We start from the raw sequence: 144,179 nt of genomic DNA on the forward strand, positions 1-144,179 counted from the left end.
AAGGGAACAAGATGAGAGGACCAGAGGAGATGGCCGCAAGTTGCACCAAGGGAGGTTTAGGTTGGACATGAGAAGAAACTTTTTGACTGAAAGGGTTTTTAAAAGCTGGAACAGGCTCCCCAGGGAGGTAGTTGCATCCCTGTTCCCGGAGGTGTTTCAAAGAGCCAGAGGATGTGGTGCTGAGGGACAGAGCTTAGCATCAGGCTTGGTAGAGATAAGGAATGGTTGGACTGTGATTTTTGAAGGGCTTTTTCAATCAACCCGATTCTATAAGATGCTTTACCAAACATCCCCCCTTGTATTTGAGACTTCACTAATATGCTAATACTTGCTCTGAATCCAACACTGAGTTCAAGAGGGACCAGTTGCTTATCAGCTTTCTTAGCAGCACAGCGCTGTCCTCACACAGTAAAGCATTGAGGTCTTTCTGGTAAACATAGATGTGATTTCCCCTATCAAAGCAGGGAAGGTGTGTGCCATCCATACAAACAGCACAAATGCATCTTTGCTAAGCAGCACTTAACAAGTTTCCTGTGTCACCCTCCTTTTATTTGGAACCTCTTACATTTGTTGTTCTTTCATCTCTGCAAGTGCAGATCATTTTATGCCATTTCTTCGATGTTGATATGAGAGCATCACTGTCACTTAATGTTTATGTCTTAGAATCAATGCAGTACTTCACTAGGTAGACACATCTGCCTGTTTATTATTGGTGCTGCTCTGAAATTTTGTAGGACTTCGTGAGAAAATAGTTTTATAATGTTCCTGACAGGATTAGAGTGACAAACTTGACCGAAAGATGATGACTTTTTTTTTTTTTTTTTTTTTTTTATCCCCCCTGCTGAGGAAGTACAAAGTTTTCAGAAGAGCAGAGAAACCTGGTAACCAGGCAATGAAAATGTCTCTTAGCTTATGCTGGGTTATATCTTTTAACTTTGTTATATGAGAGGAATTATTTTTTTTGGCCTTCTATTATGTTCTCTATCCTTCTCTGTTTTTAATCTGGTCTTGCTTTCTCTTTAGAATCATAGAATCAATAAGGTTGGAAAATACCTCAAGGATCATCAAGTCAAATCTGTCACCCAAGACCTTATGACTACTAAACCATGGCACTTTGCAATCCCCTCTTGAACACCTACCAGGGATGGTGACTCCACCACCTCCCTGGGCAGCACAGTCCAATGGCTAACAATTATCTGTGAAGAACTTTCTCCTCACCTCAAGCCTAAACTTCCCCTGGCACAGCTTGAGACTGTGTCCTCTTGTTCTGGTGCTGCTTGCCTGTGCTTCTGCAGTGAGGGTGATCTGTCTCCCCAGCACATGAGCTCAGATCTTAAAGCTTGTGTTAATTCTGGATGTCTTGACTGGAAATGTAGGACTTCGGGAAGCTTAATGTCACTATAATCAATAACTTTGGGAACGGGACAGTAAAATGTCAAAAGACACAGGTCGTTAGTGGTGTGTTGTGGAAATGATCTATTGGGGAAATAAATACATTGCTATTCAGTTACTAGAAGATAGGTTTTCAACAAAGAAAATTATTTCCACAAAGTAATGTTTGATAGACATCTCTGCCTCTTTGACAAAGACCCTGGAATAAATTATTGTTTAGTTCTGCCATTAGTTTTGGGTCTATCATAGGCTTGCAGATACACTGTCTAATGATGTGACAGGTTCCCAGGCAAGCTCATAGGATGAGATGTGCTCATCTGGCAGCTTTTTTAGATGAGAGAAGCACCAGAAAAATGTTTCAGACTGTTCTGATGTAAATATTTTCCTTTGCTTTAACACCTTTGAGTTTAAATTACCTTAAAACAGTGTAAATACATCACTTTACAGGCTGGGTCACTTGGAAGTCACTTGGCTAGAGAATCCAATGAGAAGCAATATTTTGAAGGAGCTGTGAATCTTATTTTGACTAGAAGAAATATTGACATAAGCCTAACACCAAGATCTGTCACTAATCCTGTTTAATCAAAACTGTGCCCTATCATCACCTTCATCCTCTTCTAGAGGGCCGTTTGACTTGCTCTTCTGCATGCCCCATTCTTTTGTCTAACTACAAAAGCTGGAGGCATTTATTCAGCTGCTCAAGGAGAAGGTAGTTAGCCTGTGACAGGGCTGGTTCAACAACAGAGCTCAGCCTACTGCTGCCTTTAACTTGTGCTCTGGTGACATCTCCTTGACTAACCTAATTACAAGACCTTCTTAGAGGAGAGGACAGAACTTGAAGAATCCTCTTTTATATGGAGGCTCCAACTGTCCTGAGAATCTCTTGTTTTGTGTTGGAAACCCTGTTTGTGGTTCAGATTCCTTGTACATCTGACAGAAGATGGATCTAGCACCATTCTATGTACTATTAAATATCAATTTATTATGCCGAGGTGGTGTTGTCTACATTACCTGTTACGAGATATTAATACAGAATGAAGGAAGGTGACCTGACAAGATGAAAATAAGCAGCTTTGATACAAGTAGAGGAGAAAATGTAACAAAACTCAATTTACTGAAGCACAGCCCATGTTTCCTTGTGATGCATGTAACAATAATAAGGATTAATGTCCTCTTGGAGATTTTTTTTTTTTTTTTGAGAGAAGAACTAATGGCATGCTAATAATTTGTAATGCTGCCTAAAATATGCTATTACCTTATCACAACAAAGGCTACAGGTTTGTGCTGGAGGTTTTGGTATGGTTTGGGTTTTTTTTTTTCTCCTTGTGCTTTAAAACATGTTTTCAGTAACAAGAATTACTCGTTCAAAGGCTGTAGATAAGCATTAGAAGGATGAAGGTAACATTCAGGAAGCAATAAGGCAGCACAAAACAAAAGCAACCCAAAAAGATTAGAGTTGATGTCATCTGATAAACTGGCTGAGCAGTGTAGTGGGTGGGCGAAGGAGCCTATTGGTGTATTGCACCCATTGTGCCCAAAGCCATTTACTCAACATTGAGGCTTAGGCTCTTATCACCCCTTCATCATAGTGGAAAGAAAAAAAGCCTCCTGTTCAACAAGGAACTTCAGCTGTTGATTATATGCTAGAAAACTTGATCACAGAATCCCAGCATGGTGGGGCTTGTAACAGACCTATGCCAATCAGCTAGTCCAACCCTCCTGCCAGAACAGTTTCACCAAGACTGGATTGCACAGGGTGTCCAGCTACATTTGGAATAACTCCAGAAATGGAAACTACACCATTACTGTGGGCATCCTGCTCTGGTGCTCCATCACCTTTAATTTAAAAGGAATTCCTCCTTGTGAGCAGGTGGAGCATCCTATGTTCAGGTTTGTGCCCATTAGCTCTTGTCCTGTCACTGGGTTTGACAAAAGACTGGCCCCATCCTCCTGGTACTTGCCCTTTAAGTGTTCATAAGCACTGAGAAGATTACCCCTCAACCTTCACTTCTCCATCTAAAAAGGTCCAAGTTTCTCAGCCTTTCCTCATGAGAGATGTTCCAGTCCCCTAATCATCACAGTACAAACATTCTTCAAATTAATGTATCCTAGGTCTGTCATTCAACTTGCTGTCTCCTTTCTCTCATGTGGACACCTCTCTGGTCTAAGTTAAGCTTTGCTCCCACAGCAGTCAAGTTAATTCTGCAGGCCAGTCCTACACTGAAGCTGTAATCGGGAGTTTATGGTATCAAGGGAAGTTGGAAAAATAATTGCCATCACCAGCTCTGCTTCAAAGACAGACATAATGTGAGGCTGAAGCCTTCAAGTCCAATAAAATACTGAAGAGTCTAATCTATTTAAAGTGCAGCATGCCATGTTCTGCTGCGGGTGTGAACGTCTGGGACAGCTCTCCAGCTGGTGGGAGTTGCCGTGGTGTCACTTGCTTCAGCAGGGATGTGCAGATTTACTGCAGCTGAGGATGAAAACAGCTTTTTCAGTCTGAGTGTTCTTTTTCATGGACAGAAGTTTATTCTGCTTCCAAACTGTAAGTTAAAGTTAGTGTGGGAAGATGCAGCTGTTCTCTTAACAAGGTTTCCTGCTTCTTTAAAACTGCGTAGATGGAAGTGCCAGTCTATTCTCTTATTTCTGTATATTTAGTGTTTCCTGAGAAAGGAAGCTTCAAGTACTCTTAAATTTCTAGGCAACCTTCATGCCATATCAGTTAGTGGGTAGTTTAGTCTTACTGAACTCAGTTTTGATCTGATAACTTTCCACTTTGACTATACAATTGTCTGATTCCCCTTATTGATCTAGAAATATTTTCATATGACAGACGGTGGGAGCTGGGAGGGACCCCTGGAGATCATCTACTCTAACCCCCTCTGCTAAAGCAGGGTCACCCACTGCAGGTTGCCCAGGACTGCAGTGTCCATCTGGGTTTGGAATCTCTCCAGAGAAGGAGACTCCACAACCTCTCTGGACAGCCTGCTCCAGGACTCTGGTACCCTCACAGGAACAATTTTTTTCCTTAAGTTCAAGTGAAACCTCCTGCATTCCAGTGTGTGCCCATTGCCCCTTGTCCTATTGTTGGGCATCACTGAAAAGAGTCTGGCCCCATCCTCTTGAAACTTATCCTTTAGATACTAATCGGCACTGATAAGATCCCTTCTCAGTCAGTTCCAGGCTAAACAGCCTCAGATCGCTGTTTCTCATCAGAAACATGTTACAGTCCCCTCAGCATTTTTGTCCCCCTCCATTGGACTCCCTCCGGTAGTTCCTTGTCTCTCTGGAGCTGGGGAGCCCAGAAATGGGCTCAGTATTCCAGATATAGCCTCACAAGGGGAAGAAAACCTCCCTTGACATGTTGGCCACACTCTTACTGCACCCCAGGAGGCCATTCCCCTTCTTGGCCATGAGGGCACACTGCTGGCTCGTGGTAAACTTGTCCACCAGCACTCCCAGGTCCCTCTCGGTGGAGCTGCATGTCAGTAGGTCCAGTAGGTCGCTTGTACTGGTGTAGGGAGTTACTCCTCCCCACGGGCAGGACCCTATACTTGCTCTTGTTGAACTTCATGAGGTTCCCTCTGCCCAGCTCTCTGGCTGTCCAGGTCTCACTGCATGGCAGCACAGCCTGGTTAGGTGTCAGCCCCTCCTCCCTCTTTGGTGTCATCAGCAAACTGGCTGAGAGTAGCCAGGAGTATTTCAACATTCAGAGTGGATATATTTAAGGCAAAATATTTGATGTTGTGCTTATTTAATGTGGCTGCTTTTGCTCATCAGCAGGCCAGAAGGGTTGGTGCTGGTCTGTAGCTGGAGCACGCTGGTGTGTTCATGCAGTACAAGCACCTAAGTGGAAGGCTGCTGGTTTGGGGTGGGTCTTGATGTTGAGATGGATACAGGGTGTGAAGAACTTGCCTGACTGCTGAGCTGGGGGTTACATCTTCTTTGCTGAGTTTGTGAGCAGTATAAGCATACTGCTGGACTGGGAACCTTGAGGGTCAGAGCTGTCTCTGCTGGGCATACTGGGAGTGCTGCTGGAAGAGTGAAACCTTGCCTGGCTACCTTCAGGCAGAAAGTTTCTAAGCTGAGTGCAATGACCAGGGTAAGATTGATTAATTTCCCCGGTTCTGCATAAATACAGACTGCTTTGTATAGTCCCATTTTTTAATCTTATGCTATATGCAGCTCAAAATTAATCACTTAAAGATATAACAAGGAGAAGAGGGGTGAAAAAAAAGGTTATCTTCTCCCTGCAGGTAGGTGAAAGCTGACTTCATTAGCTGATTTCATGTGTGACGCTACTCCGGTCACTAGACCCCCTGCAGTAAATTGGTTGTCTGTTGCCTGCTTGCTGCTATTCCACTTTGTCACCTTGCATAGGTTTTCACCAGCTACATTGTCAATGGCAGCCTCCTCCCATGACTTACTGGGAGACGAGAAGCTAATAACTCTCTCAACCAATATATCTTGGCTATCATACTGAGAATCCCTTTCACTTCACTTATTGGGAATGGAAGCCCCCAGTTGTCTTCAGAATTGTTCAAACCCACTTTGTTTATATGCAGCCACTGTTTATTGATAAATAACCAAGCTATAAATAACATTTCCAGCACTCTTTTCCCTTCATATGTCTTGCTCCTGGCAGCTTGTATACACAGGAGTGTGGCCAGCAGGTCAAGGGAGGCAATTCTTCCCCTTTTCTCTGCCCTTGTGAGACCCCACCTCGAATACAGCATCCAGTTCTGGTGTCCCTAGTATAAGGAGGATACAGAGCTGTTGGAATGAGTCCAGAGGAGGGTCACAAAGATGATTCAAGGGCTGGAACACCTCTGTCATGAGGACAGGCAGAGGGAGCTGGAATTCTTCAGCCTGGAGAAGAGAAGACTCCAGGGGGACCTTAGAACTGCCTTTCAATATCTGAAGGGATTCTACAGGAAGGTCTGGAGAGGGACTTTTCATAAGGGTGTCTAGAGACAGGATGAGGGGGAATGGTTTGAAGCTGAGGGAGAGTAGGTTTAGAATGGATCTTAGGAAGCAGTTCTTCAGTATGAGGGTGGTGAGACTCTGGAATAGGTTGCCCAGGGAGGCTGTGGACACCCACTCCCTGGGGTGTTCAAGGCCAGGTTGGATGACGCCTTGGGCAGCCAACCCAGCCTAGTTGAGAGGCATCCCTGCTCATTGATTGGAATAGATGGTATCTGAGGTCTCTTCCAACGTAAGCCATTCTATGATGCTGCTGCTGCTATGATTCCCTACCCTCTCTCCAAAAAGAAAGCGAGCCAGCTTCCCTCCCACCCCACCTTCACCTTTGGTAAACATTCATACTGAAGTTGTGCTTGAAATCCCTCAGTGCTTGAGCTACAGCACCTCTCTCATTGCTCTTTTTCTCTCCACACAAGCTACCTGCACAGCTTTCAGATTTTCTCTTGCACTACTGCAATTTATCTAAGCTTCAGGATTGTTTGTGAGTGTTGCCGAAGTTATGCTACATAGGAAGGAGTTGTTCCTGTGCATTAGGTTTGACTTGGAGGTCACTTACTATAGCCTGAGTTTCAGGTCTGAGTTAAAAGAAGGTTGGGAATGAAGGCGATACTCCTCTACGAATGACCTGGACAGTTGAGTGCCAGGGAAGTAAAAAATAGTCATGTACTGGGGTGGTCCTGGTGGTATGGGATGAAGTGACTTTTAATGAAGCCTTAGGAGCTCCCAGGAGCATCTGTGGGAGGAAAACAAAGCCAGTTAGCTCTTCAGAATGGAGCTTGGTAAAGAACTATGCTATTAGCACTGTAACATTTACACAGATGGTTAACAAACTAATTTTCCTTGATGGTCCAGAATAATTAAAACCAAGGTGTAAACCCACTTCCTGGGCTTGGCTGGTTGAACTGAAGCTGATCTCTGCTTGTGTGATGCAACTGCCTTCCCTGGAAGGTGAGAGTTAATTCATCTCAGGGACCCCTTAGCAGATGGTGCTGCAGGAGCACAACCCACCCTAGCCCTCTGTGGGAGGAGGACTGTGCTATTGCTCTCTGGCACAGAGAGAAGAATAAAGCTCAGCAGCTTGCTCCCATCCTAAAGGCACAATAAACCAGTTACCAGGGAGATGCAGCCTCTGAGACACTGCTGCAAGCAGTTTTTGCTTGGTGCTTTTTCCACCGTTGGAAATGCAAAGGTTTGTTTTGTGTATTTTATGCAAAGCAGATTGAAATCAACATCACACTTTGCTTGGCTCCCAGCAGCTGAAGAGAGAAAACATAGAACTATAAACATATTTATTTCAGGGTATTTTTCAAAGGGGAAAATGAAGCACCTGAGCCAAGCTGTCAGTTTGGGCACTGAACAGATTGAGGATGAAAAAGTCACTCTGTTCCAGGATGAAGTTTTGCACTGAGTTTACCTCCCTCTAAAGCTTTCAACACCCCTGTGGGTTCAAAAATGGGATGTGTGGTTACCCCTTGATACAAGGAGGTTACTGCAGTTGTGTGGTCACCCAAGCCTCTGCAGAGTGAAAATCCCCGATCCTCAGGGTTCAGAGGCAAGAAGGAGGATTTTCCTTCTGTGCTTGAGAGTCAAGAGAAGACTGCAAGAATTTCACATGCCTCTGCTGGTGAAAACCTCCCTGAGACTGTAGCTCTTTTACTGCCTTTGTTTGTGGAGCACTAAATTTTGGGCTAGGGCATGTCTGGCACCCCACAGCCTAGATGTTTCTGTAGTTTGTATGCAGTAGATGTGGCATGTTCGGAATGAAAGCTGATTTTTATGGGAGACAAAATGCAGTAAGACTCAGCAGAAACAGAGGGGAAGTATTTGTTAGGTTTTAACTCTGAAAAGAGAGTTTAAAAGTATCTTGGTGCTGACTATTAAATGTTAATTATTGTGTGAGCTTCAAGTTGTGAAGTGTGCTTCTGCATTTCTGTACCCTGAGCAGCTCCACTTGGACAGAAAATGGCTTTTCACCTGGTAAGAGCTGAGAGCTCCTGCTCTGGGGATTTCTGCTGGATATAGATTTTTCAGTCTGTAGGACTCGCCACCGTTGAATAACTCTGTGATACCCCACGAAGTTCCATGCTGCTGCCTGCAGCCTGGTGGTACCTGTGAAGTGCTCTGTGAGGAGAATCAAGCATTCCAGGCTGTCATTTGACAGAGGCTGGTAGGGCTGGAGCTGTTCTGCTCCAGTGTCATCCTTTCACTCCTATCGATGCATTTTTACAGCTGGCTTCACATGTACTCAGTAATGTCACAAGCAGGACACCTTCCTTCTGAAAAGCATCTGTCACTAAGCCTTGCTTATTTTCTTTCTCCTCTCGCTCCCCCCAACCCCCCAGCAGGTTCTTTCACTGTTTTCTGATGGCCTGTGTAATAATGGTGATTTCATGTCTCCTTCAACACCTTCCAGAAATAAACTGCATCAGCTCTGTGCCAGCCCTTTCACCTTTTCCCTTGCTGCATTAGCTTGATTTTGGGAGGGTGTTGAATGTTCTTGGGTGAGCCATAAATTAGTGTGTGTGGTAGTGTAGTGGTGTTGGTGTGCATATGGTGGTCATATCCTCATACACGTAACAGCTACTGGGAGCAGGTGGCAGGTTGAATACAGAATTAACCAGGTTGGAAAAGACCTTTGAGATTGAGTCCAACCTATCACCCAGCACCATCTAATCAAATAAACTATGGCACTAAGTGCCTCATCCAGTCTCTTTTTAAACACTTTCAGTGATGGTGACTCCACATCCCTGGGCAGCACACTCCAGGGGCAAATCACTCTTTCTGTGAAGAATTTCTTCCTAACATCCAGCCTAATCCTCCCCTGGCACAGCTTGAGACTGTGTCCTCTTGTTCTGTCACAGGTTGTCTGGGAGGAGAGACCAACCCCCACCTGGCTACAACCTCCCTTCAGGTAGTTGTAGAGAGCAATAAGGTCTCCCCTGAGCCTCCTCTTCTCCAGGCTAAGCAACCCCAGCTCCCTCAGCCTCCCCTCACAGGGCTTGTGCTCCAAACCCCTGACCAGCTTTGTTGCCCTTCTCTGGACACATTCAAGTGTCTCAATGGCTTTCCTAAACTGAGGGGCCCAGAACTGGACACAGGACTCAAGGTGTGGCCTAACCAGTGCTGAGTACGGGGGCAGAATGACTTCCCTGCTCCTGCTGGCCACACTATTCCTGATGCAGGCCAGCATGCCATTGGCCTTCTTGGCCACCTGGGCACACTGCTGGCTCATGTTCAGCCTACTATCAACCAGTACCCTCAGGTCCCTTTCTGCCTGGCCACTCTCCAGCCACTCTGACCCCAGCCTGTAGCACTGCATGGGGTTGTTGTGCCCAATGTGTAGAACCTGGCACTTGGATGTGTTAAATCTCATACTGTTGGACTCTGCCAATCTGTCTGGCTGCTGTTCCTTTATTTCAGACTGGTATTTCCATTGCATGAGAAAATCCTTCCTTGGGTTTTTAGAGCTACTGAGAGTGTTATGTGATCACAAGCAATTCTTAAATAAAGCTTTTCTGATTCTGTCAGGTAACTTCCCCTTTCCTAAGGGTCTTCTATGGTCCATCTCTGTATGGAAAGCAAAGCATGGCTGTGCCCAGCTGACTCTTCTTCATGCCCGTTTCCACCAGCCTGGGAAAGGATGGCCACAACTTCATTTTCTGAGATACAGAACCAAACCACATCCTTGGCTAAACCTTCCATCTGCAGGGTAAAAGCCCCTCAGCACAGAGAACACCTCTGCTTTAAACTTCACAGCACATGCTGCTTCAAAATCACAGAATGGTAGGGCTTGGAAAGGACCTCTGGAGATCTAGCCCAACTATGACACTGACCTTTCTATCACATACAGGTATGGCTGTGTTCTTTATTACTTGGCTACAAAGGTGATGGAGCACTGGACCAGGCTTCTGAGGGAGGTTGTGGGGTCTGCTCTGGAGTCATTCAAAACCCACCTGGACATTGCAATTTTGGGGAACCTGTTCTGGCAGGAGGGGTGTACTTAGATAATCTCCCAATTCTTCCAACTCCTATCATTCTGTGATTCTGTGTTTAGCCATAAATACACATTTTGGCTGTTAGACAAACAGGAATAGTCGCCAGCAGTCCCTTCTTAAAACTGCAGAGATGCTTCAAGCCTTGCTCTGTTGCCTCCAGCTGAGCTATTGTGACCCTCTCACGTCTGGCAGAGAGTAGTCACAAATTTCATGCCAAGCTGTGAAGTTATAATCATGCTTTCCTCTCTTGTCGGCATTACCTGAGCCCCCACCTTCTGGGATCAGTGACTTCCTGCCCACAGTGTGTCAGCTCTCCATGGTGCCTCAGCAGCAAAGCATTTCAGCACAAAGCAGTCTTTGCAAATGGGACCTGTAGATGATTTTCACAGTGAAAATCATTAGCAAGGATAATTAACTAAGACTGTGGTGATGAATAGCGCTCCACTACTGATCAGTGTAATAAAGAACAGAAGCCACTAATTACAGATAGCAGGCCTTGAAGCCAATGAGAAATTTAATTTAACGTTGCTCCACAGACTCCACACAGTCTAATGTAACTTTGCAATTATCATCATAAAGTCTTGCCACAGATGATGCTTCTGGGAATGTTCCAGGTACAAGGGTGTGTGTCCATCAGAATAAAAGGGTTTCTGATGTATCAATTACATCTTCTTGAGAGAACAGGTTGAAAGACAGGAACTCTTGTGTCTGAGTATGTGCTTGGCTTTTGCAGCCCCTATATGGAGCCAGAGCTCAGTATTCATTTCCATAAGCTCCAAAGGCACTACTCTCTCTAAACATTTTTCAAAGCAGCCCCCCAGTGTTGTTAGAGATGTTAGATGCACATTTTGTACTTCAGGGCATCTCAAAATGTCTAGTTCATTGTGTCAAGCACTCTTTTCTGTTGACATGTGTCACAATCCATCACATTAAAATGATGGATTCTTGGCAATGTGAAGTGATGGGAACTAACCTTCTTATCCCCATGCTCATAGGAACAGCAAATGGTGTTTGATATGGGCTGTGAAAGGGCCTTCAGCTCTGAGACTGCTGAAGGGTCTAGAGAACAAGTCTTACAAGGAGCATCTGAGGCAACTGGGGTGGTTCAGCCTGGAGAAAGAGAGGGAGAAAGCTCTTCACTGAGAGAGTCAATAGTCATTGGAAGGGGCTGCCCAGGGAGGTGGTGGAGTCACCATCCCTGGAGGTGTTCAAGAGAAATCATAGACATGGCACTTTGGGACATGGCTTAGTGGATATGGTAGTGTTGGGATAATGGTTTGACTTGATGATCTTAAAGGTCTTTCCCAACCTTAATGATTCTGTGAAAGGGGCTGTGTGATTTAGATCTGCCTGTCTAGTAGCCGCAGCTATGACATGACTGCTTCTACAAAGGTAAGCTTTATCTTTCAGCTCTCCAACCATTCTTTCTTGTGCAAGGAGTAACACAAGTGAAGAAGAAAGCAGTGGGGGTTGCTGTGCTTCCATTTGTTTGATCATGGGGGCTTGAAAGGTTTTGTTTTGTTTTAATATAGTCTCTTGGATTACAGTGTTTATGAGCAGTGTCCTGATATGTACAGTCTTGAGTGCAGCTTAGCTTTGCTTTAGTGACTGCACAGTTTGGAGCTTCATCAGCTGAGTGGAGCTGCAATAACCAGAAATTTCAATATAGCTGGGATTTGACAGGAATATTGATTACTCTGCTCTAAGGTTCTCATGTAAGGTAAGAATATCTAAAAGGAGACAGCAAGTATAAGGTACAACAGTCCTCCAAGGGTGGCTAAAAACAGGTAGTTAAGTGTCCTCTACACCCCATCTGTAATGGTTAAATATTAGTACATTTAAATTACAGACTTAAGGAAAGTGATCCATCTTAGGATACCATTATGTAGGTGGTGGAATAGTAGTTGGAGTAGAATCCAAGTATTGCTTTGGTTGGAAAAGACTATTAAGATCATTGAGTACCTAACTCCACCCAGTCTTGTACCTTGTTCTTCAACATATCTTTGCATCTTTTAAGCATCTCTATAGATGGTGACTCCAGCACCTCCCTGCACAGCCTGTTTGACTCTTTGGAACCTTTTCAGGGAAGAAGTTTCTTCTAATATCCAACCTAGACCTTCCCTGGTGCAACTTAAGGCCATTTGCTCTCTTCTTGTCTCACTTGTTACTAGGGAGAAGAGACCAACACCACCTCACTCCAGCCTTCATTCAGGGAGTTGCAGATAGTGAGAAGATCACCCCATGGCCTCCTTTTGTCAAAACAGCCCCAGCTCCCTCAGCCACTACTCACCAGATCAGTTCTCCAGGCCCTTCACCCAGCCCTTCACCTCAATGGCCTTTTTGGAGTAGGGGCACCAGAACTGAACCCAGTATTTGAGTGTGGATTCACCAGTACTGAGTACAGAAGCCTTTTTGAGGAGGCTACTAAGATAAGCTAGACAAATGCCCATTAACTGTTGCCTGGGTCAAAATGTTCCTGCCTTCAGGCAGAAGAATGAGCCACATGGCTTTGAGGTCCCTTCTAGGACTACTTGTTGTGTTTTCATGTCGTTATCATTCAATTGAGCAGTAATTGTACCTCTTGCACTGAGTTCCAGCACGCTTTAGAGTTTCTACTCTGATTTCTGTAGTCTGTAGGTTTGGTAGAAATATTTGTGATTGTGAGGGGGGAGGAAAACATATTGAGGTACAGGGTGAAGGGGGAGGAAAGTATTTTGAGGTAGAGGCTCAAATACTGGTGGAGTAAGTTAGAGGTGAAGCAAATCCTATGAAAGCTTCTGTAGCTGTACAAGTGTGGGGAAGTGAGCTGGATACTGGCCAGGTGCCATGTGACTCTCTGCCACTTGAAAGTGTCTGTGTGCTCCGAACATTCATTTTACACCCTTCAGTGTAGAGACAGGGAGTCAGGGCTCAGGAGCTGTCTATCACTATATGGTTTGGAGGGGTTTGATTTTTTTTTTTTTCTTTTTTTTTTTTTCCTCTCAGAAAAATGAAAGCTGTGGTGGCCCTTGTCTGATCCTGAGTCTCAGATACAAATCCAGGGTCAAGCCAATGCCTCACCACTTGTGTTTGCTTCCTTATTTAGTCCGTGTAAGAAGTCAACAATCCTGGCCGTGTGGGCACACTACAGGAAACAGTGCAGTGCTTCAGTAATGCATCCCAGTTTGGTGGTTTCAGGGTGATCTCACTGGTCTGGTTTTGGTTAGTATTGTATATTAGTATATCTGGTTTTGCAGAAATGCTATCTTTTTGTAGAGCTGAAAACACTGTTTCTACTCACTTCACCTAGTCCAATAACACTACTGCAGGCAGGTCTCCAAAGTTCCCTTTTAACCCCTGCCATGCAATGTAAAAGCAGTTTTGGGAGGGAGTCTGTTAGAGAAATAAAAATAGAAGGCTAATAATAAGCTCCATTAAAACCTGTTAATTTAATTAAACTCCCAGAATTAATTATAATTGGAATGAGTTAGCATGACCAGTCAGGAAAAGGGACAGATTGATTACATTGTCTTTGATATCATGTGATATTAATGCAATGATACAAATGAGTTTAGCCATTGTTAGAGCACAAAGAGAGCAAAAGGTTAAGGCCTACTGCTATAGAGAATATGTCATGGTCAAAGGGAGAGATTCAGTGCAGAAGTAGGTTGGTCTCCTACTAAATCTCAAATGTCAGCACTGTGCTTATACTTTCCAAACTTGCTATTCTTGATGGTGTCTACTCCTATCTCCTGTTACTTGTACATCAGGAGAGTTACAGGCGGAGTTCTGGAGAGTAATATTGCCATCATGAAAACAGAAAAGGGATCGAGACTCATGGTTTGTTGCTAAAAATCCCTGGAGGTATTTGTGATGGTTTAACCCACCTGCCTTAACAAAAGCTCAGCAAACTCAGTCAGGGAAGCAAATGGAAAGCTGTATTTATGAAGAGAAAACAGCACAGAAATCCTCCTTGTCCAGGAGGACACTGCCTCACTTCCCCCCTAACCTCTCCTTCCCCTTTTAACTCTGGCTAATTAGAAGAAAAGAGAAAGGGGAATGTTAGAGAAATTTCAGTTAGTTCAAAAGTCATTAACAGTCAGTAATGCTTATCTCAAAGTTAGCTGATATGGGTCTCTTTCCAGCTAAGCAGACATGCATGCCAGCAGAAAGAACAGAATGAAAACAAATGTGAGATATTGCTAGGATACATCCCACACAATTGACCAATTAAATTCATTTAGAGTAATCTCTTGTTTTCCTTTTTACACCCAACTGTGGATTTGTTTGTACTTCTCTCCTGCTCCAAAATCTGCAGCTAGCTTTAAAGGCATAGCCTAAAACTGTCACAGTATTCCAGAAACATGTGGACATGGCACTCTGGGACATAGTTTAAAGGGCATGGTGGTGTTAGGTCAATGACTGCACTCAATAATTTTAGAGGGTTTTTCCAACCAAAACAATGATATCTTTCTATGGTTATGGATCAAAATTGTTCTGAATTCAACTTTTTTCTGTATCTGTAACAATTTGAAAGAAGGAGCTCAAATACTTCTAAATACTCAATTTATCCAGAACAGGTAATTAGACTCACTCAGCTAAAATAAGCCTTCTTTCAGAATCTTGTTTTGAGATATTTAACATTGCTGGAATGAGCTGGATTAATTACAGCAAATTGTCAATCATACTGCTTCACTGAAGCAAAAATAACTTGTAGAATTCAGCTGCTTCTGTTCCTTTTCAATGGAGATTTTTATACCTGTCTTCCAAAGATGAATGCCAGTGAAATGTGTTTGCAGATCATACAGACAATAGTTTTGGTTGGAAAAAACCTTTAAGATTAAGTCTAACTGTTACCTAGCTTTACCAAGTCCAATGCTAAAACATGTTCCTCAGCCCTGCATCTGTGTCTTTCACACACCTCCAGGTATGACCTGGATATTTTTGCCTGAAGAGGAGAGAGACGGCAAAATGTGGTTAGAGTGTCTGATGCCAACGGCTTGGGGCTGGGAGCTATGGAGAACCATCTTACTACCCATTTGTTTTAATTCAGTGTGAACAGGAATGAAGAAATCTACACAGTTAGAGTCCAAGAATATCTGGATCTCATACCCTTAGGTCATGCCCTGGTCATAGAACTATTTGCAAATCCCTTTCAAGAGTTAGCTCAAAAGTCATAGTTAGGTGTAAATACCATCAACATTCTGCTTTTATTCTACAGAAGAAAATTACTCTTTTGAAGATTCTGAAGTTGCTACAAAACAAAATTGTCCTTTCCAGGTAGCTGAAGAACCATCTAATTCTAATTTTGTTCATCTTCATTTATCCTCCTACCTGGAACATTAAGGAAAGCTTCAGAAGCTGTTTTTACTATAAGAGCAAACTTACACTATGCAGCAAGGAATTAAAACTGAGTTTTTAAACTCACATCTTCCCTTAGGCCTCACAGCATCAATTACCAGGTGCATGCTTCTATATTGGGATATAAAAGTACATCCCAACATAATCTTGGAAGAGGAGCACAGAAGAGATCAGAACTGAAGTAGCTCAACAAAAGTGTATGTTGTGGTCCCAGAACTTATCATAGAATCACAGAATGGCTTACGTTGGAAGGGATCTCAGATACAACCTCCTCCAGCCTCCCTACCATGGGTAGGGCTCAACTAGGCTCAGCTGCTCAAGGCTTCATTCAGCCTTGTCTTGATCATCCCCAGGGAGGAGGCATCTGCAACCTGTTCCAGTGTCTCACCACCCTTGTACTAAAGAACTTCTTCCTAAAATCCAGTCTAAACCTACTCTCCCTCAACTTCAAGCCATCCCCCCTTGTTCTGTCTCTAGGCACCCTTACGAAAGTCCCTCTCCAGCCTTTTTGTAGGATCCCTTGAGGTATTAGAATGCAGCTCTAAGGCACCCATGAAGTCTTTTCTTCTCCAGGCTGAATAACCCCAACTCCCTTAGCCTATCCTCATAGCAGAGGTGCTCCAGCCCATGGATCATCTTTGTGGCCCCCCTTTAGACTGACTTGAACAGCTCTGTGTCTTTCCCATGGTGGGGACACCAGAACTGGATGTAGTATTCCAGGTGGGGTCACATCAGAGCAGAATAAAAGGGCAGAATCCCTCTCCTGCCCTGCTGGCCACACTCCTGATGTGCAGCCCAGCCTTCTGGGCTGCATATGGGCACTGCTGGCCCATGATGAGCTTCTCATCAGCCAACATCTCCAAGTCTGTTGTTTGTTTTTCAGGGATACTCTCAACCTACTCTGCATCCAGCCTGTATTTGTGCCTGGGGTTGGCCCCACCCAGATGCAGGACCTTCCAGTTAAATTTATTGTGCTATTATGCAGTAAGAAGATGCCTAAAATACTCTCAAAGGGATTACAAAATTTGATCAATCTCATTTTTCATCACCTTTTATAGTGTTACAGGGAGTATATAGGGGACAAAATAAAATAAAGCCTTTTGTGTCCTGAGGAACCTCCAATATATGCTGCCGTTTCCTTGCACATCAAAATACTTGGGAACTTTTAGAATCTGTGTCAAGGCTTTAAAATGAAACACCTTTTTTGACAACCAAGAGGTGAAATTCCCTAAGGAGACCTCTAAGGATGCAGTGTAAAAATCCCTCATTTGAGAGAAGTTTTTATTTCACTCTTTCAACCTGGTCACTCAGACAGCACACAGGCTCTTTTGTTAAGAGAAGCTTCAAGAGAGAGAGCATGCTGACTTCTCACTCATCCTGTTGGTTGCCCCTTTGCATTCCACAAGCAGTGATCCAGCAAAATAGTGATGCCTCTGACAGCATCTCGTGTTCAAGTAGACAAGCTGTAGGTGACACCAAACTGAATGGGAAAGTTGATGTATCTGTTCAAAGGTAGGAAGGCTCTGTAGAGGGATCTAGCCAGGCTGGATCAATGGGCTGAGGCCAATCATATGAGTTCAATAAGACCAAAGGCTGGGTCCTGCCCTTGGGTCACAACCACCCCATGAACACTACAGGCTTGGGGCAGAGTGGATGACCTGGGGTGCTTGTTGACAGCCAGTTGAACATTAGCCAGCAAGTGGCCAAGAAAAAGAACAGTATCCTGGCCTGGTTCAGGAATAGTGGCCAGCAGAACCAGGACAGTGATTGTCCCCCTGTTCTCAGCACTGGTGAGGCCACACCTGGATTCAGTCTGGGGCCCCTCACTCAAAAAATAACATTCAGATACTCAAGTAGGTCCAGAGAAGGGCACCAAGGGTGTTGAAGGGCCTGGAGAACAGGTATGGTGAGTAGCAGTTGAGGGAACTGGAGTATAGCCTGTGGAGGAGGAGGCTGAGGGGGGATCTCCTCATTGTCTATTACTCCCTGAAAGGAGATGGGAGTGAGGTAGGATGTTGTCTCTTCTCCCAAATAAATAGGGATAGGATGAGAAAAAAATGGCCTCAGGTTGTGCCAGGGGAGGTTAAGGCTGTATTGTCTCCAGCAGTTCCTTGTCCTTGGTTTCTTACATTGTTTGATGTGGCAAATTGAGAGAGCAAAAATGAGCTGCTTTGGTCTTTTGGCTTGAGTAGATCATCCCCAGTACATAATTGGGAAGGGGAAACGTGCAGTTCTCACTCAACAAATATCAGTGGGAGCCATGATGAAACACTTAAATGTTTGCTTGCTGAGGCAGGAGAACACAAATAAGCTATCCTGGTTTAGAAGTAAATGGGTAAATAAACTGGTGCAAGACAAGTAGATACTGTGTTTGCATACATCAGACTGTGCATACATTGCCTCTAAAAGCAACCTTGAACCCCCTGGAAGTTAAACTCCACCAGGCAGCAAGTAGAAATATGATTGTCAATCATCTTCATTGTCAGACTGTGATCTGAGATAACTGATAGAGGTGTAGAAGAATTCCATAAGTTCAGATAAAAAATGTCTTCAAATAATCTACCGTCCAGTAGAAATCTAAGGAATAAAGTATTCTTTTCCTTGGCACCTTGTTATTTGAACAAGAAGTTTCCCTGAATTCAGCTGACTAGATAAAAGAATTACCACATCTCAGGAGAATCCTTGTTGGTTCTAAGAACAACTAGATGATGATTTACTAGTTAATTTTCTCTGATTCCTTAAAAGATCTTCAGAAGTGAAAAATGCTGGGCATTTTTGTACAATGGGTTTAAATTGCAATTAGGTTCCAGTTGGAGACTGCAAAACACAGCAGAACCCTTCCAGGGAGAGTATTTGCCTTGGCTTCTATTTTGAGATTCCTCAGCAATATCACCTTGTCACAACAGCTGTTCCAAGAGCTGGGATTGGTGTGAATTTCTCCTTTGCTGCCTGGCAAGCTTAGAAGTTGTAATACATTTTCGGTTCATTTTGGGTTCAGGTATTGCTAGGAGCAATCTCCGTGTTCATCAAAAGGAACGAGATGCGAAGGTTGCAAAGCAGGGACTCAGGAACTTATGCAAACTGCTCTCAGTTGGAAGCCTCAACTGGGACTTGATTGCAGAAGCACCAGGCTAAGCAGCAGAAGATCAGTTGCTAAATTTGCCAGAATGAATGTCCAGAGGTACAAAACTCCCGCCAAGCCACTCCTCTGGCAGACAGAAGAGATCTGAGTAAATAAGAAAAATTCGGTGGCTGTACTATTTCATCTGCTAATCCATGGTCTGGCTTGGCAGCAAAACCTGCTGTGATTACCAGGGCTTCAGCTGTGCTCATGGAAAACTAATATTCTTGGTTACAAAATGGTAAGCTCTAGGAAGTGGGCTGGGCTAAGGAGGTAGAAGAGGTTTCCTTTGAAACTGAAGTGGTTGGCAAGGTGATTACTGGGGACATTTGAGGTCCTTTGGGACCAGACTCACAAGAGGAAATGGGCAGAAAATAAAACATGGAAAGTTACACCTGAACATATGGAAAAACTTCTTTCCTGTGAAGGTGCTGGAGTCCTTGAGCAAGCTGCCCAGAGAGGTTGTGGAGTCTCCTCTGGAGAGTTTCCAAACCTACCTGGTCAACCTGCACTGGGTGACCCTGCTTTAGCAAAGAAATTAGACTAAATGATCCCCAGAGGTGCTTCCAGTTCTCTGGCTTTCCTGGTAGAGTTGCTTACAAGCTTATGCTGCCATTCTTTGCTCTCATCTGTTTAGCTTCTTGATAGTTTTAACCAGGGAGCTTTTTAATACAGGGATGGTCCCTTGAGCATTCTCCCATGTGATACTTCTAACCATAACCTCAAGGAGCATTCTTAATGGCTCAGCTGAAATCTTAAAATCCAGCAAAAAATATTCTTAGTGTTGTTATTCTATGGGCCTGCCCAATCACTGAGATATGTGAGAAGAATGGGTCAAGTGTCTGACCCATCTCAGGAAACTCTTCTGGCGTCCCAGCACCTCAGTGCTGGCCACAAGAGTGTATGTAATAATAGCTGGTAGCAGCTGTGGAGTGCCAAGGATGGCTGTGAGCTTCTCAGCTCCCAGAGCAAAGGCCATATACAAGTGCCTGAAATAGAGGCTTTCCAGGAACAGCAGGAGAGACAAAAGCTGGTTTTAAAAAGGGAAAAGAAAGAAAATTCAAGTTTCTGTTAAATATAGACTCCTTCTTTGCCTGCAAAGAGACCTGATTTCCAGTCTGAAAAGGCAGGCAAGTATTTCCCTGCTCACAGAAAGTAGCTGTATATCATGAATTCAAGTTTCCTGCTCTGAGCATCCCTCCTGAGGTGTAACAACAGAGTCTCACAACAGGTAGTGGGGTGTCTTGAGGCTTTCATGCTACGATTAATTCACTGGGCTCTCAGTACTGCAGTCTGCTTGGCGCAGGGTTCAGGTTCAGTCTCAGCTGGAGTGTCAGACGAAAGGGAACAACCTTTCCTCATTCTTGCAAGATTTGACATCGATAGTTTTATTCCTACAAACATTTGCAGATATGAATAGAAAAAATCCATGTGTCCTAGTATCCACATACCTTCTATCACTCTCAACACCATGTCTTGGTAGCGTGCCAAAAGCCCTGTTTGAGGAGGGGAGACTGTCATGATGTTACTGAGACAGTAAATCCCAAAGCCATCAACTTTATGGGAATGTTAGAATTCCATTTCTTGCTGCCTGGAACAGGGGCAGGCAGAATCAGAAACAGAGCTGGGTTATGGTCACGCTACACTTTTCTTGGGCAGGTCTGGAACACTACTGGAGTCAGCATACACTCAGATATAAAGCAGAAATTGTGACTGTGAATGTATTTAAGCTTGTGTATGGAGAACATACATGTAGCACCGTTCAGAGCAGGTAACTATCTATTAGTTATAATGAGCAGGATCTATGAGTTTTGTTACTGTCACTCCTGTAAAGCAAGTAGTTTGGACAGATGGCCAATCTGTTCCTGAAAAGGAGCTAAATAGCTGTGGCTAGAGTAAAACCAGGTTCTTTGTATCTTTGCTATTGTGCAGATTACTTGTTTTCAGAGATTTTGTTGGTTGGTTGTTATGTTGGGTTTGTTTTTTTCAGTAAGCTATTAGTATTAGGGAACTAAACAGCTCATCCAAGCATATTCTCATGAATAGCATTGAAAAAAAATATTGTACCAGGAAATCCTTTGTGAGCTGAAAAAGATAGTCAAATATTTTTATTTGTGACCAAAGTACCAAATGGAACAGGTTCAGCATCTCTTTCTGCAGAACTGCATGGGGCTCTGGGACATCACTGCATTGTAAAATTTTGTTGCAAGTTTGCAAACTTAATGGCGGTGTCTGTTTGGGACTAGATCTGGAGGCAGGTGCCAAAGAGCCCCTTGGTCACCTCTGGTCATTGGGACCCTGTATCCATGAGATCTGCAGCTGAATTGCCAGTGAGGATGAAAGGGGACAGGTCTGGAAGTGTAACATGCTGGTAGAGGTTTCCCCCAGGCCTTGCCTCAGTTTGCTGCTTAAACCTTGTAATACAAAAGGTTGAAAGGCACATCTTACTAAAAAGGACATCTCTGGACCATGGTCCCTAGTAAAGAAGCAGGACCTATGCTGAAAGCACAGGGCGCCAAGAAAAAGTGACAAAGCAAGTGGGAGGTAGTGCTGGGATCATTGCTGTCAGTCTACAGAGTTTACACCTAGGATAAAGAGCTTTGGTGTCAGGGGAAGCTGCTTGGTTCCAAGTACTGACATAAAGCAGAAAGGGACTCGCATACCCTACATGAATATTTTAGTGCTGGATTTTCTGTAGCTCAGTTTAGCAAGTCTTACCTTCTTATCCTCTCTCATTAGTGATTAAAGTGTATCTGTGTGAGTATTTTGCTCTAACTTTTGTGGGATTTCTTTTTGTTTTCTGCACTGCACAAAAATACCTATTTCTTTCCCTTAGAGAACAAAGAAACTGGATATTTTTTTTCCTGACCATATGGCTGCTGCAGAGTGGTTTCCCTGGCAACTGTAACCTCCAGAACTTCTTAAAACTTTTTCCCTCTGTGGATATAGATATATATTTCCCCCCCCCCCCCTTTCCTTTTTTCAGTGGTTTGATTTCAGGATCTTCTCATCTTCTCCAAAATCAGTACAGCAGGTGGAACGGAGGTTAACCATGAAGGCCCTGGAGTGTCTTAAAGTGTCTGGATTCATTTGCAGTGTTCACATGGTTTCAGCTCTGCAGATGTTTGGCTCAATTTGAAGGACGTTTAACAAATTCCTCTTGGAATTAGTGTGTTCTTCTCATAAACACTCCTGAGAGGTGTCCAGTGTGGTTTAGAAAAGCAAAAGAAAACTTGAAAGATGACCTGTGAGGCCAACAGGACTTAAAAGGATGCTTGTGCCTATATAGCTTACAAGCAGTTAGCTAGATCCCATTCTGTCGTGGTGCAAGATCTGGGATCACTCTGCAATCTTCTTTCCTCTTGCTCCTGCTATTCTACAGTTATTGCACTTCATGGAGAAAAGGGAAAGGCACAGAGCATCTGTTTCTTCTTTCCTCATTAGGAAGGCATATATCTGTCTCTGCAAAACACATAGAATCATTAAGTTTGGAAAAGACCTCTAAGATCACCAAGTGCAACTGTTAACCCAACATCACCATGCCCACCAAAGCATGTCCTGTGGTGCCACATCTACACATCTTTTTGAACACAACGCATTCTACCTCCCCTTTTATTTTAAGGGATAAAATTATGGGAAGTGTCAAGGCTTCTAGAAAATTATCTTTCTTTTGGTTTCAGTGAGCAATCCAAATCCTGCTCCTAACCAAACAGTAAGAGACCAGTTATTATAACAAATAGTCTTGTCCTAAATACCCAAACAGCCTACCTCTTTTCAAAGTAGGCTTGCCACAGAAAGATCTTGATGGATGGGATAGTCTGGCTTGTGCTGTCATTGCAGTGGTGTGACTGTGTCTTTGTGTTTAGGACTGGGGAGATGTAAGAGTAGGCTGAAGTATTTTCCTTAAGCATGGAGTCACATTTATTGGGCTTTGGTCTCTGTAAATGCAGTGAGTAGAAGGAGAAAAGTCACCTCCTTGCAGTATCCTTTTTCACAGTATACTATAAGCTATATTATTTTACAACTTCCTTCCATTGTTTTTGTTATATTAGGAAAAATTCTTACTGTGAGAGTGGTCAGGCATTGGGACAGGCTGCCAAGGGAGGTGGGGGAGTCACCATCTGTGGAGGTGTTCAGAAAATGTCTTGACATGGCATTTGGTGGCATGGTTTAGTGGGCATGGTGGCATTGGGTTGACAGTTGGACTTGATGATCTTAAAGGTCTTTTTCAGCTGTAGTGATTCTATAATTGTAAGTATTGCCTCCACCTAATTCTTCTGTGGATTTAGTCTTGGCTATGTCTTCTTATACAAGAACTAGAAAGATTAAGGTGCTTCAGGAAGCGTGCCAGGACTGCTGTCTCAAAGCAAACTATGCAATAAAATTATAGGCAACTTGGGAAACTTCCTTTCCTTAATTTTTGTTTTGTAATTCCTCAGTTCCCTTAAGGATGGGTTGTCAAAAACCTCCTAAGTTCTTCCATTCAAATACTAATATTGTTTTGCTTTTTTTTTTTTTTTTTTTTTTTTTCTGAGCAAAATAAACAAACCACAAAAAAGAAAAAACCAAACAAAAAAAACCCCAAGAACACCCAACCCCAAACCACCCAAATCTAGAGAGCCCTGCTGTAAGCAAATCCCACAGTCACTCTCATCATTGAACAGTAAAGCATACAGAACAACAGATGCTGGAGCTGAATTTTTTTGTTCCAGGATAATAATAAATACATTCAGTGTCCCCAGGAAGATGATTATTTTTTTTTTAAAGCACATTTTCTGCAGAGAATTAAATAATTCATCTTCAAAGTCCTCTGCTTTACATACAGTGTTAAAAGGGAAAATGCAAAAGAACACTGGAATAAATAGTTGTAATGTGTTGCTGAACTAGGGACAAGGATTTAGGAGAGGAACCACACTGGGTCCTTAGAGTAATTAATTATACAGGAATCTGAGTCATTACTTCAGTGTTTAACCCTTTATACAGAATCATAGGGGTTGGAAGGGACCTCTGGAGATCACAGTCCAACCACCCTGACCAAGTAGGATCATCCAGAGCAGCTTGCACAGGATGGCATCCAGGCAGGATTTGTAATGACTCCAAAGATGGAGTCTCTACCACCTCCCTGGGTAGTCTGGTCCAGTGCTTCACCACCCTCAAAGTAAAGAAGTCCCTCATCATCTTCACCTGGAACTTCCTCTGTTCAAGTTTGTGCCCATTACCTCTTGTCCTGTCACTGGGCACCACTGACAAAAGACTGGCCCCATCCTCCTGACACAATTGGTAAGATCCCTCCCTCAGTCTTCTCCAGCTAAACAGCCTGAAGTCCCTCAGCCTTTCTTCATGAGACAGATGTTCTAGTGCCCTAAGCATGTTGGTAGCCCTTTAATGTACCCTTTTTAGCAGTTCCTATTCTTGAGCAGTGGAGCCTAGAAATGGACCCAGAACTCTGGATGAGGCCTCTCCAGGGCAGAGTAGAGGGGGGAGGAGAGCCTCCCTTGACCTGCTTGCTACACTCTATTTGATGCACCCCAGGATGATACAGGTTTTCTTTGTCACTCTAAACTCTGTTAGCTCATGGTCATCTTGTTGTCCACCAGGACTCCCAGGTCTTTTTGTACAGAGCTGCTTTCCAGGAGGTCACCCCTCACCTGCACTGGTGCGGGGAATTATTGCTCTCCAGGGGCAGAACTCTACACTTGCTCTTACTAAACTTCATGATGTTTGTATCTGCCTGTCCATGTCATGCTGAGGGCAGTGCAGGCTGTTGCAGAGCCAGCCACCCCTGCTGGTTTTGTCATCAGCAAACCTGCTAAGGGTCCACTCTGTCCCTTCACTGATTAATATATTAAGCAGGGCTGGATGCAGTCCCGGCCCCTAGGGTACACCACTTGTAGACCTTCAACTAGGCTGTGCCACTGGCCACAATCCTCTGAGCTCTGTCCTTCTGCCAATTGTCAACTCGGCCCAAGGTCCATTCCTCTCACCCATATTTCACACTTCCTAAGCTTGCCTGGGAGGATGCTGTGGGAGACGGCATCAAAAGCCTTGCTGCTGGGAACAACAGGAGGAGGTAGTGTTTGGATATTTGCTTGAGTATTTGGGGTTCTTTCTCTTCAAATAAAAGCCTAAGCTACCCCTGGAACTTGGCACAGCTTTTACACCTCTTTCTTATATCCTTTTGGGACCCTATCAATCTATGTCTTCCTCAGATCTGATGAGTCAGTGGATCATGATTTCTGCCCTTATCCCCACACACATCAGTGTGGAAGTCAGAACTAGATTTAATTTACCTTTCTGCTTGTCTGTACAACATCTCATTAGATACTAGATGCAGTTGCCACCCTGCTTATGACTTCTGAGCTCACAGATAGCTGCTGCTGTCCTCTAAGGAGAAAGTCATAGGATTATCATGGGACCTATAAAGGGGCAGTCATTGGATTTAACCTCAGTTATTTAGTATGGAAAAATCTCACCTCAGGATGTAGTTTAATACTGGATTGACTTTCAGCAGAAACAAGAAGCTACCTACAGAGACGCAAAGAAAGTGTTAGCCCATATGGTTTTATGAGGTGTGCCTTCTTGTGAGCTCAAGGAACTCTTATGGAATTCACTGGGGAGTGAAACTTCTCTGCAGGACTCTTGGGCAACCACCCGTTGATCTCAGTTGGTTCAGAGCAGGGGCTTGCAGAAGTCATGGGTAGCCTGAAAACACCTGTACTGTGGGGTGGTTATGGAGCAACCAGTCAGCCACAGGGTAAGAGCTGATGGGTGGGGACAGGAGCAGCTTTATGTGCTTCAGCTTTGTTGCGATTTTTCTCAAGAGAAAGGCAAGAGAAGAGCAACTGGGCCCACCAAGGAGAATGTAGGATGCTCTTGGTGCCTTTTTTGCATTTGCATCATATTGCAATCTTGTGAGATTAGGGGGGTTATCAGAAGAACTTGAGAGCAATAACTTGTTTATCTGTTAACAGCTTGTAGACAAAATTCACAAGTACTAAAATCATTTGAGCTCAAATCATTTAGGAAGAAAAAGGAAATGTGTCAGCTGCTTCCAGGAGCTGTCAGGCTTTCTGAACGATATGTTCAACACAAGAGTTTTCTGGGGAAACAAGCTGAGGAATTAGTCTCAAAATGGTGCTTGTTTATAGCAAGTTGTAAAGGGATTTTTGGAGATGACAGCATTTCTCACCTGTAGAGAAGGTATTTTGTGCCAAATTCTTGCTCAGTGTCAGTTGTGGAACACATGGAGTTTGTTCATTCAGTTTCTTATTCAGAGAAAGTATGTTTTTAGGTTCATTAGTACATGTCTATCTTAGGTAGATGATTGCTGTTCTGATACACTTCATTTCTCATGTTTGATCAACAGTGTTTTATTCCTTCTTTTGCAATTGTTCCTGGGCTCTGATCTGAAACACCGACCATGCCAAATTACTGGTGTGTGCTCTAGTTTAGGATGTGTCAGGAGGAGTTTTTTTCCTTCGTTGTGTAATTAGCTGGAGAGCTCTTTGATGCATGGTTGCTAGAAGTATTTCACCGTTCTTCAAGTGATCGGACCAAGAGAAGGTTTGGCAGATGTAGGACAAGATCATTGCATAGAAGTAACTTTGGTGCTGAGGTCTGTCTCTGTTTGCATGACACTTGGAAGAACTATTCCAAACAGAACCATGGTAGATATGTGACCAGCAGTATTTTGTAAAATACATTTGCAGTAGAAGGATGTCAAGTGGAACTATTCTTGACACCACCCACCCAGCCCCATTCAAGCAGATTCACCTGCTGCTTTTCCAGATTCTTGCTCTTTCATAGAATACCAATAACACAATCCTTCGAAATGTCTTCTCTCTCCATTCTTTTCATTTCAATGGTTTCTTTCTTGTCTGTTTCTCAGTTGAATATTGAAGCTCTGATAAGGAGCTCTGCGTTGCACTGCTGGTGCCTGATGATTATGTCACACTGGGATTCTGGAGCAGGTCTGTAGTTAAGGCATATTTCTGAACTCCATACCAGAATCTGCAGCCTTCAAGACACCCTGAGGTTACTTAAGTGCTTTTAGCTTAGTCTATTTGAAAAGAAAAGCTCCATTGGAGCAATTGATCATGTGAACATTTGCCTGCTTGCATTGTGCTTATGCATAAGCTGGTTTGATAAAGTAGCTGAAGATTAAACAATTCCATCAAGTTTTTTTGCATTACTTTAATGAAATACTTCTGACCTGTAGCAGGAGCACTATGAAGATCTGGCTTGTTCTAAGAGGGTAGTACAGAGTTCTTGAAGTCCTCTACTGTGGATACTACTGCAAGTAAACTCTTTATTTTCCATCTTTATCTCTTTCCTGATAGTATCAATAAAATCTCACCTCTTTTCTCTTGTGTTTGAGGGACCTGCATAGCCTGGAAAGAACCCTTTACGTCTGAAGGGGTGCTTAGCTTGGAGCACATAAGGCACTGAGATTTAAGCTAAGCTGACTGGATCTACAAGGAGAAGTCAGTTTTGAGTGCAGTTATGTGCTACACCTAATTTTTCATTTCTATTATTTGTTCTGCCTCTTGTAGTACTTTTATGCTGGACATGAATCCATGGATTGTGAGCACCAAGTTCAACACTGCAGCAAAACTTGTGTGAAATGTGAGGTGGATTTTCCTTAGGTTTGATATTTGTGGCTTGAAGGCCTCAATGTCTACAAGGGAGGAAAATTCAAATACTACTTGGATTTGCTAGAATTTTCTCCCTGGCTGCTCTCCCTAATGGAAAATTCAGATGTTACAGTTTGAGAGTGGGATAAATATAGAGAGAGATTGCTCAGAGGTCCATTAAGCCTGACCTTGAATGTTTCCAGGGATGGGCCCTCCACCACCTCCCTGTGCAACTGGTTCCAGTGTTGATCACCCTCAGTGTAAAGGGTGACTTCTAGTTGCAAAACATTGCCCCTTCTCCTAGTGCTACAAGCCCTTGGAAGCAGTCCCTCCCCTGTTTTCTTGCAGGACCCCTTCAGATACTGGAAGGTTGCTCTAAGGTCTCCCCAGAGTCTTCTCCTATCTAGACTGAACAACCCCAACACTCCAGGCTGTCCATGTAGCAGAGGTGTTCCAGCCCTCTGGTCATTTTTGTTGCCCTTCTCTGAACCCTGTCCAGCAGGTTCATGTCCTTTTTGTGTTGAGGGCCCCAGATCTGGACACAGTACTCTGGGTGAGGTCTCACCAGAGCAGAATAGAGTGGCAGAATCACATCTCTTAATGTGCTGGCCATGCTTCAATGTCCATTCCTTAAGCTTTGTGCTTGGGGATTAAGTCAATATGAAGGATATGGGGTTCTTCTTAAGGAGATGGTGACCCAATCAGAGATGAACTGTCCCACTGAAGTGTGGTGGAGAAGTAGAGCTTAAAAAAAATAATTATTCCGTGTCCCTTGACTAAATGAGGCTGATTCAACTGAGTGAAATTTAATTTTTGTGTCAGCTGGCAGAAGATCAACAAGCCAGAAGCTGCCTCTAATCCAGCAACTTTTGGCAGAGCAGTGCTGCTGAAAAGGAAAGATTAAGTGCTCTGGTCTAAAGGGAAGGGGGTTACTTCAGTAGCAGTTGTAGAACTGTTCTTGTAGGTCTTTCTGCAGAGAAGAATCTGGGAGTGCTGATGGACAACAAGCTCACAATCATCAAGTCCAAGCCAGCACTGCCAAGTTCACCACTAAACCATGTCCTTTGTGCCACATCTACATGGGCTTTGAACAAGTCCAGGGATGGTGACTCCACCATCTCCCTGGACAGCCTGTTCCAGGTTTTAATCACTCTTCAGTGAAAACATTTTTTCTAATAACCAGCCTAAACCTCCCCTAGTTTAACTTGAAGCCATTTCCTCTCATCCTGCCACTTATTCTAGGAAGAAGAGACCAACCCCCACCTCACTCCAACCTCCTTTCACAGAGATGTAGAGAGCAGTGGGATCTCCCCTGAGCCTACAGACTGAACAACTTCAGGTTCCCTCAGCTGCTCCTGATAGGACTCCTGTGCTCCTTCACATTTACAGAGATTCTGCATCATACTAATCTAAACCATTATCTTTAATGTATTTAGATATTTTTTTTCTGCTAAGTTTAAAATGTGATTTGGAAACAGGATGAAAAGGCAGAGTGGATTGAAAGAAAAATAAATAATGAGGGCTGGAATGATTTCTCATCTCACCATCCATTTTATTAGCTGTCAGCCTCTTTGTCAGCTTGTCAGTGCAGATGATGTTTTCTGCTTTTCCATTTACTCTCATATTTAAATTGATCAATATTTGTATTGTGCTCGCTGGCATCATCTTATCATTTATACTCTTCCACAAGTGTAAGCTCCGTTGCTGTGTATTGATTCTGACTCCGCTCTGAGAAGCAGAAGTTGTTCTTTCTGCCCAGAATGACCTTTAGTGCAGTTTAAATATCATCTTCATAAACTGATGGCAACAGAGGGGGAAAAAGGAAACCAGGAGCTGGTTTTGCTGTTTGTGTGTTTTACAGAAATGCCAGTGTCCCACCGTGGAAGAGGCAGCACAGGGGAGAAGTGATGGCCTAAGCTGTTATAGGCACATGAGAAGACGACCCTGCCAGTCCTCGCTGTCTACCAAGGTTCTCCCACCCCCAAAAGAAACCAAAATAGAGCACCTCTCAGCTCGAGCACACCGGTGCTGGTCGCAAGCAGCTCTTTTGCTGAATGGCAGTTGCCCCGGGGGAGGTTTGGTTTGGTATTAAGTTGGGTATTAGACAAAAATTTTTCCCTGAAAGGGTTCTTGAACCCTGGCACAGGCTCCTAAGGGGGGTGGTTAAATCCCCATCCCTGGAGGTGTTTGGAAGAGGCAGGGGTGTGGTGCAGAAGGACGTGGTGTAGTACCAGGCTTAGTGAAATTAGATACTGGTTGGACTGGATGGCCTTAAAGGTCTTTTCCAACCAAAACAATTGTATGATTTTTCTGATTGCTTTTCCAGAGTGAAGACCTCACAGGGTCCTGTTTAGAATATGATTAGAGATGTAGACCGAATGTATCTTAATGTCTGGTCTTTGAGGAAGCAGTGTATGTTGTGTATGATGCTTTTTCCCTGAAAGATTTCTTTGACTCCACTGTCCCCTGCAGTTTCTCCACTAACAACATCCAAAAATACCTCAGAAATGAAGCTAAGTGAGATGTTTCCTATCCCTTTTTTGCCTCTTCCAGCACACATTCACTTAGCTGAGTTAAGGAACAGCTCAGCAGCCACACCAGACTTGTTTATGTTGTGAAGGGCTGTCTGTGTAATCACTTCCAGAGCCAACTGCATCCTAAAGAACAAATTTGCCAGGCTGCAGCTGGAGCACTGCAAACAATCCCTGACATTTGGAGAAAGTTTAAATTAACATATGTTAGAGCAGGCAACAAGGAAACAGCTGGGAAATATGACAGCTGCTATCCATAAATAATGTTACATTAGCAGAACCTATATTTATTTGGTGTTTTATTGAGTAAAGATGGAAATAAGTATTCCTTTACTCAACAACGTGACCACACTGTAGGAAGAGTCCTGGCTGCCTTCACTGTGCTCCATGTGCTGCATGAACAGCCTGAGATCTTTCCAAGTTAACAGCTGAAACCAAGAGTTTTAAACATTGATTCATTTTTAAGCAGTGAAAAGCTCCCAAAGTTTCAGAAAGCTTACTCCTCTCTTGACACAGGAGGGTTAAAATGAGTTTTTCTGGTTTGTTTTGTCCTTCAGAGATGAGGTTGGTGCACTCCAGATTGTTGTATCGTTGGGTTGTTTTGTTTTGATAGAGCCATCTAAAACTGGGAACAGGCACTTGTTATTTTTCTAGTTAGTCACATCGTCACAGAATGTTAGGGGTTGGAAAGGACCTCAAATGATCATCCAGTCCCACCCCCCTGCCAGAGCAGGATCATCAGGGGTGACCTCATTGCCTGAAGGGTGGTTGTAGCCAGGAAGGGGTTGGCCTCTTCTCCCAGGCAGCCGGCACCAGAACAAGGGGACACAGTCTCAAGCTGCGCCAGGGGAGGTTTAGACTCGAGGTGAGGAGGAAGTTCTTCACCGAGTGAGTCATTCGTCATTGGAACGGGTTGCCCAGGGAGGTGGTTGAGTCATCGACCCTGGAGGCGTTCAAGAGGAGATTGGACGTGGCACTTGGTGCCATGGTCTAGTCATGGGGTCTGTGTTGATAGGTTGGACTCGATGATCTTCGAGGTCCTTTCCAACCTGAGTGATACTGTGATCTGGAGTGGGTCACACAGGAGCACATTCAGATGGGTTTGGAATGCCTCCAGAGAAGGAGACTCCTCAAGCGCTCTGGACAGCCTGTTTCAGGGCTCTGTCACTTTCATTGTGAAAAAGTTTTTCCTTATGTTCATGTGGAACCTCCTCTGCTCCAGTTTGCACCCACTGCCCTTTGCCCTGTCATGGGGCATCACTGAGCAGAGCCTGGCTCCATCCTCCCAACACTCAGCCTTCACATCTTTATAAACATGAATGAGGTCACCTCTCAGGCTTCTCTTCTCCAAGCTAAAGAGACTCAGCTTCCTCAAGATTTCCTTATCAGTACTGTTAATCTTTGTGATTCTTTCTTCCTCCCTAAACCAGTAAGATACATGCTTGGCAATTTATCTCACAATGTATGTTACATGAAGTGAAATTTACTCCTGAGGTAATTCTATTAGGCAAGTGGGAAGAGAGATTTGATTGTACTTCAGAACTGAACCCCGCTGGCTTGTTGCTTCAACTTATCCCTGGGCATAGCCATAGCAAGCTTAAGAGCAGTAGGGAAAGGGAATTCTAACTGTTACCTCCAACACTGACTCATGACACGTTATGTTGATATAGATTCTCAGTTACTTGGAGATCTTTGGTGTAGACTCTACATTAATACCCTTAGTAGTACTGGTATTAAATAATGATGGTAGAGCACAGTACTTGTAGTATAGCCAAGAAATATTCTTTGGGGCTCACTTTGCAAATTCTGAGCATCTTTGGGTGTAAGTTTTGAAATAAAAGTAGTGGTGGACACAGTTGTTTCAAATGGGAGAAACTGGTGACAAAGTTTGAAGTTTAGGGTTTCAGGTATGATTCATAGAATGGTTTTGGTTGGAAGGGACCTTAAAGATCATCTAGTTCCACCATCCCCTGCCATGGGCTGGGACACCTTCCACTAGACCACTCATCCAACCTGGCCTTGAACACCTCCAGGGATGAGGAATCCCTGACCTCCCAGGGCAACCTGTTCCAGTGCCTCACCACCCTCACTGGAAAGAATTTCTTCCTAATCTCCAGTCTAAATCTGCCCTCCTCAAACTTCAGTCCATCTTGTCCTATCACTACAATGTCTGCAAGGTGTTAGATTCAGGACTTGACTGCAGTAAAATCTGTCTGCTGATTTACAGACCTGTGATAAATGAACTTAACTGATTATAGAAGATCTGTCTAAAAAAATAAGAGTGGTTACTGACTACAGTCTCTTTTTTACAGCAAATATTGAGTTAGCACAATGGTTTAATATGAATTTCTTCCAGGTTTTCTAGCTAACATCTGTTCAGGTAAATAATTCTCCTGGGCAACTATATAAATAATAATTGATCTTTTCTAAGAGTGATCAGACCTGTAGGAGCAGCAAGAAGGAAAACTTCTGCTGCATCAGTTATCCACTGGGTATTTTTCACTGGAGAGTGGAGATAAGCACTGCCTTCATAAATATTTATCCAGGAATTTCAGCATCTAAAGAAAGAGAGTTGACAATCTTGCTTAGGAAAATAGTTTCTTTGTGAAGCTAGGTAGTGCTTTATGGATTGCAAATACAAAGGCAATGTCTTCTGCTGAGGACAATATTCACTGGGAATATATGGAGCTTGAAAACAAACAGCTGAATGAAAAAGGGTTTTTTTATCATCAGCATATTGCTTTTAAATAGCTCTGATACAGATAGAAGATACATTAAGAGACCTATTTAATTCAGGCCCTTTGCCAGGAATGGGCAATGATGTTGTTTGCAGTTTATTAATACTGAATAAAGTGAAATTATATTCAATTTGAGCATCTGGAGAAAACATGGCTTACAGAAAGGTCAGGTGGTTGAAAGGCTGCCCAGGTTCTGCAAAATGCAGAAGCTGAAGATCTGGTCTGGAGAACCACAGGAAAAAAGCCAGCAGAGAATGGAATGGAATCTGATCCTTTCTCAAACTGCTGGATCCTGTTCCTTGCAATACAGATTATTATATAGGTTGTCTCTCTTCACACTGAGCAAAGGCTGCGTGAGAGGAAGCGGAAGCCAGAAAAAAATAATTGCAAGTTTAGACCCAAAATTGGTGTACCTGACCCAAAATCACTTAGAGGCAATTTGCCATGCCTTGTGCTAAGAAAAGTGAGGAGCCATTTAAAGTAACCAATTTGTAGCAGTAAGGACATAGATTTGCAAAGCTGTACCAAGTTGCTACGGTTACTGGGGAGGAACAAATTGGGTCATTTGTTGTTGAAGAGAGGTTTTTCCTCTTCGTGAGATTTCTTTTCCCTGGTCCCTGTGCAGTAAAAAAAACATTGCTACCCGTTCTCACAGTCTTGTGAGCTCTGGAAGAGCGAGCAGTTAGAAGTAGTATGGCAGATGATGGGGCACGCACGTCACAGAATCATTTTGGTTGGAAAAGACCTTTAAGATCCTCAAGTCCAACCCTTGTCTAACAATCATGCATGATTAAACCTTCAGTTTTGAAACTTGGAGAGGGAAAGCAGCCCAGGATTATGTGAGAGGTTACATGAGCAGCTGATTTTACTGATGTAGGTCTCTGGCACCGGTATGTAGTTTGCATTTTTGAAAATCAATAATTACACATATGAATAATAGACATTTTCATATATATATATGTAGATATACACACATTATTCTGAATCTACTTTGTTATTTATTAACAACCTGTATTGATTTTCAGTGAGTTTCTCAATTGTGGCAAGAATCATACTAGAGGGGAAAAAAAATTAATTAGGATTTCTTCCAACAACTGTCTGTCACCATGGTCTGTTCCATCCTTCTTGCCTTCTCCCATTGAAGGACACAATTTCTACAAGTTTGGCTTTGATACTAAATCCTGCTGGAGTTTGATACTAAATTTTGGAACACAAGCCCTATGAGAGACTGAGGGAGCTGGGGTTGCTTAGCCTGGAGAAGAGAAGGCTCAGGGGAGACCTTATTGCTCTCTACAACTACCTGAAGGGAGGTTGTAGACAGGCGGATGTTGGTCTCTTCTTCCAAGCAACCAGCACCAGAACAAGAGGCACAGTCTCAAGCTGTGCCAGGGGAGGTTTAGGCTGGAGGTTAGGAAGAAATTTGACACAGAGAGAGTGATTGCCCATTGGAATGGGCTGCCCGTGGAAATGGTGGAGTCACCATCATTGGAGGTGTTTAAGGAGGAGACTTGATAGGGTGCTTGGTTGCATGGTTTAGTCGATTAAGTGGTGTTGGATGATAGGTTGGATGTGATGATCTTGAAGGTCTCTTCCAACCTGGTCTGGTCTATTCTATTCTACTCTTGTCTTCAAGAGTTCATTATAATCACAGGATGAATTCCTGTGTGTAAATATTATGTTATTGAAGAACCGGCTGAAATGAGTAGTAAGCATAGTGAAGCCTGCATGGGGTAAATATCAAACTCATGCTATGTGTTTTTATGTTTTGATTTGAGAGAAGTGTGGCTCTAATACTGCCTTTATTCACGACTTAGCAAGGTATTATTTTGTTGCATTTAATCCACTGTGTTCTAGCTAACAGTCATGATTCTCTCTTCTGCATCTAAATAACTTTTCCGTTAAGCCAAGCTGGTATCAGTACAGAGGAAGAGGAATGATACAAATGAGGGTGGACTATCAAGGCTGACAAGTGTCTCACAGAATGAAATAAGGAGCAGGTGGAGCATGTTTCTCTAAAGTCTGCTTAATGCCAGCACACACAAATCTTGAATGTGAGGATGAACTTCACACACAGACAATATTGATGAGCTCCTTTCTCATGGTTATTTTGTGCCTAAAAGTTGCGACATCCAAGCTTCCTGTTTGTTTTGTGATTGATCTGCAGAGAAGTGGTTTGTCTACTAACACAGTGCCACTGAGATCACTCTCCTCCTTGGCAATCCATTCTGTGACTGTCCAAATCATGACCTCAATTAGGCAGACTCAGCTGGGTTGCAACACAGGATTTTTTCCCACTACAGAACTAATGGAACATCCAATCTGTCTTTTTATGTTTAGCATTCTGAAGAAAAGATGTTCTTTCTTAGAAATAAATGTTAGAAATAATCTCAGGCTCACATATCCTGAAAAGGAAGAGAAGAAGCCCACTTTCTTATCATGCCATTAAATACATTTCAACTGCTCCCTGTTCCCCCCAGGGTGAGTAAATGAAAAGTGAAACAATTAAACTCATGGGCAACCATAATTTGAGATTTGTTTCTTTTTCTACCCATTTGAGCATGTAATTTTCTCTTTAGCTCTCATCATCTTGGATTTACTTAATTACTGTGCCATTAGTATCCATTCTTCTTGGTTTCAAACCCCTCCTTGCTAAATTTTTAATGGTATTTCTTTCAGAACACAATTTTCTAGGTCTTTCAGAATTACCAAATGAAGCTGTTGTCAGTAATGATGGATCAAAAGAGCACAGTCACCTGCATGATATTGCACTTGCTATGGCAAATGATGATGATGTTTAAGATGTTTATTATCTACCAGGACTGCTTGTTCTTTCCCAATCACCGCTTTCCAGCACCCTCACAGCAAAGAAGTTTTTCCTTATGTGTAGGTGAAACCTTTCGGGTCCTAGTTTGTGCCTGTTGACCCTTGTCTTATCATGGGGCACCACTGAAAAGAGGCCAACCCCATCCTCATAACCTCCACCATTTAGCTCTTGCTGTTCATTGATCAGATCCTCTCTCAGGCTGCTCTTTTCCAGGCTCAACAGCTTCAGGTTTCTCAGCCTTTCTTCTTCACAGACATATTCTAGGCCCCACTTCCCATCTTTACTGGACTCTCTCCAGTAGTTCCCTGTCTCTCTTAAACTGGGGAATCCAGAACTGGGCACAATACTCCACACAGGTGTCTTTGTCCTGGTGCAGATTTTGACTACATGGTTCCCACAAATGAATTCTTCTTTGGTCCTTCCTGCTTGTTAGTGTGGTGCAAAGGCAAGTATCACCTCTTGCTTCAGTACAACACAATGACTCACACCTTCCATTTCAAAGTATTTTCAAGGACAGCTGTTACAGAATGAACTAACATGCTGTGCTGGAAATAGATATTATTTTCTTTAAGAAGCGTTGCTTTGTGAGCAGAACCTGCTTTTTAAAACCATTCTTCCTATGGATTTGTGCTGTATTTCCCCTGATTGCTTCCTGCTGCCAGTTACAACCGGTGTCCTCCAATTCTCTTGTTATTCCCTGACAATCTCCCTCTCGAAGCAAGCCTATCTCCCTCCAGCATCCCCACTTTCTTTGGCTGGACACACTGCTGCAGCTCTTATCTCTGGGAATGGGAGAAGATCTTTCCCTGGGCTGAAGCAATCATTTGGATCTCTTTGCAGCAGGCAACTGTTTTCATTACATTTGCAGCAGTTTCACACCTCCAAAAGCTCTGCCTTTGGAAGAGTGACTAAGAAGTGCAAGGGCTGTTAAGGGAGACGGCCATATGGACAGGCTGCAGAGAGTCCATCTCATCAGGATGCTGGAGAAAATAACGTGACTCCAAATTAATTTGGGGCAGGGGAGAACTGGAAATGATAATGCGAGAAAGTGTGTTGTTGTTTTGAAAATTAGATCAGTTTTAGACTTGCTTGTGGATGTTATCATTATTTTTCTTGTTATTTACTGGAGAGGATAAATGTGAAATCTTTTGTTGATTAAAGAGCTATTGCAAACATATTTTGAGTGAATAATAATGAAAATGTTTTACCTTGCTTGTCTTTGAATATTCATAGAATCATAGCAGCATGGAATGCATTGGCTTGGAAGGGACCCTTAAAGGTCATTTAGTCAAAGCCCCCCTGCAAGCAAGGCCTTTGACACTGTCCCCCACAGCAAACTCCTGGCCAAGCTGTCAGCCTGTGGCTTGGACAGCAGCACTCTGTGCTGGGTTAGAAACTGGCTGAAGTGCCAAGCCCAGAGAGTGGTGGTGAATGATGCCACATCCAGCTGGCAGCCAGTCACTAGTGGTGTCCCCCAGGGGTCAGCCCCATACTCTTTAATATCTTTATCAATGATCTGGATGAGTGGATTGAGTCCATCATCAGTAAGTTTGCAGTGTTGATCTGTTAGAGGGTAGCAGAGCTCTGCAGAGGGACCTTGACAGGCTGGACAAATGGGCAGAGTCCAATGGCATGAGATTTAGCACATCCAAGTGCCAAGTGCTGCACATTGGCCACAACAACCCCATGCAGTGCTACAGGCTGGGGTCAGAGTGGCTGGAGAGTAGACTGGTTGACTGAACATGAGCCAGCAGTGTGCCCAAGTGGCCAAGAAGGCCAGTGGCATCCTGGCCTGCATCAGGAATAGTGTGGCCAGCAGGAGCAGGGAAGTCAGTGTGCCCCTGGACTCAGCACTGGTTGGGCCACACCTTGAGTACTGTGTCCAGTTCTGGGCCACTCAGTTTAGGAAAGATGTTGAGACTCTTGAATGTGTCCAGAGAAGGGCAACGAGGCTGGGGAGAGGCCTCGAGCACAAGCCTGACAAGGAGAGGCTGAGGGAGCTGGGGTTGCTTAGCCTGGAGAAGAGGAGGCTCAGGGGAGACCTTATTGCTGTCTCCAACTACCTGAAGGGAGGTTGTAGCCAGGAGGGGGTTGATCTCTTCTCCCAGACAACCAGCACCAGAACAAGAGGACACAGTCTTAAGCTGTGCCAGGGGAAGTTTAGGCTGAATGTTAGGAAGAAGTTCTTCACAGAAAGAGTGATTGGCCATTGGAATGGGCTGCCCAGGGAGTTGGTGGCATCACCATCACTGGAGGTGTTTAGGAAGAGACTTGATGAGGCACTTGGTGCCATGGTTTAGTTGATTAGATAGTGTTGGATGATAGGTTAATTCTGTTCTGTTCTATTCTAATCTATTAAGTAGGGACAGCTGCAACTAGAGCTGGTGTCTCTGCTAGCCCTGTGAAAAATACACACAAGGTAGTCATCTCTGCTGTAGGGTGAAAGCCCTCAGGCCCTGAAAGAGTAAAGGGGCAGAATCCTCTCTCTTGCCCTGCTTGGCCACACTCCTGTTGACACAGCCCAGCACATGGCTGCCTTCTGGGCTGCATAAGGGCACTGCTGGCTCATGGTGAGCTGCTCATTCAATCAACACCCCCAAGTGTCTTTCTTCAGGGCTAGTCTCAACCTACTCTTCACCCAGCCTGGATTTGTGCCTGGGGTTGGCCCCACCCAAAGACTTTTCACTTTTTTCACTTGTTATACATCATGCAGTTGTCACTGGCCCACCTCTCAAACCTGTTAAGATCCTTCTGGATGTCATCCCTGTTCTCAAGTGGGTCCAGAACATCACACAGCTTGGTGCCATCAGCAAACTTGCTGAGGGTGCATGAGTCAAGAAGGGCGTCACTCAAATGTTTCCAACCAGTTAGAACAACTGGTAACGCCCCGCAATCCTGTTAGCTCCAGTGAGAGCCCTCTAACTCCTCTCAATAGCAACTGTGTTGCTACAAAAAAGAAAATCAAGTGGAATGGATATTTTTTTATTGCATGGAAAAGACAAAGCAACCTTCTCAATATACAGTATGGAGGGAGGGGAAAGTTGAAATTCATAAAGTAGAAAATTATGTGCTTGGGGTTTTATAAGCTCTGAAAGGTCAGGAGGGTAAGCAGATGCTAGCTGTAGAATTTATTGCTCTTTTAGCAATTGTTTTGATGTTCCAGGTGAAACCTTGGAAGCTTATGAGACTCTAAAATTCTACAACTCTGCATTAGGGTGAGGATTATGCTCATCATATGCATATGATTTTAGAGCTCAATCTATCACCCATTTATTAGCTGGCAAAACCTCACAGGCTTTGGAGTGATTAATACCTTGAACTACAATTTTTACTGTTCTGCAATAAGGCATCCCAGGTTTTGTCCATTTTGCCTTGGTTTCTTTTAGGAAAATAACATAAAGAAGCTTATGGTGATGAAGTGACACTCTAGTAATGCTGACTGACTTTCCAGCAACCAGTATTCCAAACTGAGATGATTTTCTGAGGCATGTAAAAAAATGACTTATGCAATGAGGTTGAAGTGAGGTGGGGTTTGGTCTCCCATCGCCTGCAACAAGTGACAGGACACAAGGAAATGGGTAAGGTTAGTTATTAGGAAAAGTTTCTTTTCAGAAGGAATTCTCAGGCATTGCAACAGGCTCCTCAGGAAGGTGGAGTCACTGTCCCTGGAGATATTTAAAGGATGCATGGCTGTGATGCTGAAGGACATGGTTTAGTGGCAGTGTCTTAGCAGTAGTCATGGGATTGTGAGCTCTGGGTGAGTGGTTGGGCTTCATGATCTCAAAGGTCTCTTTCAGCCTCAACAGTTCTATGATTCTGTGATTATTTTTCACTTATAAAAAGTTGCCCTTAGGAAATCCAGTACTGTCAGGGTCTTCATGCAGTACCTTGAGGTTAACAACATCAGTATGCATGCATCGGTACAAGGTGCCACATCCAGCTGGCGGCCAGTCAGTAGTGGAGTCCCCCAGGGATCAGTGCTGGGCCCTGTGCTCTTTAACATCTTTATTGATGATGTGGATGAGGGCATTGAGTCTATCATCAGTAAATTTGTGGACGACACCAAGCTGGGGGCAGGAGTTGATCTGCTGGAGGGTAGAGAGGCTCTGCAGAGGGACCTCGACAGGCTGGACAGATGGGCAGAGTCCAACAGCATGAGATTTAACACATCCAAGTGCCGGGTTCTGCACATCAGCCACAACAACCCCATGCAGTGCTACAGGCTGGGGTCAGAGTGGCTGGAGAGCGGCCAGGTAGAGAGGGACCTGGGGGTGCTGGTTGATGGTAGGCTGAACACGAGCCTGCAGTGTGCCCAGGCAGCCAGGAGGGCCAATGGCATCCTGGCCTGCATCAGGAACAGTGTGGCCAGCAGGAGCAGGGAGGTCATTCTGCCCCTGTGCACTGCACTGGTTAGGCCACACCTCGAGTACTGTGTCCAGTTCTGGGCCCCTCAGTTTAGGAAGGATGTTGACTTGCTGGAATGTGTTCAGAGAAGGGCAACGAAGTTGGTGAGGGGCTTGGAACATAAGCCCTATGAGGAGAGGCTGAGGCAGCTGGGGCTGCTTAGCCTGGAGAAGAGGAGACTCAGGGGTGACCTTATTGCTCTCTACAACTACCTGGAGGGAGGTTGTAGACAGGCAGAGGTTGGTCTCTTCTCCCAGGCACTCAGCACCAGAACAAGAGGACACAGTCTCAGGCTGCGCCAGGGGAGGTTCAGGTTGGATGTTAGGAAGAAGTTCTATACAGAAACAGTGATTGCCCATTGGAATGGGCTGCCTGGGTATGTGGTGGAGACGCCATCGCTGGAGGTGTTCAGGAGGACACTTGACAGGGTGCTTGGTGCCATGGGTTAGTTGGTTGGGTGGTGTTGGATGATAGGTTGGACACGATGATCTTGAAGGTCTCTTCCAACCTGGTCTGGTCTGGTCTGATCTGGTCTATTCTATTCTATGGCTCATGGTTCACCAGCACCTATACAGTAGACAGGAGTGATGCCAAACTGTTACTCCTCTTTTGTTCAATAGCCCTGTAGAAAGTAGTTCCTTCTCTTTAGATGTGTTGTGTTCCACTAGGTGACATTTCCTGTCTTTTTAGGCATAGTTGTGAAGTAAATACATGTCTAACCACATAAACGGTATCTGAGGCTATGCACAGGAATTAAGCCTCTTTTCTGGGCTTGCAGCAATAGATTCAGTGCAGGTCAGCACAAGAACACAGTGACCTCAATTGTGAAACCCCATATGGCATGCACATCTTCTTGTTCTGACTTTCATTAATGAAGCCCAAGGCTGTGAAGTGGCTCCAGCCCCATTACTGGATGGTGTGGGTTGGGAGGGACCTCTAAAGGATTGTGCAGTCGAACTCCCTTGCTAAAGCAGAGGCACCCATGGCAGCTTATCCAGAATCACAATGTCCAGGTGGGTTTGTAATCCTGACAAGGAGACTCTACACCTTCTCTGGGCAACCTGGTCTGGGGCATTGACACCCTCAAAAGGGAGTTTTCCCTTATGTTTAGGTGGAACTTCCCTTGCTGAATTTCTTGAGGTTCCACTTTACCCAGCTCTTCAGGTCCTGTTTAGTAAACATCTTGATTAGTTCCACTTTTTTGCCAATATATCTTTAATTTTTCAAGCAGCAGCTCATTCAAATTGTGGTAACAACATAGGTCACTTTCTTGATTCCAGACTTGTTTTCTAGCAACATTTCTGGCCCTGTGTATTGGTAGAAGAAGGAGCAGAGCTCACAGGAGTCCAGTGTTCCCTTCTAACTACATGATCTGATTCTCAAAAGCTGGGTTTTGTACTCTTACTGAGACAAGGTGCAGTAGCTACTTTTATTCTGGAGAGGAAAGGCCTGAGAGAAGACCTCATTGCTCTATACAACCTCTTCAAAGGAGGTTGAAATGAGGTGTGGGTCAATCTCTTCTCCATAGTATCAAGTGATAGAACAAGAGAAAATGGCCTGAAATTGTACCAGGAAAGGTTTAGGTTGGAAACTAGGAAAAATTTCTTTGCTGCAAGAGTGATCAGGCATTGGAACAGTCTGCCCAGGGAGGTGCTGAATTCACCATCCCTAGAGGTGTTCAAGAAGCATATGGAAATGGCACTTTGGCACATGGTTTAATGGCCATGGACTCAATGACCTTAGAGAGCTTTTCCAGTCCAGAAATTTCTGTGATTCTATGATTCTGTATCCTGTTGGGCAGGAAGAAGGACAAATGGAAATGACAAGAGCAATGACTGTGCAAAATCAGTGCTGAGGACATCACTTTACAGCTATGAAAATGCTAAGTTTTTACTATGGACCATATTATTTGGTTGTCATGATCCTGAACATGGGTTGTTTAGCTCAGGTTTGGGCAGTGGTAGGTGCCCATACTTTGTTAAGCCATAGCGACCTGAGGTTTGTTAGGTGAATTATCAGTCATAATCAGATTTCTGTTCAGATTCCATTGGTGCTCTCTGCACAGTTTCACATCAGGTGGAGCCCAAGCACTAAAGGCAAATGGCTGTTTTTCAAGTAATCTTAACCCCCCCAGCCCCATGCTCAGTTTAACACCTCTGTGTTCACTGGAGTTGGTGCACAGTTTCTGCACAAAAATGAGCAGTTAACTAAATGCTAATTAAAAGCAGCATGTCAGTTTATTGTGCTCAGTAGGAGCAGTCACAAAAAAACATGAGCCTGAATTAATTTCTTATCTTTTTCCTTAGCAGACCCCAGGAGGGTAGAGGGGAAAGCCTGTTAAGGGTAACTGAAATGAGATTTGAGATGGGCCTCAGAAGCTTCCAATCCTGTGAAATATTCTGTTAGACCCTCCCAATACTAATGCACTAATTCCTCTGCTTGTCACATCAATATGTCACAAGATTCTGAAACCCAAAACCTGCAAGATGCCTCAGGCTCCTCTTGGTTCTGTGCTGTTCTTGGTGCTGTGAGGTTTGTTGATGTTCTTGGGACCTGAAAGGGAGTGGAATATCTCCCTTGTGAGGAAAGGCTGAGGGAGCTGGGGCTCTTTAGCTTGGAGAAGAGGAGCCTGAGAGGTGACCTCATTCATGTTTATAAAGATGAGAAGGGCAGTGTTGGGAGGATGGAGCCAGGCTCTGCTCAGTGATGTCCAATAATAGGACAAGGGACAGTGGGTGCAAGCTGGTGCAGAGGAGGTTCCACATGAACATAAGGAAATATTTTTTCCCTGTGAGGGTGCCAGAGCCCTCGATCGGGCTGCCCTGAGAACTTGTGGAGTTTCCTTTACTGTAGACATTCAAAACCCACCTGGATGTGTTCCTGTGTGACCTGCTCTGGCAGGAGGGTTGGCCTGGATGATCTTTCGAGGTCCCTTCCAACCCTTAATGTTCTCTGATTCTGTGAAAGTATGCAGCAGCTTACAGAGGTGAATGCAATCCATGTTGATTAATCCCTACAGGCCTGACCCAAAGTCTGTTGAGTTCAATGAGGTTTTACATTCCACTTCAGTAGGCTCTAGATTAAGCCTTATGTTATAGTATGGAAGCAGATAGTGAGGGCAGGATGAAAGGTAGATCAGAGAGAGTATGAAGAGAACTAAATCATGAAGAGCAGCTTGCCTCACACAGAACAAACTCAGTTTATCATCTTGAGCTGCCTTGCAATACTTGCAGGTGTCAAACCCTACAATGAAAGCAAAGAAAAAACAGGGTTTTATTGTTGCCAGCATTAAAAAATTAATCCGGGTAAGCCAAGGACAGACTTTCACTGGCTGAGGTGAGCCATACCCAGTTGCATTGTCAATAAATGACGATTTGTGGATCTTTGAATGCTTCCAGAAGCAGAGGAGAGGAAGGATTTTCCTGTGCTTTTAAGCCCAAGAGCTGGCCTTTGTGACTCTAGAAAAACGCCAAACATTTGCTGCCATCCTATTTTTCAATGAGGCATCCAAAATCTAAGTTCATTCTTTAGGTAGGTTTTGCTAGTCCATGCTAACCAAGGTATGCACCTTTGGGTTGATCCACCATGCATCTGGCTCTTGTGAAAGCATCTCTCTGTACCTCTTTCCCGTTGCTGTCTCTTACTTCATGCCCTTGATGGCTCTTGTAGTGAGTCATGTTATGTGGCCTTGTCGGGGCACTTAATGTGCACCACAATACAGACAGAAAGAAAAAGTTTAAAGTCAGCTTGGCTCAGGATGAATTTAAAACATGCCAGATTCTCAACAGCTCCAAGAGAGCTTTAACTTGAGGTAGTCTATCACAGCCTCCTGGGAAACACAGATTCACCACAATACGAGAGCTTCCAGGAGCTTTCTTTTCATGCCTTTGTAGTCAGAGTGAAATTACAAATGTGGTGCCAGGACATTTGTCAGTGTCCAAGTGGAGGGCTGACAGGAGTGAATGTCAGTGGAAAACACCCAAACCTGATGCATTGCCAAGTATCCTTCTCTTCCCTGATCATTATATTGTGCTGTACCACTCATTTGTCAGGTCATTTGACTTTCTTTTTCCATTCTGTTGCTTTTCTCCACCTCTTAATTTTCTCTGGGTGAGATGGAAAAGTCACACTGTAATGAGAGGCCAAGATATCTTCAGATTTCCCAGTGTCAAGAAGCATTTGCGATCTTCTGACAACGTACCCCTGTAAATCTAGGAGATTTGAGTTGTTTCAGATACACACCAGTTATTTTCTTACAAAGCCTAAGAAAAGGTATCAGATTTTCATGCTTTGCTCAAAGCTCCTAAAGAAGGATAAAGATCTCCAATACTGCCAACTAATGGAGTGATTCCCTTAGCTCTGGATTCATCTTTCCAGCTTCAGTGACTCTGTGAGTGGGATTATTTTCTAAAAGCTTCTGATCCAGTTTCTTTAGTCCTGAAGACCTTTAGTATTCAGAACACCCTTGTTTTGCTGATCTAAGGGAAATTATGGATCCCATGATATTCCCACATCCTTCTCAGGCAGCTACTTCTATCTGATCTCTTCTCCAGCTGAGTACTTTAAGACTGCAATGGTTACACTCAATTAAGCCACTGACTTGGTTCATTCTTCTGTGTCTTGGAACGTGTGTAAGCTGCTACTGAATACATAAAGTTATTGTTCATTGAATCACTGCTGGTTATCTGTGTTGTTTTAACATGTTAAAGAGTCTCTCCAGCTTCAAGAGCAGCTGTGGTAGCAGGCTGGGGGGCGAAAATAAAAACCCCAGTGAGCTCTTTTTCTATCAGATAGCACCAATGCCTTCATCAGAACTGCACCTTCTCACTGAATGGCAACAATCTCTGAGTCAGGACCACACAAACAGGAATCTGTGGCAGGGGTTTGAAAAGACATGTCATGAACTTTTGCTCTGAAATCATCAATGTCTTTGAAGCATAGGAGATTTCCTACCACCCATCACTACTTTTTCTGATGGTCCTGACAAACAGAGTGGCACAGGTCTGACTTCATTGCATGATCCTGCTAAGCTTTCTAAGAGATCCCATTATTGAGGGAGGTATTTTCCTATGTACTTTCGACACCCATTCTAATCTGTCTCTTTAGAGCACAGTTTGTATGGACTGTAAAATGCTCCAGTCCCAAGAAGGACATTGAGGTGCTGGAGTGGATCCACAGAAGGGCAACAAAGCTGGTGGTGAATCTGGAGAACAGGTCTGCTGAGGAGCATATGAGATTTGTTCTGGGGTTGTTCAGCCTGAAGAAAGGAGGCTGAGGAGAGACCTCATTGCTCTCTACATCTGCCTGAAAGGAGGTTGGAGTGAGGTGACAACTGGTCTCTTCTCCCAAGTGAAATTAGCAATAGATTAAGAAGAAATTGCTTCAGGTTGCACCAGGGAAAGTTTAGGTTGGATAATAGAAAAATTTCTTTCTTGCAAGAGTGGTCAGGCATTGGAACAGGCTGCCCAGGGAGGTGGTGGAGTTGCTATCCCTGGAGGTCTTCGGAAAATGTGGACATGGCACTTTGAACATGTTTTAATGGCCGTGATGGTGTTGGGTTGTTGGTTGGACTTGGTCTTAGAGGTCTTTTGCAACCTTAATGATTCTATGGTTTTATGACATGCAGATCTTCATGAGGTACCATGAGTTCTAGGAAAATAAGCTCAAAGAAGGGAAGAAAACCCTATGATCTGTGTAACACCTATATTCACTGTGCACACCAGATCACAGTCCCTGCCACCCATAGAACTGCCTTCTCCCCCTGCCCCCCCAGGCTGTTTTGCTCTCCAAAGCTCTCTAGGTGCTTCAATGCATGTTCCAGGTCCCTGGTGGGACAGAAGCTGGCAGCTAGAAATACCTAAAGTGGTTTCAGGTGAGTGGAGATGAAGTGTGAAAAGACAAAGCAAGCCCACATTTTTGCTCACATGCCATAGTTTTCTGAATATGATACAGAGAATATTAGTAGCTCACCCCTTAGTGAGTTCTCTGTTGCAAAGTGTGAAATGGCTGAAGATGACAAATGCTGTTGATTGGTGCATCTCATGAGGTCTAAAATATTGTTAGATGTTACTGGGAGCACTGAGTCGAATGAAGATCTGACAGTGCAGCGCTCAGCAATGCTGACTTTTCACTGCATGTTTGCAGTGTGAGCAGCTTATTTATTAGATAAAAACCAGAAAGAATCCTGACTTCCGGGAATTACTGTCTTTGTTGGACCCTCAATGTGGGATGGCCAAGTGTGGATGAGAATCTATCTCAGCTCAAACTCCTTGACAACTTTCAAAGTACTACTCAGTTCTGAGTACAAGAAGTGTGTTAGGGTTGAGAAAATCTATAAATGAATGAACAAATAAGCCTCGGAACAATGACAGTTTATCATTATGACTGATTTTAGCAGCGTATACTGATTGTACGCTGGTTTAGTTTAGAACTGACTGAGGATAATTTTCTCTGTGCACTGAGAGAGTTTCCTCACAAAACCTCATTTTTGAGTTCTATTGTTGAAAACTGATGATTTGAGAAAGCAGGAGCTATGATGCCTCTCCAACATGCCTGTGTAGCTCTGTCAAATCTTCTCAAGCAGTTGCAAAGTTGTCAGTCATAGAATGATAAAATTGTTTTGGTTGGAAAAGACCTTTAAGATCAGAGTCAAACCAGTATTTAACTACCAAGTTTGGTGCTAAACCATGTCCCTCAACATCCATCTCTGCACATTTTAAACATCTCCAGGGATGGGGATTCAACCACCTCTTTGGGCAGCCTCTTGCAGTGTTTCAGACATCTTTCAGTGAAGATGGCTCTTCTAATATCCAACCTAAACCTCCCCTGGTGCAACTTGAGGCCATTTCCTCTTGTTCTATCACTTGGTTGAACAGACTGAACCCCTTCTCTCTACAACTTTCATTCAGGGAGTTGTAGATAGCAATGAGGTCTTCTCTCAGCCTCCTCTTCTCCAGTCTAAACAACCCCAGTTCTCTCAGCTGCTCCTCACCAGATCTGTTCTCCAGAGCCTTCACCAGCTTGCTGCACCCAAAGGGTGGCTGTCAATGGGTCCATGTCCAAGTGCAGGCCAGTGACAAGTGGAGTCCCTCAGGGATCAGTACTGGGACCAGTCTTGTTCAACATCTTTGTTGGCGACATGGACAGTGGCATTGAGTGCACCCTCAGTAAGTTTGCTGATGACACCAAGCTGTGTGGTGCAGCAGACACGCTGGAGGGAAGGGATCCATCCAGAGGGACATTGATAGGCTGGAGAGGTGGGCCCATGACAACCTCCTGAGGTTCAACAAGACCAAATGCAAGGTTCTGCATCTGGGTTGGGGCAATCCCGTGCACCAATATAGGCTGGGCAGTGACTGTCTTGAGAGCAGCCCTGAAAAAAAGGGCCTGGGGGTGCTAGTGGATGGGAAGCTCAACATGAGCAAGTGTGCACTTGCAGCCCAGAAAGCCAATCACATCCTGGGCTGCATCAAGAGAAGCATAGTCTGTCCTCATAGGAGAGGTGCTCCAGCCCTCTGATCATCCTCGCAGCTCTTTTCTGGACACATTCCAGCATTGATTGTTTTGCTTTGTAAAGCAATCTGGTTTCTAAATACTGTCAAGACTGATACAAAAATGTGAATAGAAATAAGAAACAGCTAATATTGATAAAAGTTTGGGTTTGTTGTTGGTTTTGTGTTGTGGGGTTTTTTTTTGGGGGGGGGGGTGTTGTTGTGTTGTTGTTTTGTTTGGTTTGGGGTTTATATATATATAAAAATAACTCTAAATTAAGGCTACCCTTAGGACTTTTTGGTTTTCTCCTTCTCTTGAAAGGATGCACCTTAGAACCTTTCTGATTCTCTCCTAACAAAAAGAAGCCAAAACTACAAACCAGGAAAAATCCTAAAGGAAAATATCATCCAAAACTAAAAGGCCTGTGTTAAAATCAGTAACAGTTCCTCATAAGTAAAGATTCTAGCAGCACATCTGGAGAGTGCAATGGGGTTTTGGAGGCTGTCTAATCATATCTTGAGTGGTCTGATTGATGCTTCTCGCAGGCACAATGTTGAGGGCTATGAAAGAAGTAATTGCTGAGTTTATATTTGTCACAATCTTCCTTGATGGGATCTCTGATGTTAGTCATTTGTCACAACAGTTCATGCCTGGCTGGATGTCAAACAAAATGGAGATGCCAGAGAGCTGATGATTTGCCTTATGAGTGATAGAATCGTTTTGGTTGGTAAAAGCCCTCTAAAATCTAGTCCAGCCATTGACCCAGCACCACCATAGCCACTAAACCACGTCCCAAAGTGCCATGTTCACCTGTTTCCTGAACGCCTCCAGGGATGGCGACTCCAGCACCTCCCTGGGACAGCCTGTTCCAATGCCTGACCACTCTGCAGCAAAGAAATTTCTCCTAATCTGCAACCTAAACCTCCCCTGGTGCAACTTGTGGCTGTTTCCTCTCATGCTATCACTTCATACCAGGGAGAAAAGACTGACCTCCACCTCACTCCAACCTCCTTTCAGGGCTGTAAGATCAGATTTATGATGACTATTGGGGTGACTGCAAAAAGGCAGAGGTGTTGGGTAAGGCTCTGCCTGTGGTTAGCAGGACTGGCTGATTCAGGAGAGAATCAACAGGTGCTGCCCTTTTACAGCACCCTTATTTGGACTCTAAATCTTCTATGGAATCTCAGCTCAAAAGGGTTTGAGCATGATGTTCCATCATCATAGGAATCTGCTCAAGAATGAAGCAGTAAATCTCCTTGGGAGTGTGATTTAGAGGCTGTCAGGGTGTTTTCCCCTCAGCTTTCTGTGACACAATAAAGGTCTTTCAGGGTGGTGACTTCCTATCATGTATTTACTGAGAGCTGTAGAGAGGGATGATCTTGGTGGCGATGGCAGTGATCTGGCCTTCAGTAGGTCTTAAGCTGTGTCACCAAACCCTCTTACAGTTTACAAACATAGAATCACAAAATGGTTTGGGTTGTAAGGGACCTTTAAAAGTCATCTAGTCCAACCCCCCTCTGGTCAGCACAGACATCCCCAACTTGATCAGGTTGCTCAAGAGCTCTATCAAGCCTAAGCTCGAGTATCTCCAAGTGTAAGGTCTCCACCACCAATCTGGGCAACCTGCCTCACCGAGGGAAAGATGTAATGGGGACAATAATATTTTGCCCCTGTTATTTTCTTTCTGTAGCCTAGTTGCATTAAAAGCTCTTTAAGGTGAAATTCTTAGCATGGAAATGGTGTTGCCTGATACAGAGGAATATGAACTTTGATGGGAGTGGTCTTACCTTTGATGTAGGATGCAAATATTAATCTATTTTTCTGATTTGGTGATGCTCTGAATAGATTTAGTAGGGAAAAAATAGAAGAATCTATGAGCACTACTGGAATTGAAATCCTGGTATTTCTCAGAAACTGTTCTGTGAAATCTATTTTTTTTTGTTATTCTTGAGCAGTTCATCCATAAATAAATGATAGGAAGGGTCACTGGTCAGCTCTGGAGAAAGGCAGCTATGCCTCCTGTCATATCAGAGTGTGGGAAAAAAAACCTAATGATGAGATGTGTCATTGATGGCAAGTTCCAGGCATAAGCTGCTATAATCACTCTAGGAAAGAAAAAAAAACAAAACAAAACTAAAACCACAAAAAACCCCCACAAATAGGCATAGCAGGGAAAGCTGCCTGTCAAAGCACAGTTTGGGAAGGTGCCTCTGCAAGCTCAGGGACTGTAAATGAAGGCAGGGAGAAAACAGCAAAATGATAAAAATAAACACAACAAGATGGTCAGGCATTGCAACAGGCTGCCCAGGGACATGGTGTAGATCCCTGGAAGCATTCAGAAAGCATGTAGACCTGGCACTTAGGGGCATGGCTTAATGGCTGTGGTGGTGGGTTGATGGCTGGCCTGAATGATCTTAGAGGTCTTTTCCCACCCAAACAATTCTATGACTCTTAGACCACATTGTAAATTAAACAGCATTTTGGCCTCTTGATGGGATAGTTGGGGGCTGCCACAGTAAGGCCAATGGGCAGGCTAATATTTAAACAGGAAGGACCACAAAAGCAAATGTGGTTTGGGGACAGTTTACATCATTATGTTGTGCTGATTCTGCTGTTCCTGACCCTACCACTTAAAATACAGGAAGAATGAGAATCTGGCCTGAAGTACAGGTCGTTGATATCCTGGGAATTTCCATGCAGTGTATCAAACATGGGTGCTTTTATTTGTAGTGATAGATATTTTTATTCTCAGGTTGCACATTAGTCTCTAAGGAGATGGATAGCCCATCTGCCACAGCATTCTGCCTGCTGACGAAGCAATTTGTCCTGCTCTGCCTTTGCAAGCGCCAGTACTGGCAAGAGGCTGAAGCAGGAGGTCATAGGGAGCACCCAGTTTAATCTATTGGATGCATCTTCAGGTGGTTTATCTCAGGAGCATCTTAATATGTCAAGTAAGATATAGTATGTGGCTGTGATTTGCAGATGAGGTGCTGTAGGAAGGTGTGGTACCACAGACAAGAGGAAACAGCCTCAAGTTGTACCAGGGGAGGTTTAGGTTGGATAATAGGAAAAGTTTCTTTCCTGCAAGAGTGGTCAGGCATTAGAACAAGCTGCCTAGGGAAGTGGTAGAGTCGCCATTCCTGGAGGTGTTCAAGAAATGTGGCACTTTGGGACATGATCTAGTGGCCACGGTGGCATTGGGTTGACTGTTGGACTTGACTGTAGAGGTCTTTTCCAACCCTAATGATTCTGTGGTTCTATCAAATACCTGAACAGATTTCTCAGGAGAGCTGAGGCCCAGATCCCAGCCATATTACAATTAGAATTAACCAGGTTGGAAGAGATGTTTGAGATCATTGAGTCCAACCTATTATCCAACACTATCTAATCAACTAAACCATGGCACCAAGCAATCCACCAAGTCTCTTCCTAAACACCTCCAGTGATGGTGACTCCACCACCTCCCTGGGCAGCACATTCCAATGGCCAATCACTCTTTCTATGAAGAATTTCTTCCTAACATCTAGCCTGAACCTCCCCTGTCTCAGCTTGAGACTGTGTCCTCTTCTTGTGGTGCTGGTTGCCTGGGAGAAGAGACCAACCCCCACCTAGCTACAACCTCCCTTCAGGTAGTTGTAGAGAACAATAAGGTCTCCCCTGAGCCACCTCTTCTCCAGGCTAAGCAACCCCAACTCCCTCAGCCTCTCTTCATAGGGTTTGTGCTCCAAACCCCTCATCAGCTTTCTTGCCCTTCCCCACTCTTCCCAGTGGAGATACCTTCCTCTTGCTGCCTGCTCCTTCAGGGGTGCTTAGGCTACAGCCTTTCTGAAGCTCATCTATGAATACTTCATAAAAATGCCAGGGGACATATGAAAGTAGACAGATATGGGTAAGAGAAAGTGAAGGGAAGATTGATAAGATGTGAAAAAGACAATGCGGATTTTGAGAGAAGCTTCTGAAAGGAGATACAGGCTGGGAAAGGAGAACAAAGCAAGCTAAACAGCACTGCAGAGACAAAATAAAACCATAAAAAAGTGGTAAAGCATGAGAAAAACAAGGGAGTGATCTAGCAGGAAACTTTTGACTCAAGACAGGTGTCATGCTCTGTTACATGGAGGTAGAAATGAGAATGGAAATTACCAAGGTGACGAGAACACATCCTGAGCAAGGTTGGTCCAACGTTATCCAGCCACTGCATTATTTCACTGCTTGATCTGTCATATTGCATAGTAAATGATTTCTGATAAATGCATTTTTGGCAGAATTTTGTTAGGTCTGAAAATGTACAGAAAGATAAATGGATGAATATACCAGAAAAAGTGAAGATGACAGTGTGAGACCATACTAGGGCAGGCTTCTTTCTGCTGTTTGAATTGCTTAAAGCAGTAACTTCTGTAAAATACTTTTTTCCTTTATTCAGCTTTCTAATTAATGCCTTGCGTCATGTGATACTTCACTGATCTCTGCTTCAGAAAGTATAGCCAGACTTGTACATGGGCTTGAAGTATCTATAAGGCAAATATCCTCTTTGCAAGAGTTGTGTGTTGGAACTTGATTTCATTGAAGCTTGAACCCCTCTGCTGTAAGGACAGGCTGAGAGTTGGGGTTGTTCAGCCTGGAGAAGCTAAGGCTTCACGAAGGCCTTCCAGTACTTAAGGGGGCCAATCAGAAAGGTGGGGACAGACTTTTTGGAGGGCCTGTTGTGGCAAGAAAAAGAGGTGATGGTTTAAAACTAAAAGAGGGAAATTCAGAACAGAGAAAAGGAAGAAATGCTTGACACTGAGGGTCGTAAGACCTTGGCCCAGGTTGCCCAGAAAACTGGTAGATGCTTCATCCCTGAAACCATTCCAGATGAGGTTGGTCAGGCTCTGAGCAACCTGCTTGGGTTGATGATGTCTCTCCTGACCCCTGGTGGGGGTGGACTAGATCAGCCTTTATAAAAGAGTCATGGTCTCTGTGCTAACTAGAATGTTCCCCATGGATCTATGACCCTCACTGGTGTTACATTGATCCTCAGGTAATTCAAAATAAAGGTCCTAAAAGAAATTTCCTAGACAAAGTCAATATTGATAATTATTTTTGTTTAATTATTTCTGGGTTGGTTGGTTGGTTTGTTTGTTTTTCAGAGTTGGCATATTAAGGAGATACTAAACACTTGCATACAACAGCAAATACCAGTTCTGAGTTTGCCTCCTCTGTCAGAGACAATTAACTTGGGAAGAAAGGTGAAATCTCTTTTGTGTGTTTTCATACTGCAGCTCCTCATTATTCCAGGCTCTCCATATGTGTGAATGGTATGAGACCTCTTTGTCTGATGCGGTTCAGTGTTTCAGAACAGGCAGCTAGAAGCATTTGATGATGTCACTATGATGGGAGGGTATTTTTAGTGCCAAGCTCTTGGTAATTTTACATTTTCTGTCTTTTACACCTGCAGTCTACAAGAGGGAGAAAAGTGGGGGGTGGGGGGGTGGAAATTAAAAATAAGTAAAAAGAAAACAGAGTTTAGGCTTACCTAGAAGGTGAGGGAAAACTTCAAACTAGGCTGTCATATAGTGCAGTAGCATCAACCAGACCATGATAAAACTGAGTGGTCTTGTCTATAAATCACAATAAAGCTTGACACAACTCACCTCTGTCTTCAAAGCCTTCGGAGTGGGCAGATTTTCTTATTAGAAACAAACCTAAAATGTGTTTATCGGAAACATCTGGCATCTGGGAGAAGTCAGCATGTATCATCAAAGGACTTTTCTGCCCAAAGCCAAGCAAACCATTTATCTCTGGTTCTTGCCTTATAATAAAAGAAGCACAATGAAAATAGGGGTTTGTGTAGAGATGGACACCCAGCAGAACCAGCTCCCATCCCTCATGGCTTTCTAGGATACCATTCCCAAAGGGTCCTGCCCAAGTGACTGAGGGGAAGCAGAGACTCCATGGCAGAGCTGTTCCCATGTCTGGAGGGTCTGAGACTCTCTTTGTGTGCCCTCTGGGGTGGCTTTCTAGGAGAGAAGGGCTTTCTGTGAAGTAATATGGAATCATAGACTGGGTTGGGTTGGGTTGGGTTGGAAAAGACCTGAAGGATTATATAGTTATAACTCCTCTGCTATGGGGAGGGACATCCCCTACTAGACCATGTTGCTCGTGGCTTCATCCAACCTGGCTTTCAAAGCTTCCAGTCTTGGACCTTCCACAACATCTCTGGGCAATGTGTTCCAGTGCCTCACCACCCTTATGGGGAAGAATCTTCCCCTAATGTCTAATGCAATTTGAGCTGCTTCTGTTTGAAGCCATTACTCCTTGTTCTCTCACTCCATGCCTTCGTGAAAAGTCCAATCATTTCCATCAACACAACCAGATGTTGGCAAAAACAACACTGGGGTAACACAAGGAAACACAGCTGGGCTGAGAGTGGTTATATTGCCAGAAAGCTTTCACAAATTTGTGTTTCTAGCAATGAAGGAGAACTTCTTGCTCTCTACAACTGTCTGATAGGAGGGTGCAGTGAGATGGGGTTTGGTCTCTTCTCTCTAGTAACAAATGATAGGATGAGAGGAAACGGCCACAAGTTACACCAGGGGAGGTTTAGGTTGGAGATTAGGAGAAATTTCTTTGCTGCAAGAGTGGTCAGGCATTGCAGCAGGCTGTGCCAGGGAGGTGGTGGAGTCACCATCTCTGGAGGTGTTCAGGAAACATGTGAACATGGCACTTTGGGTCATGCTTTATTGGCCATGGTGATGTTCGGTCAATGATTGGGCTTGAACATAGAGGGCTTTTCCAGCCCAATGTTGTGATTCTGTGATTCACATCAATCTGACTTAGAAAAATCTGTGCAACTCTTCATCTCTGAGAACAATCTAATTTATGAGCAGAATGCCCACTATGCATTTTAGGATGCCTGTGCTCCATGCTCTTTTCCTGTACATTTAGTTGTTACTCACTTCCTGGATCCAGCCCTGGAAGTGGTAAGGAGCCTATGCCCTTCCCTTGCTCATCTACTGATGTGATTTGTAGATGCTTCTTGTCTGAGATCTGGAAGAGGATTGAGAGCAACATTGACCATAGAAAGAGAGATAAGATTATTGTAAAGGAAGAGGTGGGTAACTTTGTAGTGACATTAAAAGCTACAGCGCAAGCTAGCCCATAGCATGAGGGGGTTTTGCTGTGAGCAGGGGGCCTTTTGGTGACAGCCACAGTAGACAGGACAAGCTGACAATAGCAGGATTGTATCTTATGGGAGGTTGTAGCCAGGAGGGGGTTGGTCTCTTCTCCCAGGCAATCAGCACCAGAACAAAGAGGACACAATCTCAGGCTGCACCAGAGGAAGTTTAGGCTCGAGGTAAGGAGAAAGTTCTTCACTGAGAGAGTTGTTTGCCATTGGAATGCGCTGCCCAGAGAGGTGGTGGAGTCATCCCTGGAGGTGTTCAAGAGGGGATTGGACGTGGCACTTGGTGCCATGGTCTAGTCATGAGGTCTGTGGTGACAGGTTGGACTTGATGATCTTTGAGGTCTCTTCCAACCTTGGTGATACTGTGACAGGTTGGACTTGATCATCTTTGAGGTCTTTTCCAACCTTATTGATTCTATGAAAATGAATTTCAGAGACAAGTTAGCTGTGAACTAGGCTGGGTGAGATTTTTACTTTTATCAGCAGAGGCGTGGTACAATACCCTGTAGAGCTTCATCTGGAGCACTTCTTCTGGAAGTGGAAAGATTTCTTACAGAGAAGGGCTTCAGCCTGACAGTGAAAGGTCTGATTCTCTTAATTCTTCTCTTGGAGACAAAATTATCAGGTACTTGCAGAAGCTTCTTGTGGTGACAGCTAACACAAACAAGAGATTGATCACACACACTAGCCACTGGAAAAGACTTTCCATGGTTAAAAATTAGTCCTAATAGGACTATTAGCCCTGATAGTCCTAAAATTAGTCCTAATAGGACTAAGGTGGCAAACAACATCATTAATGTGGACCTTGGTACACTTATCAATGTGCTTGTTGAGGGTGATTTTCTTAAGAAGCAGAGAAATAGTCCCAGTGAATAGAGGAGATTGTTGTTGTTGTTGTTTTGGTGTTTTTTTTGTTGGGTTTGTTTTTTATGTTTTGGTTTTTTGTTTTGTTTTTTTTTTTTTTGTCTGGAGCCTTACACACTGATCTTGCACAAGCTCTCAGGGCTGGGAATCTGAGTTTTTACCAACCCCAGGCTCTTCCTCAGCTTGCATTAGCTATAAATGTTCCCATTTCCTTCCTGCCTGATGATATGCTCCTTGTTTGCCAAGTGAAATACATGCTGACCAGGGGTTTGATCTGATCACTCATTATTTTCTCACAGGTTAAACATTGTCTAGTCTTAGAGCGCAATATTATTGCGAGATTATTTCCCTTTTATCTTCCTTAAGGTCAATCCCCTGCATACAAAAGAGGTGCCTCTGTTTGGTAATTTGACTGTATTTTGTCTCAGGCAGTGAGATATTGATTTCCATGTGAAGTCAGCTTTCAGGTTGCCATTTAGAAAGATGGGTTTTGGCAAGGATCACTTAGACTCCTCTGTATTAGTGCTTATCCTTCAGCTAGGAGAGCAGGCACCAAATACAAGCTGCCCCAACCACCTCATTCAACCCTGACTCTTCAGTTCCGCTTTTTCTGGTGGCATGGTCCCAAAAGGTCAATATTTAGCTGCCCAGCTGATTTGCTGACTAAATGTAAGTAGTTCACCCAGTATTCCCAGTCCTTTTTCTTCCCTAGATACTACCTCCAGGCTTTGCCAGCTATGCTACAGGCTGTAGAGATGCTGCACACCTTGTATGCCATTTATAAGTGACTTCACCTATAAAGTCTCTGCTTTCCTAATAGAGAGCATATTTATTTGTAGGCTGCTTCTTTGATTACCTTTGTTGAAGATGATTACCCTGACCAAAGGCTTGGAAGGGAAGGAGGTGGGCTTTTGTTTTTCAATTTTAATATTAATTACTCTTGTTCCATTTGCATCTGCATTTCTGGAATAAGCCACCCTCCTATCTGATAGGACTTCAGCTACTTACCCTGCAAAACGAGTGATGGCAGTAACTAATGCGGCAGTGAAATGAAAACTGGGCATTTGGTTCTTTATGGCACCTTTGTGCAATTGCTCTTTCATGAGTCCTGAGGAATTAATGAGTTTGTGAGTGAAAATTAACCCATTTCTCACCTGCAGAAATTGGGGAAGCTTTTCCAGAAAATTTCTGCTTCAGTCAGGGAATGCTGATTGTGAGTTTTCCAGATGTCAAAGGAATGTAGCCAGAGTAAAAAAAAATACATTAAGCGATCAAGATTATGCCCCTGTGATGTTCCTGTTATTACCTGGTTTTTAATGAGAAGCAATGTACTGTAATTATGGAGATGCTTTTCTGAAGCTTGTACTATAAGGTGTAAGAGCCTGCAAAATACCAGGTAAATGTTCATGTTAAATGATGCTTCTGATCATAAGGAGTTCTGCTGATTTCTTTTTAGCGCCCATGAAAGGCGCACTGATTTTAGACAGATTGATAACTTAATATTCCAGTCCATTGCTTACATTAGATTCTTCTTCTGCTCTTTGTTCAAAAATATTGTGGGCAATTGAAATTTATTGCCCTGGGTGAACAGTGGGAGATGAAAGTGAAGGAGGATTTTTTCCTGGGGTTTTTGAAATGGCCCTGGAAAAGTGGTGTGATGGTTGTGCAGTATGCACATAAATGTAAATAGCTTGCACCAGCAAGTGACATGACTGCCTTAAGAGATGAGCAGCACAAACAACAGCCCCTCGGAGAACATGCTAAGAAAAAGAAATCTAAAATAATGGACAACAAGAAAATCATGGCACAAGTGCACCTGACACTTTATGGTAGAGATGGATGATTTCAGTTAAATATGGAAGAGGGGGAAAAAATGAAGCTCAAGGTACAAAGGTTGTCCTTTATCCCAGCACAAGAATTTCAGCTCTTAATTACTGATGGTATTCAAGCTCCAGATAAGGCTCAGATACAGATGATTGGTGGAGCATACCCTTTTTGAGGGATGGAAGCGTGATAAGGAGCATTACCAAGAAGAAAGAAGCAATACTTTCAAAAATAAAGCACTGAAGTAAATTCTGAATTGACGTTAGAAAATGTTTCACAGAGACAATGGAGGGATCTATGCATGGTAAAAAATAGTAGCTCCAAACAGACGGGGGATGTGATTGGGATGACAGAAGAATCTGAGTACAAGATGCACAAAGAGCACAAGTGTTTTGAGGAGCAGCTGAGGGGATCTGGGTTTGTTTAGTCAGGAGAAAAGGAGGTGAGGGGAGACAGTCTTGCTCTCTACAACTCCCTGAAGGGACATTGCAGGAAGGTGGGGGGAGGTCTCTTCTTTCTAGTAACAAGTGACAGAGCAAGAGGAAACAGCTTCAAGTTGCACCAGGGAAGGTTTAGGTTGGATATTAGGAAAAGTATTTTCCCAAAATGGGTTGTCTAGCCCTGGAACACACTGCCCAGGGAGGTGGGCCAAGGCTATGTGTATGAAGTTCAACAGGGCCAAGATGCCAGGTCCTGTACCTGGGTCACAACAACCCCATGGCAAGCTACAAACTTGAGTTTGTTTGGAGGTTCTAGCAGGGGAGTGCAGCTACCGTATACCCTTGACCGATGAGCAGTACCATCTCTATTGGGGAAGGTGATCCTCTTCTACCAAGTGGGCAGCTTCGGGAGGAAAGCTGCAGCCTGGAGGTGAACCTGGGGTATGGGTTGATAGTTGACTGAACATGAGTCAACAGTGTGCCCAGGTGGCCAAGAAAGCAAATGGAATCCTGGCGTCTATTAGAAAAAGTGGCCAGCAGAGACAGGGAGGTGATTATCCACCTGTATCCAGCACTGGGGAGGCCACATCTTGATTGTGGTGTTCCATTCTGGGCCCTTCACTATAGGAAGGACATTGAGGGGCTGGAGCATATCCAGAGAAGGGCAACAAGGCTGGTGAAGGCCCTGGAGCACACAGCCTACGAGGAGCATCTGAGGAAGCTGGGATTGTTCAGTCTGGAGAAGAGGAGGCTGAGGGGAGACCTCATTGCTTTCTACAACTCGCTGAGGGGAGGCTTGAGCAAGAAGGGGGCAGTCTCTTCTCCATGGTCTCAATTGACCCAACCAGAGGAAATGGTTTCAAGCTTCACCAGGGGAGGTTCAGGTTCAGGAAATATTTCCTCACTGAAAGGGTTCTCAAATATTGGAATGGTCTGCCCAGGGCAGTGGTGGAGTCACCATCCCTGGAGGTGTTCAACCAGCATGTGGACCTGGCACTTAAGGACATGGTTTATTGTTGACTCTTCAGTGCTGGGTTGAAGGTTGGGCTTAATGATCTTTGAGGTCTCTTTCAACCAGATACATTCTGTGATTCTATGATGGAGTCTTCATCCCAGGAGGGGTTTGAAAGCTGTGTAGATGTGCTGTTGAGTGACGTGATTTAGTGGTGACCTGGCAATGCTGGGTTAGTGGTTGGGTTTTTAGATCTTAAAGATCTCTTCCAACCAAAACAATTCTATGATCTCTTCAAAAATCATTCTTATTGGTCCTCTTCGCCTGTAAAGGAAATTTTGAAAAGTAGGTATTTACCAAGACTTGCAGCTCTTACAGTAAACAAAGTAACATGAAAAAGACATCTCTGCAGAAAGGATGGTCCAATTCACCCTTTACAGAGAGCAAGCATGTCTCTCAACATGCAGCATTTGCTGGACACCACCAGCACTGTAAATCTTGAATAGCAGCAGTGGGAGTCCACAGAAAATGTTCCAGTGAATTCCCAAATATCCTCAGGACTGCAGCCAGCTGGATGCACAATTAAGGTGACCCCTCCATGACTTTGTAAAAGCCTTATTCACCAGATTCAAATGGGACTTGAGACATATATGTGACTGGAGCAAACTGCTCCATATCCTTCACCATGCCCAGACAAGCATTCCTAGATGCTGGCATCGTTCCCTGTGTTGAGTGTTAGGAACCACTGCTTGCCATACAGCGCAGTATTGAATGTGCCATCTATTAAACTGCTTAAAGAGCTTTCACATCCTTTTTTTCTACTAGTCACAGACCAGGCTCTGCACCCAATAAATTCACAGGCTGTCAGAGTTGGCAGTGAGCAACCAATACATTAGCAGGATTGTATGAATCTGGGTGACAAATGTGGCTGAAGATGGCCTGCAGAAGATGTGAAAGGAAAGAATGTCTTTTCTGAGAAAGGTAATAAAAGTTATGAAAGGTCATCCCAGAAGGGAAATGGTCAGGAATGTGAAGGGTTTGTATCAAATGGATAATTAACATTGGGAGTACACTTTTAGATTACAGGTGAGGCATTGACTTGCTGGAAACCAACCTCTGAAGAAGGACTTGGGAGTTGTGGTGGACAAGTTTGCCATGTGCCAGCAATGTGCTTTCATGGCCAAAAAGGCCAATGATCTCCTGGGCTGAGTTGGGAAGAATGTGATGAGTAGGTGGAGGGAAGTTCTTCTCCCCCTCTACTCTGCCCTACTGAGGCCAGATTTGGTGTACTGGGTCCAGTTTACGTCTCCCCAGTTCACAGCAGGAAACTACTGCAGAGAGTCCAGTAGAGACTGCAAAGATGCAGAGGGGTCTGGAGCATCTCTGTGAGGAGGAAAGGCTGAGAGACCTAAGGCCGTTTAGCCTGGAGAAGAGCAGCCTGAGAGGGGATCTGTTCAATGCTGATCAATATCTAAAAGGGAAATGTCAAGAGAATGGGGCCAGACTCATTTCAGTGGCAGTCAGTGATTGGACAAAGGATAGCAAGCACAAACCAGAATCTAGGAAATTCCACCTAAACAAAGGGCAGAACTTCTTTGCTGTGAAGGTGCTGGAGCCCTGGAGCAGGTTGCCCAGCGAGATTGTGGAGCTTTCTTCTCTGGAGAGATTCCAAACCCACCTAGTCATTGCAATCCTGGACAAGCTGCTCTGGGCTAGCCTGCTTTAGCAAGGGGGTTGGACTAGATGATCTCCAGAGGTTCCTACCATACTGAAATTCTGTCAGTATGGATGGTTGCTGTTTAATAAACAAAGGAGTGTGTGGCTTGAAAGTGATCAATCAGTTTCATCAGTGCCCACAACACTTCAGTGTGAGCTTTAGGAAAATACTGAACACATTGAGTCCCAATTCTTGTTCACATCCCCAGGTTTGTGTGCTGTGAATGGGGACAATTCGGGGAAGAATCTTACTGCATTTTTGTGGTTCAAAAGGTGGTTGGAGAGAGATTTTTAACAGCATTTTAAGAGGGATGCTACATGCCAGTATACTCCCCCACCAGACCTGACTTGTCACCTACTCAATGCATTTCACATTAATGGCCCTGTAATTGTTCAGAGCTTGAGGCAAGGACTGGTGTGGTACTCTCAGGTACAGCAAATAAGTCATGGAAATGATGTCTCTGCTCCCACTTCTGCACATGCTAAATACATTTTGCCTCCAGTCCCTAATTGTGGCAGATACTTTTGTCATTATTTTAAATTGCTCACTTTAGGGATTTGATGGTGAATTAAAATGGTCAACAATTGTGAATACCTTTTTCTATGAAAAATGGCATTTTGGAACTTCATTAGCATCACACTGTGATCTCTGTTTAAATGAACACCTACATTCTCAAACAGGTGTCTTCTGGGGGCAGGGGGGTGGGGGAGGATTTCTCTGAAACTAGACCTGAAATTGGAGTGAATGACTGATACAAGGGAAGGCTGAGAAATCATTTTTAGTTTTTTTTTTCAGAGGTTCCTCTCACACATTTCTGGGCTGTAGCTTTCAGTCTCTTTTTAAGGATGTGAAGATTGAAGTTAAGAGTGTTTTGGTCTTGGCTTTGACAATACCAGCCTGAATGGCACTGAGTAAGAGCAAGTAAGACCTGGGCAGTCTGGAGAGTTGGGTAGAGGGGGAACCTCATGAAGTTCAACAAGAGCATGTGTATAGTCCTTCACCTAGGGAAGAATAACCTCCTACACCAGGACAGGAAAGGGGTGACCTGCTGAGAAACAGCTCTTCAGAAAAGGATCTAGGAAGGCTGGTGGACAAGAAGTTCATGAAGAGCCAGCAATGTGTTCTTGTGGCTGAGAAGGCTAATGGTATTCTGGAATGTAATAAGAAGAGTGTGACCAGCAGGTCAGTCGATGGAGGTTCTTCTCCCCCTCTACTCTGCCTTCATGAGGTCACATCTGGAGTACTGAGTTTAGGTCTGGGCTCCACAGCTTGAGAGGGACAGGGAACTACTGGAGAGAGTTCAATGGGGGCTGCAAAAATGATGAGGACCATCACTGTGAGGAGGAAAGGCTGAGAGACTTGGCGATATTTAGCTTGGAGAAGACTTAGAGGGAATCTTCTCAATGCATGCAAATATCTAAAGGGTGGAGGTCACAAAGCCAGGGCTGGGCACTTTTCAAGAGTGGCCAGTAATATGACAAGGGGCAGTGGGCACAAAATGGAGCACAGGAGGTTTCACTTGGACTTAAGGACAAAATTCCTTCCTGTGAGGGTGCTGGAGCCGTGAACCAGGCTGCCCAGAGAGGTTGTGGAGTCTCCTTCTTAGGAGATTTTCAACACACACACACCCCCACCCAGGACACATTCCTATGCATCCTGCTCTAGGTGAACCTGCATTAGCAGCGGTTTGTACTTAGTCATCTCCAGAGCTCCCTTCCAACCCCTGCCATTCTATGAAGTGCTTGCGACAGAGCTGCCTATGCTGTATCTGGTAGCAACCAGCATGTTCCAGTCAGTGATAAAAGTCTCTCTCACTTCATCCCAACTAAGTAACTGAGTAACTGTAGACCCTTTGGTAAGTATAGTGAAATAGGTAGGCCAGGAACTGTCTCCATGCTTTAGCTACCTGGCCCAAATTACAGCCCTATTTGCGGATTAAGTAAGGCTGGAATTCAGACCATAGCAGTACTATAAATATTTGTCAGTTTAATTTAGATCAGCATTGATTTAGACCATGGTAGCTACTTAAATGTTGTACAAATTCATTTATTCAGTCAATATTGATTTAGAGGAACATGACAATATCCCCAACCTGTAAATGCCCAATTATTTAATATTTATATCCATAGCCTAAAATGAAGTTGGTTTTGTATCTCCCAAATGAAATAAGGATTCTTCCTTGTGAAATACAGATTGCTTTCATACCAAGGCTGTTGGAACAAAAAATATAAACCTCAAAACAAATTTTTCATGTTGTGGTGACAGAAACCTTTAAAATATTGGTTTCAAAGCCTACGTGCTAACCCATCTCTTACTGCAGAGATATAAATGGCAACACTATAATAATAATTCTTCCATTTCCTACCCAAGTGATGCAGCAGGGAGCTGGAGGGCTACTTTGAATGCTGCCTCCCCAATAAAATGAGCTGCCTTTTGAAGCCTGTGAATCTTCTGCTAGGATAATTTCATATGCTGATGTCTTCTCTGGGATTTATACTGTTAGGATAATACTTGTATTTTGAAAGCCCTGAAGTATTGTGATTCTTAAGTGGACTAAACCAGCTTCCAATCTTTATCTCCCCCATCAAATTGTCTTCCCATGAGAGGCAGATCTCTGCTCCCTGCCCTTTCCAGTATGTTTACCACCTTGAGCCTGCAATTCAAAATCATTTTATTCCAGAGAGTTTAAAGCTCCTTTTAGGGTGATTGTGATTTCTTACTCCCACTTTCCTTCCCAAGCAAGACTATGCATTGATTAATCAGTCTATTTTGATTTCAAATACATTCTTTCAGAGACTGGGCTATCTGAGGGTAACCTTTTCTTAGAAATTATGTCTTTTGCATGAAACATCATTTAAATGATGTCTTAGTGATCTATTTTTTCTAGTTACTTTTGGAGATGATGGCAGACAGAGCTGTTACCAGTGTCATTGCCTTGGAGGAATAAAGGGAAATGCAGATATTGCTTCTTGACACTTTTGTGAGCAAGCTCAGAGCACTAGGAGCTGGTCATTGATATGGCCAAGACTGGGAGAAGGAAGTGAGTGGAAGTGTGACAAATAAAATATTTTTAATGTGTTTTAATGAAAATTTCTGTGTGTCTTGCTTCTGGCCTCTTTTTAAAATCATAACATTGTTAAGGTTGGAAAAGACCTCCAAGATCACTGAGTCTGTTAACCCAGCACTGGAAGACCACCACTAAACTATGTCCTTTAGTGCTTCATCTACATGTTTTCTTGAGTGCTTCCAGAGATGATGATTCCACCACTTCCCTGGGCAGCCTGTTCCCATGTTTACCCACTCTTGCAGTGAAGATGTTTTTCCTAATAGCCAACCTAAACTTCCCCTGGGGCAACTTGAGGTCATTTCCTCTCATCCTGTTACTTATTACCTAGAAGAAGAGACCAACACCCACTGGACTAGAACCTAGCTGGGAAGTTGCAGAGAGCAAGCTCTCTCCCCAGCCTCCTTTTTCTCTCTGTTGAATAACCCTAGGCTCATGAGCCACGCCGCACCAGACTTCTGCTCCAGACCTTTCGTTCAGCTCTGTTGCCCTTATCAGGACCCCTTCCAGCACCTCAGTTTCTTTCTTGTAGTGAGGAAGGATCTTCTTGAACAATCTCTTGTTAGTGCCAATGAGTGTCTGCAGCCAGAGGACCCATTCCCTCAGGCTCCTTCTGTTGTCACCACCAGTGAGGATGGGACTGACTATAAGCACCCTTTGTAGACATAAGTAAGTTCTGGGTGGTAGCTGGACATTAGGAAGAAGCTCTTTACTATAAGGGTGTTAGACCCCCTGGAACAGGTTGTCCAGGGAGGTGGTTTGAGGCCCCATCCCTGGAGACATTCAAGGTCAGGCTTAATGGGGCTCTGAGCAACCTGATCTAGTTGGGAGCTTAGTGCAGGGGAGGTTGGACTAGATGATTCTCTGCCTTTCCTAGCAAGTGTTTTAGCAGTTGCAGCCTATTATTTTGTTTTAAAGGATCCAAAACTATGCCAGTAATATCTCAGCTGGTACCTTAATATTCTTTGTGTCAGTCATTAGAGACCCATATTTAATACATACAGCTCCTCTTCTATAGGAATGGAAGATAACAGGCTAGAAGGGAATCAGGCTTGTCATTTCTGAGTGAGCAGATTGAGTGAGAGGTCATTTTAAGCTACGCATCCTTGCAGCCATAACATTGCCATCTGATAGCACTTCGGTTGTGAAAGAGAGGTCTAGGAAAACAAGTCTGTTCCTATGCAGCATGTTTCATTTTTGAGGCTATTGCTATTTTCACAGTAGTTCAGTATTTCTTAAGAACTTCAATAATTCCTTGGGAAAAAAAGAAGAAATTGCTTGAAATAAACTTGTCTGTTCTTTGTGGTTGGTTCCTCCTCACAACTATTGAGTTAGACAATCCACCAGCTACAAATAATTTGCCATCTGCCTATCTGTGTCACCAGATTCTGAGCCCCATTTTGAATAGGCTCATTTTGGCTTTTAGAAAATAAGCAACTTGCTTCAGCAGTTCTTAACAGGGATTATTATTCCATTCTCTTTTTAGTGCTTTTGAATGGAGAGAGGAGATGAATGCTACGAGTCAGTAACGTGTCTGCCTCTTCATGCTTGTAGGGCAGATCTATTTTGAGAGCTTTGGCAGAGTAGAGCAAACTGAAGGCAATATGAAAACCTAGATTGTCCCATGATCAGAGCAGAAGAGGAGCAATAATTCTTTGCTTTCGGTGAACAACAAATAACACCTAGCTACTTGCTGGGAAAAGGTGTTTAATGAGCTTTCTGATGGTCTAAGTTGGCATGACTGGTTAGCAGAGAGAAAGACTGATAAATAGACTGATTCAGCAACTCAAGAGAGCTGCATTGTCTGGCATAGGAATAGAATAGAATAGACCAGACCAGGTTGGAAAAGACCTTCGAGATCATCAAGTCCAACCTATCATCCAACACCATCTAATCAACTAAACCATGGCACCAAACGCCCCATCCAGTCTCCTCTTAAACACTTCCAGTGATGGTGACTCCACCACCTCCCTGGGCAGCACATTCCAATGGCAAATCACTCTTTCTGTGAAGAACTTCTTCCTAACATCCAGTCCAAACCTCCCCTGGCACATCTTGAGACTTTGTCCTCTTGTTCTGGTGCTGGTTGCCTGGGAGAAGAGACCAGCCCCCACCTGGCTACAGCCTCCCTTCAGATAGTTGTAGACAGCAATAAGGTCTCCCCTGAGCCTCCTCTTCTCCAGGCTAAACAACCCCAGCTCCCTCAGCCTCTCCTCATAGGGCTGTCAAGGTCCGGAGACACTAAATGTCTCGGACCAGAGACACAGTTCTTTTGAATATTCCCGTGTTGTGAAATTAGAGGCACAAATGAGGCCAAAGTATCAACAGCTAGACTATTTATTAGATAAATAAAGTGGACATAAGAAGGGGAGAGGGAGAAAAGAGAGAGGGAGAGAGAGAGAAGAGGAAAGGAATTATATATATTACCACACCCCTCATCCCCCCCAAGACAGTTAAAGTCTGTGGAGGAAAGGTGCTGCAGGAGATGTTGGGTTTGTAGGGAAACGGTGCTGAGGCTTTTGCTGGAGAACAACTGTGGTCCTCTGGGGAAATGTTAGGTTGATACAGGAACGGTGCTGGGACTCCTCTGGACAGCCTGGGTCTGTAGAGAAAGGGTGCTGAGGCGTTGGCTGGAGCTGTGGTCCTCCGGGCAGCTTCTTTTCTCCGGAGCAGCATTGTCCCGGCTTTCTCTTCTCAGCGGCCTGGCCCGTCTCCTGTGTTTTCCTTCATCTCCGTTTTTCTCCCCGTTTTTCTCCTCCGTTTCTCTCTCCTGTTTCTCTCTACAAACCAGTAGTTGCTCAAGTCTTTTATACAGATTTTAGTCCTTAGGTGTGTATTCAAATATTCGTTTCCCCGGAAATCTTTTTGTGTATTGCTGTGTGTTTGGGCAAGGCTTTTGGATGGAAGGGGGGGAATCTCCATCTCCCCTGTCTCCATTCAGACAGTCCCCCCACATTCCTTCACCCTGCCCAGGGTACTTGATGGGTGGAGATTGTCTTGCCCTGAAGGCGTGAATGTCTGGGTCATTGTTGTAGGCCAGCTGTGGCCCAGTGAGCAATGTTATCTTTGCACCTTCCAAGAGTCCTTAGTGGCTCTGCCCAATACATATTGTCTGGGCAAACAGCAAGTGATTTTATCTTTGTTGAGTACACCGAGAGAGACAAACTTATTAGTCTCTCACGAGGGCTTGTGCTCCAAACCCCTCACCAGCTTTGTTGCCCTTCTCTGGACAGTTGGGTTTATCTATTTTGGCTTTGCTCTTGGAACCTAAACAGTTTAGTAGAGCTTCATGAGTGCTCTTAGTTATACTTATTTGGATATACCAGGGTCAGAAATTTAGCACTTCCGGTGATGCAGATCTGCTGCTGCTCAATCTTCCCTCCAGCTCTACTCCCTGCTGCACATAAGAAAAATCAACTATTTCTGTTCTCAATATTGTGTCACCTTTTGATTCACAGAATGGTAAAGCTTTGCCTGGCATGGTAAAATAGGTTTAAGGCATGAGGAGAGAATTTAGAAAATTGTTTTCATGGAAGTGCCTTTTAATGAGTCTAAAATCACATAGCAGTGTTCCTTTATTCTGGAAATCCTTAATAAACATTTGTATGGCATCTGTGGAGAAGTACCTAGATATGAGATCCATCTCTTAGTCATTTTCATATGTATTTCTGGTGACTTTTTCAGAATAAGTGATAGTGAGAAATGGGAGGAGTAAGAATTTATTTACTATGAGGGTGGTAGAACACAGGAACCAGGTTAACCAGGGAGAGAGGGTGGAAGCACCTTCCCTGGGGACATTCAGGGTCATGACATGGCTCTGAGCAATCTGATCTAGTTGGGGATGTCCATGCTCACTACAAGGGGATTGCATTAGAATGACCTTTAATGGTCCCTCCCCACCCACACCATTCTGTGATTCTAATTATAGAATTTGTTGGACTCCATAATTTTTTGGCTTTTAGAAATGAAACCATTCTTGTAGTTCTGTTAAGAGTTTCCAAGTGTAATTCTGCAGTCCATGGGCACATTATGAATATAAATGCATTATTATTAGCACTGCTTATCATAACTGAATATCTTTCTCACACTCTTTTTCTACTGGGAACCATAAAAAAGAATGTTAATGATAAAGTCTCTTGGGAATGTACCAAATATATCACCAGAAATTATACTGAACCTCAGGAGGAGGAAGCAGACATGTACCAAGGTGGGCAAGAAGGTCAACAGCATCCTAGCCTTTGTCAGCATTAGTGTGATCAGCAGGACTAGGGTAGAGGTTGTCCCCTGTGCCTGGCACTGGTGAATGTCACTAGTCACTAGTGGTGTGCCCCAGGGATCAGTGCTGGGCCCTGGGCTCTTTAACATCTTTATTGATGATCTGGATGAGGGCATTGAGTCGATCATCAGTAAATTTGCTGACGACACCAAGCTGGGGGCAGGAGTTGATCTGCTGGAGGGTAGAGAGGCTTTGCAGAGGGACCTCGACAGGCTGGACAGATGGGCAGAGTCCAACGGCATGAGATTTAACACATCCAAATGCCGGGTTCTGCACATTGGCCACAACAACCCCATGCAGAGCTACAGGCTGGGGTCAGAGTGGCTGGAGAGCAGCCAGGCAGAGAGGGATCTGGGGGTACTGGTCGATGGTAGGCTGAACATGAGCCTGCAGTGTGCCCAGGCAGCCAAGAGGGCCAATGGCATCCTGGCCTGCATCAAGAACAGTGTGGCCAGCAGGAGCAGGGAGGTCATTCTGCCCCTGTACACTGCACTGGTTAGGCCACACCTCGAGTACTGTGTCCAGTTCTGGGCTCCTCAGTTTAGGAAGGATGTTGACTTGCTGGAACGAGTCCAGAGAAAGGCAACGAAGTTGGTGAGGGGCTTGGAACACAAGCCCTATGAGGAAAGACTGAGGGAGCTGGGGTTGCTTAGCCTGGAGAAGAGGAGACTCAGGGGTGACTTTATCACTCTCTACAACTACCTGAAGGGGGGTTGTAGACAGGCAGAGGTTGGTCTCTTCTCCTAGGCAGCCGGCACCAGAACAAGAGGACACAGTCTCAGGCTGCGCCAGGGGAGGTTCAGGTTGGATGTTAGGAAGAAGTTCTATACAGAAAGAGTGATTGTGCTATGGAATGGGCTGCCCGGGGAGGTGGTGGAGTCACCGTCATTGAAGGTGTTCAGAAGGAGACTTGATGGGGTGCTTGGTGCCATGGGTTAGCTGTTTGGGTGGGTTGGATTGGTTGATGGGTTGGACACGATGATCTTGAAGGTCTCTTCCAACCTGGTTTGGTTTATTCTAATTTTATTCTAATTCTAATGCTGGGTTCAGTTTTGGGCCTCTCATTCCACGAGGGGCAACAATGCTGGGGAAGGGTCTGGAGAGCAGGTCTGTTGAGGAGCAGCTGAGGGACCTGGGGTTGTTTAGTCTGGAGAAAAGGAGGCTGAGGGGAGACCTCATTGATCTCTACAGCTCCCTGAAAGTGGTCAGAGCCAGGTGAGGGTTGGTCTCTTCTCCCAAGTAACAAGTGACAGGAAAAGTGGAAATGGTCTCAAGTTGCATCATGGGAGGTTTAGGTTAGATATTAGGAAAAATGTCTTTACTGAAAGAGTGGTTAAACATTTTAACAGGCTACCCAGGAAGGTGGTGGAATCACTGTCTCTGGAAGTGTTCAAAAATGTGTAGATGTGGCACTTGAGAATGTGGTTAGTGGTGGACTTGGCAGTGTTAATCATTGGGCTTTATTGGAGCCCAACAATTGGAGGTTTTCCCCAATCCTAAATAAATCTGTGAGTCTATGACAAGAAAGGAAGTGAGGGAAAAACGCTGAACCTTGTCCAACAGACTGGCTTTTAACTCCCTTATTTTATTGAATACTGAGAAAGAAATAAAATGTTATCTAATGGAAAGCTACTACCGCAGAGCTACTGAGGATAAAATTTATTTTAGGATGGTTGTTAAGCAGCTAATTGATGAACTCATTCTTTTTGGTTTTACAGATGTTTGAAAGGATATTTTTATTCACAGAGCCTGCCAAGTAAAAAGTAAATTGCATAGTAAAACCCTGATAAGTTTGGTAAAAGAGGCAGGAATTACCCAAGTATGTGCTAGTGGCACAAGGAGTCTGGACAGTGATAGGATCCAGAATCTTTGGTTTCTGGTGACACAAACACCTTCTGTTACCAGAACTTTGCAATGGAAATTCCAACACAGATGAAGGCATTTTCATTTCAAGTTGATGAAATCATACTTAATATTGACACTTCTCACTAAAATAATACTTCTCACCAAGAAAAAGCCTTATATCAGACAAATCATTCTACCTGGCCTGAAATGAATTTATTTTTTTTGATATTTTTCTCCTTGACCTGTTTAAGGCTTCCAAATGCAGAGTTAAAAACAGTGAATGCATCCACAACCAGTATTTACACTGACTTTTCAGCTGAAGCACTTTTAAACTAAACTAAAATGCCTACCCTCACAAGTGCAGGCAGTTCAACTCCATCCTCAAGCAGATGACTGGTTTTGTGACTGCTCCCCTCACAAGATGTGTAGAGGTGACAAAAGACCTTCTGTCTGCATTCAGATTTCTAGATGAGAAGTGGCTTAGTTACTCTTTCTGCCAGCTGATAAGCAAAAATGATGACTTTTCTCTTGCTCTGCTAAAATCTGTGATTTGTTAATGGTCTTCATTAGTTGTGTCACTTAACACCCCCCCACGTCCCCCTCCCACTGAGATGTTTTATCACTCTTGTCATGATGTGAAGGGAGGCACAATCCTTTCAAAGCAGTACCTGTGAGGTCTGCAGTGGGATAATTAACTGTACTGTTATCTCCCAAGTCATGTGCAACCACTTTAAGCACTGGTCTTCGTGGTTTCCCCACACTACTCAACATTTCTTACCAGCTCTTTCAAACGGTGTGTAAATAGAGATCTTTCAGGCTTGAACTCCATTCTGTGATTCGTGCTCAGTGAGTTCATTATCCTTCTGGTGGGCATCACATATTTGTTAGCTTCTAGTCTACCAGAACCTCTCCAGTTATCTAGGACTACTGAAAAAGATGGAGCATGGCTTGGTGAGCTCTTCTGCCATCTCCTTTAGTACCCTTGGGTGGGTCTCATTCAGTCCCATAGACTTGCAAGCATCTAAATGGTGTAGCAGGTTGCAAAACAATTCATGGTGCCATGGGTTAGCTGTTTGGGTGGGTTGGATTGGTTGATGGGTTGGACACGATGATCTTGAAGGTCTCTTCCAACCTGGTTTGGTTTATTCTAATAAAGGTTTATTCCTTGGAGCAAGGGGTCCTCATTCCCTGTCTGCCAGTTTAGGAGGCTAGTATAAGATAAACTATAAGATATAAGACAATCTGTAAGATAAGATATATGATAATCTATAAAATAAGATATAAGGCAATCTATAAGATAAGATGTAAGATAGTCTGTAACGTGAGATATCTCTTCCTGCACAAGGGAACTATGGATTCCATGGAGATGTCCTTCCAGTTTCCTGATACACAGAGAGCTATCTTGTTGGTTAAGCATTTGGTGTTTTCAGCTTGAGCATTTTGATCTTTTTCTCATATAGGGAAACACAGAATATAAAAAGTAGAAGCTTCGTTTGAGGAGTCCATCAGAAGGTCATCAGCAGGAGCAGGGAGGTCATTCTGCCCCTGTATACTGCACTGGTTAGGCCACACCTCGAGTACTGTGTCCAGTTCTGGGCCCCTCAGTTTAGGAAGGATGTTGACTTGCTGGAACGAGTCCAGAGAAGAGCAACGAAGTTGGTGAGGGGTTTGGAACACAAGCCCTATGAGGAGAGGCTGAGGGAGCTGGGGTTGGTTAGCCTGGAGAAGAGGAGACTCAGGGGTGACCTTATCACTCTCTACAACTACCTGAAGGGAGGTTGTAGACAGGCAGATATTGGTCTCTTCTCCCAGGCACCCAGTACCAGAACAAGAGGACACAGTCTCAGGCTGCACCAGGGGAGGTTCAGGTTGGATGTTAGGAAGAAGTTCTATACAGAAAGAGTGATTGTGCTATGGAATGGGTTGCCCGGGGAGGTGGTGGAGTCGCCGTCATTGAAGGTGTTCAGAAGGAGACTTGATGGGGTGCTTGGTGCCATGTGTTAGCTGTTTGGGTGGGTTGGATTGGATGATGGGTTGGACACGATGATCTTGAAGGTCTCTTCCAACCTGGTTTGGTTTATTCTATTCTAATAAAGGTTTATTCTAAAGGGGTGGATCCTGTTCCTGGGGATGGGATGAGTTAGAAAATAATTCAAGTAGTTTTGAAGTGTCTCTATGTCACTCCAGAGGCATTCCCTACTGCAGCTCTTCCTCTCTTCTACCAACAGGTTGATGTTTCTGTCACATCGAAAGTGACAATCTCTCCAGCACACAGGACATAAGTGATGACATTGTCCTGGTAGCCATGCCATGCCAGGTAAGGAGATTTGTATTTAGCATATAGCACCTGAACTGAATATATGTTCCCTTGACAATATCCTTTAGATTATGGTTTCTTGGCTAGCTTGATGTGGTAAGATGCTAGATGAGACTTGTGAATTGGAAGCTGTTAGAAGATATTTGTGTCTAAATCAAAACCAATATTCACCTTAGATAAAATTCCAGTCCCCCACAGAAGCCAAGGAAATGTTGTCTTCGACTTTGCTGTGGGCAGAATTTCAATCAGAGCTGTTCCATAGGAAAACAATTGAATAGCTTTAGTGTTTATCATTGCAGTCAGAGTCTCCTGCATTTGGATTACATTAATACCCAATAACAATAACTTCTGGGGGTGTTAGAGGACAATAGGAGAATAAAGAAGGAAAGGAAACCTTAAGAGGTAAATGCTTTTCTTAGAGAGGCTTAAGGTCCAACTTTCTTAGAGCTGAACTTCAACAGTGGATATAGTTACACCCCATCCGTGGAAACCTCAAGAGGAGCAACTAATTAGTTTGCTGTAATCTGTATCAAAGCAGAATTAATGGTACCCTTTGGTGTTACACATCTGAGTAGTTTGTGATAGGGTTTATTGGAAATACACTCTGGAACCTGTCCAGGAATAGATCAGTCAGTTACAGAGTTAGACAAAGGCATCCTTATTCTTCTGCTGTAGAGTGGATGATGGCTCATGGCTTGTGGAATTATATTTTTTGTGCAGCTGGAATGAAGAAATAATAGACCACATGTCTGTGGTGAAGGGTCATCTTAACCCAGAGGAGTGGACCCAGAGAATGAATCATGTTTGAAGAGCATGTTGCTCCAGGTTTTGTACTCAGTGGAAAACAGCATCAAAGTTATGCCACAGAGTGGTGGGGGTTTGAAGTGACCTCTGGGGGTGACCTAGTCCAACCCCCCTGCTAAATCAGTGACATCTATAGCAGCTTGCCCAGGATCAAAACGTACAGGCGGGTCTGGAATCTCTCTAGAGAAGCAGACTCTCTGGGCAGCTGGCTCCAGGGCTCCAACACCTTCACAGCAAAAAAGTTTTTACTTATGTTTAGGTGGAACTTTTTGTGTTCCAGTTTGTGCCCATTGCCCCTTGTCATATCTCTGGGCACCACTGATAAGAGGCCAACTCCATCCTCATAACCTCCACCCTTTAGCTCTCACTGAGCATTATTAAGATCCCCTCTCAGTCTGCTCTTCTCCAGGCCAAACAGCCTCAGGTCTCTCAGCAGTTCTCCATACAAAATAGCCCCAGGTCTGCCAGCCTTTTCTCCTCACAGAGATGCTCCAGGTCTGTCAGCATCTTTGCAGCTTCTACTCGACTCACTCCAGCAGTTCCCTGTGTCTCTTGAGTTGGCCAATCCAGAACGAGACACAGCACTGCTGATATGGTCTCACCACAGCAGTGTAGAGGGGGAGGAGAACCTCCACTGACCTTTTGGTCACACTCTTTTTAAAGCACTCCAGATCCCATTGGCCTTCTTGGCCATGAGGGTACATTTGCTGGCTTATGGGGAACTTGTTGTCCACCAGGACTCCCAGGTCTTTCTCTGTGAAGCTGCTCTCTGGTGGGTCAGCCCCTAACCTGTACTGGTGCATGGAATAGTATTTAAAAACCACTGGCATCATACCACTTGAGACAGTTCTGCTGGATTAATCTAGGTATTTTATCATGGCTTATGCATCAGAATAAACTTTTGAAAACAAATGGGAACCACAGAAAGCATAGATGGAACTTGCCTGTTGAGTTTGTAATCAAAGGCTCAAAAACTGAAAGCGATAAATAACAATTTCTGTTAAGTGACCACAACAATGCTGCAAACGAAGGATGTGAGTCTGCTTTCAGCTGTATCATTTATCATTGCTACTTTAAATATTAACTCTGTGTCTTCTATTTACATTCATTTTGTCAAGAAGACAACAAAATTCTGTCATCAACATAGTGTTGCTAGAAGGTATTTTGCAGAAGAAAGTAGAATTGAAACAACCTTGATTGAGAGCACCTTGCAAGGCAAAACAGGTAAGAACTGGGCTACCTTCACTTTTATTCTCCAGGTCGTTCCCACAGCTCATGTGGATGTGGGTTATCCGTTTTCAGCAGTGTGGACACACATGATGGCATGACATCATTTGTCACAACAGATCCTATTCTAAGCAATGGTTTGAAGAGGAGAGGACCAGCTAATGCAACAAATACTTCTGATCCCTGCTGACCATGGTCAGAAAAATGGATCTGCTCTCACAGAGGTCAGCTGGAAAGGCAGCATTGATAGGAGAACTAAGGCAGCAAGGAACAGGAAACAAAACCTAGAACGTCCCACTACTATTCTCATCTCTCTTTGCTTATCCTTGAGCTGTGCATTTTTTCTGTTTACATTGTGCTGAACAAATATCCCTCCCAACCTACTGTAGCCAAGTTGCTGCAGCAGCACCAGCAGCTCGTGGTGCTTCACATCTTCTGTAGAGCAAGTAAGAAATTCACCCCCCACTTCAGCTCGAGAAAACTTTCTGAAGTCTAAAAGAATCGGAAGAAATAAAAGGCAGAATTTCAAATCTGCTGGTAAACAGAAACATGGAATAATTTGGGTTGGAAAAGACCTTTAAGATCATTGAGTCCAACCATTCTCTAGCTCTACCAAGTCTGGTGCTAAACTGTGTCCCTCAGCACCACATCTCTGCCTCTTTGAAACAACTCCAGGTGGATTCAACCACTTCCATGGGTAGTCTGTTCCAGTGTTTGAGAACCCTTTCAGTAAAGAAGTTTCTTCTACTGTCCAATCTTGAGCCTCCCCTGGTGTAACTTGAGGCCATTTCCTCTCTTCCTATCACTTGTTAATAGGGAACTTGAGGAGGTAACCAGCATTTAGAAATATTTAAAAGCCTGCCACTTTTGTGCTTTTCTAAACTCCTTACTTGTGGCTAGGTAAGACAACTGAACACCACCAGAAATCATGTTTCTCTTCAGAAGCCTGGATAGATTTACATTTGAAATACAGACTTTTTGAACAAAACCGAGATAAAACCTTTCATGGGGTTGTAAAATATTAGAAATGCAGGAATGTTCCATCAGCTTCCAGCCAGGGGATGAAATCATAGGAAGAAGAGAACATTTAAACTAGATTTATCCCCTGTGGAGGGCTTTGTGCGGAAATTAGAGGATGATCAGATCTCTGAATGGTAATTTAATAGCTAATTTAAAAGCCTCTCTTGCTTAAATTATCAAGAAACCACAAGATGCATAGTTCTGTATTATACAAGGAGTATTATATCACAGGCATATGCTAGTGAAGAAAAGACTCCAAAAACACCATTTGAGTTTCATATTCATTTAAATATATAAGATTACCTAAAATGTCAGGTGCATTTAATCAGTTTTAAAGCACAAATGAGCACAAAAGCAACCTATTGTTCTGGCTTTAGGCAGACTCTGGCTAATCCCAATACACCACTCTGGGAAGTGATTCCTCATTCAACATCCTGTCTATTAAATTCACCTGCAAATAAATGAGTGCTGAGCTGCAGCCAGAGACTTGGCAAATTTGGAATCATAGAATAGAGTAATAGAGTCATTTGGGTTGGAAAAGCCCTCTAAAATCATTGAGTCCAGCCATCAACCCAATACTACTGTGGCCATTAAACTGTGTCCCGAAGTGCCATGTCCACGCATTTCTTGAGCACCTCCAGGGATGGTGACTCCCTGGTAGCCTGTTCCAATGCCTGACCACCCTTGCAGGAAAGAATTTTTTCCTAATTTCCAACCTAAACCTTTCCTGGCACAATTTGAGGCCATTTCCTCTCTTTCTATTACCTTATACTAGGGTGATAGATACCAACCAATCCAAATTCATAAGACTTCTTCTCCAGACCCTTCACCAGTTTTGTTGCCCTTCTTGGGACATGCTCTAGCCCCTCAATGTCCTTCTTGGAGTGAGAGGCCCAAGACTGAACCCAGTACTCAAGGCATGGCCTCACCTGTGCGGAGTACAGGGGCACAATCACTTCCTTGATCCTGCTCGCCAGATTGTTGCTGATCCAGGCCAGGATGCTCTTGGCCTTCTTGGCCACCTGGGCATACACTGGCTCATCTTCAGATGGCTGTCAACCAGCACCCCGAAGTCCTTCTCTGCTGGGCAGCTTTCCTAGCTGCTCTGCCTCAAGCCTCTTTGGGTTGTTGTGACCTGAGTGCAGAGCCCAGAACTTGGCCTTGCTGAACCTCATGCAACTAACCTCAATTCATTGATCCAGCCTGTCTAGATCCCTCTGCAGAGCCTTTATACCCTTTAGCAGATCAGCTCTGTCTCCCAGCCTAATGCCATCTGCAGCCTTACTGAGGGTGCACTCAATGCCCTCATCCAGATCATGGATAAAGTACTAAACAGAATTGGCCCCCTGAATTTAGCCTTGGGGAGCACCATTTGTGACAGCCACCAACTGGAACTATCTCCATTCCCCACCACTCTTTGGGCCCCTGCCATCCATCCAGTTCTTAACCCAGCAAAGTGTCCACCCATCCAAGCCATGTGCAATCAGTTTCTCCAGGAGGATAAACTTGAAATTATCCCATTTGGGACTGAAATTTCTCTACCTTCACCTCTCTCTCTTTAGTATTGGGAGCTGTGGCTTTCGTACCTCCACTATTCCCAAATGCAGCATGGGCTGAGCCCTGATGGCACAAACTGGCAAGTGTCAAGCTACTTGTATGTCTGTGCTACCATTAGTGCTTCACATTCAAGCTCTAACAAACTCCTGCCTTTTTGTCTCTGCTATTACTTTTAGAAGTTTTTTTCTCTATTTCCTTTTATAATCATGGTCCTCCTGCAGAGAGGTCAAGGAAAATCGGAACTATTAAACTGATTGCACCATGCACAATAGAATTAAGTAGCACCCCAGCAGTATCTTACAGGAAGAATGTGTTTTCAGGTGCTCTCTGCTACATTAAAAAAGTCATTTTCTACTATTTATTACAGAATCACTGGCCATTTTTACACCATCTCCTCTTGGCTTCAAGATGCAGTTATGAAACTGGGAGGATTTCCAGGGAGAATGGATTTTGTTAATGGGTGATGATGCTCAGCTCCACTTTGTCTTCTGGTTGGATGCACAAGCTCTGAAAAAGAGAGAAGACTGAGAGGTGATCTTAGTCATGTTTAGAAATCTCTGAGGGGTGGATGTCAAGAAGAAGAGACTAATCTCTTATCAGTAGTGTCCAGTAATAGGACAAGGGGCAATGGACACAAACTAGAACACCGGAAGTTCCACCTCATCATGAGGAAAAGCTTCTTAACTGTAAAGGTGTTGGAGCCCTCAAGCAAGCTGCTCAGAGATGTCTTCTCTGGACACATTCATGACCTCTCTGGATGCATTCCTGTGTGACCTGCCCTAGATGATACTGCTCTGGCTGGGGAGTTGGACTCAATGATCTCCAGAGGTCACTTTCAACCCCTATCATTCTGTGATTCTATGAAGGGCTTTATCCCTTCGGTGAAACACTCATGGTGAACCTTAAAATCCTGTGGCAGTCTGTCTCACAACAACTTTCCCTGCAAAAGGAGATTTTCTTTTCCTGCTTAGAAAAAATGAGAGGTGGAGGCAAAAAGAAATAACACCAAACAGAAACCTAATGAAGACTCAACTTCCATTCTTTTCCAACTAATTAAGCCTAAAACACACATAGATTTCCCCACAGGGAAAGCTTCTGATTGATATGTTGAGTCAAGACAGCATCAAACTCTTGCAGCTGTCACAGCACTGCAAAAGTACAGGTTCATCTGCCAAAAGTCAGGAGGTTCTTCTGTGTCTGTTCCAAACAAGCATGCTGGGCGTGGTTTGCTGATTAACTCAATCCAGGACCTTCCCAAATGGCTGATTGTATTTGTGCACTGACCCTCTGCTTCCACAGCCTAAAGATAGCTATTCCAGAGACACCTCAAAGCTGCCCCTCAGACAGCAAAACATGGCTGGGACTTCTTCCCTGTAGGCAGAAGTTCTGGGATAGAGGCCAGGAAGTATGCATGTATCTCACCCATGAAAAGGGCAAAGCAAAAGCAGGAGGAGGCACTGGATGTCCTGACAGTGTCTGCTTGTAGCAGTGAGAACACTTATGGGTCACTGCCAAGGGCTGGGCTGCAGAAAGGCTATTCTCCAAATCAAGGGCATTACTTAATTTTGTGCCCCACCTTGGTGTGCAGGAAGTCAGAGTTGGCCCCTGCAGGGAGGAGCAGACAGGACAGGTGACCTTGAACTGACAAGGGATTCCACCCCATAGATGTCATCTTCAGGATAAAGCTGAGGGATCACTAGGGTCAAGCCTCTTCTCCAATGACTGTTGCCCAAGGAGGACTCTGTCCCTTCTGCCTTTGATCTCAATCAGTGTGTTCCTGAATCCAGTTCCCATCTGCTGCTGAGTCCATTTTGGGACATCTCCATTGCCTGCCACATCATCGGTGGTGACAGTGACATCACTGCCATCAGGGATTCGGTTCCATGTTGGTTTGTGTCTCTGTCTCTGTTTCATTTGATTGTTCTCATTTCTATCCCATCTGGTTTAGTTTCTTTCCCATCTCATCAGCCTCTCTCCCTTCTTCCTTTTCTCTTCCCTTTGGGAAGGCAGAGGGATTCATAGAAAGCCTCTGGCAACTGTCCCTTGAAAGATTTCTTGGTGCAGAGCATGAAGCACAACAAGAGCTCTGACAGATTGCCTGAATAGTTCAAATTCCAGTTTGCACAGTTTGAGAGAGTATCAGTTTTTTTCTTCTGAGAATCTACCTTTGACGATACTGTAAGTTAAAAATACCTGGGATGAGAGCAGCTCTCAGAATCAGACTCAATTTCTAAGCTAAACTTGTGAGCTGTTACAAATCCTGCTAAATTTTGATCAAAAGTTTCTGTTTCATTTAAAGACAAAGTGTGGAAGCTCTGGTTTCTTCTAGAAAGTGAAAAGAACTTTTTACAGGAAAAAGGTAAACCAGAATTGTAATGGATATAAAAATTGGATTTTGATAGAAGGAAAAAGAGAACTAAAATAATTTCCTTGAGCAAACTTTCTAAACTTCCAGAAGCTCCACAGGTTAATAATGGCATTCAAACAGCATCCAGTAACCACCCATTTGTGGAGGCCTGTCAATGAGAAACAAAGGAGAAATCTGAATGTCTGTGTTTTCTGATCTAAGACAGATCTCTCACTGTTTTAAAGGCAATTTCTCAACTGCTGCTGAAATCTAGAATGATCAGTTTGATCAATGGTCTAGGTAGATGAAAAATCTGGTCGACCCATTAAATAGGAAAGTTAATAAGAGGAGAGAACCATCTCACACTTCATGAAATAGTACAGCAAAGTATAATTTTTCAAGTCCTACTAATTATGTTGGCTATCACACCATTACTGGTATAATGTGAAGCTAATAAGCCAAGTAATTAGAATGCACAAGGTCAGAGTTTTCACCTTAATACACGAAGGGTAAAAGAGAAGGAGGTGTTAGGATATTTCACAGTGGAAAAGCAATAAGATCCAAAAGGTTAACTTTTTCAAGGGAAAATATACAGTGAGTAGAAAGTTGTTTGTATTGACTTACATGCTGGGTCTTATAAAGGTCATTATGGGTATTTAATTGTGTTAGGGATGCACCAGAGAGGTGTGACTAGCTGCCTTTCCTCTCGGTGAACCCCTTGCTCCATTCTGCTGCTCTCACCCAAGTCCTCACAACCTGAATTACCTTTCTCTCTTACAAGCCATGTACAAATTGAATGCAACACTGCAAAAGGTTGTCTAACACAGAAGACCTGAATTAGGCCATAACTCAGGAAAAAAAAGTGTGATATTCCTGAAAATCTGGGGGGAGGGATCTTTCCTTTCCTGTTGTTTCAGTTCACAATGTGTCCAGCCCTGATTCTGTTGGTTTATGTTCACCCTGTCATCTCTTTTTGCAAGAAAGCTGAGTACAGACCTTAGAGTCCATGAGTTTACCAGCAAATAGTTGGATGCAGTGCCTAACATCAAGGTGATTCACTTCCAGCCCTTTACAGGCACAAAAATCCCAGAATTTGTCTTTCTCCTTATTCTGGCCTTTATCAAGAATAGTGTGACAAGCAAGACCAAGGAAGTAATTGTACCCCTGTACTCAGCACTGTTGAGGCCACACCTTGAGTCCTGGGTTCCGTTTTGGGGCTCTCACTAAAAGTAGATACTGGAGCATGTCCAGAGAAGGGCAACAAATTAGATGATGATTGGTCTTGATGATCTTAAAGATCTTTTCTAACCAAAATGATTCTATGAACAAAGCTGGTGAAGGGTCTGGAGAACAGGTCTTGTGAGGAGCAGCTGGGGGAATTGGGATTGTTTAATATGGAGAGGAGGCTGAGGGGAGTCCTCGTTGCTCTTTACAACCATCTGAAAGGAGGCTGGAGAGAAGTGCAAGTCAATCTCTTCTCCCTAATAACAAGTGATAGGATGAAAGGAAATGGCTTCAAGTTCCACCAGGGAAAGTTTAGGTTGGATATGAGAAGAAACTTCTTCCCTGAAAGAGTTCTCAAACCCTGGAACAGGCTACCCAGGGAGGTGGTTGAATCCCCATCCCTGGAGGTGTTTAAAAGATGTGGAGTTGTGATGCTGAGGGACATGGTTTAGTACCAGCCTTGGTAGAGTTATGGAATGGTTGGACTTGATGATCTTTACAGTCTTCTCCAACCAGAATGATTCTATGAATCTACAAAATACAGTAAACCATAAACACAGGGTTTCAAAAGAGGCTTTACTCTCAGTCCTTGATGAGACAGAGTGAGCAATTCCAGATAAATGGGTAAAATGTAGAGATTTTATTTTAAAAAAAGGAGTTATTGAAAGAACAAGTTGGTAAGGGTTCTGTATTTGGCAGTGCTAAGTCATGCAAGATACCTCTCCTACACCAGCACGTGTTCTGGTAAAGGGGCTTTAAGAGAAAACCACACCATTTTCTGCATTTACTATGGGGCATGGTGATACCTCATGTTTGACTGTGATGCCTTGAGATGCCAAGGGTGATGAGCTAGAAGGAGCCATGCCAAAAAGAGTTACAACCTTTGCTTGCCTCTGCTTTGCCCTGAAGCCTCCTTTTTTTGATCCCTGTTTCTCACTATCAAAGCAAAATGGAGATCATGGCACTGGTCTGCAGCACACAAATGGAGAAATGCAGGCAGTGAATGAAAGAAGTCAATGGGAGAAGTAATTTGAATTCTCCTGGCAAAGTCACACAAAAAGAGTCTGCCTCCCAAAGGTCTGTGAATTAAAAAGGTGCCTTTGAGCTTTCAGCCTCTCTTCAGCCTTCATGTTGTAAGCGATACAAAATGCTGTAGATGTGAAGAGCTCTGAGGAGCACTCATTGCCCTGCTTCACTGCACAGTTGCCTTTGAAGGCCTGATAAAACACCTCAGACACTGAAAGGGAAAATCACTCTGATGGGACAGAGCTGACAGCACACTTAATCTACCTGAAAAGGTAGGTAGACATTGTCATACGTGAGCAGTGAGGTGCTCTGTCTGTGGACCTGATGAGGGATGGAGCAAAACTCTGCCTTCATCCTGTATCTGTGTTAGAGGATTGTGCATGAAAGATCCTTTTAGCAAATGGTCTTATCCTTTGCAAAGGAATAATTTGAACATTTCACCTTCAGTTACGAAGGAAATAACATTTTAGAGGGAAACTGGAGCATGCCCATCAACTAGATAATAATAAAATAATTCCAATTAACCACTCCAGCTTCTCCAAGGAACTCACACTAAATGTAACTGTAAGGTGGATGTTGATGTTGGATATCAAACATCAAATGTTCTAACCTTAACTTTCATAGACTGAAATTTCTCTTACTCAGTTTTTAGCTAGATCTACCATGTTAGAGAGAAAAACTTGGATGGAAATAGCATGTCCTTGATACCAACCTCACTCATACTCTTTTATACAGCTACTATGGAGAGAGTATTTAGGGAACAAGCAGGGCCTGACCTGACTTGGAATCATAGAATGGTTTGGGTTAGAAAGGGCTTCAAAGATCATCCAGTTAAACTCTCCTGGCATGGACAAGGACAACTCCTACTACACTACCTTGCTCAAGGCCACATCCCACCTGGTTTTGAACACTTCCTGGCTTGCAGTCTCCACTTCTTTTCTGGGCAAAGGGAAGAGCCTCCACAGCTTTGCTGTTCCACAGCCTCTACTACAGGGAATTTCTGGAAGCTGAAGTGGGTGCTAAAATATTTGAGAACTTAGTTTTCCACACCTCAGAGGAAGAAATTTTAAGGAAAAGGAACAGTTTTCTCATGGCAACACCACTGTCATCCTCAACAACTTTTTGCTCACAGTCTGCCCAAGGGAATAGATTTGCCGAGCAGCACAAGCAGCAGGCAAGGATTGAGGACAGCAAAGAGTAAATCCCACCTGGAGATACAGAAGCTGGGCAACAGGAGCAGAGCAGCAAGCCTTGCAGTGAGGTCTATGCCTCACCAGTGGTCTGCAAGAACGTACCACAGTCCCAAATGAACTCCTTAGTGACCTTCTTCAGGAGCCACTCTGGTTTTGCCACCATCCAAAGACTGATGGATGTAGGAAGTCACACACCGAAGCAGGTCGTCTTATCACCAGCTTCTACTTATTTAGATCCTGCTAAATAAAAAGTGAATATAAATGAGCATAAAAATAACTTCTCCTTGCCAGACTCTCTTCTCAAATTACACAAATAATTGCTTGACTGATGCATCTAAGCATGTATCTTTCATATCAATCCTAATTAATGAGTTGGCACCTCAAGAGATTCAAAACTGTGCCTCTTCCTTCCCTGGGAATGATGTGTAGGACACCAGAGTATTTCCACCTAAAATTCCATCTAATATTTATATTTCATTAAAATACACTTTTTGTCTCACTTTGGTAGATCTCCCTTAGCTCCCACAAGTCTTCACTATGCTCACAATAATTCAGGCCATCATTTGGGCAGTTCATGTCATCATTATGTTTTCTGTTGTGTGCACTGTCCACAGACTAAGTGTGGACATCTCAGGTGCACTTGGTTCTTCCCAAGCACTAGTTTTGCATCCTTTCAGTGAGCAGTGCTTAGCCCATAAGAAAGAGAAGATAATGAGGTTCAGGGAGGAGTTGTTACACTTTTTTTTGATAATGATTTCAGAAGGTCAAGGGAGGTTCTCCTGTCCCTCTATTCTGCCCTAAGAGAATCATAGAATCAGTAAGGTTGGAAGAAACCTCAAAGATCATCAAGTCAAACCTGTCACCCAAGACCTCATGACTACTAAACCATGGCATCAAGTGCCATGTCCAATCCCCTTTCGAATACCTTCAAGGATGGTGTCTCCACTACCTCCCTGGGCAGCACATTCCAACGGCTAACACGTCTCTTTGTGAAGAACTTTCTCCTCACCTCGAGCCTAAACTTCTCTCTGATGGTTAGAGACTGAGACCTGTGGGTCTTTAGCCTCAATAAGAGCAGACTGTGAGGGAGTCTTTTCAATGATGATCAGTAATGAAAGGGTGAATATCGTGAGGATGGGGCCAGACTCTTTTCAGTGGTGCCCAGTGACAGGGCAAGGGTCAGTGGGTACAAACTGGAGCCCAGGAGATTCCGTCCAAACATGAGAAAGAGCTTCTTTGGTGTGAGGGTGCTGGAGCCCTGGAGCAGGCTGCCCAGAGAGCTTGTGCAGTCTCTTTCTCTGGAAAGATTCCAAATCCACCTGGATGCGTTCCTGGGTACCTGAGCTTGGCATACTTGTCTTAGCAGAGGGGTTGGACTAGATGAAACCCTGAGGTTCCTTTCAGCCCCCACCATTCTGTCATTTGCGGAGGTAACAGAGAGACTCGGGCTTTTGAATGGTGGAATTCAGCGAGCCTTTGTCTTCTCATTGTCTCTCTACAGACTTCACGATAAACTGCTCAGACATCAGTTTTCTGCCTTTTTTTTTTTTTTTTCTTCCTTCTTCCACTCAGTGAAAGGCTTCAAGTCGATAAAGGACTGAAAAGCACTGAAATTTCATCTAGTCATCCACCCTCTCCCCTGCCTCCCCTCCATGCCCTGTGTATATCAGAAGGAAGAAAAGTGACGCAGAGTATGATCCTGAAGCTGTTTTAATCCTTGCCCTTCTAGTCTGGAGTAAAGTTAATTTTCATCAAATTACAAGCCTGTGTCACAGATGCAGGTGTGAATGTCACTGGAAGACATGCATTGTCAGTTTTTATTTCATCATGCTCTGAAACCAGGAGGCAATTATTCATGTTTAATAGCTGAACTTTAAATAGCTTTAAAGATGTTGAAGTAGGTGGCCACTGAAATTAAAAAAGTGGAAATGAAGTTGAAATTTCAGGGGATAAAAGGAGGGAAAATATCACTTTAATAAAGACCTGCCATAAAATGGAGAATTTTTTATTTTAAATCTCCTCAGCTTTCCAGCAGACCTCACCTCTGCTTGGTTCTTTCACAGGACTAAATCATAGAGAAGATTGCTGTCTAAATCATGGAGGTAAATGTTGCCTTAAAACAATAAATCATCATCAGTGCCCTATTTTATTTTAAGTTTCAAGGATATGGGTAGTAGATGACTGCAAATAGAATAGGTATATGGCCTTTATTTTCAGTGGTGAGTTTGGCAGTGCTGGGTTAATAATTGGACTTGATGAACTTAAAGGTATCTTCCAGCCGAAACAATTCTTAGCTTCTCTAATTTTACTTCACAGTGCACAAAGAAATAGCTTTAAGAGGTGTGAATATTGCAAGTCTCTAATAGGAGAAAAAAAAATCAGGGAGGTTTGGGTTGTATCTTAGGAAAAAGTCTTTCCTGCAAAAGTGGTCAGGCATATCAACAGGCTGCCCAGGGTGGCGGAGTCATCATCCAGTGGTGGTAAGAAATAAGTAAATGTGGCACTTCAGGACATGGTTTAGTGGGTTGATGGTTGGACTTGCTGATCTTAAAGGTCTTTTCCAACCTGAAAGATTCTAAGATTCTCTGACCCAGAGGAAGGATGGGGCAGGGTCCTTTATGCAGAATCTGGCTGAGTGCTTCAGGACCAGAGCTGCAACTTAGTCCTGAGGAAGATAGTGGTTGGTGAAAGTTCCCATGCTTTGCTGAGTGTGTTTGTTTTCAGCATCCTAATCTGGTCCTGCTGTGAAAATTGCTAATGATAGAAAAGGTGGACACTGCCCAGAAAATAGAAATAATCCTGGAAAGGGATTATAAAGTGGTGTTTTAGGACATAACCTGTTACGCTGACTCTGGAAGTGATCAAAAAATGTGTTGGCATGGTACTTGGGGACATAGTTTGTTTGCTGTGGTTGTGTTGGCTTTTTGATTGGAACTGATGATCTTAGCTTTTGCAACTGAAACAATTCTATGATGCTATGATATTATTTCTTTGGATTTAGGGTTTTTTATTGTTGTAAGTGAGCCTAGCAGATTTCTTTTCTGATTAAGTGCTGCAGGGATAGAGCTCTAGAGAAGCAGGAGCTCACTGTCCCGCAGCTGAAGGTACACTTTGTTGATGCTTCTCTGAGCCCAAGACTGCCAAAGCACAACAGAAATCTCCTAGGACAGGCCTTCCTGCAGGTGTTTCAAAGTTTCTTTTTCAAGTCTTAAAGAAAACCAAGCAGAACAGAAGCTGCAGCAGAGTGAAGATCTGTCTGAAGTATTAGCAGTACTGCCTCATGTTGTGGGCTCATTTCAGTCAGTGTGTGGTTGTTGTTGGGAGCAGGGTCTCTGCCACCCCTTACAGTGCTGCTGCTTGGCTCTGGGACCTGGATCAATGGTGAGAGCACTAAACAGATCAGGATGGATCTGGCTCCCTCCCTGTTATGCAAGTCACTGAAGGAAATATTCCTTCAGTGTCAAAACTTCAGGGAGTCAATGGAGAAAAGTCTGATTGTTGCCACTCATTTTTATTTAAAAGTTCAGAGGTAAGCTAGAAACTTGGCACATGCAAACCATAAACCTCTGACTGCTCATCATCAGTCAAGCCTAAACCATGACTTTCAAAATGACAGGAGGGGAGAGGTTTCCAAAACTTGACCTGTCTAATGCACATCAGCTTGTGACACCAGGTCCAGATGAAGAAATACTCTTCACTGTGAATGCATGCAAAGGGACCATTCAAGTATAAGAAGCTGCCATATGGCATAGCCAGTACACCTGTGGTGCTGCAAGGAATGATGGATCATGTGCTCTAGCCGTTAAATGGTGTCATCTGTTATTTTGATGAGAGTGGGAGAGACCAACCTACAAGCTGGGGTACACATCTCCTCAAAACCCCTTACAAAGACACTGAGATTTGGAAAAAACATCTGATTGAGAACTCATCCCTGGCTGGGATGCTGCAGAGATGCATGGGCTGCTCAGAGGACGGAGAAGTGTGGAACACCAGCTTCCAGAACAGGGGGGAAAATGCTGCATGGCATGGAGTGGCCTCTTCAACAGGAGAAGAGAGCTCCTGCAACCATGGTCCTTCCAGGACAGGGACAGGCTGGCAGGAATATATGGTGCTAATGTGCATGGTGTGAACTGAAGGAGTACCCAGTTCCATCCCAGTGAAATGATACCTGGAGACAGCCTGAAATATATCAGGACTGAGGGCAGTTTTGGCAGTGCTATATTACCTCAGAGCGTTCCAAATTCCTCACCTTAGAAAGACCAAGGACAAGGGAGGACTGCAACACCAATTTAGATTGACCAAGTTTCTTGTTTGACAGAATCACAGAATGGTAGGGATTGGAAGGATCCTCTGGAGATCACGTGGTCCAACCCCCTTGCTAAAGCAGATATGCTTAAATCAGGCTATCCAGGACTGCAATATCTGGGCAATGTTTCAGAGCAGGAGACTCCACAACCTCTCTGGGCAGCCTGCTCCAGTGCTCCAGCACCTTTACAGGAAAGAAATTTTTTCCTCATGTGTTGCAGAATGCTTTTGCAGCCAGTCCTCTGGAGCTGCTGAGGAGCACCTTCTCTGCAGGAAAGGGAAGAGTTGCTGTCCTGCATGTAGGCAGAGGGAGAATTGATTTCCACTAAGTTTTCAAAGAAAGCTGAGAAACAATGTCTTGGAGAGCGGATGCAGCATTAGGTATTTGGCATGGGAGGGTGGACACATCGAGACAGTTCACTGGCCATGGTCACAAGCTGGCTGCTGATCACAGGCCCCTGAATGAATAGATTAAGGGATGAGCAAGAGGCAGCTTTTGTGGTCTTTTGTCTTTAACAGTCCAGCATTAATGCCTGCAGAGGGTACAATGCATCACATTGTGCCCCTTGCTGTGGTGGTGTCCTTCATCAGTCTTCCAGTCTATGCTGGGCTGATCTTCAGCCCTGAATATCAGGTTAGCACTGTAGCTGGAAGAGGCATCTTGCAGTGGGCATGCCAAATAATCTTGCTGTGGGGGTTTACTGAGGTGCTACAAACTGCATCTGCAGAAGACCGGCTCTTTGGTGGGGAAGTTCCTGGGAGGAGTCTTCACGCTGCATGACTGGAGAACCACTCTCTAAAATTGAATTGCTTGGTTTAATGGTGAGATGTCAAAATGAGTTAATTCATTGCAGTGCATCAACAGAGAAGCAGGCATTACTTGGAAGAAGAAAAAACAAAAACACAGCAGAAAAAAACAGGAGGAACCTGCACTCCTGACTGCATTTTAAGAGTTCACTACTGTCTCTTTGGGTTAGACCACAGAAGTTGCATTAAAGACTCCATTGCTCTCTATTCAAGTATCATTCACTGATCAAAGCACAGATTTGAGGTCAGTTTATCCTTGTAGAATGCTCTTCCCTGAGTAAGGGAGAGCCAGCAGCTGAATCTGTCTCTCCCTTTGATTTTCTTTGACCAGAAGAGAAACAAATGGAAAACAACACAGAGCAAAAGACCTGGAAAAATGGATCCTGCTTAGCATGGGGAGCACTCAGGTGGCATTACAGAGAGGAAGAATCTGAACTAGCAGTAGTGTCAGGTAGAATGGTTCCATAAGAAGAAAAATGTGAGTGAAATAAGTATAAAACAAAGGTTCAGTAAACAGAAAAAAACAGGCAATGATATTGTGGCTGGCTGGCAGCAAGCTGAGCCTCAGCAGTTAAGGTAATCCAAGAGGAAGAGAGGGTGTTTCCTATACCTCAGGAGATGTTTCCTGCTGTGGGATCTGCTCACCTTTGTCTGCAATATGGCATAAAATAAACTGGTTTGAGGAAAGGGATGCCAAGTGACATCATATCTTGGAAAGAGGTAAGTTAAGTGCTACGAAATCAAACACAGCCATGGGGGAAGGCAGGAAGGAATGGTTTCTGGAGCAATGTCTTTGGAAACATCTGTGGATATGCAAAAATAAAACCCCTAGTGACATGGCTAAACTCACTGGGATGCATCAATCAATGGAGTACGAAGCTGGGAAAGCTTCAAGTGAGCAACTGGATTTCCTGACTGCTGTTTGATACATTGCTAGAAGAGCCATCAGTCATAGATTCATAGAATGGTTTAGGTTGGAAGGGAACTTAAGTATCATGTAGTTCCAACCCCCTGCCATAGGAAGGGACGCTTTCCACCAGACCGGGTTGCTCAAGGCCTCATCCAGCCTGTCCTTGAACACCTCCAGGGAGGGGAAATCCACAACCTCCCTGGGCAGCCTGTTTCAGTGTCTCACCACCCTCGCTGGAAAGAATTTCTTCCTAATTTCCAGTCGAAGTTTGCCCTTCTCAAGGTCAGCGCTGTTCCCTTTCACCCTATCACTACAAGCCATTGTAAAACGTCCCTCCCCAGCTCTTCTGTAGTCCCATTCAGGTACTGGAAGGCTGCTCTAAGGTATCCCTGGAGCATTCTTTTCTTCAAGCTGAACAGCCCCAACTCTCTCAGCCTGTCCCCGCAGGGGAAGTTCTTCAGTCCTCTGTTTTTGTGGCCTCTTCTGGACCCACTCCAGCAGTTCCATGTCCTTCTCTTGTGGGGCACCCCAGAACTGGACACAGTCCTACAGGTGAGGTCTCAGCAGAGCAGAGGGGCAGAATCCCCTCCCTGTCATGCTGCTCACACTGCTTTAGATGCAGCCCAGAGTATGGGTGGCTTCTCACACTGCTGGCTCATGCTAAGGTGGGAGTTGGTCTCTTCTCCCTAGTAACCTAGCAATAGGATGAGTTGTGCCAGGGGATGTTTAGGTTGGATATCAGGAAAAATTTCTTTACTGAAAGAGTGGTCAGGCATTAGAACAGGCTGCCCCAGGAGGTTCTCATGAGGTTCCAAAGGGTGAAGTGCAAGGTTGGGGCAATCCTAGAAATCAGTCTAGGCTGAAGGATGATGAGATTGAGAGCAGCCCTGCAGAAAAGTGCTGCTGATGGGTGAGAAGCTGAACATGAGCCAGCTAAGGGCACTTGCAGCCCAGAAGGCCAATGGCATCGTGGGCTGCATCAAAAGCAATATGGCCAGCAGGTGGAGGGAGGTGATTCTGACCCTCTGCTCTGCTGAGATCTCACCTACAGTGCTGTGTCCAGCTCTGGAGCCCTCAGCACAGGAAGGGTATGGACCTGCTGAAGGGGTTTCCAGGGGAGGTCTATGAAGATAGTCAAAGGGCTGGAGCACCTCTCCTATGAAGACAATCTGAGAGAGTTGGGGCTGTTCAGCCTGGAGAAGAGAAGGCTCCAGGGAAACTTTAGAGCTATGTATCATTATCTGAAAGGGAGCTACAGGAAGGCTGGGGAGGGACTGTTTGGAATGGCTTGTGGTGGTAGGATGCGGGGCAAGGGTTTGAAAGGGTAGGGTAGATGTAGTTTGGACATTAGGAAGAAGTTCTTTACAATGAGAGTGGTGAAATACTGGAACTGGTGGTCCTGCTTTGGCAGGGGGGTTGGACTCAATGATTTCCAGAGGTCCCTTCCAACCTCTTAACATTGTATGATTTTTTTATAATATAAACACACTATTTTATTATATACTACTCTCATTCCTGTAATACTCAGAGGTATTGAGCAAGGCCACATTTGGCCACTAAAGATGCACCAAAGAATTTTGATCTTAAGAAGAATAACTGCTGAAAGATACGGGTGATGATTTTATTACTCTTTCTGCAAATACAATCTCTTACTATTATTACTATTTTCAGCACTTAGTATGCATGCCAGGCAAATCTAATAGTTCCAGAATTTTTTTAAGTGTTAAGAGATAGTTGTTTTTTTTCCCCAGGATATTTTTTTTTGTCAATTCATAACATTCTGTTCAACTTTCAGAATCAAGTTGCCTTGAACAGTTATTTGTTTAGCAAATGTAAGTTATTTTCTTTAGTGAGGAGATTTAGATAGCTCTAATCCCCAGGAGTAAGAAATGCACTACTCACTATTTCCTTGGGGCATAAAATATCCTACTCTTTGCATTCATGAATTACACAAAAATTATTTCTTTTTAAATAACAGAAGATAGAAGTTAGGTTAGAAATGGAGCTTTAGAGGTGCATGTCGAATGTCAAAGGATTTGTCTAAATAAGAAAAATGCTGAAATTATGCAATGTAAAATTGTTTGCTTTCCAACAAAAGAAGGTGACTCTAGCTGCAGGAATTGTAATTGCCTAATAGTGACAAGTGTGAAATTGCATAAGTCCATGTGGAAAGCTTAGAGGAAGGTTTTTAGGCAGTACCATTTGCAGGAAAAGCGTTCATTTGGATATCACTCTAAAAATTCCTTCGCTGTTCCCATACTGACTATACCTCACTTATAGTTCCTTCTGATTTGTACCCAGCTTTTAGCAGCCTTTAAAAACTAGTGAGAAAAATCTGTTTTATGTTGCAATTCTGTGCTGGGTTACACCCATCCTGGGGATGGGGGGGGGAAGGTTTCCAAGAGCCCTGCATCCCCCAGGGGACAAAAGAAACCTGATTCAGGTGGACTTGGCTTTCCCCCTCCCAGGAAGAGGGGTCCCCTGGGTCTAAGTTGGTCTGTTCTGCTCCCTCTTCCTGTCCAGAGGGCGTGGCAGCCATCTTTTTCTTTGCTCCTGCCTCACCTGTTGGAAAGGACCCACAGCTGCTGCAGGCCTCCAGGTTCTGCCATGTGGTCAGGCCTGATCTTCTCCCTGCCGCATCTACGCTTCTCTGAAGGACTGAAACCCACATACATCGAGGGAGATACAAGGCCATCCAAAGTTGGGTTTGTATATTTTCCTATTCATCTTTATTCTTTACCCTTGTAAACCTTTTCTGTTACTGCTATATATATAGTTTAAAAATTTACTTCTCCTACTTCCAAACTGACTCCAGATTACTATTTTGGTAGATTTACCTCTTCAGGGGCAGGGGGAGGATTTCTTGTGGTTTTGCTACCATCTGAGCTCTTAAACTCCAGTTAAGGCTCAAACCACTACAAATTCCTAGATTTGTAGCAGGCTACTGCAGCTCTGGTGCCATCATGGGCTGGTGAATGCCTTCATCAATGGCATCGAGATCCTGCAAACTGGAGGAGTAGATGCAGCCCTCAGGAGGAATCATTTCTAATGGGGAGTGCAGAAGAGATAAGAAGGACTTGGGTTTGGATTAAAATGAGCCTAGTGTTCCATGACACCAGGCTTGGTAGCTCACAAGATCTTCTTGTACACAAGATCTTCTTCTTTCATCTTCTCACTCCCTCTGTGGGTCCCTTTTCAGCCTGGCTTGTCCAAACCTGGGATAATTCTCATGGTTGCCCAAAGGAGAGCACACAAATGGAGTATTTTCTCTGTTAAACACTTCAGAAAGTAACCATAATCTGCCTGAAAGACTTCAAGGTTTTATACTTTCAGGTCCGTGCTTGGTGTAGGTGCTAAAATAAAGGGCTAGAAATTACGCAGAAGAAGCTACAAATCTGCCAGGTTTGGGAAGTTTCTGTTGATAATCTCCAGCAAGTTTTACACCTCAGAAAAGGAGCTGCCGTTCTCCACATCTAATCCCCATCCCTGGAGATGTTTAAAAGATGCAGAAATGTGGTGCTGAGGGACATGGTTTAGCATCAGACTTGGCAGTGTTAGAGAATGGCTGGAGTTGATGATTTTGAAGGTCTTTTCCAATCAAAACAATTCTATGATCAAACTCTTTGGGGAAATCCCTGTGTCTAGCACAAGTGTTGAACAGCCAGGGGAGGTTTTGACTGGAAAATTTCTTCCACAAAAGGGCTGTCAGGCCATAGAACAGGCTGCCCAGGGAAGTGGTGGAGTCCCCTTCCCTCAAGGGATTTAAAATGTGTGTAGATGTGGTGCTGAGGGACATGGTTTAGTGGCGACACCCAACAGTGTTGGGTTAATAGTTGGACTTAATGATCTTAAAGATCTTTTCCAACCTAAACCATTTTGTAATTTTAAGAGTGTCAACCCCAAGCTACTCAACCTGGTGGCCACATGTCTGTCATATGTCCTTAGAGCCTCTGATGGAGGTGAGTCCTGTAATACAGCCTTTGACGAGTCTAGTTTTGCCTGGAGCTTAAGTTCTGAGGAACTGCAGTAATTAGGTATTGGGCAGCGAAGGGGCAGAAATGTGGACACACATGGATGTACACAGAAAGTAGAGGTTTTTCAATGTGCCTCATAATAGGCTGTCACCAGGGTCAAGAAATAAATGAGAAATGAGACAACCAGATGCCATTAGGCTTCAGCATTCAAGGTTGGGGTTTTTTCAATGCATTCTTTTCAGGATCATTAAAAGATCAAAAGTAAATTTATTCACATCGTTCTATCTTCTGCTGTCTCTCACTTTCATATTTAAGCAGTGACTCCCATATCTCTGTTTGTGTTTACTAGCACTGGAGGTGACTAGCAGAAATCTGAGAGTCTTTTTTGTTATTAGGGCTTCTTGAAGTTTAAGTTTCCAAATCATATGCACAAAAAATATTAAAATAATACTATCAAAGGTTCCGTCTTTCAGAGATTCAGTTCATAAATATGCACTTTGATGGAGGAAATGCAGACCCTTTTATGCAGTATGAATGTCATCAAGGAGATATTCTCATGCTAATTATTACAGACAATTCATGGCTGAACAGCTCTCAGATAATGTAAGAAAAAGTGGGGGCTTATTTCTACATTCTTATATTCTCTTAAAGCTCCTCTTAACCGCTTTTTCACTAGGTCTGCTGTTTTGTTTGTGACTTGCCACCCCCAGGGAGAAGGAGTTTGTGGTTTGGAAATAGTTGTTGGGGGTGGTGCAAAGCACTGACAGCCCAGAGCAGTCTCAGCTGGGACCTGCGTGGACCCACCCTGGGCTAGGAGCCCCATTTCAGCCCATCCCAGAGCACCCAGCCCTTCCCCAGTTACCCTGAAGGTACAATAGCCCCGTGTGTGCTGTTCCCTTGCAAGTGGTAGGTGTAAGTAGTAAATCTGCCTTCATACTTAGACCAGGTAATGAGGTTAGAGGAGTGATCGGTCATACAGTCATGTCCCCCATAACCAAGGGATACTCGGGGTAAGATCCTTCTCTGGGCTCAGGGAAGGGTAATGGAGCTGGTAAAGGGTCTGCAGAATAGGTCTTGTGAGGAGCAGCTGAGGGAACTGGGGTGGCTTAGTCTGGAGAGATGGAGGCTGAGAGCTCACTCTCTACCACTCCCTGAAAGGAGGCTGGAGCCAGGTGGGGACTGTTTGCTTCTCCCTAGTAACAAGTGCTAGGACAAGAGGAAATGGCTTCAAGTTGCACCAGAGGAGGTTTAGATTGGCTATTAGAAGAAAATTCTTCCCTGAAAGGGTTGTCAAGCCCTGGAACAGGTTCCCCAGGGAGGTGGTTGAATCTCCATCCCTGGAGGTGTTTCAGAGGTGGGGAGATGTGGTGTCAAGGGACATGGTTTAGCACCAGCCTTGCTAGAGTTAGAGAATGGTTGTACTCCTTGGTGTTTAAAGTCTTTTCCAACCAAAAGGATTCTATGATTCTAAATAGCAGGTTTTTGCACAAGAAATGCAAATGCATGATGAAATTGAGGGATTAGATTTTGATGACCCAACATGGCTTTGTGACCTTTGCTATTGGCATCTCTACACCATTAACAAGAGAAAATCCCAGGAGTCTGTAAAGAAGCTGAGGAAACCATCAGGCCCTTGCTGAAGGCTCAATTTCAGGCTTGTGGCAGTAGCTGTGAGTCTCTTGAGCTGGAAGAGATGTGGAAAATAAACAAATGAGGAAAAATAGCTGAAGGCAGAACAAGTTTAATACATTTTTCCTTTTCTGTTGGAGCAGGGGGGAGAAGCATGTCCCAGATTTCAAGCTGGCTGCTGATGGCCATTACTTATGTAAGGAACTTTAGCTTGCCAGCCCAGTGCATGAGGCTGACTGACCTTGGCAGCCCCATGTCCCTATTATTCTCCCACAAATCCAGGATTCTGTGGCAGTTTCTGCAGTGCTCTGAACTGAGGCAGGCTTGTCAGCTTGTAGAGGAGCTTCTTCCTATTTCTTCCCCTTTTCTTTCAGGAAAAAAAATGGAAAAACTATTGCTGGATTCTGTCTGTGTGAAGGAGTTTTAAAGCAGGGGGGAATATTTCAATTTGCCATGGTGCTGGGTAGCACAGAGTAAATGTAGTGTAGAAAAACAGTCCCTTGAAATGGCTGTTGGAAGGAATGAATTTAAGTGGTAGAGGAGGAATAACTAACTGAGGTTGAGCGTCCTGACACAGTTGTGGCATTTGCATCTCCTCTGGGTGGGCACAGACACCTCTGCCTGTGCCATCATGCTGTCAGTACAGATCCTGAACAGGACTCGAGGAGAAGAGCTGCAGTGAGCATAAGTGTGAACCAGAAAATGCCAGGTTTCCAGGTCAGGGAACTTGCAGAAAGATAACTGGCGGGGGGGAGAAGTCCCTTTTTGTCTGCAGAAAAGCATCTGCAGTAGCTGGCAGCTGACCTGGGCATTAATTATAGCAGCACACCACCAAATGATGGGGAGGTCTGGTAGGATTTTACCACCCTGGATCTGAAGCACTACAAAGCTGGTAAAATCCCTTTTTTTTTTTTTTTTTGCCCTGGATTGGGTCACAGCTGGGTTTCAGGGCACATCCTGTTCTGGAAACCCTGCAACCCAGGAGGCAGTTGGCCTCCTGTAGCCCTTATAGAGGACCTGGGCCCTCTGAAGCTGTCCACAGGTGAGAATTGGCCCAGCTGTGCTCCAGGTTTCTTTTTTATTTGGAAGACCCTCAAATCAGAAAGAAAAAATAGGATAACCTGAAAAGCTCAGGTGGAGGTTTGCCAGACTGACTTCATGAGCTTCTTGTAGGCTTCTTGGGGAAAAACACAAGATAATGGTGGAGTGGCTGGGTCCCAAGCAGATGTGGTGGCTAGTATGGCAATGTTAGGTGATGGGTTTCCTCCTGACACCCTGAGGGAGCTGGCTGCCGTCTCCTCACCCTTCACTGACAGGCTTCTTGGCCAGGGCTTTCAGGTACTGCTGCAGAAAGATCATTCACCCTTTAATTCCCCTTAGCCTGAACACAGGCCACTTCCAGATAAATCAGTGGTTAACTCTGAGTCGGAGCCACTCAATACTGAGTATTGCTCTACTACTGTTTGTGCCTGCTTTATGTTTTATGCATCCAAATGGAAAATGAAACATGAGTTTGTCCCCTCTTGCTCTTTCTATCTGCTGCCAGAGGCCTTGAGCTGTTGTGGCTAAGCCACATAGCAGACATACAGGATAGAAGGGGTGGAGTGGTGGTATAAATATGTATGTATGTATGTGTGTGTGTGTATATATATATATATAAACCCTTAAACAGCCTCCCTAGGACAGGGAAGGAGTCTTGCTTGCTATTTAGATTTATGTAATTGCAGGTATATTCCAGGTGGGAACAAGATATTTGTCATCTAAAGCAGGGCAATCTCATTTAAATGTGATTAAAAATCTCTTGGTGCTATTACACATTCCATCTTTGTTTAAAATGTGTGGTTTTGCCCTCTCCTCTTTCTGGGTCCAATTGTGATTCACTTGTCTTGTTCTGCATGGATGAATTTTTAACTTGCAGTGTGATCCTGTTGTTGTTGCAGGTTCATCCATCCCTCAGGCATTTCAGATGCACCCAGGTGTAGGATCAGAGCTGCCTTTTGTAAACTAATCTGGGAGGCTCTTAGTCTGTCCTGCTGTTGTCCAGGGGATAGCCAGGACTTGCCAAACACACACATTGTAACCAGGCTGCTCCCTTCTGTTCTTTCCTCGCTTCTGAACCTTTCAGCTGTCATAGAATCAGAGAATTGTTACCTTCAGTAAAGAAATTTCTCCTGATATCCACCCTAAACACCTCCTGGCACACTTTCAGCCCTTTGTTGTCCTAAGAAACCTTTTAGACCACTTCCGAGGCAGGAATCAGGCTTATTTGCTTTAGCCACTCATATAAATATTTAGTGTTTGACTTTTAGGGTTGGTTTTAGCTTTTTCTGGTTTTCTGCTCCTGGAAAAAAGAGGCTTAATTTTACTTTTTCACCCAGCTACCATGTGAAGTGCTGAAAGGAGGCAACATGACATAGTAAGGGTGAATTTTATGTGTACACCTTTCCAGACAGTGATCCTGATAGGTCACAGAACTGCTCTCTGAGCAGTCTTTAGAGAGGCAATGAGAAGACAAAAGCTCGTTGATCTCCATCATTCAAAAGCCCAGGTCTCTGTTATCTCACAGAATCACAGTATGGCAGGTGTCAGAAAGGATCTCTGGAGGCCATTTATCCTAACCCCTCTGATAAACAGTGTCATCCCAGAGCAGGTTGGCCAGGATCATAGTATCCAGGTGGGGCTTGAAAGTCTTCAGAGAAGGAGACTCCAGAACCTCTCTGGGCAGCCTTCTCCAGGGCTCCAGAGCCCTTGCCAGAAAGCTCCTACTTAAGTGGAGCTTCTGTATTCTATTTTGTGCTTGTTGCCCCAAATCCTTCTGCTGGGCACAACTGAGAAGAGTCTGACCCCATCCTATTGCCCCCCACCCTTTAAGTCCTGCTGACCATTGATCAGATCCCCTCTCAGGCTGCTCTTCTCCAGGCTCAAGAGCCCCAGGTATCTCATCCTTCTCTCCTCACAGAGGTGCTCCAGGCCCCTTAGCATGTGTGGAACCTCTGTTGGACTCTATCCAGTATTTCCCAGTCTCTCTTGACCTGGAGAGCTCAGAATTGGACACAATACTCCAGATGCAGCCTCGTTTCCAGCAGCACTCTGGAAAATCAAAAGCTTGCTGAGACCCACCAGCAGAACTAGGGCTGCAGGGCTCAACCTTGCGATGTGAGCCACAGCAGCTAAGGGAGAGCGCACAAAGGCGTAAGAAAATGAGAAGCTATTTTCTGTGCTGATAGAGCAACCCTAAAGCGGTCCCACAGGAGAGGATGACACAATCTCCCTTCCTTTTAAACTGAAACTTATCAATTTAAAAAATAAAATAATCGTTCTATATGGTACTATTCTTTCAACACTCTCTAACTTTCTACTTCCATCCTAACAAGGAAAGCAAAGCTGAACTGAAGTGTTTAATACATTAAATCAGAAACATAGACTGGAAGGGAAGATAAGAATCCAATAACGCCAAGAAGACATAGAATAGAAGCAGGTATAAATTATTTATGCGCCAGGACTAGGAGGTTAGAAAGGCAAAATCTTGAATGTTCTCTCAGGCAAGTATGTCAGATCACTGGCCTCACTAAGGAATCTGGCAGCAAGAAGATGCAGAAGTAGGCATTTTCAGGTAGTGCTCTCTGCTGTAATGAACAGAGGCCATAAAGCTCTGATCTGGGTATCTCCCTGGGGCATTTGTGGCCGAGATGATCGCTCCTCTGACCTTTGGCAATGTCTTTTGTAACCTGTTTGAACAAACAGCTCTTAATACAAGGCATATTGATAAGCCTCAGCAAGACTCTACTTCCTAGGCTTACTTTCCTTATCTGTATCTCTGCAGTCCTCCTCTGATGGCAGACAGTGCCAGTTTCCTGGAGGATTTGCTGCAGAAATAAACCTCCTTTCCCTTCTACTTCATCTGGGGTGCAAAGCATGCAACTGTCTTGAGCAATTTCTGGGTGCTAACAAAGGACACCTGTCTCTGGGGGACTTGGGAGGGAGCTGTTAGGATGGCACCTGGGAGATGGCAGGAAAGCAGTTAGTCTCCTCCCTGCTAGCATATGTTTACATTTATTTGGAACACTGAAGAGCTGTTGATAAGTCAAAAAAATAATACTGAAGATCCTATAAAATCTACTTTCTGAATCAGGAGATTTCAGACAGGAACAAAAACTTGGGCAGGGCATGGCAGATACTTTAAAACTCTGGTTAAAATCCCTTGTCACTGTTTTTAAATACCAGATCGGACTAGAAATCTAAGGGAAATAATAGAATTGTAGAGTGCACTGGGTTGGAAGGGACTCCTGAAGGTCATCTTGTCCAACTGCCCCTGTAGTCAGTAGGGACACCTCCAACCAGATCATTTTGCTCAGGGCCCCATCAAGACTGACCTTGAATATGTCCAGGGTTGGGGCCTCAACCACCTCTCTGAGCAGCCTATTTCACCATCCTTGTTGTGAAGAATTTCCTCCTAATGTCCAACCTAAATCTCCCCTGCTCCAGTTTCAAACCATTGTCCCTTCTCCTGTCACCACCAGCCCTTCTAAACAGTCCCTCCCCAGCCTTCCTGTGGGTCCCCTTCAGACATTTAAATGTATCTCTAAGGTATCCCTGAAGCCTTCTCTTCTCCAGGCTAAACAGCTGCAACTCATTCAGCCTGTCTGATCATCTTGATGGCTTCATCTGGACTCACTCCAGCAGGACCATGTAACTCTTGTGTTGGGGGGACACAGTACTGCAGGTGAGGTCTTGCCAGTGCAGAGAAGAGGGGCAGAATGACCTCTTTTTACCCGCTGGCCACTCTTCTTTTGATGCAGCTTAAGATGCCACTGGCCTGCTGGTCAGCAAGTGCCCATTGAATAGTACAGAGTTGCTACTTGAGACTTTCAGAAAAGTTACTGAAAAATGTCTCTTCAGAAACAAGTGATACAAAGCAGCCACAGTGTAGGAGCTTTAGTATTGTGCAAGCTTTGCTTTTCTGCATCATCTCCATAGCCCCAACGGCGCTGTGAGTTCAGCACATCAGGTCCTGCACACAGGACTCAAGGTGTTGGCAGCAGAGGTGCTTGAGGTGGGGACAAGTAAGGAACTAAGGTGAGACAGTTTGAGTAAGGTGATAAAGCAAGGCACGAAGTGGCCGCATCTCAATCTTTCTGGTTTGTCTGACAAATTAGCTCGTTCCTGCTGTTGTGTGGGACAGCGCTGACATCTCCTGGCTCTCGGCAGCACTGCAGCCGCCCCACGGCCAGCCAGAGGAGACCGGCCCCGGGAGGGCTGTGGGGGCATTGGGAAGCTCGGTTCCTGCTGCCTCTAGCCCGCCAATTACACACATGACGGTATATTTCGGGACGCACTTCCTGCAGTCCCAACAGCTTATCCTGCTTTTATCAGCAGAGATACCGAGAGATACACAGCAGCCTGCCAGCATCCTTCCCACAGCATCTTTCCCAGCAGCATCCTTCCTGCAACATCCTTCCCACCAGCATCTTCCTGCAGCACCCTGCCTGCAGCATCCTCAACCCAAGGACCGACCAGAACCCAGAAGCTGCTCCCAGCCCCTGGATCTTTAACATTCCTACTCTTTCCTAAGCTGTTTGTTGCTCTACCTCCATATGAGCAACCATTACAGCGTTTTTCCCTGCTAGCAGCAGGAAGGAGGCAGGTGGGCTGTAGATTCGTGCCGACATTGCTCTAATTAAAATGCTTCTCACCAGCATGTACAGAAAGTTAAGAGAAAGAGGGACAAAAAACACTGATTTCTATTTGAAAAATGTTCAAAGCTTAACAAAAGCTCAGGAAACTCTTCAGAGAATACAAGCTAGTTAGTCATTAAATTGGTAGTTTACTTATTTTCTGAGAGAGAGGAGGAAGGGGGAGCGTGGGGGGTACACGTAGGAGTTGAAAGAGCACTCGTGTTATTCACTGTGCAGCCAGGAGCAGAAAAGAGGGAGGCAATTAGAAGGTCAGAACCAATAATAATACTCTGGCAACCCACAGAAGCTGCAGAGCAGGTGTTTGTTCTCTCAGTGTTTTGGCTGCAAACCATCATTAAAGCTGTGTGACACCACCAGCCCTCGTGCCACAATTAGGCACATGCAAATTTGGCATCTCCAATGTGAAGAGAGATCATGTCTTCACTGCTTTGGTCCGAGACAAATTGTCACTATTTCCTTAAGAAAACGTTGCTTTTCATGAAGAAATTATCGAGTGCAAACCAAGGTTTGGGGTTTTTTTTTTTCCTCATTAATTTAGACCAGGCAACCAGACAGAATCCTACTTTTATTATTTACTTCTACTGTATAATCAGCTTTTCACTGAAGATGACAGCTTTCAGCCAAGAAAGTCCAAGCTGTTTTTATTTTCCTCTGGGAAACAAGATAAACAGGAGGCAAAAAGTGGTGAGCTTCTTTGGGGCTGAAGGCTGTTGGTTTCACTCTTCCGCTGTACACAGATACAGGCATTCCAAGCACACAGTCACTGAGCAGTGGCATCTCTGAAAGCTAAGGACTGGTGCGAAACACTGGGCACAAAGCAGGTCTAAAGCAATGAGCCAAAAAGGCCCTTCAGAGTCTGAAATGGAGACATCCAGGCTGAAAATTCCCACAAGAAACCCAGAATGGTGTATGTGGCCAAGAAGGCCAGCAGCATCCTGGCCTACATCCAAAACATGTCCAGCAGGAGCAGGGAAGCAATGGTGCCCCTGTACTCGGCCCTGGTGACGCCACAGCTTGAGTACTGGGTTCGGTTCTGGGTGCCACAGGACAGGAAAGATATCGATGCCCTGGAGCATGTCCAGAGAAAAGCAGTGAAGCCTGTGAGGGGTTTGAAGGGTGTCATACCAGGAGCAGCTGAGGGAGCTGAGGTTGTTTAGTCTGGAGAAGAGAAGGTTAAGGGGAGATCTTATTGCTCTCTACAGCTACCTGAAAGGAGATTATAGTGATGTCGGCATCACTATCTTCTCCCTAGTATCAATTAATAAGACAAGACAAAATGGCCTGAAATTCTGCTAAGGGAGGTTTAGGAAACATTTCTTTGCTTCAAGAGTGGTCAGGCATTGGAACAGACTGCCCAGGGAGGTGATGGAGTCACCATCCCTGGTGGTGTTTAAGGGTCATTTAGATACAGAACTTAGTAGTATGGTTTAGTGGTAGACTTGGTAGACTGGGGTTAATGGTTGGACCTGATGATCTCAAGTGTCTTTTCCAACCTGAATGATTCTCTGATTCTCTCCAGAGCCTTTGCATTCATTCTTGCCAAACCAGACATCAGGGCATTGATCTCACCTGTAGAAGATGGAAAAGTATTTCCATTTCCCTGTCTTCATGTTCAAAAGTGAAACCTTTTAAAGAAATGGGTCTTCACCAAGCATTAGAGAAACATTTTTCTCTTAACTGCATAGCAACAAGCTATGGCTGCAATTATTTATATCGAGTCTGAAATTCCCTCAGTGCTTCATTTATTTCAAGCTATATTTTTACACAGGTTTTGTTTTCACAGATGGCTAAGCTAAGATGCTGTCTTGGGCTTAAATATCTACACAAACTTTGGCAATTCCCATCAACAAACAAAAATAGATTAAGCAAACAAATAAATAAATAAACTCAAGCAAGACAGAAAAAATGCAGTTAAACTTGCAGAGTTCTCCAGAGCACAGCAACATTTTAGACTCTATTAAAACCATGATCATCTGCTGAGGAATTTAATGTAATTGTGCCCCTGCAGCCCACTGTGAAAGCAGCCTTTCTGGGCAGAGCTAGTTGTCAAGTGGCAGTTGTTAATTGGGGGTTTATTTTTTGTGTCATTCCTTTACAATGGACACAGATTTATCATTTTATTCCGGCCCTTGTTCCGAGGGCTTTGCTCAAGGAAAGTTTATTATTCTGCTTTAGGAGAAGAAAGTTGAGTGCTTGTAAGTGAAATGTAGACAATTCAGTCCACGCTCAGATTCAGTTTTGATGTTTTCTCTCATGCTCTCTCAGTGGGGTTTGCTTTGTTGGTGGTCTTTCCCAAGAATGGTTTTGGTTTTGGTATCATTTTGCATTTGGGGACCTGGGGCTGTTCAGCCTGGAAACGAGCAGACTGAGAGGGGATCTTCTTATTGTTCAGCAAGAGCTTAAGGGGGGAAGGGGAGGGCAAGGGGATGGGGACAGACTCTTTTTAGTGGTGCCCAGGGATAGGACAGTGGACACAAACAGGAGCTCAGGATGTTCCACCTGAACATGAGGAAAAGCTTCTTTGCTGTGAGGGTGCCAGAGCCCTGGAGCAGGCTCCTCAGAGAGGTTGTGCAGTCTCCTTCTCTGGAGATTTTCCAAACTCACCTGGACATTATGATCCTGGGTGACCTGCTGTGGGTGACCCTGCTTTAGCAGGGTGCTTGGACTGGGTGATCTCAAGAGGTTCCTTCCAATCGCCACCACGCCAGGATTCTGGGATTGAATTCACCTTCCCTCTAAAATAAGTACTACACTCCTACATCAGTCTCCATTTGTTTCAAAGCAATGTGTTTTCCTCCCGATTCTCACCCTCTGCATGATACATAGAGGACGGACACTGCTTCAGATGGCTGTAGACACTCTCTTTCTCCGGCAAATTCAGCTTTCTACCAGTGCAGACTGTTATCTAAGAGTTATGCAGAAACAAGATAGATTTGCTCAGATCCTGGGGAGCACAATGGTTTTAGATCAATAGTACAGAGTGATGGTCATTGCCATCCCTATAGAGCACATAGAGACTGAGGAGGTGTCTCAAAGTTCCTTCCTCATCAGCAGCCTTAACTTTTGGTGCAACATATTTGAGCTCTGGGAAAAAATCTTCTATTTCTAGCACTGAGATGAACAAGCAGGCTTCAGTTTGGATCTGAGTCTCCTGAATTAGGTACTAATTGTGAGAGGCAGGGACTTCTGCAGTGCATGGGTTACATTGGCCTGAAGGTGCTTTGTGTCCCTTTGCCTGTTTCCTGAGCTCTAACATTGGATTAGGGCTTCTTTGGTAACTGCTAAAGATGTGGAGATGAATTGTGCAGACCAGGTAGTAGAAAACTGCCAGTTCAAAGCAATGCTGACCATTTATAATCAAACATATTGGGGATACTTCAACATCTGTGAAGGCCTCACAAACGAGTTACCATCCTGTCTAACACAAGCTCTGTGCCAGTGCTGTAGCACTCATCAGTCAGTATGAGAGCAGCTGCCACAATCAGAAACAATTCCTCATGTCTCTTGCAGCTCCAGAGAGAATGACAAATACTTCTCACCAGCTCCTGCCCCCTTTGTGTTTTCATATCAACCAGTCAATCAGACCCAGTATAAACCAGCATGTGTTTGCTCATTAAGGGGAGAAAAACTTGATTGGTACCAGAAGATGAGAGCAGAGTAATTTAATTGCAGCCCTTTGGCACATCTGTGTTAGCTATATTAGGCACTTACACACTCCACACTGACAGCAACAATGGGAATTATATTGGAATAATTGGATTTTTCAGGCTGTACTTACACAACAGAAAAAAAACTCAAACCAACCCCTTTTCATCTCTGTGATTAAATATTCCAGGTAATTTCACATCATCAGTTAGTCTTTCTCCTAACTCAGGCTGAAAGCTGTTAACTCCCCTCTTCTGCAGAAGCTCTGTAAATAAGGAATGTGGAAAAGCCCTCTAAGATCATCAAGTCCAACCATCAACCCAACACCACCATGGCCACTAAACCACGTCCCAAAGTGCCAAGTCCACATGTTTCTTGAACACCTTCAGAGACAGTGACTCCACCATCTCCCTGTTCCAATGCCTGACTGCTCTGGTGGGAAAGAAATGTTTCCTAATCTCCATCCTCAGCTTCCCTGGCACAATTTCAGGCCATTTCATCTCATCCTATCACTTGCTACTTCAAAAGAGACCAACCCCCACCAAAAGAGACCAACCCCCACCTGGCTTCAGCCTCCTTTCATGGAGTGTTAGAGATTGAGAAGATCTCCCTTCAGCCTTGTTTATTCCAGACCAAACAACTCCAGGCCCCTCAGTTTCTCCTCAGAAGACCTGTTCTTAGGGAGAGTGTTCTTACTGATTGGTGAGATGTGTTGTGACCATTCCATTACCCTTGATTGTTACATGCTCCTCTCCTGGCAGAATTGATGTCATCAGAAATACACCCTGGATCTTCTTAACTGGCTCTCAGAGGACTTTTACTGTTTCAGTGTTCTGGAAGCTGTGAAAGAGGGCAGATTTCTGAGGAAATTTCTGCAGTTTCTCAAGGAATTGTTGGCACCAGACACCTCTTACCTTCAAACACAGGAAAGCAAAGCAGCTCAGACTTGCTCCCTACTGCTCAGTGAGCATGACTCATAATCATTTTAATGGCGCTTGAGTTATTTAAATCCCAGAGGCAGCCCACCTGGAAAGCAGCTGCAGAATGCCTGGTGTATAAAGACCTCCATGCTCTGCTCAGAGGTTCTTTGCACTGAGCAGCACAGCTTGGCCATCCTGCAGCTCAGCTTCTCTGCCAGCACTGATTCTTGCCAGGCTGCTCCAGCACAGCCCTTAAGTTTGGCCACTTCCGTACTGCTCATTTTCCATCTTCTCACCATAACTGCAGGTCTCTGAATCCCCAGAACCTCTGCTTAAGCCCAGTGCCCCCCAAAAGTGGGGGCATCTCAGAGCTCATCTTGAGACAAACCACATTGCTTTGATGCCAAAAGTCAAACAAAGGGAATATGGCACTTGTTCTGGTTTTGAAACATCACTTTATAATCCCTTTCCAGGATTTTTTCTATTTTCTGGGTAGTGTCCACCTTTTCTATCATTAGCAGTGCTCACAGGAGGACCAGATTAGGATGCTGGAAACAAACACACTCAGCAAAGCACAGGAACTTTCACCAACTACCATCTTCCTGAGGTCTAAGTTGAAGCACCCACCCTGCATAAAGGACCCTGCCCCATCCTTCCTCTGGGTCAGAGAATCATAGAATCTTTCAGGTTGGAAAAGACTTCTAAGATCAGTAAGTCCAATCCTCAATCCACTAAACCACATCCTGAAGTGCCACATTTACTTATTTCTTGAACACCTCCAGGGATGGTGACTCCACCACCTCCCTGGGCAGCCTGTTCCAATGTTTAACCACTCTTTCAGTAAAGAAATTTTACCTAATCTTCAACCTAAACCTCCCCTGGTGCAGCTTGAGACCATTTCCTCTCATCCTGTCACTTTGTACTAGGGAGAAGAGACAAACCCTCACCTCACTCCAACCTCTTTTCAGGGAGTTGCAGAGAGTGAGCAGGTCTCTCCTCAGCCTTCTTTTCTTCAGACTAAGCAACCCCAGTTCCCTAAGAAGGACAAGAGCACAGGGAGGAAGGAAGGAAAACAGCTACTGAGACAGCTCTGGGAAGCCAGATGCTGCTTGTCACCCCCAACATGGGCTGCAATGTGTAGCTAGCTATGAGCATTGAGCCATCCTTGTGAAGGAGCCAGCAAGCTTTAAAGTCCTGTCCTAACAATCCCAAAGGTGTCATTATGAGGAGAACATGGCTGAGCCTCTTTTATTGTCTGCATTTGAAATGTATTCTGCACTAAAACATTTTTGTGGGGCTGGAAATTCTTTTCAGAAGCTACTAATTATTTTCCCAGTCTCCAGTCTGCCTTTATATTCCTAATTGTGACTATTAATCCTCCCTCATCTCTGTGTCCTAGCTCTGTGCAAGGCAATAAGGCATTTTATGCTCAGCAGCACCCTGCCTCTCGGCTCGTTTGTCAAGAGGATTATTGTACAGTTGCTGCTGAGTGTGAGGAATTAGCTGCTTAAACCTGGCCATTAAAAAGAGGGCCAGTGCCTTCCCTCTGCTGGGCACTGGGGTGTGCACAGGAATTCCCTCCTCAAACATGTCTCACTGATCCCACAAAGAAACCTGGGAGTGATTTGAATGCGGTTTCCCCTCTGTGTCCAGTCAAAAGGGGTGATAACTGTAATTAACGAGGACTGCACTCGATTTCAGTCTCTTGACTCGTATTTGGTTTCCTAAAGACATTTTAAAACACGGCAAATACAGAATGTGCTTCATAGTTTTCCAAATGGGATCAGGTCGCTACCTACATGATCTGACACCAAAGGTCTGACAGCTATTCAGAACTGCCACTCGTCAGCTCTGCCAGACAAGGCAGCCCCCCTGCTGCCACGTTTGGAGGCAGGGAAGAGCAGTCAGACCAGGGCAGTATCTACTGCCCTTCAGCTGTGTGGGAATTATGCCATTTCCAATCCCCTCTTACAGCAAAGAAATTCCTCTTTTCCAGCTAATGGAATGTTGTCCACCCGGGCACCTCTGGGCAGCTTTCAGTGAGGATTGTTTGCTAGTGAAATCCATTAATAGCTGCCTTATCAGAATGGCAGCTGGCACTGCCTCTGCCTCTACTGCCAAAGACAGCAGCCAAAGATTTTTTGCTGGCAGGGTATGGAAGTCTACTGAAGCATTCAGCTATACAAAAATTTGGCCTCCTACTTTTGTGGATGGACATCAAGCTGCACAGAGGTCTGCGTGCTTCTTGGCTTCTGGTTCTTCACATTCACCAAACATGCCCTAAAAGAAGATGGAAGATAGTTTACTAGTATCATCCAGAGGGACTTAGGCTACAGAAGTGGACTCAGGAGAAGTTTGTGAGTGCAAGGTCCTACACCTAGGTCAGGGCAACCCTCAGTATCAGTCCAGGCTGTGGGAAGATAAGATTGAGATCAGGTCTGCAGAAAAGGACTTGGGAGTGCTGCTGATGGATGAGAAGCTGAACATGAGCCAGCAAATGGCATCCTGGGCTGCATCAAAAGTAGCGTGGCCAGGAAGTTAGGAGAGGTGATTCCGCCCCTCTGCTCTCATGAGACCTCACCTGCAGCACCGTGTCCATCGCTGGAGTTCTCAACACAGGAAGCGTGTGGACCTGCTTTAGGAATTTCAGAGGAGGCCCATGAAGATTATCAGGGGTCTGGAGCACCTCTCCTATGAGGACAGGCTGTGAGAGTTGGGATTGTTTGTCCTGGAGAAGAGGGGGCTCTGGGGAGACCTTAGAGCTACATTTCAATATCTGAAGGGGATCTACAGAAAGTCTGGGGAGGGACTGTTTAGAATGGCTTGTGGTGACAGGAGAAGGGACAATGGCTTGAAACTGGAGCAGGGGAGATTTAGGTTGGACATTAGGAGGAAGTTCTGCACAATGAAGATAGTGAAATACTGGAACAGCAGATTGACCAGAGAGGTAGGTGACCCTGCTTTAGCATGGAGGTTGGACTAGATGATCTCCAGGGCTCCCTTCCAACCCTTGTCATGCTGTCAGTCTGTAGTTCTGTGAAGATGTATGTGTACAGGTAGCTGGGGGGGCATGTGCTGATGGGGAATGATTCAACAGAAGAAGCTTTACCCAGGAGATCAGAAAACAAGCATTTTCTGAAATAAATGAGATCTTACAAGAGGATCATGTAGTTCTTTCCCATCACACCTGCTGATATGCAGGAGGCCATGCAGACAGAGGCTGTCGTTGTACTGGCTGATGAAGATGACTCAGCTGTCATCGAGAAAGCCAGCCTGGTTTTGCAGAACTGCTTCTCTACCCTATGTCTGCTTTCCCATCTTACCCAAGCCATTTAGTCACTTCCTTTCTATTTCAAAGGTGGTATTTATCCTAATTCTTGGTTCACATTCACCCCATTAAGTTTCTGCTTTCCATCATCAGCTGCTGAAGCACTTGGCTGCACTGCTGAGCAAGCCTCGGTGGCTGGCTTATGCTGGAGGAGAGAATAGAATAGAATAGAATAGAATAGAATAGAATAGAATAGAATAGAATAGAATAGAATAGAATAGAATAGAATAGAATAGAATAGAATAGAATCACTAAGGTTGGAAAAAACCTCCAAGATCATCAAGTCCAACCTATCACCCAAGACCTCATGACTACTAAACCATGGCACCAAGTGCCACGTCCAATCCCCTCTTTAACACTTCCAGGGATGATGACTCCACCACCTCCCTGGGCAGCACATTCCAACAGCTAACAACTCTCTCTGTGAAGAACTTTCTCCTCACCTCGAGCCTAAACTTCCCCTGGCAGAGTTTAAGACTGTGTCCTCTTGTTCTGGTGCTGGTTCCCTGGGAGAAGAGACCAACCCTGTCCTGGCTACAACCTCCCTTCAGGTAGTTTGAGACAGCAATAAGGTCTCCCCTGAGCCTCCTCTTCTCCAGGCTAAACAAGCCCAGCTCCCTCAGCCTCTCCTCGTAGGGCTTGTGCTCGAGACCTCTCCCCAGCCTTGTTGCCCTTCTCTGGACACGTTCAAGAGTCTCAACATATTTCCTAAATTGAGGGCCCCAGAACTGGACACAGTACTCAAGGTGTGGCCTAACCAGTGCTGAGTACAGGGGCAGAATGACTTCCCTGCTCCTGCTGGCCACACTATTTCTGATGCAGGCCAGGATGCCATTGGCCTTCTTGGCCACCTGGGCACACTGCAGGCTCATGTTCAGCCTACCATCAACCAGTACTCCCAGATCCCTTTCTACCTGGATGCTCTCCAGCCACTCTGACCCCAGCCTGTAGCACTGCATGGGGTTGTTGTGGCCAAAGTGCAGCACCCGGCACTTGGATTTGTTGAATGTCATCATGTTGTACTCTGCCCATCTGTCCAGCCTGTCAGGGTCCCTCTGCAGAGCCCTTCCACCCTCTAACAGATCAACACCTGCCCCCAATTTGGTGTCATCTGCAAATTTACTGATGACGGACTCAATCCCCTCATCTAGGTCATCAATAAAGATATTAAACAGGATGGGGCCCAACACTGATCTCTGGGGGACACCACTAGTGACTGCCTGCCAGCTGGATGTGGCACCATTCACCACCACTCTCTGGGCTTGGCCCTCCAGCCAGTTCCTAACCCAGCACAGAGTGCTGCTGTCCAAGCCATGGGCTGACAGCTTGGCCAGGAGTTTGCTGTGGGGGACAGTGTCAAAGGCTTTGCTGAAGTCCAGATAGACTACATCAACAGGCCTCCCCACATCCATCAGGCGGGTCACCTGATCATAGAAGGAGATCAGGTTGGTCAGGCAGGACCTGCCCTTCCTAAATCTGTGTTGGCTGGACTCAATCCCTTGGCCATCCTTCAGGTGTGCAGGGGTTGCCCCCAAGATGATCTGCTCCATAATTTTCCCAGGTGCTGAAGTCAGGCCCTTCTTCAGCACTTGGCTGACACCAGACTGATGAAACTTATCTTCTCTGGAGGTTGGGGCAGGGGAGTGTTAGGACATTTTTTTTCCCCGCAAGAGTGGTCAGGCACCGGAACAGCCTGCCAAGGGAGGTGGTGGAGTCACCATCCCTGGAGGTCTTCAAAAAACATGTAGACGTGGCATTTCAGGATATGGTTTAGTGGCTGTGGTGGTGTTGGGTTGAAGGTTGGACTTGAGGTCTTTTCTAGCTATGAAACATATTCTATGATTCTATGAAACTCTTCTTCTAAGACCCAGCTTCAGAAAGGTGGCAGATATAGGTGGAGCTGTTGGAAAGCCTCAGCATTCTTGCTCTGGGAAGTAAACCAGGGAGAGCACTAGCAATTTCTGAAACAAAGCTGAGATGTGCTTGTCCTAGTCCTGGCTAGATCACAGAATCAGAGAATTACTGAAGCTGGAAAAGACCTCTGAGATCATCTAGTCCAGCCTATGACCTAACACCACCACATTGACTACACCATGTAGTCCAACCCCCCTGCTAAAGCAAGGTCACACCCACAGCAGGTTGCCCAGGATCACAATGTCCAGGGGAGTTTGGAACCTGTCCAAAGGAGACTCCACAACTTCTCTGGGCAGCCTGCTCCAGGGGTCCACCACCCTCACAGGAAAGAAGGTTTTTCTCATGTTCAAATGGAACTTCTTATTGTTCCTTCTTCTGTCACTTGACACAACAGAAAAAAAGTCTGACCCCATCACCTTGCTCCCTGCTCTCTAGCTCTTGATGAGCATTGTTCAGATCTCTTCTCAGACGGCACTTCTCCAGACTCGACAGACCCAGGGCTCTCAGCCTTCCTCCTCACAGAGATGCTCCACATCCCTCAGCATCTTTATAGCCTCTGATGGACTTTCTCCAGCAGTTCTGTGTCTCTCTTGAACTGGGGAGCCCACAACTGGACCAAGTACTCCAGACGTGGCCTCCCTAGGACAGAGTAAAGGGGAAATCCAGCACAACCAGCTTCTGCTCTCCCTGGCATGTTCCTTTCCTGCCACCAATGCCTAGTGCCTCACTTGCCTTTTGAAATGCTCCATATCAAAATCTTTTTCCCTAACTTTCTCCCTTTCATTGCAGAATTATAAAAATAAATCAAAGCCAGAATTTGTGACACTTACACTGTAAAATCCTCACTTCTTTCCTCTTTCTCTGTCTCATGCTTGCTGTGGAGGTGTTGCCGAAATGATCTAAGTAGTAGGATGCTTTCTGTAAGATAAAAGAAGAGGTGAAATTGTGAGCTAAGAGCTGGATGTATTGGCAGATACATTTTCTGTGTGGAACAGGCTGGTTAGCAAATGGGGACCTTTGGGATGGCCTTCCAAAATTCAGAGAATCTGAGCATCCCAGTGTGCCATGCTTATGATGTAAGAGGGGGTTCCCATGAATTCCCCTTCTTTTCTCATCAGTGTTGGTCCCATCTGCTCAGCCTGAGGAGGGATCCCTAATGGACTGTGCTGCCTATCACGGTCTATGGGTAGCAGCACAACCCAACCAAGCAATGATCTTAGCTTAGATCAACCTACTGAGTGCTTCTAAAGCATTGTACCACTTGGCTTGAAGAAGGAATTACTCATGGCAATGGAACCTTCTCCTCTTACTTGGCTTGCCAGAAGCATGGTTTTATTTGTTTTGTGACTTTTTTTCTGAGTTATGAAATAACTTAAGATCTTTGTGTCCCTCAGATGCACAGGGTGGTTTGGTGAGCAAAATCCAGATTCCTGTGCCTGTATGTAACAGGGCATGTTGTTCTGCACAGAGGGATGTTCTGGAAGTCAGCCCCTCAACAGGAGGTACCTTTCTAATCTACCACGTAGGGTGTTGAGGGCTTTTTGCTCCAGATTAACCTCAGGATAGATAACAAAGCACAAACAGTTTTGTCCACACTTAATCAGAGCAGACATTTGGTGAGAAACATTTATGATCTGCTGTAGAGGTATTGGACCATGGCATGAGGGGAAGATGCTCACCAAAGGTGTACAAGACAGGACTTGGAAGCTGCACATCTGTCAGGTGCTTGGTAATGTTTTTTGTCTGTTGGTGATGTTGGGGTCTCAGCAAATTATTCTACTGAATATGTTTAATTTCTCTCTGGAAAGTAGACTGGCATTTGCAGATTATCTTTTGGTGTCTCTTAAAAGCTGTTGTGGATAGCTTGAGGAATTTTACTTTAAATGTCCAGCTAAGATGCAGCAAATGGGCAGATATTGAATTTATGCTTCAGAATCATAGAATCAACCAGGTTGGAAAAGATCTCCAAGATCATCCAGTCCAACCTATCACCCAGCCCTATCCTGTCAACTAGACCATGGTACTAAGTGCCTCATCCAGTCTTTTCTTGAAGCTCTCCAAGGACAGCAACTCCACCGCCTCCCTGGGCAGCCCATTGCAATGACAAATCACTCTCTCTGTGAAGAACTTCTTCCTAATATCCAGCCTTTAAATTAATTCTTTGGACAAATGAGATGTTTACTCCAGCTGAGCTGGAAGTGAGGAGCAGCAGTGAATCTGACAGCACAAAAACCCCACAAGAAATAGATAATTTCTCCTCTTTGAAGCCTGTTGCCTCACACCAAGTTTGAAGTACCATCTTGTAGTGAGAGTTCCTGCTTTGAAATACAGCAAAGTCCATGAGCACTAGTTGTGTTTCCTGACAGGGAGAAGCAAAAAGATTGACATGGGAGGAAACAAAAAGATTGATGTTTGGGCGGTTGTGGGTCTTTGCAAGCCAAAAAAAAAAAATCCAAGCCAAAAGCACTGCTCAGCTGAAGTATCCTTGGAAGAGCTGGTGTTGTTTTCAGCAGCAGCATTGAAAAGGAGGGTTTGACAGTGCTTTTGCTGTGCTTTTTGGAACCATTATGGCTGCCTTGTGTGTAATTCTGCCATATGGATTCTTCCAGCTTCCCCAAAAAGAGGGAAAAAATATTTTATTTTACCCCCCAGCACAGATCATCACTGCAAAGATTATTTTATGTTTTTAAGTGACCAGTCTGTGAAAACTAAGAACGTGCAATTTGCACATCAACAGTTGACAAATCAGCAAATCAACAGTCTCATAGGCACATCTAACCTCCCTTACGCTGAAATGGGCTTGGGAATTAAAGTGAAGCAGAACAGCACCTTTGAGTCTGAAAAATATAAATGACTGTTGCAGGAATCACTCTTGATTTTAAGTAAATTAAGTTCACAATGGTCTATTCTCTTCTCTTAATGCTGTTAAGCCCCTGAAGAGCTTTCTCATCTGCAGAACTCGAATGTTTAGTTTTATTAAAGGGCCTTTGGTTTCTCTATTCTGTCAGGAGGGATGCTAGTTTCTGTAATGTTTTGCCAATTGTTTCCTTATGTATTTATACAAGTCACATATTTTAATTTCTGAACATCCTTTATCTGTTGCTGGGTTTCGCTGAAGCTAGGAGGATACAAAGATTTAGCCTTTTGTAACAAAGAAAAATATGTGTAATTTCTTTCAAAGGAAATAAAGAAGTACCAGGAGGGAGTTTTCTCAGGGAATCAGCATGTGGAAGTAAAGCTTTTTGCATTCTTTGTCCTCCAAATAAAGCATTCCTGTGACTTGCTTCAAAGTGGGTCCCCTGGGGCTGCAATTACGTGCAACTAAAGGAATTTTGCCTGACACCAGGTTGCTGGTTTTAATCCAGCTGGGTCTGAAAGAGTTCAAAACTCTTGTACCTCTTGAGTCTGGGTCAAACAAATTGGTGAAATCATCCTAATTAGGTGATGTAATGACTGGTAGGGACTGTTGCAGCTGCAGGTCTGGAGAAGGTAGGTGCTGCTGTAGGGAGAGCATGGGCTTGAACACAGGTCATCACCCTGCAAGTAGGAGAGCCAAAGATATTCTAAATTAATGCTAGGACTGAATGATCTCATAGTTTTTTTCCAACCAAAACAACTCTATGATTCTGTGGTCATTTTCTCTGGTTTTGTTTGTGGGTTTTTGTTTGTTTGTTTTTGTTCATGGTTGTGGGGTTTTTTCCCTTTCCATGTAGAATGTCCCCAACTGCTTCACAGCTTTCCAAGCAAAAAGGGCTGCAGCAGGTGATCAATGCTGCTGTGCCAGATGCATCAAGCAAGGAATCACTGCCACCTTTTTCTGCTCTTTGATGCTGTAACTCTATTTAAGCTTAAATTCATAGAATCCTAGAGTTGCTTAGGTTGGAAAGCACCTCAGAAATCATCTTCTTCAACCCCTCCCTGGGCAACGTATTCCAGAGTCCCACCACCCTTGTACTGAAGAACTTCTTCCAAAGATTCAGTCTAAACCTACTCTCCTCAGCTTCAAACCATTTCCCCTTGTCCTGTCTCTAGAAACCCTTATTAAAAAGCCCTCCCCAGCCTTCCTGTAGAATCCCTTCAGGTATGGGAAGGCAACTCTAAGGTCCCCCCAGAGTCTTCTCCAGGCTGAACAGCCCCAGCTTCTTCAGCCTGTCCTCATAGCAGAGGTGCTCCAGCCCTTGGATCATCTTTGTGCCCCTCTTCTGGACTCATTCCAACACTTCTGTGTCCTTCTTATGCTGGAGACACTGGAACTAGATGCAGTATTCAAGGGGGAAGAGGGCAAAATGGGCCTCACCGAGGACATTCCTGGGACAGTTGTGAGGCAGGGTACCAGCTCCACTGCTATCCCAGGGCCTGCAGGAGATACTGGATTATGCAACACCCACAATGGTAACAGATACTCCTGTGCTAAGTCTCTGAAGTGTCTGTATACCAATGCAAGAAGCATGGGAATAAGCAGGATGAACTAGAAATCTGGGTCGCAGGGTTATGATCTTGTTGCAATTTACAATTTACTTTTTTTGGTTTAGGTTTTTTTGTTTGGTTTGGTTTTTTTTTTGTTGGTTTTTTTTTTTTTTGAGGGATTTTTTGTTTGGGTGTTTGGTTTTTTTTTTGTTTGGTTGTTTTTTTTTTTTTTAAGACTTGTTATTTTGATCTGAAAAGCACAGATTTCCCCACCAAGTAAAATGATAATTATGGAAAGATTTCATTGTACTAGCCACCATTGTGCTTTATTTTATGAAGTATTGATGGGTTTGGTCTTTTTGCATAAAGGCAAAGCAACCCATGAACTGCAGTTGTGCATTATGAAAGATTTATGGAAAACAAAGTTATTTTAAAATCCCCTCCTTCCACCACCACCACCTCCCATTTCCCACCATATCTGCCCCATTTTCCCCCTTCTTCCCCTCAAATCCCAGAGCACCTGGGCTCTGTTTGAGTCTCCTCCCACCCCAGGTGTGGCCATTGGGCCCTCCCTGCCCACTCCCCTTTTTAATCCCCACCAGGAAAGGCAGAAGCCCCAAGCTGAGCCCATCTGGGCTGAGGGATCCTCCTCTCATCACTGGTGAGTCCCCATGGTGCACACCGGGTGATGGTGGTGGTGACAACAAAGGCCGGGGGGCCTGGTGGCCCCCCGGTTTGGTAGGAAGAGTATTAATGACTACTCCAATATCATCTATGGGTGCTGGCTGGGCCTTCTTACTGGGGCTGAGCTCCTCTGTGTGGATCTTGGGTGGTTGAGGGTCTTGCCCCTGGCTCTGGGATGGGTGCAAAAATGGTGGTAGTGGAGCAGGTGCTGTTTAGGGGGGCGGGGCTGGGGGTTGGAGAAGAGCAGGAGCTGCTTTGGGAAGGTGAAGGGGGGGTGGGGGGTGGAGCAGGAGCTGCTTTAGGACAATTGTGAGTCAGGGTAAAAGCTCCACTGCTATTCCAGAGGCTGTAGGGGATGGTGGATTATGTGATACCCACAATGGTAACAGATACTCTTCTGCTAAGTCTCTGAAGTGTGTGTATACCAATGCAAGATGCATGGAAAATCAGCAGGATGGTCTGGAAATCTGGGTGTGGTCACAGGGCTATTATCTCATCACAATTACAGAGCCATGGGGGGGCAGCTCCCATGACTGGAATGTAGTTATGGATGACTATGTACTTTTCAGGAAGGACAGACTGACAAGGCATGGTGGTGGAGTTACTCTTTATGTGAACAAGCAACTAGAATGTGTTGAGCTTAACCCAGAAGGAGATGATGAAAGCGTTGAAGGCTTATAGGTAAGAGTGAAAGGGCATGCAAACATGGGTGATACAGTTGTGGGTCTTTACCACAGACCGCTGAACCAGGAAGAAGCTACTGATGAAGCCTTCTACACACAGCTGGAAGCAGCCTCAAGATCAAGTGCCCTGGTGCTCATGGGTGACTCCAACCACTCTGATATTAGTTGGAAAGATCACACAGCCCAGCACAAACAGTCCAGAAGGTTCCTGCAGTGCATTGATGACAACTCCTCCTGCAAGTAGTTGAAGAACCAACAAGGAGAAGTGCAATGCTGGACCTGATAATAACAAACAAAGAAGGACTGGTTGTAGATGTTAAGGTTAGGGGTAATCTTGGTTGCAGTGATCATGGCATGTTAGAGTTTAATATCAACAGACAAAGCAGGGTGATAAGTAAAATTTCAACCCTGGACTTTAGGAAGGCAAACTTTCCCCACAGAGCAAACTATTCCCCCAGAGCAGAGACAGGAAACCCCTACAGAAAATCAGGCATTTAAAATTACATTAGAAAGATAGCCTCAGTCTTGGCTTAGCTTCGCTTCTGTCAGTGTGTCTACCACTAAGCCACACACAAAACAGGCATCCTTGGTCATTATGTCTTCCAGTGGTGTCACTAACAATTCAATGATTTGTTATGTTCTCCATTCATTTTTAATGTAGTCATCAATGAGCTGCTCTAAATTAAGCTTTGGAATAATCCCTTTCCCATGTTTCAGGTGTTTTTTTGTTCAACAGCCAGGAGCAGAAGTTCCTCTTATTTTCAGTAATTGCTCTTCAGGTAGCCACAGGAAACTCCCTCGTGTTCTGACAGATGTGTTTGGAGAGGCACAAGGATGAGGATGTGTGTTCTCTGACACAGTGGTTGAACACTCCCTATACCACAATTTTAGGAGGTAGATGCAAACAGATATCCATCTGAGGAGGGAGGACAGATAGGAGAGACCCTGCTGCACACTAGCTGCTATGATGCTTTGGGATGCAGTGCAGAACTCTGCCCTGCTTTCAGCTCTGCCTTTCCAACCTAAACTCCTCCAAGGAGCAGGGATCATTTAATTTGGAAAAAGAATGAACCCTTCTTGTAAAAGCCACAATACAGATGGCTACCCCAGTAACTCCTCAGGGGGACTGTAGCATCAAGGCTTCTGCTTGGCTGACTAAAATCATAGAATTCCAGAATCATAGAATCACTTTGGTTGGGAAGACCTTTAAGATTGAGTCCAACCATTGACCCAAAACCACCATGGCCACTAAACCATGTCCCCAAGTGCCATTTCCACACATTTCTCCTTTGTTTAGTCCTTGAGTGAAAACACGGGGTGAGAAGCCACATCTCTCAACTATATTTTTTTTTTCCTCAATCAGAGGAACCCAAAGGCTCTAGGAAATGCTCTTGTAGAAAGCACCTCATTTGTAGTCAGAGAATCATTAAAGTGGAGGAAAAAAAGCTCTAAGATCACCCAGTTCAACCATCAAACACCACCACCATGGCTATTAAAACATGTCCACACGTTTCTTGAACACCTCCAGGGATGGTGACTCCACCACCTCCTTGGGCAGCCTGTTCCAATGCCTGTCCACACTTGCAGCAAAGAAATTTTTCTTAATCTCCAACCTAAACCTCCTCTGGTTAGGATCAAGCCTGCTGGTTTAGGCTGTCACACAGAAAGCACACCCATGGCCTGAGAGGGGATAGGGAATCACCAGCCTTATTAAAGATGCTTGAGGAGGAAAAATCACAGAGGCTTGGTCCCCACAGATGCATAATGTGGGGGCTTTTTGCAGTTACAGACACAACTGACTGCTGCCTTGTTTGCACAGCAAATGGTTATAATTCAGTGAGGTGAGAAGCGATGTCCAGCTGATCATGAAACTTTCCAGCAGCTACAAAGTGCTTAGGTGCTCCAAACTCAATTAAACTAGATTAGCTCTCCTTTTTCCAGCCTGGACACAGATACCTGTGAGAGTCTAATAAGTTTGTCTCTCTCTATGTGAGTCAACAAAGATAAAAGTGATAGCAGAGCCACTGCAAAGAAGGTGGAAAGAATCCTGTCCACCAATCCTGGATGCAAATCAGCTTGTGATTGCATCGTGATAACACGGGACTACAACAATGGACCCAAGGACCCAGCCATCACACCTTTAGGGCAAGATAATCACCACCTGTTTCCTGAGCTTTGTCTGGATGGAGACAGGGTAGATGGAGATTCCCCCCTCCTCCAGCCAGGGTCTTGCCCAAACACACAGATTTCCTGCCACTGGAATTCCTGAGGGACAATATTTTGACTACATACCTAAGGACTAAAAAACTGTATAAAAGACTTGAGCAACTACTGGTTTGTAGAGAGAGAAACACAAGAGAGAAACAAAGGAGAGAAACAGAGGAGAAAAACGGGGAGAAAAATGGAGATGAAGAAAAACACAGGAGACGGGCCAGGCCGCTGAGAAGCCGGGACAATGCTGCTCCGGAGAATAGAAGCTGCCCGGAGGACCACAGCTCCAGCCCTCTACAGACCCAGGCTGCCCAGAGGAGCCTCAGCACTGTTCCTGTATCAACCCAACATCTCCCCAGAGGACCACAGCTGTTCTCCAGCAAAAGCCTCACCACGGTGTCTCTACAAACCCAACATCTCCTGCAGCACCTTTCCTCCACAGACTTTATCTTGGGGGGGATGAGGGGTGTGGTAATATAATTCCTTTCCTCTTCTATCTCTCGTCTCTCTCTCTCTCTCTCTCTCTTTTCTCCCTTTCCCTTCTTATGTCCACTTTCTCTATTTTCTCCCTCTTCCTTTCTTATGTCCACTTTCTTTATGTAATAAATAGTCTAGCTGTTGATACTTTGGCCTCGTTTGTGCCTTTAATTTCACAACACGGGAATATTTAAAAGAACTGTGTCTCTGGACCGAGACATCTAATGTCTCCGGACCGTGACAATACCCCAAAGTCCTACTACCCTGAAGCAAAGCAGGATGGGCAGATAAAAGCCCTAAAAAGAATTTGCAGGCAGGTAAAACTGTGTGACTGTTATCTGCAGGTCACACTCAGGAAAACTGGAAGAAGGATGCCACAGAAATTATTTTGATTTATAGGATGCAAGTGATTGCTGGAGCAGGGTGCAAAACTCACCTGTGGAAATTCATGTGATTGCTTTTCCTTTTAAGTAGCAGCCAACGTATGCATTTTGTATCTAATTAGGGCAGATGAAAAAAAATCATCTATAGAAAATTATCTTCATTGAGAAGGTGAACAGGGGAAACAACATCTTCCTGATTCTGAAAGAAATGGGGAAGCCCATTAGCCTGTCTTTGTGGCATTGTTAAGCCTTTTTCAGTTCCATTTCTTTGTGTAATAGCTGCTCTTTTTGAACACAGTGGCATTTTTCATCTAATCTGATGATGATTCAAGGCATTTCTGCAGTCTACTTCTAATACGAACCACTGCTCTTTAACCACGGGGTTCACACTGAAGATTAGACTGCTGTGTTTTGTCACTGCTGCTCTGCTTGAAGGTCATTTAGTTTAGGAAATGGAGAGGGCAGTTGCCAAAAGGTAATCTCCTCTCGTTTTACCTGGCAGCTGGCTGTCAAGTACAAATCACGGCATTAAAAAACCACTGTTCCAGCCTGCCTGTCATCAAGCTTCAAAAAACAAATGTGGCTGAGACCTGCTGTTTCCCAGTCAATTTAAATCCCAGCTTTTCCAGCATGTTTGCTTTGCTAATGTGGTACTTGCAGAGCAGGTCTGACAGATCGCTCGTGTCAAATGCAGTGCCCAGCTCATAACTGGATCTCATGATTATGTAATTTATAATGTGTTGATTTATGTCATAATAGTCCTCATAATAATTATGCTTACTTTTGGGTTTTCTTCCTTCCAAACCACAAATTCCTGATACTGGTTTGGAATGAAATGATTTTCTTCAAAGTTGATTTCACTCAAATTGCTGGAATTCTGATTAAGACAACAATCTCGCCAGCCCCTCTGCCAAATCATCAGACCTTCAAGGCTGGTGTTTTATATTGTCACTAGGGCTTAGTTCCTCTAGTTCAAAGAAAAACAACACTTTGAGGTTGTCTTAGTGATTTTCATGCAATAGGTTCAAATACCCCTCAAAATTCTGCTACTCTTGATGCAAAATGGACAAGGCAGCCTCATCATCAGGGCATAAAAGCTACAGCTGAAAATGTGCCAAGGAAAACTGTACTCAAAGGCCAGATCATTTTGGGGAAAGTAAAATACAAGGACAAGTGTAGGGTCCTGCACCTGGGAGTAAGAATCAACTGTACCAGTACAGGTGAGGGGTTGACCTCCTGGGAAACAGCTCTGGGAGTGCTGGCAGACAATAAGCTCAACATGAGGCAGCAGTGTGATATGTGGCCAAGGCAGCCAATGGTCTCCTGAGGCTCATTAAGTGTGTGGCCAGCAGGTTATGGAAGGTTCTCTTGCCCCTCTGTTCTGCCTTGGTGAGGCCACAGCTGGAGTATTGTGTCCAGTTCAGGTCTCCCCAGTTCAAGAAGGACAGGGGACTATTGGAGAGAGTCCAGTGAAGGGCTGTGATGGTGCTGCTAGGACTGGAACATCTCTCTGACAAGGAGAGGCTAAGAGATCTGGGAATCTTTAGCCTGGAGAAAAGCAACCTGAGAGGGGGATTTTCTCAAGGCTGATCAATATCTTAAGTGTAGAGTATCACAGTATCACAGTATCACTCAGGTTGGAAAGGACCTCGAGGATCATCGAGTCCAACCTATCAACACAGACCCCATGCCTAGACCATGGCACCAAGTGCCACGTCCAATCTCCCCTTGAACGCCTCCAGGGTCGATGACTCAACCACCTCCCTGGGCAACCCGTTCCAATGCTGAACGACTCGCTCGGTGAAGAACTTCCTCCTCACCTCGAGTCTAAACCTCCCCTGGCGCAGCTTGAGACTGTGTCCCCTTGTTCTGGTGCTGGTTGCCTGGGAGAAGAGGCCAACCCCCTCCTGGCTACAACCACCCTTCAGGTAGTTGTAGAGGGCAATGAGGTCACCCCTGAGCCTCCTCTTCTCCAGGCTAAACAATCCCAGCTCCCTCAGCCTCTCCTCATAGGGCTTGTGTTCAAGGCCTCTCACCAGCCTTGTTGCCCTTCTCTGGACACGCTCAAGTGTTTCGATGTCCTTCTTAAACTGAGGGGCCCAGAACTGGACACAGGACTCAAGGTGCGGCCTAACCAGAGCAGAGTACAGGGGCACTATGACCTCCCTGCTCCTGCTGGCCACACTATTCCTAATGCAGGCCAGGATGCTATTGGCCCTCCTGGCCACCTGGGCACACTGTTGGCTCATATTCAGGTGGCTGTCGATCAGCACACCCAGGTCCCTCTCTGTTTGGGAGCTCTCCAGCCACTCCGACCCCAGCCTGTAGCTCTGCATGGGATTGCCGTAGCCAAAGTGCAGCACTCGGCACTTGGACTTGTTGAATGACATCCCACTGGACTCTGCCCATCTGTCCAGTCGGTCGAGGTCCCTCTGCAGAGCCTTTCTACCCTCTAACTGACTAACATCTGCCCCTAACTTTGTGTCATCTGCAAACTTGCTGATGACTGACTCAACCCCTTCATCCAGATCATCAACGAATATGTTGAAGAGGACAGGGCCCAGCACTGATCCCTGGGGGACACCACTGGTGACTGGCCTCCAGCTGGATGTGGCACCATTCACCACCACTCTCTGGGCCCGGCCCTCCAGCCAGTTCCTAACCCAGCACAGAGTGTAATGGTCCAATCCATGGGCTGACAGCTTAGTCAGCAGTTTGCTGTGGGGGACGGTGTCAAAGGCCTTGCTGAAGTCCAGGTAGACCACATCCACAGGCCTCCCCACATCCGCCAGACGGGTCACCTGATCACAGAAAGAGATCAGGTTGGAGAGGCAGGATCTGCCCTTCCTAAATCCATGGTGGCTGGACCTGAGCCCTTGGCCATCCTTCAGGTGCGCAGTTATTGCCGCCAGGATAATCTGCTCCATCACTTTCCCTGGCACTGAGGTCAGGCTGACCGGCCTGTAGTTTCCAGGTTCCTCCATCCGACCCTTCTTGTGGATGGGGACCACGTTGGCCAGTTTCCAGTCATCTGGGACCTCACCGGTGAGCCAGGACTGGAGGAAAGTGATGGAGAGTGGCCTAGCTAGCACATCTGCCAGCTCTCTCAGCACCCTAGGATGGATCCCATCTGCTCCCATGGACTTGTGAATATCCAAGTGGCTCAGCAGGTCCCGAACTAACTCCTCATGGATTTCCGGGGCACTACACTGCTCCCCGACCCCATCGCCCAGCTCCGGAGGCCACTCGTCCTGAACTCCTGCCTTGCTGTTAAAAACCGAGGCAAAGAAGGCATTCAGGACCTCAGCCTTCTCCTCGTCTTCAGTCACTGTGTTCCCCTCCAGGTCCAATAGGGAGTGCAGGTTCTTCCTACCCTTCTTCTTATTGTTAATATATTTATAAAAATGCTTTTTATTGTCTTTGACTGAGGTGGCCAGCTTCAGTTCCAGCTGGGCCTTAGCCTCCCTAATTTTATTCCTACATAATCTAACAGCTTCCTTGAACATACCTTGAGAAGCCTTCCCCTCCTTCCAAAGGTGATACAGCCTCTTCTTCCCCCTTAAATCCTCCAGGAGCTGCTTGCTCATCCAGGCTGGTCGCCTTCCCCGCCGGCTTGCCTTCCGGCACATGGGAACTGCCAATTCCTGTGCCTTCAAGAGCTCCTGTTTGAAGTAGGTCCAACCCTCCTGAACCCCTTGGTTCATGAGGGCTGGTACCCAGGGGACTTTGCAGACAAGTTTCTTAAATAGGCTGAAGTTCGCCCTTTGGAAGTCCAAGGTGAAGGTTCTGTTGGTGCTCCTCCCAATCTCCCTGCATATTGAAAACTTCACTATCTCGTGGTCACTGCACCCTAGGCAGCCTCCCACGATCACATCTCCCACCAGCCCTTCCCTATTGCAGAACAGCAGGTCAAGCAGAGCCTGGCCCCTGGTAGGCTCGCTTAACAGCTGTGTCAGGAAGCAGTCCTCCATTCGCTCCAGGAATCTTCTGGACTGCCTCCTCCCTGCTGAATTAAGTTCCCAGCAGATATCTGGGAGGTTGAAGTCACCAACAAGAACAAGATCTGATGATCTTGAGACAGCCTCCAGTTGCTTGTAGAACAACTCATCAGCCTCCTCATCCTGGTTGGGTGGTCTGTAACAGATTCCAATCAGGATGTCAGACTTGTTAGGTTGTCCTCTGATTTTGACCCACAGGCTCTCAACTACCTCATCTTCCACCTCAAGTTGTGTGGCAGAGATTGACTCTCTAATATACAGAGCCACCCCTCCTCCTCTTCTCCCTCGCCTGTCTCTCCTAAAGAGCCTGTAACCCCCCAGTGTAGCACTCCAATCGTGGGTGCTGTCCCACGAAGTTTCTGAGATGGCGACTACATCATAGTCGCCCTGATGGATTAGGACCTCCAACTCCTCTTGCTTGTTGCCCAGGCTGTGTGCATTGGTGTACATGCATCGCAGCTGGGTTCCTGACTTCTCAACTGACCCTACCTTGTGCCCTACTCTTACCTCTGCAGAGGGACCGATTGCCTCACCCACCCCCTTCAGACCTAGTTTAAAGCCCTCCTAATGAGCCCTGCCAACTGCAGTGCCAGGACTCTCGTACCCCTTCTAGATAGATGCACCCCATCAGGACCCAGCAGGTCAGGTGAAGTGGAAGTTGTCCCAGGGTCATAGAACCCAAAGTTCTGCCTCTGGCACCATCCCCTGAGCCAATTGTTGATGGTGTGGGTTCTCCCATTCCTCTCAGTGTACACTCCTGCCACTGAGGGAACTGAGCAGAACATCACTTGAGCTCCTGCCCCATCAATCAATTGTCCAAGGGCCCTGAACTCCTTCTTAATCGCCTTGGTGCCCTTCCTGTCAATCTCATCTCTTCCAGCCTGTATTACCAGCAGAGGGTAATAGTCAGAGGGCTGGATTAATTTAGGGATTCTCTTTGCAATGTCCCTAATCCCTGCCCCTGGTAGGGAGCAGACCTCCCTGTGGGATGGGTCGGGATGACATATGGGTCCCTCAGTACCCCCCAGGAGAGAGTCCCCGACAACTATAACCCTTCTCCTTTTCTTTGTGGAGCTGGTTGGTATAGCTGGTGGGGACCGCTTGGGCTTAGGCTTCCCCCCGGAGCTGGTCGTTACAGCTGGTGGGGTCATAAGGGTAGGCCTCAGCTCGTTTCAGTGGTGCCCAGTGCTAGGACAAAGGACAACAGGTACAAACTGGAATCCACAGTATAGAATAGAATAAACCAGGTTGGAAGAGACCTTCAAGATCATTGTGTCCAACCTATCAACCAATCCAACCCACCTGATCAACTAAACCATGGCACCAAGCACCCCATCAAGTCTCCTTCTGAACACCTCCAGTGATGGCGACTCCACCACCTCCCCAGGCAGCCCATTCCAATGGGCAGTCACTCTCTCTGTATAGAACTTCTTCCTAACATCCAGCCTAAACCTCCCCTGGCACAGCCTGAGACTGTGTCCTCTTGTTCTGGTATCCAGGAGGTTTTGCTTGAACTGAAGGAAAAAATTCTTCAGTGTGAGGTTGGTGGAGCTCTGGAGCAGACTGTCTACATAGGTTGTGGAGTCTCCTTCCCGGGAGCGATTCCAAACCCACCTGGACATTGTGATCCTGGGCAAGCTGATCTAGTTGGTCTTGGTCTAGCAGGGGTGTTGAATTGGATCATCCCCAGAGGTCCCTTCCAACCTCTACCATTCTGTGATTTCCATTTTTGTTGCTTCTGCTTCTTTTTGTCTGTTTAGTATCATCCAGACCATGCTGAGGGCTGTGGAATTCCAGAGCCTATGTGTGTCTTGTAGATTTCTTTTATAAGACCACAGCAAAGGGAAGGAGACTGTGACCTCCACCGCCAACAAACTGTCCTGGAAAGCGTTCTGTAATCTGGAGTGACATCTGTATCCAGGGCACCTGCCATGAGAGGTAGTATGGGATCAGACGCTCCCACTTTGCTATCAGGCATTTCCAAATGGGCTCTACACTGGCTGGCTTTTGGTTCTTGTTTTTACTAGTTTGTGTTTTCTTTTTTGTGTTGTTTTTTTTTTTTTTTAGCCTATTTTAAGAAAAAGCTGGGAGCACTAAAGTGAATTTAGTGAAACAGGACCAACAAATGGCCCTCTCTGTGTGATGTCTGCTCACAGAGTGACATACAAGCAGCAGAGAGGGGAGGTGGCTTGCTCCAGTTTCCTTGAATTTTGTGGGGAGCACAGCAGGAAACTTAATTGGAAGGGACAAAAAGGCATCTAGATGTCTGTCTGTCCTGGGGACAATGAGCACTGGAGATGCTGAACTTCCCTTTGGGAAGCTGCTTTAAAGTGGGTACAAATACCCATCTGTTGAGGAGAATTTGGGTTTAACGAATAACTGGAGGCTTGGCTCTGTGTAGTTCATTACCATTGGTTTTAGCTGCAAAGGGACACAATGCTGCATCTCTAGGCTTTAAACTGTTACTTTAAACAGCTCCTTAGATAGCAGGGCTAAGCAGAAGAGTTGGCTTTTGGTTTGCAAACAGAAACTACTGCTTAGCAGTTAAGATTCATCATTAGATTAGCAGTAAAAATCTGTAGCCTACAGTGTCCTCAGGTTTTGTTGTTGCTTTCTAAAGAATCTGTCTAGTTGCTTTGTTAGCTTTTCCCCATTTATTTTATAAAGCTTTTTTATTTTTTTCTTTTATTAGGAGGGTTTAAAAATTGTCACTGGGATGTGCCCATGTGAGTAACAAATCTGCACATCCATGGAAAAGTGTTTAAAGATGGTCTGTGTTGAACGTGAAGAGCTACAAACCTGCTTTGGTATGGACAAAGGTTGAAGAATATGGCACCTCATGTTCAGGAGGTCTGCTCATGAAGTGAAAAACTTTGCCTAGTTAAGGACATTGAGAGCAGAACTGATTTATCACCAAGAAGTGGGATATAAATCACAGAATCCCAGCGTGGTGGGGGTTGGAAGCTACCTCTGGGGATCACCTAGTCCAACCCCACTGCTAAAGCAGGGTCACCCACAGCAGCTTGCCCAGGATCACAATGCTCAGGGGAGTTTGGAATCTCTCCAGGAAAGGAGACTCCACCCCTGCTACAGAGCTTCAGAACCCTCACATCAAAGAAGTTGTTCCTTATGTTCAAAGTGAAAGATTTTTTACTTTACCAGACATCTGCACTTACTTTTCCAGGTGACTGTGGAGACCCTAGAAGATACAACTTTATTACCTCTTGATTTTGCATGGTTTACCAACACTCTCCTCTCCTGCTTTTCCCTACAGGAATTGAGTTTAGGACTTCTTTGAATTTGGAAGAGAAATTCTATGTATCCCCTGGCTTCTGTCACCCTTCTTTTCTTCTGTGGTTCAAATTCCAGAAAGTCCAGAGGTAGTGTTGATCTGATGGAACATAGGAAGGCACTGCAGAGAGATCTGGCCAGGCTGGATTGATGAGGTGAGGTCAACTGTATGAAGTTTAACAAGGTCAAGTGATGGGTCCTGCACTTGGGACACAGCAGCCCTTTAAACACTCCAGGCTCGGGAGAGAGTGGCTGGAAAGTGCCCAGCAGAGAAGGACCTGGGGATGCTGGTTGACAGCTGTTTGAAGATAAGCCCACAGTGTGCTCAAGTGGCCAATAAGGCCACAATCATTCTGGCTTGGATCAGGAATAGTGTGACCAGCAGGACCAGGGCAGGGCTGTACTCAGCACTGATGATGCCACACTTTGGGTATTGGGATCAGTTTTAGGCCCTTCAGTACTAGAAGAACATTGAGGGGCTGGAGCATGTCCAGAGAAGGACAATGAGGCTGATGAAAAGTCTGGAGAAGAGGTCTGGTGAGGAGCAGCTGAGGGAACTGTGTTGTTTAGCCTGGAGAAGAGGAGACTGAGGGAAAACCTCATTGACCTGTACAGCTCCCTGAAAGGAGGTTGCAGTGAGGTGGTAGTTAGTCTCTTCTCCCTAGTATCAAGTGATAGGACAAGAGGAAATGGCGTAGAATTCTGCCAGGGGAGGTTTAGGTAGGAGATTAAGACAAATTTATTTCCTGCAAGAGTAGACAGGAATTGGAACAGGCTGCCCAAGGTGGTGTTGGAGTCACCATCCCTGGAGGTGTTCAAGAAATGTGTGGATATGGCCCTTGGGGACAGAGTTTAATGGCCGTGGTGGTGGTGGGTTGATGGTTGAACTGGATGATCTTAGAGCTTTTTTCTCCACTTCAATGATTCTCTGACTACAAATGAGATTCTCTCTACAAGAGCATTTCTTAAAGCCTTTGGGTTCCTTTGATTTAGGGAAAACAAATACAGTTGAGAGATATGGCTTCTCACCCCATGTTTTCACTTAGGGACTAAACAAAGGAGAAACCCTTGAGTACTTAAGATGCCTTATGGAGTTTTGTTTTCTCTCTGGGTTGGGAGGTGTGCCTAGGAATTACTAGGTTTATGAGCCAATACAGCACAAAATGACCTTGATATATCTGGGTAGAAATAAATATAGTTTGTCTGAATGTCAAATATTTGTTTATACTCATCAGTAAATTTTCTGCTACTGTTTATCCAACTTACTTACCAAACTCAGGTAGTTAGGAGCTGCCTCTGGAGGTTTGAAGCAGAAAAGAGACAATTCCTGACAACCACATGAGGGAAAATTTTGATGAGCATTATTTTAAATGAATTTTAAAAAAAATAAGCACAAAGGCTCCTGTGAAACAGGACTTCAGCTTTGATTTGTGTCGGTTGTTGGTTTTTCCCCCCTGATAAAATCAAAGGAATCTTTTAATAAAGAAATTCAAGCTCCAGCTGATGCCATTAATCACTGCCCTCAATCTTTCAAAGCAAAAATCTTCATTTGCCACAAAGTGGCTTTGGTGAAGTCATCAAAAAGTGATGACCAGGTTTTGTTTAATTGAGTTGAGTTGCTCTTCACCAGCAGCTTGCCACAAGCATTGCACTTCTGGTTTAGTTTGAACCAGAGGATGCTTTTTGCCGTTGCACAAGTGAGTTAAAGAAACTCATTTTGGTGGTGTTTTGTGTTATTTTATTCAACTTGAGCAGTTAACTGGAATTAACTGGAAGCTGAATGCTGGAAAGGTTGGACAACCCTCTTGTCCGTTGTTAATCTGAGCTGAGGGGTGGCATGAAGAATTCAAAAGCTGGCAAAATGAGAGTTGGGATGGCAAAATGACACTGGCCCTTGAGCAGATCATAAAAGCATTTCACTAAGCGTTGCACCACTTGCTATGTGGTGTTGCCTTCAGAGGAAGCAGCCGGTTCCTGGGACTTCCCATGGCCTCCCCTTCTCCCTGCCCATACTGTGTGTTCCATACTGTATATAAGATGACTTTTCCTCTAGGATAAAATGTGGAAGCAGTCACCGTCAGTCAATGAAACATTTTCTATTTATCAATCTCCATTTTTGAAGGAAAATTTATATCTCAAGAAGAAGTAATATATGTGGGAGTTTGCATGCCATGTTTCTTCTGGATGTGAAATGGAAGTCAATACTTTACTTTTATTACACTTGTGTCAAGATGCAGTAACAGAAATCAAGGCAAGGAGAAAACCTCAGAGCTACACATATACACCTAGTAGGTGCTCTCCAGCTATCAGAGCCCTTAGAGTCTTTGTTTTAATTAATTCTTTGTCATGAGAAGAGAAACTTCTAGTCTGGTGGTCAATAGGAACTTAGTGCCAGCCTGGTTAACCTGTCCAGCCTGAGTCAAACAAAATGTCTGGTATGCTGTGGGTCCATCGCTGTGCATGTCTGGAAGGAGCAATCAAGGGAGAAGAGTGCCTGCCAGCATGGGGCTGCTTGTGTTCCCTGGGGCTTTGCTCCCTTCATATGGCGCCAGGAATGGGCAGGGAGCTGGGTGCTGCTTACATTTGTGGAGGTGGCTCTGCCATTACACCTGGGCACTGCAGTGCTGGGATGGGTTAGCTTTGCAGGTAAGAGTGTTTGGTTTAGACCAAGACGTGCATTTGAAGCAAAATGTGGGATCATTCCCTTTTACCCCAGTCTCACACCTTACCAAGCACCTACCTGTCTCCAAAGAGCAGTCATCCATACCCAAGTTTCAGATAAACCCAGACAGAAATGCACAACCTGAACATAAGTCTGCTGGCCACTGCATCCATAGCATGAGCATGAAACCACCTCACTCTCTACAACTCCCTGAAAGGAGGTTGGAGCTAGGTGGGAACTGGTCTCTTCTCCCTAATAACAAGTGACAGGACAAGAGGTGGTGGCCTCAGGTTGCACCAGGGGAGGTTTAAGTTGGATCTTGGAAAAAATGTCTTCATTGCAAGGGTTGTCAAGCCCTGGAACAGGCTGCCCAGGAAGGTGGTTGAATCCTCATCCCTGAAGGTGTTTCAAAGAGGCAGAGGTGTGGTGCTGAGGGAAGTGGTTTAGCAGCAGACTTGGTAGAGTTAGTGAACAATTGACTCTATCTGAAAGGTCTTTTCCAGCCAAAACAATCCTGCGATAGTATTTACCTCCACAGCCCCTTTACTCTTACACTGTGTTTACAGCTGAAGATCTGCCCCTATCTCTTGGGAACAGAAAAAAAAAAATGGTCATTGCCAGCATATTGTTGGATGTTTGGCAATTATCTGATAGTTCTGTGATGAAAGACTAAATTCCCAGCACTGATTCCTTTTATGACCTTGCCAGAAAGTATTTATCCCACTTTATATTCTGGCTCTCAGCTATACATTGTAATAGGCTTGTAGAGTGTTGTATTATTTTCTGTAAGCTGTTGGTAAACAGACCTGACTTCATTACTCTATGTATCCAAGCAGGTATTTCACCCTCTGTTGGAATTGCCTCTTTACCTCCAACTATTTCCCTGTGTGTTGCTGGCAATTGTTGCAAATTCAAAGACATATTAATTATTTAATTTTTCCCTCCTCAAAGGGCAATCAGCAAACAGCATTAGAAAAAAAAAAAAGGAAACCTACAAACCAAACCCTTGACACCATAATAAATCAGAGGAACAAAAGGAATTGTAAAAATAATTCCTAATGACATATTTTGTTGCTGCTCTTGTTTGCTAGATTAGATTTCTGCTAAAGGTAATTGAAGAAAAAATTGCTCTGGTTAGAGGGATAAAATACATTAAAATGAAATGAGCTTCTTGAACTCTGCTTAGGCTTGAAGATATCATTTCAAGGAATGAAAACACATTAAACAAGCATAATAGCTGCTTTGTGAGGTTGACCATAAAATACTGACTGTCCAGCTTTGCTGTCACAGCGCAGGCAGGACCTCTTGGCTACCAGCTGTGACATTTGGGGTCTGTTTGCCACTCTCCACCTGAATTCCAGACCTCCCCTTGTCATGCACAAATACTTGCTACCTGAGAAGCAGGCAGAAGCTGCAGGGTGTAGGTAGGAGCATCCAGTGCCTCAAGGGCTGCAGGTGGCTACAGGGTGTTGCTTCAAGGAGGGGACATCTCAGTACCACATCATCCTTAGCTACTGTCCCAGCTGTGTGATTGGGCTGGGACTTGAAGTTTGGGCTCTGATTTTAGAGATTATAGATTAAGGACCATGAGCCTGAACTGCCTTTCTTCCTGGCAGCCTTTTCATGCCTCTTTCAAACACTAAAGAGGTACAAATGTGGGAAAATACTGATAACAAATCTTGAACAACTAAAACATTAGGAATTTTCAAAGTTCTTCATCCTTGAGAAATTCTGAGCCTACAAAGCTCCCTTTCTCCACTTATTCCAAAGCACAATGCTTTATAAACTGTGCTTAATAGTTTCTGTTGGCTGAACTTGGATGTAGTAGATGCTTTGGTTTATTAATTTATTAATTAGTTTGGATGCATAGCTTCCTGTTAACTATACCCTTCTGCCCCTGGGGGTTTTAACCTTCATTTCTCCTGTCCTCCTTCCTTCCCTCCCTTTTCTCCTTAGAAAGACTCAGTCAACCAGGCTGAAAATCTGGAATGGTGGGGGCATGGGTAGAGAAAGGTAGAAAATAGAAGCAGCAATAGCATTTTGGTTTAAAGAGGCTTTACAAATCTATAGAAAACACTTAGAATTTCTTTCTTTCTTCTTTTATTGTTTACTAAATCAAAGCAAGTGCATCTGAGGCTTAGAGTGATGATAGCAAAGAAATGACAAAGACCTTTTATATGCAAAAAGACATTTTTTTGTCTGACTGAAGGTTTGCACTGCATTACGCCAGTCTTGTATTCAAAGACCAGCTACAGAGGGCTTGAGTCTTATTATGTGATTTTTAAATGATTTTTTTTCTTTCCCGAGGCTGTTTCTTGAGTATTTTCTCTTTTCCCCCTCATTTTCATGAGGTTTGTATTATCAGTGCTTTGTAACAGTTTCACAGGGTCCTTCCTTTGAGGCCTGTGCATGAGATGAATAAAGGAGCTGCTTTTGCTTTATGAATCAGCCCCTCTGATCTGTCTCCTGGCCCTGGAAATATCCCCAGAATTCAACAAGCCATCAGCCAAATCTCCATCAGCACTTCAGTGCTGGCTGCGCACTGCAGCACACAGCTTTGGAACTTCCAAGATCTTTACTCCTCTGCTATTCTGCGTCTTGAAGAGACACTACATCTTGGTGCCAGGGGAGTTAGAAGGGGAGGGTGAAGCTCTCACAAAAAAAATAGAATCCCAAAATACTGTCTTCTGTGGCCAAAGAACATGTTTTAAATCAAAAGTGTCAGCTCCTCACAGTTCAAGGTCAGTCTGGTTTGCTGTGGCTGTTCCTGGGACATTACCTGCCTATAGTGATTCATCTGCTGCTCAGGACTTCAAGAAGAGTAGCTGCTGTTAGCACACAACCATAGACCTGTTTGGGTTGGAAAAGCCCTGTGAAATCATTGACTCCAGCTGTGATACCAGCACCAGCCTGGCCATTAAACCATGTCCTGAACACCTCCAAGGACAGTGACTCCACCACCTGCCTGGGCAGCCTGTTCCAGTGCCTGACAACTCCTGCAGGAATGAAATTTTTTTAATCTCCCACTTAAACCTCCCCTGGTGCAGCTTGAGGACATTTCCTCTCATTCTGTGACCTGATACTAGGGAAAAGAGACTGACCCCACCTCACTCCAACCTCCTTTCAGGGTGTTGTAGAGAGCAATGAGGTCTCCCCTTTGCCTCCTGTTCTTCAGTCTAAAACACCCAAGGTCCCTCAGCTGCTCCTCACCAGGCCTGTTCTCCAGACCCTTCACCAGCTTTGTTGCCATTCTCTGGACATGTGTCGGCTCCTCAATATCCTTCTTAGAGTGAGGGACCCAAAACTGAACACAGTTCACAAGAGGGGACAGTCTTTGCCCTGGTCCTGCTGGCCACATTATCCTTATCCAAGCCAGGATGCTGGTGGCCTTGGCCACCTGGGCACACACTGGCTCATCTTCAACCAGCATCCCCAGGTCCTACTCTGCTGAGCATTTTCCAGCTTCTTTGCTCCAAGCCTGGAGCATTCATGAGGTTGTTGTGACCCAAGTGCAGGACCTGTCACTTGGATTTGTTAAACCTCATAGAGCAGACCTTCACTGCAGCTGTAAAACTCCCCTCTCATACCAGTGTGGCAATAGCAGCTGATGTTAGGAAGGAACTGAGAAGAATGACCTTGAACTTTTCTATTATTCTAAACCAGCTGAGATGGAAAGAAGAACAATTCAATGAAACAGAGAAAAAGAGATACAGACCAATATGGAACCCAACCCCTGATGGCAAGGACATCACTGCTGATGCTTGGGGCAGACACTGGGAAGTCTCAGACTGGACTCAGCAGCAGGTGGGAATCAGATTCAAGAGCTGGATTCTGGAACTGGCTTCAAGAACTCATGGATTGGAATTGAAGGCAGCACGGACAGAGTCCTCCTGGGACACCAGCCAATGAAAAAGAGGCTTGACCCTGGTGATTCCTCAGCTTCATCCTGAATATAACATCCATGGGATGCAATCCCTTGTTTGTCAGATGAGGGTCACCTGTCCTGTCTGTTTCTTCCTGCAGGTGCCACTTCTAACTTCTTGTACCCCAAGGTTGGGCACAAGATGCAGCAGTGACCTTGGTCTGCTCAGTAGAAAGTCGTAAGTCAGAGCCTTTCTGCAGCCCAGCCCTTGGCAGTGACTCTCCTGATCAGTGTTCTCACTGCTAGCTGCCGCCTCTGGCTGTGCAAACCTGCCCTGGACTGCACAAAGTGCCTCACTGAGCAGAGCCTGAGCTGAGAAATCCAATCACTGAGCGGAACTGATTCTGGCATAACTCAAACAAGGACACAGGACTGTCAGAAAAGATTTCCAGCATGCTCCTGCACAGGGTCCTGCAGCTCCAGCTTGCCTCCTCTCCAGGGAGGTTTGCCCCAGGTCAGCTTGAGCATGGACACAGTGACATCTCCGGTGTATCGCTCAGGCTCTGACAGGTATTGGGATCCTCATGAGACGCAAACTGCAAGAAGCAGTTAATGATTTAGTCTCACAGTCATTTGCAGTTTCTCTTTGGCCTAAGGCCAAGAAGTGCTAGTTAGCTGTTGCCTACTGCAGATTACCCCAAGCAGAACAAGTTAGCTTGCTCAGAAATAGAAATCTGCTGCTTAGCAGCAGCTAGGTGAAGAAATGTCAACTGCAGCTGCTAACCCCTGCCTGTGCTAGCAAGCACATGAGCAGCAAATGGCCAACATGGGGAAAAAGTCATTGATTTTTGAAAGAAAACTGATGGAGAAGGTTAAGGCCAGCGAGCCTCTTGCCACTGCCAGAACCAGCAGCTACCAGAATGGAAATCAAGAGAGGTGTGTCCCGTGAGCTGTTTAGGTTTCCAAGTTACAGCTACAGTTTAAATTGAGGGCAAAAGGGATCAGCTGCCTATTTAGAAATGTCTGTGCCTTTTAACCGTCCGCACTTTCTGTCCTAAAGGAGAAAGTTACAATTACAAGAGCTCATGAAGCAGGATGGGTCTTTTTGTTGCTGGCATATCTGCTTACATACAAATGAGAGGTAGCATTCCAGCATCGCAGAGGCCTTTTTCATAAACAATCCCAAAACTACCCTGCAAAGCAGTATCTATCCATCTCCCTTGCTGACAGATTCAGAACAAATCCTCCTCTGTGAGGTCCCTTTATTATCTTATTTTAATAGACCACAGCTCTGCAGATGTCTCATCTGTTTGGCTTACTGTGATCAAATAAAGAATCACAGAATTGTTTTGGTTGGAAAAGTCTTCTAAGATCATCAAGTCCAACACCACCATGGCCACTAAACCATGTCCCCAAGTGCAATATCCAAACATTTCTTGAACACCTTCAGGGATGGTGACTCCACCACTTCCCTGGGCAGCTCTTCATGTGTCTGACTACTCTTATAGCAAAGAAATTTTTCCTGATCTCCAACCTGGCACAATTTCAGGCCATTTTCTCTTGTTCTAACACCTGATACTATGGAGAAGAGACCAACACCCACCTCATTCCATCCTCTTTTTCAGGCAGTTGTAGACAGCAATGCGGTCTCCTCTCAGCCTCTTTTTCTCCAGACTAAACAACCCCAGTTCCCTCAGCTACTCCTGGTGACATCTGTTCTCCAGATAGAAACTCTACAACATTTCTTTCCAGTGCTTTACAATCCTCAAAGTAAAGAAATTGTAGAGAGCAGGCAAAGAGTTGTAGAGAGCAATGAGATCTCCCCTCAGCTTCCTCACCTTCAGACTAAACAACCCTAGTTCCCTCAGCCACTCCTCCTGAGGCTTGTTCTCTAAATGTGTGGAAGAAGCTGTAGGTGCATTTCAGTTTATGCTGTGTCACCTCAGCTGGCTGGTCCATTGCTCTTTTTCTACAGCAAGTCTGTTGCCAGATGCACTCAGCAGAGCAGACTGGTGCTGCTGCTGGTATTAATAATAATACTGAGCACTTCAATTGCATTTCATATTTTCAAAGTGCTGTACAAATGCTCATTAATTAGGCTGTGAAGTTGAATGCCAATGACAGAAAAGGCCTGATGTCACTTCTTGTAGAACAAGTTATCCTGATTATTGCACTTTTAATATTTCCCTTGGGAAAGCACTTGTAGTCCAAGGCAGCAATTCAACTGTGCAGAGCACAGCAGGATTTAGGGTGGAAAACTGCCACAATACCACCAAGGATGTGCTGATCCCAAAGTGGTGATGAGCTCTTGTGATTTCCATGTCTGGAATTGAAGGAGGTGTCTTCACTGTCCCTGGAGGTGTTTAAGACCAGACTGCACAAGGCTCTGGCCAGCCTGATCTAGTGTGGGGTATCCCTGCCCATGGCAGGGGGGTTGGAACTAGATGATCCTTGTGGTCCCTTCCAACCCTGACTGATACTATGATACTATGATACTCTAGGTTTAGGCTTTTAGATAGCCATCAGAAGTAGAACCATATTTTCCCCATTCTTTATGTATTCTGAGTTTGTTCACAGAATCACAACACAATAAGAGTTGGAAGGGACTTCTGGAGATCATCTACTTCAATCCCACTGCTAAAGCAAGGTCACCTAGAGTAGTTTGCCCAGGATCATAATATTCAGGGGAGTTTGGAATCTCTCCAGAGAAGGAGCCTCCACAATCTCTGTGGGCAGCCTGCTCCAGGGCTCCAGCACCCTCACACCAAAGCTTTACTGCACGTTCAGATGGAACCTCCTGGGTTCTAGTTTGTACCTACTGCCCCTTGTCCTATCACAGGGCACCACTGGAAGGAGTCTGGCCCCATCCCTATGTTTTGATGATAATTTCCTAGAATCATAGAATTGTTTAGGTTGGAAGAGACCTTTAAGAACATGAAATCCAACCATTAGCCCAGCACTACCAGATCACCACTACACTATTCCCTCAGCACTACATTTACACAGCTTTTAAGCCCCTCCAGGAATGGGGACTCCACCACTTCTCTCAAGTGAATGGTATTTCTTATATGATAGGTGTCAAAAAATACAGATGTTGATAGTTTGGCTTTTCCACACTTCTATTTTGAGAGGGAAAAGCATTAGTGGTGAAATTGGTGGATTTACTATTTGTGCATGACTTATCCAGCCAATTAATTTCAGTTTGGGGGTCAGCAGATCATTTTGAAACTGTCTGTGTTTTCTGTGTTGGTATGATTTGCTCGTCTCTAATCCCCTGAAATGACTGTCCCCACAGCTCAGCCTGCTAGGGATTTGGTCACCTCCTGATTTCTGATGAGTGGCAGAATAATGCATGGAGTGGGAATGTCAACTGCGGTCTCAGGCATTGCTCTTACTTAGCAAATCACTCAACTGAAGGCACACAAATAGGAGAGCAGTGCTTGCAATCCAGGAGCTCTCTCTGCAGGAGTGATGGTGCCCTCTCCTAGCATCAGAATATTGAGGAACCCCGCAAGGAACACATGCAGCATGGTTTCATTTCTGTAGTATTTTGAAAATCTGATGTTAGTGCTTCTAAACCTGTGGTGATAGGTACCACAGCCTGCTGCTGACCTTCAAGTAGCAGTGCGTTTGGAGGCTACGAGATTGGACTTAACAATCTCTTCCAACCAAAAGGATTCTGAAGTACCTTCATTCTGTTCATTGCACTCTGCCAGCCAGTTCCCTCCATGGCAGGAGGCAAAGGCGCTCCCAAATCTAAAGCTAATTGAAAAGTTATGAAAAATATTGCAGAACTCCCCAGCTCTATGGAGAGATGGGTGGTTAAGTGCTATTCAATTCAGAATATATTTCTTCTGGGACCAGCACTTCCTGGTGAATAATTATTCTTTCAAAGATACATGTCATAATGGATTCTGCTTCCCAAGAACAAAGGCTTAGGCGATAACTCCGTGAACAATGCAGGCCAAAATGGCCATCCCATTCCCAGTGAGGATGAGTAGTATATTAATGTGTATTAATACTGCTGGACTAATTAGGTGAAGCTGCTCATCTGCATTTAGGATTGCTAGGCACTAACCCTTTTAACACTCGAGGCAGGAGCTTTACATCAGCACCCATGTGCCAGGTTACCTACAGGAAGTCTGGAAAGAGACTTCATAAGAGTGTCAAGTGATAGGACAAGGGGGAATGGCTAGAAGCTGAGGGAGAGTAGGGTTAGGAAGAAGTTCTTCAGTACAGGGGTGGTGACACTCTGAAAGAGGTTGCCCAGGAAGGCTGTGGCTGCTTCTGCCCTGGAGGCGTTCAAGGCCAGGTTGGACGAGGCCTTGGGCAGCCATGTCTAGTTGAGAGGCTTACCTGCCTATGGCAGGGGGTTGGAGTGGATGATATCTGGGGTCACTTCCAACCTGAGCCATTCTGCAACTCTATGAATCTATGATTTATTTACATGCTTGTAATGGACAGCCACAAGGCACCTCTGCTCTCCCAGGAACCTCATTCCTTTCGGTGCTTGGGTCTTCTAACACACTCATCAAGCATTAAAATGTCCCCAGATTGCTATTGCTCAGTGGAGAGTGCAGGAACCTGGATAGAAGTAAGAGCCAGAGTCAGCTCTGTTTGGTTCACAGTATCACAGTATAACTAAGGTTGGAAGAGACCTCGAGGATCATCGAGTCCAACTTATCAACACAGACCTCATGACTAGACTATGGCACCAAGTGCCACGTCCAGTCTCCTCCTGAACACCTCCAGGGATGGTGACTCCACCACCTCCCTGGGCAGCACATTCCAATGACGAATGACTCGCTCGGTGAAGAACTTTCTCCCCTGGTGCAGCTTGAGACTGTGTCCCCTTGTTCTGGTGCTGGTTGCCTGGGAGAAGAGACCAACCCCTTCCTGGCTACAACCACCTTTCAGGTAGTTGTAGAGGGCAATGAGGTCACCCCTGAGCCTCCTCTTCTCCAGGCTAAACAATCCCAGCTCCCTCAGCCTCTCCTCATAGGGCTTGGTTCCTTGTGATTCAAAGAGCTGGTGTGGCTCTAAGGAATGATATGCCATCTGTATCCTCACGCTGAATATGCTATAGGATCTGCTTTTCTGTAACACTTAGCACAAAGCAAACTAGTGCTGCTTGTAGCATTACATATCCTGTTGCTAAATGCTCTGTGTGTCTTCTCTGTGCGCACAGCCCCCAGCCATCCTGCAGATGTAGGCACACACATGCAGGCTTGGCAGTTGACATTTTTTTATATTTATAAATTAGATTTTTAGTTTGCTTTGGTGAGATGTCACTTGAGCACTGGGTCCAGCTCTGGAGCCCCCAGCACAAGAAAGACATGGGTCTGTTGGGAATGAGTCCAGAGGAGGCCACAAAAATGGTCTGAGGTCTGGAACCTCTCTGCTGTGAGGCCAGTCTGGGAGAGTTAGGTTTGTTCAGCCTGGAGAAGAAAAGGCACCAGGGAGATCTTCTGGCGGCCTTTCAGTACTTAAAGGGGGCAAGGCAAAAGCTGGGGACAGACATTTAGCAGGGTCTGTTGTGACAGGATGAGGGGTGATGGGATTAAAGAAAAGAGAAATTTAGGCTAGATAGTTGGAAAATTTTTTTACACTGAGGATGGTGAGACACTGGCCCAGGTTGCCTAGAGAGATGACAGATGGCCTATCCCTGGAACCATTCCAGGTCAGGTTGTTTGGGGCTCTGAGCAACCTCCTCCAGTTGAAAATGTCCCTTCTGACTGTAGGGGCATTGGACTGGATGACCTTTGAAGGTCCCTTCCAATCCAAATCATTCTATGATTCTCCATTGTAGCTCAACAGATAAAGGATCACCTTTAGGTCCTCTCCTCCCTTGCTTCTCTGCCCAGTTATGATGTGGGTTAACTTATTGTAGCTGCACTAAACTTGTGCTTCACATTCAGCATTGTAACTCTTAAATCTATAACACTCTTAAGTTACCTAAAAATATCCTTTTTGTGCTGAAGCTACACAGAAAAAACTCTTTTTTTTACCAGAGCCAATTCTAGTCTCAGTTGTTTTCCAATGCACCCAGCACAGCTATGCTGACAATGTACAATGGGATAAGTGAACCCCGAATCTCCCTCCTACCATGTAAACAGCTTTTATGTCTGAAGAAGCCACTATGTAGTGTCACAAGGAAAGCAATAATAATTTCCTAATGCTTCTTCCAAGTGAAATGGGAAGCATCAGGCAATCTGAATCTGTTGGTTGAAGTAGAGGAGATGTTTATGAAGATTAAAAGGGAATTAGTGGACAACCAACCCACCGATGTGCAACCAAAACAGCAGATACCGCAGACTGAAATTGCAAACACTGTTTTGTGCATGTTCTCTCACGTGGGGGCAAAAATAACCATCTTCTCCCATCCCTTCTCAGTCATTTTTATGAATGTTGCATTTTGTTCTTTTTTCTCCCCACTGCAGCAGCCAGGTGTGCTGCAAAACAACCATACATCATGTAAGTGGAGTTCATTTTTTGAAGCTCAGCGAGTTGAGGCTTTCTCCATTTCCCTGCTCATACCCAATCAGCTAGCAGAGGCACTGGCATGGGTCATCAATTTTGCTGTGAATATGGGCCAGCTGAAACGTACACCAATTCTGAGATCACATCTCCTCAGCATCCCACTAGGCAGGAGAGGAAATGAAATGTGTGCTGCTGAAGCAAGAGGATAGTGCAGGAGCCAGAAGCTGAATTCTTAGCAGAAAAGGAAACCTGTCTCAAAAAAAAAACCCAAAACAACCAAAAAACCCACACAAAGAAAATGCAGCACCACACTTGGAGAAAAATTAATCTCCAGAACACTGCAAACACTGTTCTCCAAGAGTCTTTTCTAGAGAGGTCTCTTGAGTCCAGCACACCTCTTGCATTCAGTGGGGCTGGGTTCTTTTCAGTGGTGCCCAGCAACAGGACAAGGGGCAATGGGTACAAACTAGAACACAGGAGCTTTCACTTAAATGCCAGGAAAAACTGTTTTGCTGTGAGGGTGCTGGAGCCCTGGAGCAGGCTGCCCAGAAAGGCTATGGAGTCTTCTTCTCTGGAGGGACTCCAAACCTACCTGGCCTTTGTGATCCTGGGCAGCCTGCTGTGGGTGCCCCAGATGTCCCTTCCAACCCCCACCATGCTGGGATTCTGGATGAATCTCCCAGGCTTTCACTTTTATTTCCTTTTCTGCCTTACACACAAGGCTGCTCTGAGCTTGTTTTATGAGGAGCACCTGGAAAGCTATTGATGATTAAGGAGTGCTGTGTTGAGTAAGAAAATTGATTCTTCTGTCCATAGAGACTTGACTTTTGTAACTGCTCCATTTGCATTATGGGTTTTCAGACACTGAAGAGCAGCCAGGTGCATCTCCAACACTGACATTCTCATCCCAGCGCTGCATCCAAGAGGAACGGCATGGCCAAAAGGACAGTTACTACTGCACTACTGCATCCACAAACATCTATCAGCACAGGAGCAAATGGCCAGTCCCTAATACAACCACCTCTGGTTCTTGAGTAGAACACTATCAGGAAAAGTTGTCCTTATCAACCTGTTGACCTCACTAGGTTCTGTGTCCCCCAAGACACATTCCTCCTTTTCTGTACAGGCCTTCTGTGGGGCTTCTTGGAGATACTTGTGGTGTTCATGGAATGATTATCTTTCTTTTAAAGTCTGAAACATCAATCATTTTCCCAACAGAGCCCTGTAGTATGTTGAGGCCACAGGACTTTCTCCATTTACTTCTAGCTGCAGCAGACTGAAGGTCACCTCCCTGAATTAAATACAAACCAATCCACAGAGAATGAAGTGCTTTGTGCTTTGCTTCTCAGGTCTGGGTTTGTTGATTCAGCCCTTTGCCCTCTCTAGGGAGGCTATGTGGCACAGCCACCCTTGGAACCAGAATTCATCATATGAGGAGCAAGATCTATATCAAATTTGGAGCTTCTGGTTCTCCTGAGGAGGTCAGTCCTGACTTGCTTGGCCTTGGGCTGATGAGCTGTGGTGTCATTCTGCAGTGATTTCTGTATGACCCCATTTTTTCCCCTGACCTTTCTCTCTCCATTTTGGGTAGCAGAGGTCAGGATAAAGACACACATCTGAATGACAGTGTCTTCTTACTGCTGAGGGTTAAATGTTCTCCTGAGACTACTGTATGATCTCTATCATGGCAAGAATGAGCGCTTTGAACCCTGAATAATCTGAGCAAATATGGGTACTACAGAATCTCTTGAAATCACTATGGAATGCAGGTTGGGGGATCAGGTCCTTGTGTATTTCTTTTGAGGGGGTTCCATGACTCGAATGAACTGCATGCAAAAAATGACATGGTGCCATGTTGTATCTAGCAAAAGGTTGGGGGGAAGAACAGAGCAAAAAGAGTTTAACTCTGCTTGGTCACTCTCTGGATTACTTACTTTTGTCTGGGTGCTTTAGGGTTTTGCTCTTAACTTTGCATCAAGGGTATGTATTGACTTTGCTGAATTATTGAAGGTAGTTGCAAATGATGCATGAAATGAAAAATCCTTCTTCACCCTTTGCACAGCCTGCCAGCAGACACTTGTGTGCAGGCACTGCTGAGCTGCACCAGGACAGCAGCTGTACCTAGATGCCCACAGAAATCGTTGGCTTATATGGTCATGGGAGTTTCTCTTTCTTCTTTCACCTGCCAGTCTCAGAAGGAAGGCAGCCTCCTGCTAGGTAGTGGCAATCACTGAGAGCATTTGTACCTACTGTGATCTTACCTTGGTGTAACTGGGGGTAGCACTTGGGACCAAGCCAAAGAAAGCAGGCAGTCTTCTGATGTCCTTCAGTCCCTGCACCTACTCTCAGATTTATGAGCATACATGTGTGTGTCCTTTCATATTTATTAAGTGCAAGCTTGGAATGGAATACAAAAAAATCACCTAGAAGCATTTTGGGAACAGGCTGCCCAGAGCAGTGCTGGAGTCCCCATCCCTGGAGAGATTTAAAAGCCATGTGAGATGTGGTGCCAAGGGACATGGTTTAGTGGTAGGCATGGCAATGCTGGGTTAACACTTGATCTTGATGATCTAAGAGGTCTTTTCCAACCCAAACAATTCTGTGATTTTATAGGTCTTCACAATGAGAAAAAGGCTAATAAAGGAGAAGAATAAGAACACCAAAAATGCACACAATTAGAGAGAAACAATCACCAGGTTGTAGGGGACAAAGAGGTATGAACAGGAAGACAGCTGAAATTATGCAAGAGGTGGAGAATGGTATGGTATGGTGAAGGAAGGGAAGTTTGGTACCACCAGCAGATTTGCTGAGGGGACACTGTCCCCTCATTCAGGTCATTGATGAGGATGTTGAGCAAGACTAGACCCAGCACTGACCCCTGGGGAGCACCGCTAGCTACAGGCCTCCAACTGGACTCTGTGTCATTGATCACAACCCTTTGGGCTCTGTTGTTTAGCCCATTCTGGACTGATCTCAATGTCCACTCTTCTAAGCCACACTACCTGAGCTTCCCCATGAGGATGTTATGGGAGCCAGTGGCAAAAACCTTGCTGAAGTCAAGGAAGACAACATCCACTGCTCTTCCTTCATCTGTCCATTCAGGGGTGTTTATTTTAGCGAAGCATCTCTTGCTCAGAGGCATCTGACCACCACCACCAAAACATTGTCTTTGCTGGATATAATTGGGAAATCTCCTGACCAGGTGTTCTATAAGAGCAAGTGATAACATTGGGGTGTAGTTTGGTTGTGTCTGTGCAGCACAGCTACTACCATCAGCCTCCTCAGAACTGATGTCCTCATCTAGGTTTTTCAGGAAAATTTAATTTGAGGAAGTTGTGTTTCTCAACTTCCTGGCTTGCTGTCAGCAGCGCGCTGCTTGCTCTTTAATACGAGGTGCTAATTATGTTTTTCTCAGACTTCAGTGTAAATGAAATGCAGTTGGCAGTTGTCAGCTGCCTTGCAGATGATGATAATGGCAACTTTGAGGTTCTCTGAGCATGGGTTTATGCTTCTGAGTTGTGTAGCTTACAAGTGCATTTCACGCTATGGACAGGAAGAGCTGTCCTGCAGAGGTCACCACCAGGGGAACCTGTTTGACTGATGTTTTGAAGAAAATAGAAACTGCCTTGCAGTGTAACAGCACCAAATGCCAGCTCTTTGTGAAAATGGAGCACAACAAAGATGGTCTTGTGAAAATCTTGTGGCCTTAACAGAGCTTGAATCAGAGTAAGCAGGACAGCACCTGTGAAATGCCTTCTTGATTCCTAAACTGGGAATTAGATATGGGTTAAGCCAGCTCTCCCTTTGTGTAGGCAGATGAAGTGATGTCCTCACATGATGTCCTGCTGGTGCTTCTAAGAAGGGACAGCCTCTCCTTTTCTCCTACAACACACAATGATCTGGGGTGACAGAGCCCTGAAGCATGCTGCCCAGAGAGGCTGTGAAGCCTTCTTCTCTGGAGAGATTCCAAACTCTCCTGGACATTGTGGTCATGGGATACCTGCTGTGGGTGCCCCTGCTTTAGCAGGGGTGTTGGACTGGATGATCTCCAGAGGTCACTTCCAACCCCCACCATGCTGGGAGTCTGCGATCTTCAATTAGAGATTATTAAAGGAATATTCAGCCTCTTCAGTTGGCACAACAAAAGAAAACAATTGCAGGACAGAGAAGAAGGAATTGGCAAAGGCTTGGGTGCCATTTGAATATGGCACCAGAGATGGAGGCAACTTGTTTCCACGGCTCTTCACATCAGTGACAGAAACACATTAGTGCAGGACAATCCCACTGGTTCCTTCGACAGTGACAGTCTCAATAGTGGTGTTTTGAAGCTAAATAACTTGTGGGCTGCTGCACAGGAGGAAGGATGATGAGATATCGATTGCATTGGAATCGGCGAGAGGGAGAGCGAAAGGGCACAGTCGATGGAACAAGACCTGGAGAGCCTGGAAAGCTTTGTTTTGATCAGAGGAGGTCATTCATTGAAGTCTCAATAACCTTTGCAAAAATTACACTGGTATCAAAAGAGGGGGATGAGGCAGACAGGTCATCACCATGAAGAGCCATCTTCTGAAATTATTAGGTCTTTTAAAGACTGAGAGATTGTTGGGGGTGTGTGTGGTAATTATCTTTTATATTCTTAGAAATCAAATCTTATCTCTGCTATATAGCTCTGAACCATTACGCTCTTCAGCAAAACTTGATCCTATTATATTTACAGACAGTTTGGAAGTGAGAGAGGCTTTTAACCATGAACTCAAATTATTAATAATCCTTTTTTTTGCAAAACAAAACACATTTTACATCTCCCATGCAGATGTAGCTCCAGTCTTTCTCCCTATCATAATTAAAAGACACTTCCTTGACATTTCTGCCCTTTCTTTTTTCGTTAAATTAAGTATTTCTTCAGAAGAAAGACTGAAACCTGTACTTTTGCTCCTGCTCCTGCTGTGCCATCCCTGCTGTCACAGGAATGTTGTTGTGTTTGTATTCAGCACCACTGCTTCAGGGCTTCCAAAAGCTGTAATGTTTGCATCTTCCTGGCAAAAGCCACTCCAGGACCCGTGTGAGATGATGACAAGATCGTTTACAATGCTCACCTCCTTTGAAACAGTGTCTTTGACTGCTTCACTTCTACTCACACAGCAGTTGCCCTCCCGAGGATGCTCAGAAGTGGAACATCTCTGGGGACTCCTAAAATGCTAGCCAGGCGGCAAGGAGAACATCTTTCTCTTTCCCTCAGGAGCCACTAGCCAAGCTCAGGCACAGAAGATGAACTCACATTTCTTACAGCTGCAAGGAAAGAAAGATAATTCAGCTCCCTGCAGATAACTGTGATAAGAAAATGTCTCCCTTTTCCCTACCCAAACTAAAGCAAATGGACTTCTCTAGGCAGGTGGACCTGGGTCAGCATGCCAAGCAATACAGCTGCTGCTGAGCCCTTAAGAGGGACAGATTCCTTAAAAATGAAGATATGTCCAATGCAGATGTGCCCACTGGCACCCCACTGGCTGGTCCCTCATGACTTTAGGCCATTATATCCCCTACTTCCATTTCCATTGCTTCTCTTCTCCCCTCCAAAGCAATGTATACATTTCTTCCCATT

Source organism: Melanerpes formicivorus, unplaced genomic scaffold (genome assembly GCF_026170545.1).
Source record: "Melanerpes formicivorus ecotype bairdi unplaced genomic scaffold, bMelFor1.0.p_v2 SCAF_5, whole genome shotgun sequence".
Classification (NCBI taxonomy): Eukaryota; Metazoa; Chordata; class Aves; order Piciformes; family Picidae; genus Melanerpes; species Melanerpes formicivorus.